The 107,135-nt window shown below is 38.0% G+C and overlaps 7 protein-coding genes and 1 pseudogene across 11 annotated transcripts; 2 read left to right on the top strand and 6 right to left on the bottom strand.

Moving 5' to 3' along the window:
* Positions 1–355: 355 nt before the first annotated feature.
* LOC116254783 (folylpolyglutamate synthase) lies at positions 356–16,691 on the bottom strand. 3 transcript variants are annotated; one of them, XM_031630376.2, is made up of 16 exons: positions 16,335–16,691; positions 15,112–15,339; positions 12,873–12,938; positions 11,292–11,401; positions 9,731–9,791; positions 8,838–8,921; positions 6,883–6,939; positions 6,623–6,683; positions 5,911–5,957; positions 5,733–5,810; positions 4,277–4,432; positions 2,883–3,173; positions 2,656–2,734; positions 2,246–2,398; positions 1,937–2,091; positions 356–807 (listed from the first exon to the last, which is right to left on the bottom strand). In XM_031630376.2, exons 2-16 carry the CDS (start codon positions 15,301–15,303, stop codon positions 748–750), a joined length of 1,650 nt encoding a protein of 549 aa, XP_031486236.1. In that variant the 5' UTR covers positions 15,304–15,339; positions 16,335–16,691; the 3' UTR covers positions 356–747. The 3 variants fall into 3 exon arrangements, with proteins under 3 accessions (XP_031486236.1, XP_031486220.1, XP_031486229.1); XM_031630360.2 differs by having other exon boundaries at positions 1,937–2,130; positions 16,335–16,689; XM_031630369.2 differs by lacking the exon at positions 16,335–16,691 and adding an exon at positions 16,167–16,290 and having other exon boundaries at positions 1,937–2,130.
* Positions 16,692–18,151: 1,460 nt separating this feature from the next.
* Positions 18,152–23,314, top strand: LOC116246841 (glucan endo-1,3-beta-glucosidase, basic vacuolar isoform-like; annotated as a pseudogene).
* A 7,750-nt stretch (positions 23,315–31,064) lies between these two features.
* Positions 31,065–32,671, bottom strand: LOC116246296 (uncharacterized). Its single transcript, XM_031618102.2, has 2 exons — positions 32,335–32,671; positions 31,065–31,402 (listed from the first exon to the last, which is right to left on the bottom strand). Exons 1-2 carry the CDS (start codon positions 32,660–32,662, stop codon positions 31,377–31,379), a joined length of 354 nt encoding a protein of 117 aa, XP_031473962.1. The 5' UTR covers positions 32,663–32,671; the 3' UTR covers positions 31,065–31,376.
* Positions 32,672–43,172: 10,501 nt separating this feature from the next.
* LOC116246217 (uncharacterized) lies at positions 43,173–44,272 on the bottom strand. Its single transcript, XM_031617972.1, has 2 exons — positions 43,929–44,272; positions 43,173–43,213 (listed from the first exon to the last, which is right to left on the bottom strand). Exons 1-2 carry the CDS (start codon positions 44,254–44,256, stop codon positions 43,188–43,190), a joined length of 354 nt encoding a protein of 117 aa, XP_031473832.1. The 5' UTR covers positions 44,257–44,272; the 3' UTR covers positions 43,173–43,187.
* A 13,953-nt stretch (positions 44,273–58,225) lies between these two features.
* LOC116245900 (uncharacterized) lies at positions 58,226–58,858 on the bottom strand. The gene is made up of 2 exons (XM_031617504.2): positions 58,491–58,858; positions 58,226–58,412 (listed from the first exon to the last, which is right to left on the bottom strand). The coding sequence occupies exons 1-2, from the start codon at positions 58,816–58,818 to the stop codon at positions 58,390–58,392; spliced, it is 351 nt and encodes a 116-aa protein (XP_031473364.1). The 5' UTR covers positions 58,819–58,858; the 3' UTR covers positions 58,226–58,389.
* A 5,435-nt stretch (positions 58,859–64,293) lies between these two features.
* On the bottom strand, positions 64,294–75,986 carry LOC116245654 (uncharacterized). 3 transcript variants are annotated; one of them, XM_050077438.1, is made up of 2 exons: positions 75,595–75,986; positions 64,294–64,478 (listed from the first exon to the last, which is right to left on the bottom strand). In XM_050077438.1, exons 1-2 carry the CDS (start codon positions 75,920–75,922, stop codon positions 64,456–64,458), a joined length of 351 nt encoding a protein of 116 aa, XP_049933395.1. In that variant the 5' UTR covers positions 75,923–75,986; the 3' UTR covers positions 64,294–64,455. The 3 variants fall into 3 exon arrangements, with proteins under 3 accessions (XP_049933395.1, XP_031505735.1, XP_031473005.1); XM_031649875.2 differs by lacking the exon at positions 75,595–75,986 and adding an exon at positions 64,557–64,946; XM_031617145.2 differs by lacking the exon at positions 64,294–64,478 and adding an exon at positions 75,332–75,516 and having other exon boundaries at positions 75,595–75,983.
* On the bottom strand, positions 69,449–70,168 carry LOC116245816 (uncharacterized). Its single transcript, XM_031617384.2, has 2 exons — positions 69,794–70,168; positions 69,449–69,658 (listed from the first exon to the last, which is right to left on the bottom strand). Exons 1-2 carry the CDS (start codon positions 70,119–70,121, stop codon positions 69,633–69,635), a joined length of 354 nt encoding a protein of 117 aa, XP_031473244.1. The 5' UTR covers positions 70,122–70,168; the 3' UTR covers positions 69,449–69,632.
* A 7,085-nt stretch (positions 75,987–83,071) lies between the features above and the next one.
* On the top strand, positions 83,072–85,991 carry LOC116250971 (glucan endo-1,3-beta-glucosidase-like). Its single transcript, XM_031624999.2, has 2 exons — positions 83,072–83,200; positions 84,695–85,991. Exons 1-2 carry the CDS (start codon positions 83,194–83,196, stop codon positions 85,651–85,653), a joined length of 966 nt encoding a protein of 321 aa, XP_031480859.1. The 5' UTR covers positions 83,072–83,193; the 3' UTR covers positions 85,654–85,991.
* Positions 85,992–107,135: the final 21,144 nt, after the last annotated feature.

Genomic DNA, 107,135 nt, shown 5'->3' with positions numbered 1-107,135 from the left:
CACATGGGTTGTTATATAAGCCAACATGCCTACGCTATCCGCCTGGACACTGAAGCAGATAATATGTAATCAGCGCTACTCGTAGATTTCAATGAAGCTTATCAGATTATAAAATTCGTGGATATATGCATATAGGCTTTCAAATAAGGTGCTAGATTAAAGGTTTACCGAAGCTTTTTCTGGAATTGCTGGTGATATAACCGTCATCCCTTTCCCTGGAGGAAGTAATCTTAGACATACATATACAGATGCATGCAGAACATGCAGAAAACAGGGAGAACTTTGGAAAATGTACCAAAACGAAAATGGACGTCCTTGAAGAAAAAATCAGGCGACTATAATGCCCACCCATACATTTGAAACAGAAGAATAAAGTTCCATTTCCCCATTAGATTTGTGTATACAACATTTTCATACCAACAAAAAAGTACACTTCCTTTAATGAGATGACAAAAATGTGATACATAAACAGGAGGCCTCAACTTTTCCTTGAGAGGGTTCCTTCTGGAACAGCAAGGATACACTGGATATTATTAATTCTGACTTAAATACCAATCATTCACCATAGTTGACCTTCCTATAAAATTACTGCTTTAGCCAAACATACATCTCAAAACGTAATTTGGGTCTTCAGGAAGATCAGGAATTTGACATTGCATGAAGTAACAAATTTGAATGAATATGAAACAAACTTTTGCATTACAGTTACAGGCAACATGCCAAAAACAAAAAAAGTTGAGCAGATTGTCACCTTCTAAGTAGCTTCAAAACATCCCCAACAAGATGCAGTGACCCTGTCACTAGAACCTGAGACCAAAAAAACGAAAATGAATTCCTCAACATCAAACTTGATACTAAAAGGTCATACTTTTTTATTTTGAGCTATTAAAAATATTAAGACTTTAAACTTTCACTTTTTGGGTTACTCCATCTCTCTAACAAGCATGAAAGCAAAAAGAATAACCGAGATTTTCTTACAGCTTTCAACTGCTATTAGATAGGAGCAAACCTAGCCTTAGTGGCAAAAAAAAAAATCCCTGCACGGATGCTGATGGCTCAGGATACACATGATTGCTTTTAGATAATTTTTATGGGCTTATTTTGTTAGGATTTTCCATCAATTCAGCAGTGACTTGAATCCACTAGAGTCCGCCCTGCTTAATTGTGATTGCCCCTAGACATTTGCACTCTTAACAAAAGTCCATCCTTAAGTTACTTGAATTTAACTCATATCTCATTCCATGTAGCTCTCACCACTCTCTTTTTCTGAGGTTTCTTATGTCATTTATTAATAGAAGTTTAACAAATGAACCTTAAGGACTGATTTGGAATAGTGAAGAAAAGGTAGAGTTGGATTTGTCAATGGCTACACAGTAGGAACAAAAATACCAATGGCCCAAAAGCTCCATATCATAGTAACTTATTCACGGCCTCAGAGGATGGGCGGTAAAAGTTTGACCGATGAAAGACCTATTCCTAATTTGACCTACTCAGAATTTCACCTTCATGACAAGCAGGATGAATTTTCTGCATAGAACTTTATGCAACAAAGGGCACACAAGAAAATTAAGCCCAAGGTACCCTAGAGTACCAGCTTGGACAAGAAAAACAAAATGCAGTAATTGTCCTTGATCAATTTTTTTGTTTAGAAAACTGGATAACTAAAAGAGGCCATCTCTTGTTCACACATGAACAGAAAATGGAAAAGGTGAGCCATGATGAATTTCCACATGCCACTGAATCCAATAAATGGTAATACTATGACTTGTCTGTCTAAAAATTATCTTGCTTGCATGTTACAGAAGTTTCAAAATGATCATCTTGCAATGGAATTCTTCGTGCTTGTGCAACGCATCAATTTTGCTAGGAAATTAGAATCAGAATACTACAAAACAATGGGGATAGCAGGGGATGTTTCTGCATTAAATGGTCAAACCTGAATTCTAAGGGATGGGTTTTGCTTGATGCATTCCCTCAGCCATCTAATTGTCAGTGGCAATGTGGGGATGACTGCTGAAGCAGTGGCTTTACTGTCTGAATCACACTTTTGAGGAGGATCACCAAAGAGAACGTCATAGGAAGGAGATCTTTCTGCATAATGCAAATATGAATTTTCTTCTACTTGGATATCTGTTTGGGCATAAAAAGAACATTACTAAAGAATAACTTAACTTCAAACAGCAGAGGCAACCATAACCAAGTAAAAAGGGGACTCATACTGTTAAAAACCAGAAGAAATTTTTACCTCTTCCATGAATAAGTTTCTCCCATATCCGCTGAAGATTGAATTGCCATGACAGGTCTGTAGGCATACTAGAAGATACTGGTGACATAGAAGACCCAACCTTGTTGTATAGAGACAAGCTTGGAACAAAAAATGCCTTGGAGAAATGAACTCCTACCCAGGAAAGTAATGAGAAGAAAAAGTAAATCCGTGGAACTCAACATTCAAGTGACCAGATTACCAATAGCAATGTTTCACACAGACATGTGTGTATGAGAGAGAGAGAGAGAGCAATGATTTTCACATTTAAGACATAATTTATTGAAGAATGAAAAAGTATCTGCTTCAACTTCAAGATAGCAGAAAACCAGTATACTTGTCTCCAGAAATCCACCATATGCAAAACAAAGAATGAAAAAATAAACACATACCATTGGAAGCACAAGTGTTGACAAGTCGTGGAAGGAGGACTTGAGGATCTCTGACTTCCATACAGTTAAACAAAAGAACCTACAATGACATTGTGGTGTGTTGTGTTAAGCGTTTGGACTATCTAGGAGATAGAAACATATAACACCATCAGTCAAGGAAATATGTCCAATAACACAAGAAAAGCTAACAAGTTATGTACGTTCCTCGGAGCAGGAAGGAAACTCACATTCTTTAAGTTTTTGTTAGGTCCATTTGACTTTCCAACTTGTTCCTTCATGCCATCTGCACCAAATTTTCTTTCATCTTTTGCAACGTGGGAAAACCATCTTGCACAGACTTCCATGCTCTCTGGGCTGTGTGCTCCATCCAGGAAAAAAATCAAATCACCAGAGTTTCTTTCTTTCCTTTCTGATGATTCATTTGCAGAAGTGTCATACACAATCTGAGCACGGCCATTAAGATTTGCAACTGAAAGGCCTTTAAAAAATTCAGTAGGCAGTTCTCCCTTTTGAATTGTCTGCCAGGGAAATCGTGTCAGTGAGACTCTTGTAATAAGAGCAAAAGCTAAGTTCCACAAATATGAGGCATCATTATATAAAAGTAAACTTAAGATGATTAATGCAGCTGACATGTCTTCTGGATGTACAACTAAGGATTACTGATCATTGTTCTTACATGCAAGAGTTGATTACAGTCCGAATTTCACATACAAGCTTTTAAGTTATGAATTTCCAGAATTGCGTGTCAACCCCACATTATAACATTTGGAAAATGCCTTACTGCTAAAAGCCTAACATCAGACTTGCATTGTATCAAGCATCTGCATCCACAAAAAATATGACACGTCACCAGGAAATTGCCTTATCTTACATATAATTATTTTACGTTTTTCATTTTTATTATTGACATGTTTAGAAAGTTCTAGTGAAAAAAATTCATAAATACTAGTGGGAGTAGCAGCAAAAGAACCATAAAGGTCCTCACTCACCCTAAGAGGCACAGCCAGAATTGATTTTTGATGTAAAAAACATGGTTTTATTGAAACTCAAGTTTTGGTAAGTGTAAACCACTATTTTTGAAACCCTTAGAATAATCCTGCTTATGTGCCAGAATGACATGATTCAAAAATGATTTACTACTAAAGAATCTGCTCAGATCATGTTTGTAGGTTTAATATGCAACAACAACATAATATAGGAGTAATGGTTTCAACCAACAACACCTTCATCTTATATAACAGATAAACACATGCATAAGTGTGAACACATGCAAAGACAGCTACACATACACATGCACACCATGCATCACCTCCCTTCAGGATGGCATATCAACTAGACCAAAACAACAATACCGAAAGAAATACAACTTTTCAAGGTCATTCTTCCATGAGCAACTGATAAACACACTTCCTAAAAACAGTGCGAGAAGATAATGTTTATTATGAAGTTAAGTTTAATCCATGTTCAAGGCCATTCTTGCAAAAGCAAATGATAAACATACTTACTCAGAACAACATAAGAAAATAATGTTAATGAAGAAGTAGGGTTTTCACGTTCAGCAGCCACATAATGAAATATAGTTACTGATGAGAAAAGATGTGAGCACTGAACGAACATTTACCAGATCAAGACCCTTGGAATGTCCTGTTCTCTGAATCCAACACTGGCACAATGAAATAGCAAGTCCTGCATTTGTGTACTGATGGTCCCCAGCCAATCCAAGCTTTAGATCAGCAAACCTATTTGGATCAAGAGGCATTGCAACTTGCAATGGAATCTGTGAGCAATAAAATATTTTCTTTGAAATACATTATTATTATGATTCAACAATTTAATTATGAGTGAAACATTTACTGAAGAAAAGAATACACTAAATGCCTTTTGACTAAGGAATAACCAAGAAGAGGAGTTAACTTGGATTCCATGAATAGGAATATTCTCCAGCAAGGAATCTCGAGAAAAAAGAATGGGAAGAAGCCACATGATAATGAGCTTCACATTGATGACTGATAAGTATTTCCTCGGACAAATTTATTCTTGTTCTTGTATTTGGGACTATTGCATTTCCTTTCCAACCTTGGCCAACAAGAGCACTTATGAGTTTCATGAGTATATTCAGCCAATAAGGACACTCAGTTATTATATCAAAAAAAAAAAAAAAAATCCAGTGCAAGAAATTTTTGGCAGCTCAATATGCACATACCCATCCTGGAAACAAATGTAAAGAGCGAAAGCATGCTTACAAGTTTCTGGAATTTTAGAAGGTAATGTCAAATAAAGTCACAAATTTTCTGAAATTTTGGAAGGTACTTAAATATGAAAAAAAAAAAAGTAACTGCCCTTCCTGTGAAGCACCTGAGTTTTTTCAAACCATACAAAGAAGTAAAATTTATTCTGCTAATTTCGTTCCATGGTTTTCCCTTTTGTGGAAGATACTATCAAGCTCATGTGATGAGGCAAGCATCCAGTCCTTAAACATTGTGTAGATAAATGAACAGAAAGGCTAAGATGACACATCAGTCAGGTGAGGCAAGGGAAGTGCGATATTGCAAAATAATTGATTTGCTTGGCACAAAAGCTGGAAGTCTTGGGAAGCTGCAATGCTTTGGTCATGTTATTTTGCCAGCTTTCTACAACTATAACTAAAATTTCCTTGTGAAATGCATGTGTCACCACTTTTCATGGATGGTTAGGACACATGATGAGCAGAAATGAGGACCATGTCATGTTATTTGCCAGCTTTCTTCAAATATAATTAAAATTTCCTTGGTGAAATGCATGTGTCACCACTTTTCATGGATGGTTAGGACTCGATGAGCAGAAATGAGGACCATGTCATGTTATTTGCCCGCTTTCTTCAAATATAATTAAAATTTCCTTGGTAAAGTCCATTTGTTACCACTTTTATCAATCCTTAGGCCACAATGAACTCAACCGAGGACTGTTACAATTAAGTAGATCAGGGGTCATCGTCAATATGAGAACGTGGCCTTATATACATATACTGCTTTTAGTTGAATGAGCCTTTGTTTTAATGAACATTTACCTACGAGCAGCAGAAGAAAAGAGAAATATACCATCAATTCAGAGGCTCTCCTTTGAAGAGCAACCATTGCATCAACAGGTTGAGGTGTTGTAAATGCAGGAACTCCTGCCTTTGTGATCAGAGAAGATATCAAGACCATTAAGAACAAGAAAACCAAGAAAAAAAGTCATAGCTTTCCTTATCAGCTCAGCTAGAAAGCAAATAAGTACCTTAAAGATTCCTGCCTTTTCTGATGCAATTTTTCCAAGGGTATCTCCTGTGGGAAAATTCCAAATGTCAACAATTTATCATTGAGAATCCTTCTCCTGTGGACTTGACCAAGCCCCTATTTCACAACTTTTGATCATTTAAAGGAGACTATGATATATTCATGATTAAAGGATGCAAAAAATTAGATACTCTGAGTGATTTTAAGTAAAATGAAAGTACCCAGGAAAGAATGTTAAAAAATGTGCATAAATTTTATATAATAAAGTTGAAGCCACATTGGTTTGTTGAAAAGTAGAACACAAAGTTGGTGGATAAAGGGAAGCACATACAAGGTTGGTGAGAAAGAAAGTGAAGGGAAATGCAAAGTTGGCAGCAAAATGATATCTCTATTTGTTGGATGATGCAACAAACAAGATTCAGCTTTGGCTTTTCTTTCCGATTTCATCCACCTCGCTTAGGTGGAGTTTCGAAGTTAAGAACTGCAAGCCAAAGCAGGACAAAGAGTTCAATACCCAGTATGCATCCCTTGGCATAATCTAGAAGGGCTTGCCTAAACCCAGCTTGTCATTTGTCAAAGAAAAATAAGGAAAACATTGGCCACTTTTGGCCGTGACAAAGATAAGAAAATGTTGGTCTATCTTGGTCTGTGACAAAGATATAGAAAACCAAAAGCCAAATGGACATACATATTATAGTGGAGAAAGGAAGTACCCAGAATTTCCATATGATCCATCCCAAGTGATGTAACGCCACAAACAATAGGCTTTTTAATCTGCAAAAGTTATCCATAAAATGTAGAGTAAATAGATTCTGTACAATTGATTCACAGAATAGACTTAATCATAGTAAGTTAAACATGAGAACTTTAGCATTTTCCTGAAAAAATACCCTAGAAGTTATTAAACATAAATTCATCATCATATACTCTTCATCATAATTTTCTTGCAGGTATCTGAAGAGAGCATAATTACCACGTTTGTTGAGTCCAAACGTCCTCCCAACCCAACTTCCACAATTGCCACATCAACCTATTCACCAGAGCTAATAGTTAGGATTCTCTGACACCAAGAAATTCAAACATGAAATGATAATACATATTAAACAATATAGTGGAGAAAAAAAAAACATTCGTCGACAGAAAATAAAGAGTGAAGAACTAAAACATGCAAGACATTCATTTACATGAACATTCTGAGCATGCACATGCATGTGTGTGCGTGTGTACATGCACATGTGTGTATGTGTGTGCGAGTGTGTGTGTGTGTGAGTGAGAGAGAGAGAGAGAGAGAGAGAGAGAGAGAGATGCTGAAGATGCTCAGATTTCACCTGGATTAGTTAAGACTTTGGTATCTATGGTGTTCAACCATGAACTGCACAAATTTCAAAGGCCTTCCCTGCCCTACACCAAACCCCTTACCGCTTCTGAGAAATCCCCATAAAACCAAACAATCTATTATCATGTCCATAACTGTAGCACTATCCTATGTTGATTCACGTGTGAAAGAAATTTTTTGTCAATATGCCCAGTTCTGCATATGTGCAACACGAATAATAAAAATAGCAATTAACAATTAACAGACTACAATTTATTAGGATTCAATGAATAAAGTGATTTTTTTCTTGCCACACCCTAAGCCTATGTCACATGGACTCTTTAAAAAGAGTGAAGCACCCGCAACGACGCGACACTGGTGCGGGTAAGGGTATGGCTCTGACTCGCACCCCAGCTGCACCGTATGTTATTCCCTTTAAAAAAAGTTTTCCTTCTCTCTCTCCCTCTCTTTCTTTATTTACAGTAATAAAAGTAAAAAAAAAAAGACAAATTAAGCTAAGAAACAACAATATAATTATATATATACAATGAATACATATATTATAATATATATATATATATATATATATATATATATATATATATATATATATATATATATATATATTCCGTCGCCAGACCCCTGCACCCAATTTTGTTGGGATGTGCCGCACCGGCACCGGCACCCTGCATCTGCATGACATGGTCCTCTAAGCTGCACCTGCACTAGAGCTGTGTCGACTTGGGTCATAAACCTAGGTCTCCTAGAACAGGAACAAAAAGCAGGAATGGATAGAGGAACCGAAAGTAGTAACAGGAATTCAAATATTTTCATTATGAATGAGAGGAGAAGTGACTGACAAGCAGCATAGGAATGTAAAGGAAGCAAACCTTTTCCTTAAACCTTGAAAATCTCAGGGTTCACATAAAGCTATACATAAATTAAACCCAATCGAATACTATCAACAGCACATATTGTGAGACACTACAGTGGCTCATTGTTGTCTTTCTGTCTTGATATATCACATGAAAACAAAATTGGTTTACCCTCCTTTCTTTTCATATCATTCATTACTTCTCAAAAAATAAGATCCCAAGTCTGTCAGTCAGATTGCATGGCTCTAGAAAGATAGCCATTACATGAGACCTACAGTTATAACTGGCTGCTCCTCATAGAAACTTCCAAAAGAAAAAAGCAGCCCCTATAAGTCATATCATGCAATTTCTATATACAAAATCTGAATCTAAAGCTCCAAAAATACTTTGTACAAATTCAATGTTCTTTTTTAACCTTAAAAGCCATGTTTAGTAGGGACATATTAACTTCAATAAAAAGTACAAACCAAACTGCAGTCAGTTAGTGCCATTTCTCATGTCAATAAATCATGAAAAGATAGAACTTTTTTCTTCCTTTTGTTTCCAGCTTATAGATGCTTAGGAGCCTACTGCAGTGGGAATTGAACTGAAATCTCAAATCTGCTCTTAGGTAGCATTTTTCAAGCAACTGAGCATCACATTGGAATCAGAACTGAGCCATCACATTGGAATCAGAGAAAATGTAGCAGTCTGGAAATTACTGAAAAAAATGTATAGAATAGAAATGCTTTGGCTTACCTTTTCAAATGTAAAGATCTGAAAAGCTAGCAATGTGAGAAACTGGAAAAGAGGGGGCATTGGAATATCATCAGTTAAATTTTCCTGAAAATTCAAAATCCAATCGTTCACATAAATAAGTTTCACATCTTTCCACTTGATTAAACACAAAAAGCAAACAACAACATACAGATAATCTCTTATTATGACGTGGTTAAACATCAAATAAATTCTTAGGGATATATTTAGTGGACTTCAATGGGACTCTACCTCATAGTTCTTGCAGTGTTCTAAAAATCAGTTCATGAATCGAATCAGCACAGTTGCCAGTTCGTGAAATGAATGCTTCAGTGATTTGGATGCATCAGCAAAATATTAAAAGATCATTTTTGAAAGAATAACGAATATATATTAATTATAAAATAAGAAAATCATTAAACATGTTTAAAAGTATTTTAAAAACGACACGTAGTGCTCTTGAATCAGTTTTGCCACCAGTTGGATTCAAATTGACTGATTCCAATCAAGTTGACTTCCTAACCAAATAACACGTTGCAATCCAAGTAAAATTTCATCAACTGATGCATTTACTAAAAAAGTGCTTGATTTAATAATGTTGCAGAAAATGACTCAAGAAAAAACAATATTTATATGGTGATTCATTACTCCCTCTCTCTCTCCCATTTTTATATTCAACAGAAGCTTAATGGAAACAGATTCATAGGCAGCATGTGTTTTAAGGCCTTCCATGACTGGTTAGGTTCTTGTCCCCTAAAATTGAATGCATCCAGATCAAAAGATTTATTTTCTCTGTTTTCTGCTGCAGAATCATATGCTCATTGCTCTCTCTATTGTTTAAGGGCTTGATATGGGAAACCTAATAAATGCAGTCAGCAAAAGCATAAAGTGTGTACCTTCAGCTTATTCCAACAATCCCAAAAGTACTGCAGAAACTTGTCTTCAGAAATATCCAACCTTCAATGCACAGACAAAAGTTACAAGCTAAGCAAGGTCTTTATGGAAAATGTCACTGACATTATTAGATGAGGTTGATGTAAAAAGAGAACATAACAAATTTAGCAAATAATTTCTCCCACATACAAATTCTCAGAGGATGAATTCTGTGTTGACAATATGACAGAACAAATATTTTCCATTTAAAGCTACACTAATCACCCAAGATTCCATGAAACTAGAAAGCAAAGGCTTTAAAACCTGCAGTGTCATTTAGTCTAGTGTTGAACTACAACATGAAGAACAAAAGCAACAAAGATTTCAAATGCGATTTTTCAGACAATATAATCAACAAGCCTAACCATTTGAATTAAATGAAAATCATTATCTTTCTTGGGGTTACCAGCTCACCATACAAGTAGCTATATCCATTAGTGAAACGTTTGAAACCAAGTTGTAACCAAACAATGAAATCCAAAGCAACCCTATATAAAACGCATTAAGCAAACAGCTTTTGTATCAATATGGGTACTAGATTTATGACACCAATACACATACATGTGTAGGCAGTGACCTTTTTTCTTATTACATTCTCAACAAGTTTATTTTTGTATCTTTCTTCTTTAGAGAGACTTGTAGTTAAAAAAAAAAAAAGTTCATGTATTGAGACCCGTGCCTAGAGGCAATGAGTAATATCAAATTCTAAAATCCCTCCATGCACACACACACACACACACACACACACAAAACATGAATTTGAAGATTAAGTTTTGAGTAAGATAAAAATAAAACACTCGAGGGCACAAAAAAATGGTCCTACAGTGGCTGCTCCAGGAGAGCACCAGCTTCAGGAGTGATATAGTAGAAACTAAAAAGGGACTTTCTCTCAATTGTAGCTTCAGAAACGTTAAAGCACTTTAGACCAGTTTTAAAAGAGATGCCTTTTCTATGTGCAAGAGAATAGAGGTGGTTTTGTTTTGTTGCTTCTTGCTAGATCTTCTTTCTGTTCCTTTCATGCTGGGTATGAAGAAATCTAGTATGTTTTGATCCGATAACTTCAACTTCTATACTCCACAACTTGCACTGCTCCACTGAGATGACAGAAAAAACTAAGTTGCAGGCGTAGATTCTGAGAAGCCAATATCCACTTTTCTACTCCCATTGGCAAATCTTTTTTGGCACTTTATTTGTTAAATTCTTTTGGTTATTATATGTTTTGTACACCAAAATGGCTCAGAACAAAATATTCTAATATATTAGTCAGCTAATAGTTCAACTTCAAGCTCAGCTCAAGAGTTTGCAAATGAATAAGGTCACAAATCAACCATAACAACATCATGGTTGACTGCAGCGACCTACTCATAAACCATAACAAATGTCATGGCAGTCATGCACATTGTTGACCATTAGCCAAAGACGAAGCTAAATTGCATGAACATGATTAACTTTCAGGACATGCAAATTTTGGCTATAACAAAAACCAAGAATAGCAAGTAACCGAGTATGACTTAGAGCACCAACCCATTAATGCGATATCGTTCTCTCACATCAATCAAGTGGGGCGACGTAAAAAGTCCCGTGCGAAGGCCACATGCACGTAAGATTGCTTCAGAAAAAGTACATGTTGAACCCTGTGATTAAAATTGTGACAACAATGGACCACTGAATGTGTCAAGTTATGCATGTGAATTCTCCAACAACAAATACTCGTATTTGATGTATTTTACCAACTAATGCTCACACATACATGTGCATACATACACATGCGCACACGCACACACACTCTTCAATTACCACATTCCTTAGTAGCAAACTCATTGACACAAAAAGCGAGTCACTGTTGCACAACATGGAGTACGAAAAGGTAGCTGAGATGGAACAATACAGGAGGAGAGGCCACATCAATAGAAGAAAACACTTCTTAACGCAGGCACTTCTTGCACAACGGAGCATGTTAGGATTGTTCCACATCTGCCCCTCCTTCACATATCAGCATAGAAGATTAAATAAGATGTGCTAACTGCAACCCTTTCATCAAGCATTTCAGCATGAGAAATTTCTGAATGAACACGTAACATCGGCAGTGGTGCTTTCTTGCTGTTTGACTTGTCCCTCATAATTTTTTAGTTAAAAATGCTGTTTCCAAGGATTTTTCATAGAAAAAAGGAATCAACTGAAAATCACTTGGCTATAAATCAAACAAGATAGACTGACACAAACGATTTGGATTATGCCCCCGTACTCTCACACAAACATAACAAACAACGGGAATTTGCTCCTGCAGCTCATGACATACAAAGTCCACCAGAAAGATATACCAAATTAATCTTTTCTATTAGAGTTCACTAAAGCCAAAAGCATAAGGCAATCATGTATTTCTGATCACACAAGTGATGCAGGATATAACAAAGTCGCCACCACAACATGCTAGATGCTCACAATTGATTTCGAATGTATGGGAAGTGATGAGTTGTTATTCATTTCTTTCCACCAGATAATTCAGTTCAATTCATTTTGATTCCAGAGCCATAAGAAAGATTAAGCATCTTCATGCAGAGTAGATGACATCAAGTAACGCTTGCAATTGAATTTTGAGAGAGCCAATTACTGTAATATATAATATTAGATTGTGTTATGTTATATAATGTTATATTATAAGATAGTTTTACTTATATTCAGGGGCGAAGCCAAGGTGGGCTGGCAGGGCCATCTTCCCCCCACCCTGAATTTTTCAAATAACATTTTACTATTTAACATTTTCAAAAATTTTAGTCTGGCCCCATAAACATCTAAAAATTTTATAGTGGACCCTGCAGAAAAAAAAATCCTGGCTCTCAAATAACCGATGCTCTCAAATAACAGAACGAACATGTCAGAAACTTCAAATATTGACTTCTCTCATTTTAACAGGCATAAGAAAGATCACATTTACACCCAAAAATCAGCTACACAATCTATTTCTGTGGACTTCGCCAGTATATTAGCTAAATCCCATTGAAAAGTGAACAGCAAGAGCAGAGGAACAACACAAATTCAGATAATTTAGAAAATCATCTATACTTTAATGATTTAATCAGTCTTCCCTTAGTATGGAAAATTTACCTTCCCTTTAGTTCCAGCAACATGAATAATGTTAAGCCCATCAATGGAGTCTTCTAGCTCCAATATCTACAACAGAAGTTTTAGTCTGAAATATGCAGTCGAGAGCTGTATTTTCTTAACAAATGTTGACACAGAAAAAATCCAAATGAACTCTTTGATGGCATCAACAAACTTGTGTTAGCATTAGCCATTATGAAAGCAAACAAAAGTACAGAAGAATCAGTTATGCACACACTACTACTGTAAACCCTGTATAAAAGACTTTGTATTGCCCATTACAGAAACCTTTGATGTCATCAACAAGCTTGTATACAGTTAGGAAAACACACAAATGTGCAGAAGCACCACCCATGCAGACACTACAATTGTAGACGCTCTAGAAAAACGCTTATAAAAGACTTTTCATGCCCATTACAGAAACCTTTGATGGCATCAATAACCTTGTATACAGTTAGGAAAACACACAAAAGTACAGAAGCTCCACCCGTGCAGACACTACAATGGTAGACTCTGTAGAAAAGGCTTTTCATCCGGTCCATACCAAGAACTACTTTCCTATAGATAAAAAGTAAATGGAAATAAATTTATTCATGTGTACAAAGGCTATCTGCAATTTCGAAATCACTTGAAAACCATGGGTTCAAACAGATCAAAGGTCTGCAAATGGTTCAGGTTGGCTAATCCACTATAAATGGAGAAGTATCACACCATCATATGACAAGTACATGCTACATGGAAATACTTGTTAAGGTAATTTCATAAGTGCATCATAACTTTTTCTCTCATTACATGCACAAGGCTTTTTAATGCTTATGACATTGATCTTATGTATTATTGATGAGGGTCATTGACGTAGCCTTCACACAGTCTATTAACCAGTGGTGCTGTTGTAACTATATGTTATAAGATATAGAAACAGGTGCATATGGCTACATTTATGTAACGCAATTAGTTGCCTGACTTCTAATGACTTCCTTTTCTTAATCAAACATTTTTTATGGAAAGAAACATAGGAGTGTGTCTGAATATGAAGCACATTTCTTTAGTCAATAGACCAGAAAGTTTCCTTCCCATTTGTCATATAAGCAAACGACACATGATCAACCTTGACAGGTCCACCGGAACAAACGCAGAAGGCAACCCAAATGGTGGCCCTCTAAATCAAAACGAGGTGACTGAATCAAACTCAATTGAGTTTGATGAAACTTCCTTTCTTGAGATTCTTAGGTGAGATATCCTTAGACATATCAAGACCCACAATGAGGCTAAGAACACTCTTCTGCAAGGTGATCCAACAAGTGAGAAGACAATCCGACTTCCACCAGAAAATATATGTCAGATTTGCCTCTTCCTTCAACAATCCTGTTCAATAATGGCTTTTGGTGAAGGCAAGGTGTCACGAGTGATGAAACCTTCAAGAGCGAATTAAGTCTTCCACAACAGATCTCACTCAATTTAATTTCAAACAGATTATTTTAGAAATGTTTACAATATGGAAATCACTCGATTTAATTTCAAACAGATTATTTTAGAAATGTTTACAATATGGAAACAAGTTAGCAGCAACTGTCGACATAATGAAGCCAAATGAACACCTGGGAAGGAGATAAGAAAAGTGAGAAACCAAAAATGCAGATTGCATGCTTAAATACCGTAAACAAAAGGAAAGGAATAAGAGAATGATGTACGTAGTTCGGTTCATGAAAACCTACAACCACAAGAAAGCCATTTCAGCAATGTTTTATTAATTCAATAACTGCCATAAATAGGCATCCAAAGATGTTTATAAAGGCAAGTATGAATGGGAAGGCAGGTTATTTCTACAATTTTAAGGTTATTTGCTGCTTTGGTATTTTCAAAGCAGTTACTGTTCCTCATCAACAATCTCATCTTCTTATTCATATCGATATGCTTCTAAATGCTTGCTTTACCAAATAATCTGATTTCTTTCTTGCCTCTATCAGTGAGATTGAGCCTTATCTTCAGGAAGTTGTCCTTCCATTGTGTGACTGATCATCTATGATCTATCACCACAGATTCTTTGACATCTCCCACATAAATTAGGTTAAAAAAACATATTATTGACAATCTTTTACACTATAAGAAGTTAGTCTGTGATTCTGATGCTTCCATTAAAATGTACAACTTGCATACATATTTTTCCAAGCACTTACAAGAATAAATTGTTATTGTTGACGCAGGACACAGCCAAATCATGAAGTGATAGTGCCACACCTACCTTCAGATACTTCTCCATTAACTGTAATTTGCTATTTACAGGGCCTGCTTGAGGACTTCCATTCCCCAGCTTACTTCCACTTCCCCGCCTACGGCGGGAAATAAGAGAAGACAATGCTTCCATTGCCGTTTCATATGATGGCAAAGGAGGTGAATCACAAACTTCAGCTTGCTCAACTCTATTGCTTCCCATTTTTTTTTTTCTTGAATCCAACTAACTCAAAAGATCCTGCAGATAGAAATAGAAATATGCCCATTATTGCTTCACAAGCACAATCTCAGAAACGGATAAACAGTAGCTACAACTATCCCTACTCCAGAATATGACACTTAACTCTGAGAAACATGTGAGGTTCAAAACCTAACTAACATAAAAAAATATCCCGTCCTAGCAAATGGCCTTCCGATGACAGCGTGTTGAAACAGAACCAACCGGACGAATTTACACTCATTTAAAAAAGGATGGTGAAACCACAGTCCACCTGATGAATATTCTCCCAAAAGAGTACGGAAACGATAAAAAGAAAAACTCACCACGGATACGATTCATTTTCATACCTAAAGTAGTTTAGATGAAAGCCAGAGTAGTTCGGATGAAACTCAATCTGCCCTCTGAGTATGCTCCCGAAGGACTAAAAACTACTAAAAGGAAAACTCGCCAAGAACATGAATCATTTTCAAAGCTAAAGTAGCTAGACGGAAACCAGAGTAGCCAGATGAAACTAAATCTACGTAAAAAGACTAAAAACTACTAGAAGAGCAACTAGCAGGACCCAATTTCATTAAAGAAAACCTGAACAACGAAAAATCATGAAAACCAACAAAAAAAAAATGCCGACGGACTCCTTTGACACACGGTTATAGCACTCCAGGCCTCGAGCCATTGGGAATTACCCAATCATGAACGCCCAAACAGCTAGTGAATTTCCTCGAAGAGAAACGGGAATCGGGCAAACGAACTGAAGCACGGAAAGCGCGTCGTAATTTCCGTGCAGAGTAACCGAGAGAGTCATCACTACTACTAACAGAGAAAACGAATAAAGATCGAAGGATTGCGTTGATACAAACAAATGGGTGCTTCTTCAGTTAAGGCCTTAAATCGACGAAGGCCTCATAGCGAAACCAATAGCTCATTGCGGACACTACTTATTCCTTCATTGACGACTCGCAACCTAAGAAAGAAGGCGATAAACGAAAAAAGGGGAGACAAAGAGATGTGGGTACCGGGAGATCTAGAGAAACTCGCGCGAGTGAAGCGAGGAGTCTGCCATGCTCCGCGACCAGCTCTCTCCTTTCGTCCTCGCCCACGCTCTCCTCATCCTATTCACTTTGGCGCGTAGTCGCGGAGGGAGTCCGCTTTCCCGCAATCGCAAGGTGGACACATCCAAATCGCTTGATTCTAAAGCGTCGGCCCACTTCAATTGCGCCTCTACCTGGGAAATTGTGCCCACAGACGAGGGCCCGTGGATTAGGTCGAAGGAATCTTCGAATCGGGGAGGTGAAGAGAGTGGGATGCGCTTCATCGACTGAGATGGACGTCGTTTCGAGCTCCGCTTCACCGGGTTGTCCTCTCCCTCCTCCGACACGCCCGCCGACGACAAATGGAAGCGAGGGTCCATCGGATGGCCATCAACGGCTATAAAACGGACGGTCATGGTTCACCGCCGCAGCGTGAACCAAGCTTAGGTGGGTTAAGGTCTTGGTACGGTGAAGAGTCGGTCCTCGGCCCTACCCACTTGGTCGTCGTACCGGTGGCTTTGTTTTCGTATTCCAGGCATGTTCATGTTTAAAACAAATTTAATCCGGCCAAATTAGCATTAGAGAAAATATGTTAAAACCGCATCATTCGGACTCTTCAAAAGTGTGCCTTCATTAACCAAAAAAAGGAAACTAGCTTGTATAAAAGTAATAACTTGAAGGTAAAAAATCAGCATGTTCGTAAAAATTTAAATTTTATTCAATGGAAAACATACTAGGTGATTTTGAAGTGTTCATTGTTTTTTTTTCTTGTTTTGTTTGCTAGTTTATGCACCAACTTTCTTGTGTTGCCTTTGTTTTTTGGGCCCGTTTGATAGCCGATGTAAAATGAAAGGAGAGGGTGAAATTTGTACAGGCAGATAAAATTTCACTCACTCGACTAAAAACGCAACAAACGGGATGGAATTTCACTCGATCTTGTTTATGAATACCATTTTGTTGGTGCTCTCTCTCTCTTCTTGCTTTTGAAGTGTTCATTTCCTCCCTGTCGAATCACCTAAATGATAAATAGTTAAAAAAAAACAAAGAGAAAAAATTGATGGGTATGTTTATATATATTTTATTTTTCTCTCAACCATTTATTTGTTTAGATAAACGGCCTTACTTAGATAGTTAAGTAACTTTATATAGCTAAAGTTATCGTTCAATCACAACCTTCATATACCAAGTTGTGATGGAAATGATCTAGAACATTGATTCCAAAGAAATCTAGAAATTTCTAGTAAGATGCAATCATATGTAAATCTAGAGAAACATCATTCATAAACGTTGCACCTTCATCATCTTTAAGCTTCGGGATGGATGTAACCTGAACCCAACAACGTAACAAACATTGGACACATGTAGTTAGTTATCTAAGACGGGTGAACTTAATTTTGAACTTGACTATAATTGCGCCATGTATTTTTTGGATTTAAATTTAATTTAGTCTTACCCAAATCCAGAAGTTGGACTGTCGGCCCTTAAAAGAAAATCTTGTTTCCGCTCTCAGGCAGATAATGGAATTTCTTCTTCTTCAACAAAAAATGAAAGGTAAATTAAGGAATTAATTAATCTACTTGCAGGTATTGCCTAGATTGACAAGTGTTCGAAATTCTTGAGTGTTAAATGACCAAAATACCCTGAAAGTGATGCGAGTCTCCACCGAAGGGAGACCTGAATAGGTTGGTCACCGGACGGACCCATGTACATGTACAAGAGACCAAGTCAGACCTCTTGCATACTAACTACTAACCAGTAACCAGGTGAGTGGGAAGTTTAGGAGTTGAGCCGCCGCGGAGGGGATGGCCACACTTGCGGACAACGTTGAGAGCCAATTTCATACTGAAGATCTCCTCGTCCGCAGGAGTGAGAGTTCGACTGGCACAAGCAAAGTGGCCTTGATCTTGCTGCAGCACCTTGCGACGGCGGCCCCGGAAGTGGGTTGCATTTCAGGAAGTACTTGCCGCAAGCAGCTATCACCTTTTATTTCTGCTCCCGGCAGTCCTCTGCCTTCACCTGGCCGGAGTTCAGCACGTCCGGTTGGATGCTCGGTACTTTGACAAAAGCCACTGCCATCTCTCTCTCTTGCTCTCCCTCTCTCTTTCTCTCTATAGTAGAGCTGTTCTGCTCCATAGATCCAATGCATGCTTATGGTTTATATAGACAGAGGCCCTCTCAGTTTTATCCACGGTGGACATGTGATGATACTCATTTTTCTCTAAAGATAACATGCAAGTGTAGGTATAGCTGACTTTGTGAACATATTTAACTTTCTTTGCAACATAATTTTCTGGAATTAACTGAAAAATTGTAACCTAGTTGCTTTTGATGTCAATAAAAAAAAATTAATTTAAATGTAGCTAAACTTGATCAATGAATAGAATTGTTGGTGATTCAAAGAAGCTAATATAAATAATTAATATAAAACGTCGTTTGTGTGTGTTAAAGGTGTTTTTGTCATTTTATCTCAAGAAAGGCTTGGAGGTTTAATATACAAAATGGTCGTCTTTTTATAAACGGTGAAAATTTTTTATGAGTACAACCAGTTTTTTTTTTTTTTTTTTACTGTGGCCAAATTTTCAGGCATATTTCTTTTTAAAATCCCATGAAAGAAAAGGAAAACGTTCAAATTACAGGCGATTTTTAACTTGATTTTAAATGTCACAGCTTTCTTCAGTTTTCTTATAGTTATAGGGTCAGACTTCAGCTAATAACTATAAAGTTAAGTGCATGGGCTAAGGTACGTCCTTCGTAGTTTTGGAAAAGCCCATATTATTCATTTTTAAATTTTTGAAAAGGGACCCGTTAGCGCGGCAATGCGGTCCACTTCAAAGAGGTCCAAAGTTCAAAGTCTGTAGTTCAGTGCGCTCATCCTTTAGACCATAAATTAAATTGTCTGCACCCTAAAAAAAAAAAGAAACCCATATTTGTCATTGGCCATATTGATCTTCTTAATTTTTAACTCAAGTTCTACTTCTACATTCAGTAAATAATTAAATTACATTAGTACCTTTCTTTCTCCCAGAGGAAGGAAGCAACATGGAAAAAGAGAAGAAGGTATTCACCAATCCACACTTCAAAAAGTATTGAGAATTTTAAATCCATGGGTATTATTCTCATAAAAAAGAAAGGCCCCTAATATGAGAGTGTGTATTAAGAGCTTAAAATGACTAAACTACTCTTGAAGTTGGGAAAAAAAAAAAGTTCAAAAGACAAAAATGAAACTGAAACTTGTTTCAGAAAATTCAAAATACTTTTATTTTAATATAGCCGAACACCGGAGCGTGTGTTAGGGACCAAGCACGTTAGGTTAGGGCTCAAAATAATGAAATAAAACTTTTAAGTTTGGAAAGGAGACCCATCTGGGTAGAACTTGCCCATTGTTTTCCAAAAATATAAAAAATGCATCCACAACCCTCTAAATAAATAAGGCTTACGCCGAACCAAGTTATACGAAACAAGAGGTCTCATGTTATGGATTACAAATGACCAAAATGTTTTTATTAGTTAAATAGAAGACCCACCATCTATAAAGGCTAAAATGGAATTTAAAAGATTTTCTTCTTTTAAATGATGAAAATACTCCCCTGATAAGGCGTAGGAGCATGTTTTCTTCCCATGTTAAAGGAAAGCACGCCTTAAGCTCACACAAACAAGGTCCTGTTTCTGAAATTCTCCAAAGTTGTGGCCTTAAATGAAAATGTGACACTATCATTTACAACCGTGCCATCGTATACAAATGAAGCCGTTTCCTTGTGCTTTCACAACCAGATGCCATTGCACTCTTCCATTAGAGAGTTGGACGTGGCGTGCAACGAGCAGTGTTTATCATGATCGAAGGCCGAATGGTGCAAATAAAATCTGTTTTACTCTTAGACTTAAGACCAAATAGATAAAAGAGAAATAAAGAAATTAATAAAACCAAAATGCCTCGTTCATTTCGATCTCATTTTTGTGTGAGGGACATACTGATTCAATCGTTCATGTGTTTTTAGATTTCTTTTGTATTTCATTCAGCCATTCATATAAAAGTTTTCTATGCACAAATGGTGTTCAAGCTTTAGAACCACCCAGTTAGCGCTCCCTCTTATTTTTCACTACTTTTTTGAATTGAGTCTAGTTATACATGTCTCTTGGCTAAAACCTCGTCGCAACTAAACTGAACATACATTTGTCAACATCACAAAAAAATGCCAAGGGTCTGTGAAACTGCTGAAATTGTTTACTCTCTCTCTCTGCTACTATCTCAAACAAACGCAGATAAACCAGTGGCATAGCCACATGTGGGCCGGAGTAGGCAGTTCCCTGCACGAACTCTTTAAAATTCGTTTAGTTTTATATTAAGAAATTTGATATTTATTTTAATATATAGAAGTATCCCCCCAGATATAAATGTTTTTAAACATAAGCTCTCTCCAACAAATTTTTTTTTTGACTCAAACTTTAGCTCTTTGCCGCACTCACCCAAAACTCTAAACTAAAAAAAAAAAAAAACTATTTTTGAAGCAACGAGCACATAATCGTTGGCTTCATCCAAGTTGATTTTGGAAGATAGACTTAAAAGATGCCATACGAAGGTACGTAGGTGGTGCCAATTATGCATACGTATAAGCAATTAGCAACTTAATTAGTGTTTCAAAATGATGCACTTGCATGGGTTTGGCAGATCTAAATGTGCCTGATTAGCCTAATTTGGAAGTCATAGACCACGACACAAAAATATGATTGGGCTGATCAATCCTACATGGGCAGACAACGCCAAGTCGTCTATGACAATATGTTAAAATTTTACCTACTCACAGAATTGAATATATTTGTGGATTTGGTCTTCCAGGAAATTTAACGTGGCCACAACCTACTTAAGGCTCTTTGGGTGAGCAAGAGGATTAATCAATTTTCCAAGCGAAAGCTGAAGTCCCCTTCCAATCCCTCACTCCTAGGGTCCAGAGCTGCAATGGTATTAGGTGGTGAACCTAAGTCATGCATATCTTCTCGATATACATGATATGGCTTGTTTCCTTGGGGGGATCTAGAATTACAAAGATAGCTGGTACAAGTGGAAATGATCTCTTTCTCTCTCTAGTTCATGGGTGTTTTTTTTCTCTATTCCATTTGAACGAACTCCTTAATTTGGGCTGTTTCTCTGTTGGGTTTTCACATTTAGAAATTAGGATATTTTGCTTCACTTGTTCTTATCACTTAGTTTGGAAATTGGTGCCCAGATTGATGGGAGGATTTTATGTTTTCTTCACACAGCCATACTAGGACCGTCTAAGTAAGCAAATAGATAGATGGTGTGTCACACACACATATATATATATATATTATGGTTAGATTTATATCTTAATTAGTAGAACCACTTCACAAACATTATATAACATTTCTTCCAATTATTTCCTTGCCTTAAGAAATGAGTTTCATTGCCGTTTCATGACAACATTTAAGCAACCTGTCAGACCAAGAAAGTGCGTATATATGGTGATAATCTCTTAGATTGAGTTGTGTGCATCATTGTGGGCACGCAACCTACATACCAGGTAAGAGTAGGGGAACATTTTTATATTTTTTTAAAAAGGTATGTCTTATAATTTTTTGCCTTTTGCGATTTTCTTTTTTATCTTCTAAAAAACTTTTTTTTTTTCTGTATGAATGGGGGTATTTGTCATAACCATACTGGCACACTAAAGTTCAGTGCACCGGTAACTTGTTCTCACCACCTTTTCTGCAATGAGGATGTTAAACAAGATAGAAAAAGGGAGGGGATTATTTATAAAGATATAAACATCATGTAGATTGATCATTAGCTTTTCGACTAAAACAACTAAGTTTCATGTTCTTTTTAGAACTTATAATATAAACATTTTTGCATTTCTTTAAATCTGAGCTAGAACGCGGGAGGACTCTCTTATCTCACCAAATGATGTGTAGAACAACTCTCAATAGCACTATCCTGACGGAATTGAAGGATGTTGATTTGGCACCGACTGATCTGCTTGTCTGCATATAAAATTGCAGGAAACGAGGATGTTGGAGTTTGCTACGGGTTGCTCGGCAACGACCTGCCATCCCCACAAGACGCAATCAGACTGATCCAGTCCCCGGGCATTAGAAAGGTGAGGCTGTATGATCCGGACGCCCGCGTCCTCAATGTGCTGAGGAATACAGGCATCCAAGTCAACGTGGGCGTGAATAACGGCGACCTGAAAAGGCTCGCCGAGGATCTCGGCTTCGCCTACGGATGGGTCGGGCCTACGGATGGGTCGGGCAGGATATCAAGGCTTACCTGCCGGAGGTTGACTTCCGGTATATCACCGTCGGTAACGAAGTCTTCGGCAGCGCTGCTGAAGCGGATGCCCAAATGCAATATCTTTGATGCAATATCTTTGACGGGTTTGCAAGGCAAGATCATGGTGACCACGTCTCAAGGGACATAGCGTAGCTGGATGAGTTAAGGGCCTGTACTAAAGCAGGTCTCTAATTCGATTCCCGTAAGCGTTATGTTGACCTAACCTCCCGGCCGGTCAATTCATGCGTCCCGTGGTCAAGTTCATCGTCGACACCGGGGCGCCTCTCATGCTGAACGTCTATCCCTACTTCGCCTAGGACATGCGGCAGAACCTTCCCTACCCGCCAACTCTGACGTGGAAACAGAGGTACAGGAACCTGTTCGACGCCATGATTGACTCCGTCTACTTCGCCTTGGAAAGGTATGGGGCCGGTCATGTCCGCATCGTGGTTTCAGAAAGCGGCTGGCCGTCCGGTGGGGAGAACGATGGCTCGTACCTATAACCAGAACCTCGTGAGGCATGTGGCACAAGGGACGCCCAAGAGGTCAGGGACGTCCATCGAGACGTACATCTTTGCCCTGTTCAATGAGAAACCAGAAGACTCCACAGGGCACTGAGAATCACTTTGGCCTATTCTATCCCAACATGGCTCCTGTCTACCCCATCGACTTCTCTTAGGCCCTACCTACCTTCTCCAACAGCATTTCATCGAATAAGGAACATGTTTTGCCATATATGTAATAACAGTAGGCAAGTGAGTGTATGTCTCCTTGTCCTCCCCCATTACCCTGTTGATGAGGTGCATGGTTCTGTAAAATAAGCCAGTCGTTAGTTACTTGTTTTTGTAGGACTGGCAACTAGGTTGGTGTTTGCTCTTTCAGTCTCAATGTTGTTAAGCTTTTTCACCCTTGGATGTGTCATGTGAAATGCAACTTTATAAGGGCGTTTGATAAGATGAATATTGTTATTTTAGAACACACATTGTTAAATCATCGTTTGGACAAAAAATACAGGGTTCTTGTTCTAAGAACTATCATATTATCATATTCAGCATTATTATTCGATTTAAAACTACATTTGCTTCCATGTCTCTTGAGATACTTATTGTAAGAGAACATGTTCTCCAAAACCACAATATTAGTGTTGTAAGCTTTTTCCCTCTTGGCATGTCCTTCTCATTTTGTTCTCTTGCTTTACCCTATTAACTGTTGATATCATCCTCGTCTCATGTGCTTATTAACATGTACGTGAATCTTCGAAGAGGACTTCACCTCAAAACTCTTGCCGCGGTCAAGAGGAGACTACAAGTACACCACAACGAAGTCTCGACCCGTGTGGAACTGAAGTTGTTCATGGTTATTGGAAAAGAAAATAGGTTTCACAAACTGCATTAGGTAATATGAACTGTTCCTTTCTAGGTACTGCAGACATGCATTCATAGTAAGAAGCTGTCACCGAGGAAGACTTCAAGAATTAAGTTTTAAACTGTGATTTCCTTTTAATTTAACTGAAAAATGGGCAATTTAAATGAAAATACAATACAAATCATATCAATGTACAATTTAAAATGAAAATTACAAGAAAATTCAACCTTCCACATTAGGAGCAATATACCCAATCCATTAGTAGTATTAAAGTAAAGGAACAGTGGGTGGTAGGCAACCGGCCATTGGTTCAAGTGGTATAGGTACTCACATCACTTAAATGTCATTAAACTTGATCCATTAGAATTATTGGTAGTTCAAAGAAGCTAATGTAAATAATTAATATAAAAGGTCGTTTATGTGTGTCAAAGGTGTTTTTGTCTTTTTATCTCAAGAAAACTTGGAGGTTTAATTACCGCATAAAAGGCCGTCTTTTATAAACGGTGCAAAATCTATTTGTATCTTTTGCAACAATACAAGGTCAGGTATGTTTTTTTATTATCGCCGAACTTTTAGCATAATTTTTTCACAAAATCCCTTGAAAGAAAAGGAAAATTTTCCAATCACAGGCGATTTTTAACATGATTTTAAATGACTCAGCTGGATTTTGTCGCTTTTACAAAGCATTGTCGATGGAGAAAATAAGTGGGCTAAGATAGACATGATAGAAATACCACTAAAATTCAATGCTTCATCGTGTCATCTAATTTTTTTTTATAGATAGTTGAAGAAAAAATATATCCAAGATTTGGAATTCCCGGGGATCAAAAACTGAAGATCTTTTAGAATGGAAAGATATATTCTAAGGGCATGACCCAAATTTTATTAAGAACTACGTACAACCAAAAACCTATGTACAAGAACAATGATCAGTACCAAACAAGTAGGTAGTCCTGGCCAGTTGCAAAAAAATTGAGTGAGTTTTGTTTTGTGGGTTCGACCCGTTGCAAGCCACTACATTACGTCTCAAAAAAGGTCATTTTTTAAAGCATTTCATTGTGTCTTAATATAAGGAACCGAAGGGAAGTTCCCGGCCATGCAATTCGACCACTGCCACTACTGAAAAAGGCCAACTAATATCGACTGCCATTAGAGATCATTTCAGCCTCAACTACTTATCTTCCCGTCCTAAACAATCGCTTAGAGAACATTTTACGCGTCTAGCACTTGATTTCGGGTGATTCTTCCACAAGGCGATCTGATCTCGCTTATTCCTTTCATTGCTGTTGTGTAAAAACTCTTACGAAAGCTTCGAAACTTGGAAGAGGCGGGCCATCCCCAAAATTGAGGGCCAAGATGTTCTTTCCTTTGCCGTTTGCTGTGCTGATGGTATACTTGTTTCCTGCAGGGACGATGGGAAAGTGAAAGATTACAACTGCTTATGAGTAATCTGTGCAATGGCCTTTTTGAAAACTTGGCTATATTAAATTAATGTAGTTCCTGTGCTTTGTGACGATCAAGTTGTTATGTACATCGTCGTCAATGTTTCACGAGGAATGGACGTTGAGACCAAATATGATTATACAAAGGAGAAGATTCGAAGAAAAAAAAAATGCACTCCATACAGCAGAAGTTTAGATAGTTAGCAGATGCCTTATCCAAGAGTTTGTCTTAAAGCTAATTTAATGAAGTATCTTCAATTGGGTATGCCTGTTTTTTTCCTTTGAAGAGGCCCTGCCTCAATTGGGTATCTCGCAATCCTTACCTCCCACTTGAGAGGTGTGGTGACAATAAGTGTTGTTCAAAAGTCATTAACCAACTATTGTTCAAAAGTCATTAATTTGCACTAACCTTCATATTTTATGAAAGTTCAGGACAAAAAGAATGGGTCCACATAGAAAAAACATGCATATTGAGAAACTAGCAAATCTACTTTAAGGAGAAAAGAGTAATGAGTGCGAGTGTCCAAAGGAAAAAATATTAGCTTCACGGGAGTATCAATTATGTGTGCTCAAGAATCATGATTTTCAGGAAACCCATTACATGCTTTTTAACAGAGATGGTGATGCGTATCAGAATTGGTTGTGGCCTTTTAACAGATTCTTTTGTAAAGGGTATAAATAAGCCTTCTTCAGAGTAATGAAATTGATTAAGCGTTTTTTGCTCTCCATGCTCTCTGTCTCTTCCCTGTTTGTCTTTCTGTCCCGTCTCTTTGCGTTTCTTTGGGTGAAATCCTATTGCAATGCTTTGGGCTTTACACGGTATCAGAGTCACTTCAATAGCTGCATCAAGCTCAGCTTTTAGTTCCAATTGTTCAAACACAGTTGCTGGATCGAATACTTGATCTGATGAATACAGCGCAACAAATTCCTCAAAAACCCAATTCTTCCTTTCATCCTTTTGACAACCAGGTATGATGCTAGTATCCCAACACTTAACAGGGGGGAAAATTATGCTACACGGAGTCTTGTCACGTTTGTGGCATTATCAGACAAAAATAAGGTCTCTTTCATTGATGGTGCTTGAAACAACCTGATATAACATAACGTCTTCATAATTTGCATAATAGAGAACGCCACGTGTTCTCTCTAGTATGCAAATTATTGATGTTATCTACTATTGTTGCACGTTCTCCTGTATGCAAATTATGAAGACTTTACATCAAGTTTGTTTCGAGACACCATGAAAGGAACTTTGTTTTTTTCTGATAATACCATGAGCATGAAATGACCACATGGTTGCACCTCTTTTAGTATGCAAATTGTGAATATGTTACATTAGGTTGTTTCAAGCCACCATCAATGAAAGCAATCTTGTTTTTGGCTGATAATGCTATAAGCATGACATGTTGCATAGTATATTCTTGTTAAGACATTGAATGCCTTTTTGTTCACTAGGAACCTAGTTATATTCAAAGGTCTGTGTACTTTTGCATCCCCCAAGTCTCTCTGCATGACACTTACCCTTAGAAGTGGGTTAGAGTCTCAATGAAAGTGGTCTATGGAGGCAGATGTCATAACCTAAAGTTTGTGCACTGTGTACAGCGGTGCATGTAACTATGTGTAGAAAGAGAGGGTATCTAAGCCTCTAAGGGCGGGAACTCCTCCAATCGGCCTCCATCCAGTATGTCTGACTCTCTCTCTCTCTCTCTCTCCCTCTCTCTCCCCCCTTTTGCATGTTTTCTCGTAAACGAATATTGTTTTAAGACGGAGATCATTTCAGAACCAATACCTGTGAATTTGTGGCAGTCGAACTACGACAAGCATAATTGAATGGTTTAGTACTTACTGACAGCACCCTATCTTTCGTTCTCTTATTGGGAGCTAAGCCCTTTTGTTCATCTTTTCTCTTCTACGATTATCACAAACATGATTAGGTTATATGGCAATATGAGCAGGTTTCTGACGGTGTTCGTCACAAACCATGGTAAATACATCTAGACAGCATATATGCAATTCATAAACACTATAATTGATAATTTCTTTTTTTTCCAAAAATAAAATTTTGCCCCAACGGACGTGTATATATGCATACAACTGGGTCTAAATAAATAAAGTCACAGCACACCGACACTAAACAAGAACATAGATTTACCTATAAGTGGAAAAATAGACATCGATGAAGGTCAATTTTTACCAACGTTTAAAAGGTTATGTCGGTAAATGTGCAAGTGTTTCCCGACAACACATTACCGATATCCATTTTTGCATCAATGTAAGTTCTCATTTCATTGACGTATTATTCTTGAACGTCAGTAACAATCGTTTTACCGATGTCTTCCATGCATTGATAAATGTTTTCGCAATAACCTTACCGATATTTTTAAGTAACAATTTTACTGACGTTTCGTCTCCGTCGATGAAGGCTTCCCTGATTTTTTATGTCCACCAGAACCCTTCTTCCCCTTTCTTCTTCTTCCCTCTTTTCATTTCTCCTACCTCTTTCCACCAGCAGATGCCGCACATTACTAGTGATTCCAACACTTTTTCATCGATTTTTTTTGCATCTAAACAACAAAAAGTATGTCCTTCCATCTTTATGTTAAGGGTTTTTTTTTTTTTTCTCTATTTATGAATGATTTTCCGCTGCAAACCAGCTGGGGTAGACCCCAATATATTGAATCAAGAAGAATGGTTATTATACAATGTGCAAAACAAAGTGGTAACCTCTAATTAGTTAGAGTGACCCATTTCAACACTGTACCTGGTTGACAGGGTTTTAACAAAAGCAAGATGATCTCTAAAGCAGGGTTTGAGTTTGATAGGAAAAATTGATTCCTACAGCAGAACACAATGGCGGAAGTGTGAGTGAGACTGCTTGGCTGATTCATGCTCCTCTTCACATGTAATCCCCACTCTCTCGGCCCAATGAAGAGGCCTATTTTCATCGATTTATCAGCCACGCTGGAGATAGCGGTGTCGATGATCTGCCAAATGTTCTCATATATCGGGCGAGGCTGGCACTCTACCCCCCCCATTATGTGATAGTACCATCGCTGTGGTAGATGCCAAAGGCCACATTCTCCTCTTGTGGACCGCCAAGTGGATCTTGGTATGGCTAATTCGAACATCTCTAATGGGGCCAAGAGTAACATTGATAGAAAACCAAGCAAATAGCATGATGATTGAAGCTGGATTCTTTCCAGATGGATTCCACTAGCCCTTGCGTGGTGGACATAGATTCGTTTCTGTTTTTCCAGATGACACCATTGACCATTGAGAGAAGTGACTTTCAAACTGCCCCTAGCTATCCACGTTTGAAGCTGAGTGAATGGAGCCCCAATTGATCCAAATAATATCTATTTTAGTCTTCTGCCTTGAAGAACAAATAGACAAAGAGAAACAAAGAAAATAATAAAACCAAAATTAATGTCGAAACACAATTATATTTGCAAGCTGCCTCTTTAATTTCGACAACATTTTTTGCGTGAGTGCACACTGATTTCATGGTACTATTCACTGAATAAGCATGAATGCATTTGATTAGATGAAAGCCAAAGTCTCCATCCGTCTTCCTCCTTTTGCCTTGCGAAAGATTAAAAAAGATAGTGTAGGCAGTGGGGGAGCCAGAACCTTTTTTTTTTTTTTTTGGTTGAGGTTACTTTGCACTAATTCTCATTCCTTAAGGGGCATTGGTATATATAAAAAAAAAATATCTGAAAGCACTTATATGCAAACAAGAAAAAAGTTGAGGGCTAGTGTGGGCAACAGCCCATTTCAGCCAATACGAGACTGCACTACTGAGTGTCGGCACTTGATGAATTGATGATGATGTTCCTCAAATCAATGAACTGACCACTTACTAGCCACGGCCCAGAGCAAGTGCACCAAACCCATTCAGGACAATTCCCTAGTGTTGTTTAGGAAGCGTTTGTTTAGTGGGGACAACACCATAGGGCGCGGATATATATCCTCGCCGTGCAGTAGTCGTTCGCTCAACTTGATGCATGGATGGATTATCCGCACTCTCGGTTGCAGTTTTCAAATAGGTTCGACAGATTTCAAATAGGTCCCACAAATAACCACGGACAAAATTTTTGGCCGTTGTACCACTTAAAGTCTATGCTTCATCATATCATCTCATTGAAGAACTAATTAAGTTCTTTTAGAATATAAAGTTATATTCTGTGGGCAGGCCCCAAAGTTTATTAATTCTGTTCATTGTTGTTGTGGCAAAACTCTCACGAAAGCTTCAAACGTAAGAAGAATCTGGCCAGATGACACTATCAGCTAGTCTTGAGAAAGATAATTTATGATCCAAAAAAGGACCATATGGTTGCGCCTTCTCGAATATGCAAATTCTTACATCAGGTTCTTTCAAGCTACCATCAATGAAAACAACCTTATTTTTGCTGATAATGGCATAAGCATGACACAATTCCATTGTGCATAGTTTCCTGCTGTTAAGTATTGAGATACTATCGTTGAGGTCTCTTAGTTCTTGCTTGCTTCTAGTCTTTACAAATAGAATTTATGATCCGCAAAAGGAGCATATGGTTGCACATTCTCCAGTATGTTTTTGGCTGATAATGCCATAAGCATGGCACGACTCATGTTGCATAATTTTTCCATGCTAAGTATTGAGATACTACCATTGAGGTCTCTTCATTCTTGCTTGATTCTAGCCTCTACAATTAGAATTTATGTAGCAGACCACTTCACACCTGGCTGAGGCCCTTGGTTCAACAAATCTCATCCTGTTCCTTAGCAGTTTTTGTTTTAGCTTGAAAAATGGCAGGAATAAGAACAACCAACTACTTTAACAATCTCATTTATAAATACTTGAACACCTCCCTCATAATCTTCAATATATATGGGACTAAATTTTTGGAGTGTTATAATTCACTCCCCTTAAGGCACACGCATCCGAATATGAAATGTTATAAGAAGGAAATTGAATCTTATGCTAATGCCAATCGACCTCATCATCCTTGTTGTTATGCATCGATCAAAGGATTGCAACATATTTGATCCTTTAATTTTGTTTTCCATTAAGCAAAAAGATTATTAAATGATTGGTCACATCTATAATAAATTAAAATGAAGGCGCCTCATCATGTTTGTGACGATTTGGTTAATTAGCTTTTTACCTAGCAACTATGGCAACAAGGCAATTCCCAATCCATCATACAAATAAGTACCTGGAAAATTAACTTTGTTCCTTACGGGGGGATGTCTTAGGTATGCTCATGCCGAGAAGAGTGTTGCAAATTAAAATCGATTCAGCCGAATCGGTTTGTGACCCATCAATTGCAGTCCACTTAGGAGTGTCTCTGTTCAAATAATAGAAATTCGACATATATGTAGGTTTTCTCTCGCAAATGTGAAAAACATGTAATTAGACATTAATTTTCCCATATAAGAAAAAGTAACCTTCAGTTTGTTGGAATTCGGCATTACGGCCGATCGCTTTACTCCGTGGTTTCATTCTCGTTAGTGTCAACTCCCTTTGCAGTATACAGTCAGAAATGAGTTGCGGGTATAACCAGGTCTTAATAGGATCCTTGTCCAAAACCATTAATTAGTACCCATCATGCACACAAACAGCTATGCTCATTGCTTTATTCATTAGATAATAGATAGAAGTACAACATCTGATAGATCATGGAACAAAAGGCACACCTGTGCATGCAGTATGTGGCAGGAAGTGCCTGACATAACCATAGATCTTAACCGACTCTTGCCCTAATTCGAACACCAAAAGCATTAGACCCATCATGCATACAAACAGCCATGCTCATTGCTTTATTCATTAGATAATAGACAGACGTACAACATCTGATAGATCACGGAACCAAGGGCACACGATTACTACTTATGCTTCATTCAACGCAAGAGCAGGCACCCACATCATTCATAAACGAAGCTCCTTCGCCTTCAACAAACTTCGGGCAGCATGTAACCTGAATCCACAACGTAAGAAAAAATGAACACTTGTCGTTAGTCATGAAACACTGCCGGACTTAATTTTGAACTTGGTAAGACACATGAGAATTCTCGAAGTTCCGCGTAGGTTTCTCAATTTTAGATAACCTGATTTGATCAGGAGGCAGGCCAAGCAGCTTGCACGTGGTGTATATAATTTTTATGTATAATTAAAACATAACCTGCTTGTTAACATTTTCTTTTAATATACCTCTCAATATTTAAAAAAAAATGCTTTTACAAATATTTACAAGAGTTGACATGTTCATAAATAACTAGTTATGAATCTTATGACTAATCAAAGGGGAACCCTTAGGCAACCGGACTCCGGTTCAAGTGATATAAGTGCTCACACCCCTTGTGCTGAGGCAAGGGATGAGCCATGCACTCAAGAAGGATAAGTTCCAACTCAAGCATGGATACAGTCTTAAGGCCCCCAAGGTTCAAGGTAAAGAGGAGGGCTTTGACTCTCACTAGTCGGACGGCGAGATTTCTTCATCTTCACCTGACAATGAAAAGTGAACTAGGAAATTAATTAACCTACTGGTCAGGATAAAGTCAGAATCGTTTTTCCATAAGACACTAACTATATAGTTAACAAATTTTCAAGGACAGTTGCGCTTAATCTTACGCTTAATCTCATGGGTCTACTCTATGTAACTGGACCTAAGTTTACCTACGTTTTAATACTAAACTAATTTTTCAAAGAGTGGAATTCATGAAGCATAAGCTTCGCCGAAACTCCACCTCCCTCCAACCCTGCTACTGGCCCGTATTGGCTAAATTGAGAAAGAGATCGAATGCTTGGCCTCTTAGCATTGACGTCGATCCTGGGGTATCAAATCACCAGAGCACCATGAGCGTTGAAGTAATGCGAATATAAACGTAAAGCATAGGAGTTGAGAATTACCAGCGCATTTGAAGCCGGGGGGAAGGGGATAACCACACTTGTGGACGTTGCAGAGACCCAATGTTATATTGTATATCTTCACGTCCGTAGGAGTGAGTGCTCGGCAGGCACAAGCAATATCTGAAGCCATGATCTTGTTGCAGCAACTTGGACATGGCGGCCCAGGAACTGGGTTGCATTTCAGGGCGTACTTGCCGCAGACAGCTATCAACTCATCTTTCTCCTTTGGGCAGTCACATGCCATAACCTGGCCGGAGTTCAGGCCGCTTGGTACCGCCAACAAGGCAACCACAAGGATGCTCAGTACTTTGACAAAAGCCACTGCCATCTCTCTCTCTCTCTTTCTATATAGCAAAGCTGTTCTGCTCTACCCAATGCATGGGTATGGTCTATATATACTCATCTGGACATGTGATGATGCTTATTTAGTCATTTTGTCGAGCACCCAAGGATGTGCTCACCTAGATTTTCTCTCCTTTAATATATCTGTTTTTAATTTTTAAATCTTGACATCGACGCTTTCTTGGTTAGTTAAAAATATCCTCACGTTTATTTTTGTCGAATTAACTATTAAGCTGCTAAAATTGTTATCTTCCCTCTAAATGACAACATGCAAGTATATATAGCTAACTTAATGGACATATTTAATTTTCCTGCACTATAATTTTCTGGAATTAAGTAAAAAATCGTAACCTAATTACTTTTGATATCAACAAACATAATTAATTTTAAATTTTACTAAACTTGATCAATGAATATGACTGTTGGTACTTAAAAGTCTGAAATGTAAATGATTACTATGAAACATTTGTTTGTGTTTAAGGTGTTTTTGTCATTTTATCTCGAGAAGACCATGGAAAGTCAAATATGTTTTTTATTATTGCAAAATTTTTAGGTTTTTTTTTTCAAAAAAAAAAAATCACTTGAAAGAAAAGGAAAATTTTGCATTTGCAGGCCATTTTTTTTACATGATTTTAAATGTCTCAAACTTATTAAATTTTCTTATGGGGTCCTGACTTCAGCTAACAACCATATTAGGTATGTCCTTTGTTTATGAGAGCAAAAGTTGAACACGAAAATTTGTATACTTTAAAAATACCAAAATACTCCTCTGGTAAAACATGAAAACATGCCTTCCCAAGGAAGGAGCATAATATGAAAAGTCCTTTAAGCTCACACAAACAAGTTCACAAACATGGATCTTTTATCATTTGTAAGCGTGCAATCATATACCAATAAAGCTATTTGCTTGTGCTTTCACAGCCAGATGTCGTTTACTTGCACTCTATTTTGTCGTGCCGTGCAACGAGCAATGTTTATCATGATTAAGAGGCCGAATTGATTCACATAATGTCTATTTTAGTTTTCTGACTTAAAGAACAGATAGATGTAGAGAAACAAAAGAAATTAATAAAACCAAAATTAATCTCTTTAATTTTCCCCTCATTTTCCTGTGAGTGCATAGTGATTTTATGGTGTTGTTCTTTGGGTGAGCAACAACAGAATATTTCATTCTATAGAGTATTTCATTCTATCTCGTTCATATAAGAGCCAAAGTCCTTACCCCCTTTCTCTCTTGTGTTTTTTCTAGCTTGCTCAATAGTCAAAGATAGTGTCGGTGAATCAAGGACGGTGTCGGTGCTTAGGTTGATGCCTGCATAACACATTAGCTAATGCATCACGCTTTAGCCCAAGGCTGGTGCTTGGTGAATTGATGGACACTCATGTTTCTCAAACTAGTGGCTGATTGCCTACTAGCTAGGTGCGGAACCAAGCCTATTCAGGACAGTTCCCTAGCGTTGTATGGTTCCCTAGTGAAAACAAACCCAAACCTTTGTTTTACAAACAATGTTTTGAAGGCATTCTCAATGAAGAAAACAAGCGGGCTAAGATAGATATGATGAAAATACCAGTCGAACCCATTGCAAAACCAGAACCAGATTGAGTTGCGTGCACTCAACAAATATGCACCAATGGAAGTAGTGAAGGTAGACAGTTTAGACATTTTTCTGTTTTTAAATCATGTTTACCTTTTAAAAAAGTTCTTGTATTTTGCTCATTTCCACTCGTGTGCACCAAATTCTCATGCACACCCCAACCAGCTTCGTTGCAAAACGCTGGGTTACCTCTCAAAAAAGGTGATTTTTTAAAGCATTTCATTGAGTCATTATAGAGGAAATGACTCTGCAACTGCCACTACTGAGAAATGCCAGCTGCCGACGGCCATTGGAGATCATTTCAGTCTCATCTTCCTAGTTATGGGTGAAGCCATCGATTGCGGGTAATTCTTGGTCATGTCCATCTGATCTCGCCTAGTCTGCTCATTATTGCCGTGGAAAAACGCTCACGAAAGCTTTCAATATAGGAAAAATCTGGCCAGATGGCACCATCAGCTAGGTCTTTAGAAATAGAATCTATCATCTACGAAATGACCATACGGTTCTTTCACGCTACCATCAATGATTGATGGGTGTCTCGAGGTTACATACACATAATATATATGTCACATAATCCTTCCCTTGTATACAGTGTAGGCTGCTAACTCTAAACATCAAAACTCTTTTCTCATCGGATCCGGTAAAGGACAGGAAATGGCTTCAAATGTCCTGATTGGACTAGAATAAGGTCCGATAACCAAATCCCAATGATTTGAATTGAAAATACATGAATAGAGATCGGATTTGATCAAAAATTGGTATCTTACTCGTCCAAAACTTAATTTGGCTTCAGAAATTCAAATCCATATGCAACTCTGTATCCAGTTAAGAGAGATCACGCCTATACTAAGGCGCCTGATCACGTTGGTGACTGTCTGGTGAATAAGTATATGTCCGTTAATCAACTCTTAGCTAGCAACTATCGCAACATGCCAATTCCCAATTCATCATACTAATAAATATTTTAACTTGCTTTCTTAGGGAAGGGGGGTGGACGTTCATCTCGAGAAGAGTGTTGTAAATAGAAAATCAAATTGATTAATGAAATCGAATCAGCCGAATCGATTTGTGACTCATGAATTGCAGTCCATTTAGGAGCGTCTCAGTTCAAGTAACAGAAATTTGACCATTATGAAGATCTTTTTCTCGCAAATGTGAAAAGCAATCAACTAGAAAATAATTTTTCAATATTAGAAAAAAAGCAACCTTTAATGCATTTGGTAAAACAAAAAAATAAAATTTGAAGGTGGATTCCGAGAAAGCAGCCGTAGAGTTTGGCATTATGGCCGATCGCTTCATTTTATTTATTGGTTCTACTTTTATTCTCGTCGACTCCCTGTGCTTGCAGTATATGGCAACAAGTGGCAGACATGACCATAGATCTTAACTGGCTCTTGTCCTAAACCGAACCAAAAGCATTAGAGCCATCATGGATACAAACAGACGTGCTCATTGCTTTCTTCATTAGATAATAGATAGAAGCACAACATCTGATAGATAACGGGACAAAAGGCACACAAGTTCTACACATGCATGCTTCATTCAACACAAGGGCTGGCGTCCACACCATTCATAAACATATCTCCTTCGCCATCTTGAAGCTTCGGGCAGGATCTAACCTGAATCCACAACGCAAGAAAAAAATGAACACTTTCAGCTAGTCATCAAACGCGTGTGAACCTAATTTTGAACTTGGTAAGGCAAGAGAATTCTGATCTGCATTCAAAATTTTGGATAATTCTATTTGATAAGGAGGCAGACCAAACAGCTTATGCGTTTCGCGGTACCGAATACGGTGTATATACATTTTCTCTACAATTAAAACATAACTTACTTCTTAACTTTTTCTTGTAATATACTTTCAATCTAAAAAAAAAGAAAAAATCTTTTTACAAATATTTTCAAGAGTGACTTGTTCATAATGAACTAGTCATGAACCTTGAGACTACTCAAAAGGGGAATATGCACGTCTTCATGTTGTATAGTATATTCTTGTAAAGATATTGAATGCCTTTTTGTTCCCTGGGAAGCTAGTTATATTCACAGACCGTCTGTGTACTTTTGCATTGAGCAAGTCCATTAGAATTGGGTTAGGGTCTCAATGAAAGTGGATCCTGTCTACCCCATCTACTCCTCCAAAAGCAGTTCATCGAATAAGGAACATGTGAAGCAGGTGTCTCTTCTTAATGAGTTTGAATAAGTGGGCCAGTTTTGCCATATATGTAATAACGGTAGGCAAGTGAGTGTACGCCTCTTCGTCCTCCCCTCTTACCCAGTTGATGAGGTGCATGGTTCTTACACAATAAACCAGTCGTTAGTTACTTGTGTTTGTAGGCATTGGCAATGTTGGTGTTTGCTTTTTCAGTCTCAATGTTGCATGTTAAGCATTATTATTTGATTTAAAACTACGCTTACAATTATATATATGACGCTTCCATGTTCTTGAGATATCTGCTATATAAGAACATGTTCTCTAAAGCCACGGCGTTAGTGTCGTAAGCTTTTTCCCTCTTGGCATGTCTTCTCATTTTGTTCTCCTGCTTTACCCTATTGACTGTTGATATCATCCTCGTCTTATGTGCTTATTAACCAGTATTTCAACCCCATCTTTCAAATGGTACGTGAATCTTTGAAGAGGCCTTCACCTCAAAACTCTTGGCGTGTTCAAGAGGAGACTACAAGTACGCCACAACGAAGTCTCGACCCGTCTGAAACTGAAGTTGTTCATGGTTATTGGAAAAGAAATAGGTTGCACAAACTGCATTTAGGTAATATGAACTGTTCCTTTCTAGGTACTGCAGACGTGCATTCATAGTAAGAAGCTGTCACCGGGGAAGACTTCAAGAATTAATGTTTAAACTGTAATTTCCACTTAATTTAGAGACAAACTGAAAGATGTGCAATTAAATGAAACTACAATACAAATCACATCAATGTACAATTTAAAATGAAAATTCAACCTTCCGCATCAGGAGCAATATACCCAATCCATTACCAGTATTAAAGTAAAGGAACAGTGGGTGGTAGGCAACCGGCCATTGGTTCAAGTGGTATAGGTACTCACATCACTCAAATGTAGCTAAAATTGATCCATTAGAATTATTGGTAGTTCAAAGAAGCTAATGTAAATAATTAATACAAAAGGTCGTTTATGTGTGTTAAAGGTGTTTTTGTCTTTTTATCTCAAGAAAGCTTGGAGGTTTAATTAATACATAAAAGGCCGTCTTTCATAAACGGTGCAAAATCTATTTGTATCTTTTGCAACAATACAAGGTCAAGTATGTTTTTTTATTATCGCCGAAACTTTTAGTATACTTTTTTCAAAAAACCCCCTCAAAGAAAAGGAAAATTTTCCAATCACAGGCGATTTTTAACATGATTTTAAATGACTCATTTAGCTTTTGTTGCTTTTACATAGCATTGTCGATGGAGAAAATAAGTGGGCTAAGATAGACATGATAGAAATACCACTAAAATTCAATACTTCATCGTATCATCTCATTTTTTTATAGATAGTTGAAGAAAAAATATATACAAGATTTGGGATTCCCGGGGATTAAAAACTGAAGATCTTTTAGAATGGAAAGATATATTCTAAGGGCATGACCCAAAATTTATTAAGAACTACGTACAACCAAAAACCTTTGTACAAGAACAATGATCAGTACCAAACAACTAGGTAGTCCCGCCCAGTTACAAAAAATTTGAGTGAGTTTTGTGCGTTCGACCCGTTGCAAGCCACTACATTTCCTCTCAAAAAAGGTGATTTCTTAAAGCATTTCATTGTGTCTTTAATAGGGAACCGAAGGGAAGTTCTCGACCATGCAATTCGACCACTTCCACTACTGAAAAAAGCCAACTAATATAGACTGCCATTAGAGATCATTTCAGCGTCAACTTCTTACCGTCGCGCCCTATAGAGAACATTTTATGAGTCTAGCCCTTGATTTCGGGTAATTCTTCCACAAGGCGATCTGATCTCGCTTATTCCTTTCATTGATGTTGTGTAAAAACTCTTACTAAAGCTTCGAAACTTGGAAGAGGCGGGCCATCCCCTAAATTGAGGACCAAGATGTTCATTCCTTTGCCGTTTGCTGTGCTGATGGGATACTTGTTTTCTGCAGGGCCGATGGGAAAGTGAAAGATTACAACTGCTTATGAGTAATCTGTGCAATGGCCTTTGTGAAGACTTGGCTATATTAAATTAATGTAGTTCCTGTGCTTTGTGACGATCAAGTTGCATCGTTGTCAATATTTCACAAGGAATGGACGTTGAGACCAAATATGATTATACAAGGGAGAAGAGTCGAAGAAAAGAAAAAGCACTCCTTACACCAGAAGTTTAGATACTTAGCAGATGTCTTATCCAAGAGTTTGTCTCAAAACTAATTTAATGAAGTATCTTCAATTGGATATGTCTGTTTTTTTCCTTTGAAGAGGCCCTGCCTCAGTTGGGTATCTCACAATCCTTACCTCCCACTTGAGAGGTGTGGTGAAAATAAGTGTTGTTCTTTTGGCAAATTTAGTTTTTTGTGTAGATTCGAAAATCTATGTCAGCTACACTTGGGGAAAAAACTTCCTCTTTCATATGGCAGATGCACGTTCAAGTAGCGAGCAGTACGCGTTCAGATTGAGATATCTTAGATCTATTAATAGATAAATTAGATAACAGATCCATATATTTACATTATCAAATATCGAAATTTGGTACAGAAGATATAATATTATAAGAAACATGAATTGATTGAAAAAATGGTTCTTTTTATAAGAACATAATTTGGATATTTTCTTAATGGCCATTATGGATTACTTTGACTTTGATAATCGAATATTTTTTTTTATCATAAACCAACTATTGTTCAAAAGTCATTAATTTGCACGAACCTTCATATTTTATGAAAGTTCAGGACAAAAAGGAATGGGTCCACATAGAAAAATCATGCATATTGAGAACTAGCCAATCTACCTTAAGCCTTAAGGAGAAAAGAGTAATGAGTGCGAGTGTCCAAAGGAAAAAAATAATAGGTTCACGGGAGTATCAAATCATGTGTGCTTAAGAATCATGATTTTCATGAAACCCATTACATGGAAGCCGCCATGAGACTACTGTCTTAAAAATCCTATTTGTATGTTCAAGAACTTTAAATTTTTAGTGTGAGAAACGTGTTTGCCTGAGACACCAGGCACACCGGAAAATGTTAAGGCAAGCAGACCAAAAGAAAACCCTCCAAAAAGAATTCCAGAAACATGATTTCACGGCATTCTCTTTCATAAGTGCTCTAGGATTTGACCCTTCTTTATATCCTCGATGCTGGTGGTTGTATATTGTTTTTTGAGTGTTGTGTTGACATATGTATTCAGTTTGGCTCAGACTCGTCTTGCAGAATCCGTTAATTTGCAGCTTCAGATTAACGTCAAACTGTATAGCAGATATTTTTGCAAAAGTTATTTATGTCAAGTTAACTTGAAACTGCAGATATTTCCTGCACATGCATAGAGAACTCTAGAATATTCAAGAGATCAGAGTTGGTGATGCGTATCGGAACTGGTTACCGCTTTTTAACTGATCCTTTTGTAAAGGAGTATAAATAAGCCTTCTTCAGAGTAATGAAAATTGATTAAGCGTTTTTTGCACTCCACGCTCTCTGTCTCTTCCCTGTTTGTCTTTCTGTCCCGTCTCTTTGCATTTCTTTGGGTGAAATCCTATTGCAATGCTTTGGGCTTTACGTGGTATCAGAGTCACTTCAATAGCTCCATCAAACTCAGCTTTTAGTTCCAATTGTTCAAACACAGTTGCTGGATCGAATACTTGATCTGATGAATACAGCGCAACAAATTCCTCAAAAACCCAATTCTTCCTTTCATCCTTTTGACAACCAGGTAAGATGCTCGTATCCCAACATTTAACAGGGGGGGAAATTATGCAACACGGAGTCATGTCATGTTTATGGCATTATCAGCAAAAAATAAGGCCTCTTTCATTGATGGTGTTTGAAACAACCTGATAAAACGTCTTCATAATTTGCATGCTAGAGAACGCCACGTATTCTCTAGTATGCAAATTATTGATGTTATCTACTGTGGTTGCACGTTCTCCAGCATGCAAATTATGAAGACTTTACATCAAGTGGATGTCGGTAAGAATTATATTTTCACCGACAAGTAGTACACCTCGCATTGCTGTAAGTGCTTCCCGACGACACATTATCGACGTCCGTTTTTGCATCAGTATAAGTTCTCATTTCATTGACGTATTATTCTTGAACGTCAGTAATAATCATTTTACCAAGATTTTCTCCATGCGTCGGTAAAAGTTTTCGCAATACCTTTACCGATATTTTTAAGTAACAATTTTAACGACGTTTCGTCTCCATCGGCAAAGGCTTCCCTGATTTTTTATGTCCACCCGAACACTTCTTCCCCTTTCTTCTTCTTCCATCTTCATTTCTCCTACCTCTTTCCACCGGCAGATGCCGCACATTAAGTGATTGCAAAAATTTTTCATCGATTTTTTGCATCTAAACAACAAAAAGTAGGTCCTTCCATCTTTGTGTTAAGGTTTTTTTCTATTTGTGAATGATTTTCCGCTGCAAACCTGTCGGGGTAGACTCCAATATACTGAATCAAGAGGAATGGTTATATACAACGTACAAAACAAAGGGGTAAGCTCTAATTAGCTAGAGTGACACATTTCAACCTTGTACCTGGTTGACAGGTTTAAACAAGAGCAAGATGATCTCTAAAACAGGGTTTGAGTTTGACAGGAAAAATTGATTCCTACAATGGAACAATATGGAGGAAGTGTGAGTGAGACTGGTTGGCTGATTCCAGTTCCTCTTCGCATGTAAGCTCCACTCTCTCGGCCCAATGAAGGGGCCTATTTTCATCAATCTGTCAGCCACGATCGAGATAGCGGTGTCGATGATGCGCCAAATGTTCTCATACATCGGGTGAGGGTGGCACTCTACCCCCACCCCCACCACCCCCCCCACCCCCCCCATTACATGATAGTACCCATCGCTATGGTAGATGGCAAAGGCCACTTTAAAGTAGTTTCTCCTCTTGTGGACCACCAAGTGGATCTTGGTTTGGCTGATGGGGCTGAGAGTAATATTGGTAGAAGACCAAGCAACTACTTCTTGATAGCACGATGAGTGAACCTGGATTCTTTCCCATAGACTTCTGAGGTCTTTCCAGATGGATTCCACTAGCCCTTGCGCGGTGGGCATGGATTCGTCATGCGTGATTCTATTTCTGAGGCCCCAAAATTTGTTAATTCTGTTCGTTGTTGTTGTGGAAAAACTCTCTCAAAAGCTTCAAATGTAAGAAGAATCTAGCCAGATGACACTATCAACTAGTCTTGAGAAGGAGAATTTATGATCCACGAAAGGACCATATGGTTGCACGTTCTCGAGTATGCAAATTCTTACATCAGGTTCTTTCAAGCTATCATCAATGAAGCAACCTTGTTTTTTTGCTGATAATGGCATAAGCATGACACAACTCCATTTTGCATAGTTTCTTGCTGTCAAATATTGAGATACTATCATTGAGGTCTGTTAGTTCCTTCTTGCTTCTAGACTTTACAAATAGAATTTATGATCCACAAAAGGACCATATGGTTGCAGATTCTGCAGTACGTTTTTGGCTGATAATGCCATAAGCATGCCACCACTCATGTTGCCTAGTATTCCCATGTTAAGTATTGAGATACTATCATTGTGATCTCTTCGTTCTTGCTTGATTCTAGTCTCTACAAATAGAATTTATGTAACAGCCCACTCCACACCTGACTTAGGCCCTTGTTCGACAAATCCCATCCTGTTCCTTTGTAGTTTCTGTTCTAGCCTGAAAAGTGGGAGGAATAAGGACAGCCGACTATGTTAACAACCTTCTTTATAGGTCCTTGAAGACGTCCCTCATGCATAATCTTTAAGACATTAAACTTTTGGAGTGTTATCATTCACTCCTCTTAAAGCACACACATCCGAATATTAAATGTTATAAGAAGGAAATTGAATCTTACGCTAAAGCCTATCGACCTCATCATCCTTGTTATGTGTCGATCAAAGGATCCCAACATATTTGATCATATGAAACTTAACCAAATAACGCCTTTCAATTTTGTTTTCATTTAAGCAAAAAGATTATTAAACGATAGGTTACGTCTATAATAAATTAAAATTAAGGCGCCTGATCTTGTTGGTGACAAATTGGTTAATCAGCTCTTTACCTAGCAACTACGGCAACAAGCCAATTCCCAATCCATCAAACAAATAAATTCCTGGCAAATTAACTTTGTTCCTTATGGGGGGGTGGTGGTGTCGTAGGTATGATCATGTCGGGAAGAGTGTTGCAAATTAAAACCAAAATTGAATAAAATCGATTCAGCCGAATCAGTTTGTGACCCATCAAATGCAGTCCATTTTAGGAGCGTCGCTATTCAAATAATAATTCAAATAATAGAAATTCGACATATATGTAGGCTTTTTCTCGCAAATGTGAAAAAAAGGCAATTAGAAATTAATTTTCCCTTATTAGAAAAAGTAACCTTTAGTTTGTTGGAAAAAAAGTAAAAAATTTCAAGTTTGATTTCAAAAAATCTGTCATGGAATTTGGCATTACGGCCTATTGCTTTACTCAATGGTTCGATTCTCATTAGTGCCAACTCCCTGTGCAGTATATAGTCAGCAATGAGTTGCGGGCATAACCATAGATCGTAATAGGATCCTTGTCCAAAACCAATAGCATCCATTATGCACACAAACAGCCATGCTCATTGCCTTATTCATAAGATAATAGACAGAAGTAGAACAATTGATAGATCACGGAACAAAAGGCACACGAGTACTGCACATGCTTCATTCAACGCAAGAGCAGGCACCCACATCATTCATAAACGAAGCTCCTTCGCCATCAACAAATTTCGGGCAGGGTGTAACCTGAATCCACAACGTAAGAAAAATGAACACTTGTAATTAGTCATGAAATATACCTCTCAAAATAAAAAATAAAATAATGCTGGTACAAATATTTAGAAGAGTTGACATGTTCATAAATAACTAGTTATGAATCTTATGACTAATCAAAGGGGAACCTTAGGCAACCGGTTTTTGGTTCAAGTGATATAAGTGCTCACACCCCTTGTGCTGAGGCAAGGGATGAGCCATGCACTGATTGACATTCAGGATAAGTTCCAACTCAAACATGGATACAGTCCTAAGGCCCCCAGGGTTCAAGGTAAAGAGGAGGGCTTTGACTCTCAGTCGGACAGTGAGATTTCTTCATAAAAATGAAAGGCGAACTAGGGAATTAATTAACTTATTGATCAGAGATGGAGTGAAAAATGTTTTTTCATGAAGCACTAAATATATAGTTAACACATTTTCAATTAACCATAGGCCAGTTGCCCTTAATTTCATGGGGCTACTTCAGGACCTAAATTCACATAAGTTTCAATACTAAACTAAATGAAGCATATGCTCCACGTAAACTCCACCTCCCTCCATCCCTGCTACCGGCCCGTATTGGCAAAATTGAGAAGTGATCGAATGGTCGGGCACTTAGCATTGAAGTTGACCCTGGGGTATCAAATGACCAGAGCACCCTGAGCATTGAGGTAATGCGAGTATAAACGTAAAGCCTAGGAGTAATTACCAGCGCATTTGAAGCCGGCGGGAAGGGGATAGCCACACTTGCGGTCGACGCATAGAGCCAATGTTATATTGTATATCTTCAAGTCCGCAGCAGTGAGAGCTCGGCAGACACAAGGAATATCAGAAGCCATGACCTTGTTGCAGCAACTTGGACACGGCGGCCCAGGAAGTGGGTTGTGATTCAGGACGTACTTGCCGCAGACGGCTTTCAACTCATCTTTCTCCTTTTCGCAGTCCCATGCCATCACCTGGCCGGAGTTCAGCCCGCCTGGTACCGCCAACAAGGCAACCACAAAGATGCTCAGTACTGTGACAAAAGTCACTGCCATATCTCTCTCTCTTTCTATATAGCAAAGCTGTTCTGCTCTACCCAATGCATGGGTATGGTCTATATATACTCATCTGGACATGTGATGATGCTCATTTAGTCATTTTGTCGAGCACCCAAGGATGTGCTTACCTAGATTTTCTCTCATTTAATATATCTGTTTTTAATTTATAAATCTTGACATCGACGCTTTCTTGGTTAGTTCAAAATATCCTCACGTTTATTTTTGTGGAATTAACTATTAAGCTGTTAAAATTGTCATTTTCCCTCTAAACGACAACATGCAAGTATGTATAGCTAACTTCATGGACATATTTAATTTTCTTGCACTATAATTTTCTGGAATTAACTGAAAAATCGTAACCTAATTACTTTTGATATCAACAAAAATAATTAATTTGAAATTTTACTAAACTTGATCAATGAATAGGATTGTTGGTAGTTAAAAGAACTAAATGTAAATTATTACTATAAAACATTTATTTGTGTTTAAGGTGTTTCTGTCATTTTATCTCGAGAAGACTTGGAGGTTTAGTATACAAAAGGTCGTTTTTCATAAACAGTGCAAAATTTATGTGTATTTTTAACAACCATGGAAAGTCAAGAATGTTTTTTATTATTGCAAAATTTTTAGGCATTTTTTTTAAATCACTTGAATGAAAAGTAAAGTTTTCGGTTTGCAGGCGATTTTTAACAAGATTTTAAATGTCTCATACTTATTTAAGTTTTCTTATGGAGTCCTGACTTCAGCTAACAACCATATTAGGTACGTCCTTTGTCTATGAGACCAAAAGTGGATCTTGAAAATTTGTATACTTTAAAAATACTAAAATGCTCCTCTGGTAAAACATGAAAACATGGCTTCCAAAGGAAGGAGGATAATATGAAAAGTCCTTTAAGCTCACACAAACAAGTTCACAAACATGGATCTTTTATCATTTGTAAGCGTGCAATCACATACAACGTTTACTTGCACTCTATTTTCTCGTGCCGTGCAACGAGCATTGTTTAACGTGATGAAGAGGCCGGATTGATTCACATAACGTCTATTTTAGTTTTCTGACTTAAAAACAGATAGATGCAGAGGAACAAAGAAACTAATAAAACCAAAATTAGTGTCTTGCCATCATTTTCGTGTGAGTGCACACTGGTTTTATGGTGCTGTTCTTTGGGTGAGCAACAAAGTATTTCATTCTATCATTCAGATAAGAGCCGAAGTCCTCATCCCCACTTCCCTCTTGTTTTTAACTTGCTCGAAAGTCAAAGATAGTCTCCATGAATCAACCAAGGACGATGTCGGTGGTGCACAGGTTGGAGCTTGCATAGCACATTAGCTAATGCATCACTATCTTTGACATTAGCCCAAGGCTGGTGCTTGGTGAATTGATCCACACTCATGTTTCACTGTTGAAGAATCCAATTTACTTTATTGTTGCCACCCGTTGGGCATATTGCCGTTCACTCCTTGAAGAATCCAATTTACTTTATTGTTGCCACCCGTTGGGCATATTGCCGTTCTCTCCTTGTGCATGTTTTAGAAACTATCATAGTTTCTTTTATTGTATTGCCTTGTGAGAAAGCCTTCCACATTCGTTAGGCATTTTGGTGGAAGCTCTTATATATCACGTGTATTGCCTTGGGCCCAAAAATAATGAAAAATACAAAGCGAACTGTGGAGCCTTTGTCGTGGATGTAGGTCTGAGCAGACCGAACCACGTTAAATCTTGCTTGTTTCTTGCTCCTCTTTCTTTCTACATGGTATCAGAGCAGGTGTACCTCTAAATTCTGAAACTGCGCCAGATTCCGACGATCGGCACTGTCAACTCCGGTCGCGGTTTTGGTCAAGCATAGACTCATTGGAATCGTCTGCATATGAGGATTCTTCCTGCAAAATTTCAGTTTTTTTCATTTTACAGTACCTGTGAAATCTGAAACTGCACCAGATTCCGGTGACCCGCGCTGCCTGCTCCGGCGGCGGTTTGGGTCGAGCATAGGCTCGTGGGAAGCGCCTGTATCTGAGGAATCTCCACACAAAATTTCAGATTTTTTGGAGCAGCGGTGAAGGAGGTATGAATTTTTGATTGACCGCCTGTCACTGGAGTGCTTCCTGCAACTTCAGGTCCAGGCGTGACTTTCTCTGGGGCGCGTTTTTTATTGGAGTCGAATAAGAAGCTGTGCCTAGTGGCATTGGATTTCGGCACATGTCTAGTATTTTTGATATAAATTTCAGAATTTTTGGATAACTCTATAAGCAGCTGCTGAATTTACAAGTGCCGAGGGTTTGACTGCAAATTCTTGCTAGAGAGAACCTCAACTGCGTGATTCTCTATTCTTCATTTGCGGCCTCCTGTTTCACAGCAGATTCATGGCAGGAAATAGCTTGTCTACACCAAACCAGTGGTCAGACTCTACAATGGAGAGAATAGTTGTTCAAGATCAGGTACCAAATACCAAAATCACTTCTACTCTACTAGATGGAAGAAATTATTTATCGTGGTCTAGATCTGTTACATTATATATGAGTGGTAGATCAAAGTTGGGTTATATTGATGGAGAAATTATTCAACCACATGAAACTGATGCACGTTTTAAGGTATGAAAATCCATCAATGACACGGTTATGTCATGGCTTCTCAATTCCATGGAGCCAAAAATTGCTTGAAACTTTATGTTTCTGACTAGTGCTCATGATGTATGGATTAATGCAAAGGAAATGCATAGTGAGCAAAACAATGTCGCCCGCATGTATCAGCTATCATATCAAATTCATAGTTTAAGAAAGTGGAATATGTGTATTGCTGATTAGGCAAAATGAAGTGTTTATGGGATGAATATGACATATACACTGCATCATATAGTGATAATGCTCCATCGAAAAAACTCAGGCAACACTAAAAGACTTTTCAATTCCTAGCAGGTCTTGGAAATGATTTTGAACATATTCGAAGTCAAATTTTGCTCTCAGCCCAATTACCTTCTGTCAATAATATTCTGTCCACCCTTATGAGAGAAGAAACACGTCGTCAAGTTATGAACCCAGATACTCAACCAGAAAATTCAGCAAGTGAGGGTTCTGACAAAGTAGCGTTTCATGCCAATACTACTGCGTATGCTGCTACAATGAACAAAAGGGATAGTCAAGGGTCTTATGGCTATAAATCGAGAAATCAAAACAGCAAGTTTACTTGCACTTATTGTAAGAAGAATGGGCACACTCGTGATAGGTGTTGGACACTGCATGGGAAACTAGGAGCATCTCAGGGTCGGCGTCCAAATGACCTAACTGCTTCTGCTCAAGTTGCTGCCACAGAAACCATTGATGTAGCTGCTCAATTGAAGACTATCACCGAGCTTCTTCAGAATGTATGCAAACAAAAGGAGAAGATTGCCATAGTCGCCTCGACATCTAGTCAAGATCTTTCAGGTACTCTCTCTACTTACTGATGTAGCTGCCACAGAAACCACTGATGTAGCTGCTCAATTGAAGACTATCACCGAGCTTCTTCAGAATGTATGCAAACAAAAGGAGAAGATTGCCATAGTCGCCTCGACATCTAGTCAAGATCTTCCAGGTACTCTCTCTACTTACTCTGACTGGATTATATATTCTGGAGCAAGCGAGCTTATGTGTTCATCTACTGTAAATCACTCTAATATTAAGGATGTACATGAGAATAATTTTGTTGTTATTGTAGATGGATCCAAGGTGAGAGTTGAAGGTATTAGTAGTGTCAATCTCTTTGATAGTGACAAAAAAATTAATACCTTAATTGTTCCTAAGCTGTCTACAAATTTATTGTCTATTTCTAAACTCACCAAGGATTTGAACTGTGATATTATATTCTCACCGTATGATGTGATCTTTCAGGACAGGTTGACGAAGAAGATGATTGGAGGGAAAAATTACCAATGGACTATATGTGTTGGAACATGAAAATAAAGCTTTGATTGCTAAATTTGATAGTTTTTTGTGGCATAAAAGACTTGGCCATCCTTCCAATTACAAGTTGAAAGTTTTATTTCCTACATGTTATTATGATTTTCATTCGTGTGATGTGTGTCGTTATGCTAAGATGAGTAGGCCTCCTTTTCCTGAGTCTAATAGTGTTGCTGAACATCCATTTGATTTGGTATATTCCGATGTGTGGGGACCAGCCCCTGTGAGTTCTTATTCTGGCTTTAGATATTATGTTACCTTTATTGATGATTTTTCAAAAATCACCTGCTTAAAAATAAAAGTGAAGTTTTTGACAAATTTCAAATCTTTTTTAATATGATTAAAAATCAATACGGAGTGCAAATTAAAACTCTAAGAACTGATAACGGCACTGAGTTTAAAAATTCCATGTTCCAAAGTTTTGAAAAACAACATGGTATTGATCATCAGTTTACCTGTGTAGGGACTCCTCAACAAAACGGAGTAGCCGAAAGAAAAAATCGACATCTCCTAGAAGTCATGCGAGCGTTGTTATTCCAAATGAATGTTCCTCGAATTTATTGGAGTGATGCTCTTTTGAATGCATGTTATATTATTTATCGTCTTCCTAGCAAGCAACTTCAGGATCGTGCTCCTCTTGAAATCCTAAAGGGACGAAAACTCAATTTAAACCACATGCGAACCTTTGGATGTGTTGTTTTTGTTGCTACCCAAAATCAAAATTTAGACAAACTTAGTAGTCGAGTTCTTAAATGCATGTTCTTAGGGTATTCCATCTCGCAAAAGGGGTACAAATGCTATAGTGTAGAAGAAAAACATCTTCTAATACCTAGGGATGTGGTATTTAATGAAAATACAGCCTATTTTCCTCAGCCAGTGCAGGAGAAACATATTCAGGGGAAGAATTTATTATCTAATTCTAACATGTTTAACAATAATGGTTTTCATGGGGAGATTGTATTACCAACCACTAATACAGATGATGTGTTTACAATCATGAGAAGAAATTCAGACCCACTAGAAACTTTTCAAGAGACCAACACAGAAAATGCTACATCACAGAACCAGATTGATAGTCAAACTATAGATGATCAAAATGACATTCAATTCCCTTTGAGAAGATCAAAACGTCAAACCAGACCTCCTACTCATTTATCTGTCATGCTCACTTCCACCGACTATCCGATTGAGCATTATGTTGGGTATGAGAGAATTAACAGCACATATAAAGCTTATTTGTATCTACATATGAAGAAGCAAAAAATGACTTGTTATGGGTAAAGGCCATGAATGAAGAGCTTGATGCATTATACAAAAATAAGACATGGGATATTGTCACCTTACCACCTGAAAAAATGGTTGTGGGATGTCGATGGGTGTTCAAGATAAAACACAAAAGTGATGGAAGTGTTGAAAGATACAAAGCTAGACTGGTAGCAAAAGGATACACACAAACACAAGGCCTAAATTATGAGGAAACATTTGCTCCAGTAGCAAAAATGAATACTGTCTGAGTAATTCTTTCTATTGCTTGCAATTACAATTGGCCTTTATACCAATTAGATGTTAAAAATGCATTCCTGCAATGAGAGTTGAATGAAGAAGTGTATATGAAACTTCCTCCTGAACATCCAAAAGAGGCAAATGGTAAGCTTGTGTGTAGGTTGCGTAAAGCTATCTATGGTATGAAACAATCTCCAAGAGCATGGCACTATCATCTGAGCCACTTCCTAGAACAATACAATTTTGCTAGAAGCAATGCTGACAATTCTTTGTTTATCAAAAGAAAGGATGATCATCTTATTATTATTTTGGTCTATGTTGATGACATAATTCTTACAGGAACAAATGATCAAGGAATTTTGCAGACTAAAGAGCTTCTCCATGATGCTTTTGACATAAAAGATTTGGGAATGCTTCGCTATGTTTTAGGAATTGAGATAGCTCACTCGCACAAAGGTCTTTTTCTATCTCAACGGAAATACACGATGGATTTGCTCAAAACAGCAGGAAAGATTGGGTGCAAGCCGATAGAGACACCTATTGAAGTCGGTCAAAAGATTGAAATTACTCCTGATGAACCTGTCATTAACAAAGAAGGCTACCAACGCCTTGTAGGGAAGCTTATTTATTTAACTATTACAAGGCCTGATATAACATATGCAGTCAGTATTGCTAGTCAGTGCATGCATGATCCTACTGAACATCATTGAAAAATCGTCAATCGTATATTGCAGTATTTAAAGAAGGCTCCAGGACAAGGTATATGGTACAAAAGGAATGGTCATCATCCAGTGTGTGGTTATACTGATGCCGATTGGGCTGGTATTTCAAACAGAAAATCTACCACCGGTTATTGTATGTTTGTTGGAGGAAACATTGTATCTTGGAAAAGTAAAAAACAGAGTGTAGTGTCCAGATCCAGTGCTGAAGCAAAATATCGGGCTATGGCTACAGCAGCAAGTGAACTTACATGGATTAAAACTCTTGTGTCAGAAATTGGATTACAAGTTGATATTCTTATTCCCTTGTATTGTGACAATCAAGCTTTCTATTGCAACAAATCCTGTTTTTCATGAAAGGATCAAACACATTGAAATTGATTGTTATTATATTCGTGAAAAAGTGCAGAAAGGAGAACTGTTCACACCATATACAAAAAGCTCGGATCAACTGGCAGATGATCTTACTAAAGGTTTAAATCGAGATCAACATTACAAGAATCTCATCAAGTGGGGATGTACAAATATTTACAGCCCACTTGAGAGGGAGTGTTGAAGAATCCAATTTCCTTTATTGTTCCCACCCGTTGGTCATATTGCCGTTCTCTCCTTGTGCATGTTTTAGAAACTATCATAGTTTCTTTTATTGTATTGCCTTGTGAGAGAGCCTTCCACATTCGTTAGGCATTTTGGTGGAAGCTCTCATATATCACGTGTATTGCCTTTGGCCCAAAAATAATGAAAAATACAAAACGAAGTGTGGAGCCTTTGTCGTGGATGTAGGTCTGAGCAGACCGAACCACGTTAAATCTTGCTTGTTTCTTGCTCCTCTTTCTTTCTACATTCACAAACTAGTGACTGATTGCCTACTAGCTAGGTGCGGAAACAAGCTTATTCAGGACAGTTCCCTAGCATTGTATAGTTATAGTGAATTATTAGATGAATTGAGGTTGAGATGGTGAAAACAAACCCAAACTTTCGTTTTACAAAAAATGTTTTGAAGGCATTCTAATTGAAGAAAATAAGTGGGCTAGGATATATATGCTGCATCGTCTCATCTTATTATTTGTCAATAGTTGAAGAAAAAATACATCCAAGATCTGGTATTACCAAGGATTTAAAAAAACTAAGATATTCTTTTAGAATAGAACAATGCACTATAACAAAGACTATTCACAAGAAGAACCATGATCAATACCAAACAAGTAGGTAGACCCGTCCACTTGAAAAAAGCCTGTTAAAAGAGCTTTGTGAGTTGGACCCATTGCAAAACCAGATTGAGTTGAGTGCACTCAACAGATATGCACCAATGGGGATGGGGACATTTTTAATTTTTTTTTAAAATAATAGACATTTTAAACTTTTCTCAGTTTTTAAATCATTTTTACCTTTTTAAAAAGTTTTTTTTGTTATTTGGTAGGAGTATTTTGATCATTTCCACTCTTGTGCACCAAATTTTCATGCACACCCCAACCAGCTTCATTGCAAAACGCTATGTCACCTCTGAAAAAAGGTGTTTTTTTAAAGCATTTCATTGAGTAGGAAACTGAGGGAAGTTGTCGACTTTGCAACTGCCACTACTGAAAAAGGCTAGCTGTCGACGGCCATTGGAGATCATTTCAGTCTCATCTTCTTAGTTATGACTGTAGCCGTCGATTTCGGGTAATTCTTCGTCATGCCCCACTGATTTCACCTATTCTGCTCATTATTGACGTGGAAAGACTACCACGAAAGCTTCCAATATAGGAAGAATCTGGCCAGATGACACTATCAGCTAGGCCTTTAGACATAGAATATATGATCTACTAAATGACTCTATGGTTGCTCCTTCTCCAGCATGAAGATTCTAAAGAGGTTACGTCAGGTTCTTTCAAGCTACCATCAATGAAAGCAACCATGATTTTGACGAATTTCTTGGGAGCTGAGAATGGCGCTTAAACAAGCTATCAACGAAGTGCAATTAAAGTTTATGCAAGGTTGACAATGATGGGTGTCTATGTTTTTCGCGGGATACTGGACGATAAAAAAAATTAAAGTCCATTAATGAAAGCATTATAAGCGATTGTTAAAAACATCTCCAACTGTAGCTATGTCATACACTGTCGCTTATTGTCCAGTTACAGCTTTTTTTAGTAACACATATTTAATTTTTACACATCCAGCAATATCACCCGGCAGATTTTCACTCCCATATATATATATATATATATATATATATATATATATATATATATATATATATATATATATATATATATATATATATATATATATATATATATGTGTGTGTGTGTGTGTGTGTGTGTGTGTGTGTGTGTGTGGGGGGGGGGGGGGTACACATACACACGCTTGCCAATTTACATACACATAATACATGTCACATAATGTTTACCTGGCTGCTAACACGAAGCATCGAAATTTTTTTCTCATCCGATCCGATAAAGGACAGGAAATGGCTTCAAATGTCCTAATTGGACTCAGAATAAGGTCCGATAACCAAATCCCAATGATTTAAATGGAATATACATGAATAGAGATCGGATTTGATCATAAATTGGGATCTTACTCGTCGAAAACTTAATTGGGCATCAGAAATTCAAATCCAAATGCAACTCTGTATCCAGTTAAGAAAGATCTGGCGAGGACAACAACAGTATAGCTAGCAGTGGAAGAGACCGTAAATAGAATTTGGAGAGACAATCGATTCCAATATATTTGATCATATGTTCAAGCTCAAACAAATAACGCCTTTAATTTAGTTTTCCATCAAGCTAAAAGAATATTGAATGACAGGTGACGTCTGTAATAAATTGAAATTAAGGCGCCTGACCATGTTGGTGACGGTCTGGTGAACAAGTCTATATCCGTTAATTACCTCTTAGCTAGGAACTATGGCAACAAGCCAATTCCCAAGATTAATGAAATCGAATCGGTTTGTGACTCATGAATTGCAGTTCATTTAGGAGCGTCACAGTTCGAGTAACAGAAATTTGACCATTATGAAGATTTTTTTGTCGCAAATGTGAAAAGCAATCAACTAGAATTTAATCCAATATTAGAAAAAAAATAATTTTTAATGCTTTTGGTAAAAAAGTATAAAATTTCAAGGTTGATTCCGAGAAAGCAGCCGTAGAGTTTGGCATTACGGCCGATCGCTTCATTTTATTTACTGGTTCTACTTTTATTCTCGTCAACTTCCTGTGCATGCAGTGTATGGCAATAAGTGGCTGACATGACCATAGATCTCAACTGGCTCTTGTCCTAAACCGAACCAAAAGCGTTAGACCCATCATGGATACAAGCAGCCATGCTCATTCCTTTATTCATTAGCTAATGGATAGAAGCACATTTGGTAGATCACAGAACAAAGGGCACACAAGTTCTACACATGCATACTTCATTCAACACAAGAGCTGGCACGCTCACCATTCATAAACATATATCCTTCGCCATCTTCAAGCTTCAGGAAGGATCTAACCTGAATCCACAACACAAGAAAACTACGGACACTTGCAGTTAGTCATCAAACACGTGAACCTATCAATTTGAACTTGGTACGACAAGAGAATTCTGATCTGCTTTCAAAATTTTAGATAACCCGATTTGATTAGGAGGCAGGCCAAACAGCTTGTGCGTTTTGCCATACTGAATACGTGGTGTATTTACTTTTTCTCTACAATTAAAACATAACCTACTTGTTAACTTTTTCTTGTAATATACTTTTAATATTAAGAAAAACAAATTCTTTTACGAATATTTTCAAGAGTGACTTGTTCATAATGAACTAGTTATAAATCTTAAGATTACTCAAAGGGGAACCCTTAGGCAACCGGTCATTGGTTCAAGACTTCAAGTGGTAGAAGTGTTCACACCCCTTGTGCAGGGGACAAGAGAGGAGCGATGCAGTACTGGTTGACATGCAGGATAAGTTCCAACCCAAGCACGGATACAATGCTAAGGACCCCTAGGGTTCAGGGTGAAGAGGAGGACCAGAATACCCTGAGGGTCGAAGTAATGCGAGTGTAAACATAAAGTATAGGAGTTGAGAAGTAGTGCCGCATTTGAAGCCGGCGGGGAGGGGAAGGCCACACTGGTGGAAAAGGGTAGCAGCCAATTTCGTATTGAAAATCTTCTTGTCCACAGGAGTGACAGTTCGGCGGACACAAGCAATGTCAGAAGCCTTGGTCTTGCTGCAGCAACTTGCAGACGGCGGCCCTGGAACTGGGTTGCGTTTCAGGGCAACTCTTTTTTCTCCTTGAGGCAGGCCTCTGCTTTCACCTGGCCGGAGTTCAGCCCCCCAGGTACCACCAACAAGGCAACCACCAGCATGCTCGGTACTTTGATAATAGCCACTGCCATCTCTCTCTCTCTCCCTCTCTCTCTTTCTCTCCGCAGTAGAGCTGTGCTGCTCTACCCAATGCACGGGTTTGTATATGTAGACAGAGGTCTCCTGCCTCCAAACTGAGTTTTACCCATTGTGAACATGTGATGATACCCATTTTGCCGAGCACCCAAGAAAGTGCCTATCTAGACTTTCTCTCTTTTAATATATCTATTTTTAGTTTTTAAATCTTGACATCGACGCTTTCTTGGTTAGTTCAAAATATCCTCACGTTTATTTTTGACAATTGAAATTGTTATTTTTTCCTCCAAAAGCTAACATGCAAGTATAGCTAACTATGTGAACATATTTAGTTTTCTTGCACTATAATTTTCTGGGATTAATTGAAAAATCGTGAGCCAATTACTTTTGATATGAATAAAAATAATTAATTTTAAATTTTACTAAACTTGATCAATGAATACAATAGTTGGAAATTTAAAGAACTATATTTAAATTATTAATATAAAAGACTTATTTGTGTTAAAGGTGTTTTTGTCATTTTATCTCTAGAAGAAGACGAAGTTTAAATATACAAAAGGTGGTTTTTGATAAAATTTATGTGTATTTTTAACAACAATAGAAAGTAGGGGTGGGCATCGGGCCGGGCTGAGCCGACGGACCCAGCTCCTACCCTCCTTGCCCCTTTCCCCCCACCCTCTTGATTCTCCCGACCCCCTTTCCTCAGCCTTCCCGTCACCTTCCGATTGCAGCAACGGTGACAATGAGGGAGGAGGAGGGGGAGGGAGACGGGAAAGGAGAGAGAGAGGGGGAACAGAGAGGGAGAGGGGAGCTGAGAGGGAGAGTGGGACCAAAGGAGGGAGAGGGAGAGGGGGAGTAGGAGTCGGGCCGGGCCGCCGTCGGGCCAGCCTATCGGGCTCGGGTCAGGTTTTTCTCGGTCCAAACCCGGGTCCGATCGGGCCGGGATTGGAAAGTCAAGAATGTTTTTTATTATTGCAAAATTTTTAGGCATTTAAAAAAGATCACTTGAGAGAAAAGGAAAATTTACCATTTGCAGGCAATTTTTAACCAGATTTAAAAGGTCTCAAACTTATTAAGGTTTTTTTTATGGGTCCTGACTTAACCATATAACGTAAGTCCTTTGTGTATGAGAGCAAAACTGCGACTTGAAAATTTTTATACTTTAAACTACCAAAATACTACTATGGTAAAACATGAAAAAGTCCATTAAGCTCACACAAACATGGATCCTGTTTCTGAAATTTTTCCAAAGTTGTGGCCTCAAATGAAAATGTGACTTTGTCATCTCTATCCGTGCAGCCATACACGCATAAAGCTGTTTGCTTGTGCTTTCACATCCAGATGTCGTTACTTGCACTTTATTCTCCCGTGCCGTGCAACGAGCAATGTTCATCGTGATAAGATGCCGAATTGATATCACGGCTGTTTTAGTTTTCATAGTGGCAGAGAAACAAAGAAATTAATAAAACCAAAATTAATGTCCAAACACTCCCAAAGTAGGTAGACCCGTCCACTTGAAAAGGACAAGTTAAAAAAAAAAAAAAAAGTGAGTGAGCTTTGTGGGTTCGACCCATTGCAAAACCAGATTGCGTTGCGTGCACAAACGCAACAAATATGCACCAATGGAGGTAGGGGCGTTTTTTTATTTTTTAGTAGACATTTTACACTTTTTTTTTGTTTTTAAATCGTTTTTACTTTTTTTAAAAAAGTTTATATTATTTTAATAAGAGCATTTTGGTCATTTTCGCTCTTGTGCACCGAATTTTCATGCACACCCCCAACCTGCTTCGTTGCAAAACGCTACGTTACCTCTCAAAAAGGTGATGTTTTAAAGGATTTCATTGAGTCACTATAGAAGAAACAGAGGGAAGTTGTCGGCTTTGCGACTCCCACTACTGAGAAAAGCCAGCTGTCGACGGCCATTGGAGATCGTTTCGGGTGATTCTTCGTCATGCCCATCTGAAATCGCCTATTCTGCTCATTATTGCCGTGGTAAAACTCTCACGAAAGCTTCCAATATAGGTAGAATCTGGCTAGGTGACACCACCAGCTAGGTCTTTACTACGAAATGACTATATGGTTGCTCCTTCTCCAGCATGCAAATTCTAAAGAGGTTACATCAGGTTCTTTCAAGCTACCATCAATGAAAGCAACCACGCTTTTGACGAATTTGTTAGGGGCTGAGAATGGCTCTTAAACAAGCTATCAACGAAGAGCAAATAAAGTTTATGCAAAGTTGACAATGATGGGTGTCTATGTTTTTCGCGCGATACTGGATGATAAAAAATTAAAAATCCATAAATGAAAGCACTATAAGCCATTGTTAAAAACATGATGATACAACTTTTTTTAATAACAGATATTTAATTTTTACACATCCAGCAATGTCATCCGGCAGATGCCAATTTACATACACATAATACATGTCACATAATGCTTCCCTTATATACATTGAAGGCTGCTAACTCTAGGCATCAAAATTCTTTTCTCGTCCGATCCGCTTAAGGACAGGAAATGGCTTCAAATGTCCCAATCGGACTTAGAATAAGATCCGACAACCAAATCCCAATGATTTGAATTGAAAATACATGAAAAGAGATCGGATTTCATCATAAATTGGGGTCTTACTCGTCGAAAACTTAATTTGGCTTCAGAAATGCAAATCCAAATGCAACTCTGTATCTAATTAAGAAAGATCTGGCAAGGACTGGACAACAACAGTATAGCTAGCAGTAGAAGAGACAGTAAATGGAATTTGGAGGGACAATGGATCCCAACATATTTGATCATGTGATCAAGCTCAAACAAATAACGCCTTTAATTTAGTTTTCCATCCAGCCAAAATAATATTAACTGACAGGTGACGTCTATAATAAATTGAAATTAAGGCGCCTGACCATGTTGGTGACGGTCTGGTGAGTAAGTATATATCCGTTAATTAACTCTTAGCTAGCAACTATCGCAACAAGCCAATTCCTCGTTCATCCTACTAATAAATATTTTAACTTGCTTTCTTAAAGAAGGGGGTGTACGTTCATGTCGAGAGGAGTGTTGTGGATTTAAAATCAAATTGATTAATGAAATCGAATCAACCGAATCGGTTTGTGAATCATGAATTGCAGTCAATTTAGGAGCATTTCAGTTCGAAAAACAGAAATTTGACCATTATGTAGTATTTTTTTCTCGCAAATGTGAAAAGCAACCAGAATTTAAGTTCCCAATGTTAGAAAAAAAAAAGTAACTTTTAAAAAGTATGAAATTTCAAGGTTGATTCCGAGAAAGCAGCCGTAGAGTTTGGCGTTACGGCCGATCGCTTTTTTATTTACTGGTTCTAGTTTTATCGTCGTCAACTCCCTCTGCATGCAGCATATGACAATAAATGGCTGACATGACCATAGATCTTAACTGCTTCTTGTCCCAAACCGAACCAAAAGCATTAGACCCATCATGGATAAAAACAGCCATGCTCATTGCTTTATTCATTAGATAGTAGATAGAAGTACAACATCTGATAGATCACGGAACAAAAGGCACACAAGTTCCACAGATGCATGATTCATTCAACACGAGCTGGCAGCCACATCATTCATAAACGCAGCTCCTTTGCCATCTTCAAGCTTCAGGCACGATGTAACCTGAATCCAGAAAGAATGAATACCCTGACGGTTGAAGTAATGCGAGTGTAAATATAAAGGATAGGAGTCGAGAATTACCGCCGCATTTGAAGCCGGCGTGAACGGCATAGCCACACTCCCGGAGAATTCTGCCACCCAATGTCATATTGAACTTCTTCACCTCCGCAGGTGTGAGAGATCGGCAGACACAAGCAATGTCAGAAGCCTTGATCTTGCTGCAGCAAGTTGCAGACGGCGGCCCTGGAAGTGGGTTGCGCTTCAGGCAGTACTTGCCGCAGAGAGATATCAACTCTTCTTTCTCCTTACGGCAGGACTCTGCCTTCACCTGGCCGGAGTTCAGCCCGCCAGGTACCACCAACAAGGCAACCACCAGGATGCTCAGTACTTTGACAAAAGCCACTGCCATCTCTCTCTCCCTCTCTCTTTCTCTCTGGAGTAGATCTGTGCTGCTCTACCCAATGCATGGGTGTGGTTTATATAGACAGAGTCCCCTGCATCCAAACTGAGTTTTATCCACCATGGACATGTGATGATGCTCATTTTGTCGGGCACCCATGGAAGTGCCTATCCACATTTTCTCTGTTTTAATGTTTGTGTTTTAAATTTTTTAAATCTTGGCATCGACTTATATCTAATTTTTCTTGGTTAGTTCCAAACATCCTCATGTTATTTTCGTCAAATTAACGTTAATCTGATAAAAATTGTTATTTTTCCTTCTAAAAGATAACATGCAAGTATAGCTGCCTTTGTGAACATATTTAATTTCGTTGCAATGTACTTTTCTGGAATTAACTGAAAAATCAGAACCTAATTATTTTTGGTATCAAAAATATAATCAAGTTAAGTAACTAAACTTGTACAATGAATAGAATTGTTGGTAGTTCAAAGAACCTAATGTAAATAACTACTGTAAAACATTTATTTGTGTTAAAAGGCCTTCTTGTCATTTTACACTTTAAAATTACCAAATTACTCCTCTGGTAAAACATGAAAAGGCAACAGCATAATATGAAAAATGCTCTAAGCTCACATAAACGTGGATCCTGTTTCCGAAATTATTCTAAATTTATGGTCTTCAATGAAAATATGACTTCATAATTTGTGTCCGTACAATTATGTCTATTTTGTCGTGCCGTGGAACGTCTATTTTAGTCTTGGGACTTGAAAGAATAAATGAGCAAAGCAAATAATGAAACCAACAATAATGCCGAAACAAAATTATGCTTGCAAGCTGCACTTTAGTTTTGGTAAGTGGTGTTCTTTTAGGTGAGCAAGAGAGTATTTCATTGTTCAAATTTCATAAAAGAATCAGAGCCTTCAACCTTGCTTTTTTTTTTTATTATTCTTCATCATGGCGATCTAATGACGCCGATTCTGTTGCTTGCTGTTGTGGAAAAACTCTCCCAAAGCTTCAAATATAAGAAGAATGTTCTGGCCAGGTGACACTGTCAGGTAAGTCTTAAGAAATAGAATTTATGATCTACGAAACGACCATATGCTTCTCCAGTGTGCAAGTTCTAAAGAGGTTACATCAGGTTCTTTCAAGCTATCATCAATGAAAGCAGTATGCAACTGTCACTACTGAAAAGCGCCAGCTGTATCGACCGCCATTGGAGATCATTTCAGTCTCATCTTCTTAGTAATGACTCGAGCCATCGATTTCGGGTAATTCTTCGTCATGGCGATCCAATCAAGCCTATTCTGTTGCTTGTTGTTGCAGAAAAACTCTGCCGAAAGCTTCAAATATTAGAAGAATATTCTGGCCAGATGACACTGTCAGCTAGTTCTTAAGAAACATAATTTATGATCTAAGGAATGATCATATGATTGCACCTTCTCCAGTGTGCAAGTTCTAAGGAGGTTACATCAGGATCTGTCAAGCTGTCATCAATGAAAGCAACCGGTTGATGTTTTTGGCTGACAATGCCACAAGCATGACTTCATCTTGCATAGTTTTCCCCTGTTAAGTGTTGAGATACTGTCATTGATATTGCCATAAGCATCGCAGGTCTTCACGTTGCATGGCTTTTCCCTGTTAAGTGTTGAGATACTAACATTATATGTCATATAATGCTTTCCTTATACGCAATGAAGCTGCTGACTCTAAACATTAGCAATTTTCTCTTATCCGATCCGGTAAAGAAAAGGAAATGGCTTCAAATGTCCTAATTGGACTCAGAAACAGAATCCAGGTCCGATAAATAATTTGAATTTGAAAATACAATAAAGATTGGATATGAGTATGTGTCGTAAATTGGGATCGTACTCGTCGAAATCTTATCTTTCTCTCTACAGTAGAGCTGTTCTGCTATTGATACTCATTTTGTCGAGCAACCAAGCAAGTGCCTATTTACATTTTCTCCCTTTTACTGTGTCATGTTTTAATTTTAAAATCCTGACATTGACACGTGCCCAATTTCTCTTGGTTAGTTCAAAATGTCCATATGTTCATTTTTTTTTCAAAATAGCTATTAAGCTAATAATAATTTTTATTTTTTCCTCTAGAAGATAACATGCAAGTATGGCTTACTTTGTGAACATGTTAACTCAATTTTCTTGCAATATATTTTTCTGGAAATTAACTAAAAACTTGTAGCCTAACTGCCTTTGATATCAATAAAAATAATTAATTTAAATGTAACCAAACTTGATTAATGAATATAATTGTTGGTAGCTCAAAAAAGCTAATGTAAATAATTAATGTAAAGCATTTATTTGTGCTAAATGTAACTAAACCGCGTTGTGAAACAACTACTGTTTATCGTGATTGCTGGCCGAATTGAATGAAATAATGTTTAATTTGGCCTTCAAACTTAAAGAACAGAGAGATAAAAGAGAAACAAAGAAATTAATAAAACCAAAATTAATGTCGAACTCGAAACACAATTGTAAATGCAAGCTGCCTCTTTAATTTCGACATCATTTTTGTTAGAGTGCATACTGACAAGGCGATCCGATCTAGCCCATTCTCCTCATTGTTGTTGTGTAAAACTTCTCACGGAAGCTTCGAATATAGGAAGAAGCTGGCCATCCCCAAAACTGAGGGCCAAGATGTTCTTTCCTTTGCTGTTTTCTTACTGATGCTATACTTAAAGCTAACATGCAAGTATAGCTAAGTATGTGAACATATTTAATTTTCTTGCAGTATAATTTTCCGGGATTAACTGAAAAATCGTGAGCTAATTACTTTTGATATGAATAAAAATAGTTAATTTTAAATTTTACAAAACTTGATCAATGAATACAATCGTTGGAAATTTAAAGAACTATATTTAAATGTTTAATATAAAACACTTAGTTGTGTTAAAGGTGTTATTGTCATTTTATCTTTAGAGGAAGACTTGGAGGTTGAAATATACCGAAGGTCGTTTTTCATAAACGGTGCAAAATTTAGTGTATTTTAAACAACAATGGAAATTCAAGAATGTTTTTTATTATTGCAAAATTTTTAGGCATTTTTTTAAAAAAAAAACACTTGAAATGAAGGGAAAATTTGCCATTTGGAGGCGATTTTTAACAAGACTTAAAATTTCTCAAACTTATTAATTTTTTTTATTAACTTTTTTTATGGGGTCAGGTACTTCCTTTGTCTATGAGAGCAAAAGTGCTACTTGAAAAAATTTATACTTTAAAATACCAAAATACTACTATGGTAAACCATGAAAAAGTCCATTAAGCTATGTCACGCCTCGGCAGCCCACGTACCAGTACTGGTAAGCCCGTACAACAGTACTAGTACCGGTACCGGGGGTACCTGGTGGTACATTTGGATATGGTTTTGGGTCGAAACCAGATCCAAACCATATTTTAATCTGGAAAAACAAAAACCTAACGCATTTTGCATGACGCTCGTCTTATTCTCCAGTTCTCCTCCTTCTCTGCCTTTGTTTCTTTTCAAAAAGCTAAAGCTTCGAACCTATGTCACAATGGTACGCCCAATTGGTGGCGTACCACCTGGTATGGCGGTACTGGTACAGCGGTATGGCCCGGTACATTTGGATTTGGATTCGAGTTGGAACCAGATCCAAACTACATTATAACTAAAAAAAAGACTTATCCTTTACTTTTTTTTTTTTTTACTTTAACATAAGAAGTCTCGTTAACAAGATGAAACATTGATAACTTATTCCTTAGGAGCTTCTTTTTGTTCGCTTTTTTGTTACAACTTGTGGTTTAATTATATATAATAATTATTTTTTTGAATATAATAGTCGTCGTACCCGCACCAAGACTTTAAAAAATGCCGTACCCATACCCTCGTATCCGAACCCGTACCCGTACCATTGTGACATAGCTTCGAACAGAAGAAAACCTAACGTGGCGGTGGACGGCGACAGACGGTGAGTAGGCCGCCTTGGGTTTACTGGTCTTTTCGGCAACGTCGGTGGATGACAACTAGCAATGGAGCGGCGGTGGACGGCGAGGGCTCCGGAGGTGATGGACGGTGAGTGGGCCAGCCTCTGTTTCTTTCTCTTGATTACGAAAGAGTAGAAACCTATCCGTGACCCGTCCCTTTGATTTTTTTTTTTTTTGTTTCACACGAATCGTCGAATTCCTATTTCATTAAGCATGATATGAAGGTTCGTATATTGGGAATATGTGACTCTTTGCTTTCCCTTGTTTGCATAAGTGGTTCGTTACGTTCTTTGTTAGTTTTCCCAAATTGGCATGGCGATGAAACTGGACAATGCTCTTGTAATCTTCACGTTCCACTTATTTGATTGAAGAACATGAATATGGAATGCAGTCAGTCGCACTTATTTGTGCTCAATCAACAACACAAATTTGCTTTCCCTTGTTTGATTGAACTAATAAACTCTGAGTGAAATTTTCCTGTCGCACTACTTACCCTTATTAGCCAACTGAGGGCATCCCCTTCATCTTAGATTCAATCATTTGAACACAGAATGCAGTCTTATCATAATCTTCCAAAACTTATGCTTCAAGTTAGTTGCCTCTTATCTGTTGATCCATTACTCAACATTTAATTTAGGGACAGATGCTGTCGCTCCATAACTAACAAAAATTGACTTGATTTAGGTTATATGCTCATTTATTTTTATCGAGTATATTTATGTTACTTGCTTGTTTGATTATCTTTTTTATAGACTTATAGTATGTTTACTTCAAGTAAAGTAAGGGAACTGTTTCTACACCTACAAGTTCAAGTTGTGCCAGTTACAAGAGGACCAATCATTATGGGGTTATGTGGAAAAGAAAGGAAAAGCTCTTCCAGGTGGTGGGGATGTAATGTTTGAATGCTCTTTTTGTAGGAAGGAGTTCAGTAAAACATATACAAGAGTTAAAGCACATTTACTTCACATGAAAGGAGTTAGAGCATCTATTAACATATTCACAACATTAAGAGAAACAAACTTACAAGCAAGCGTGTGGAAGATTTAGTCTATGTGCATTTTAACCTTCGGTTACTTTCACAAAACAGTAATGAATACAAGTAAATCAACAGTTATTGTATTGTAATTTTTTTGTATATATTTGTTGATTACAGCATAATTATATTCTTAATTCTTATCTTTTTATAGAAAAGGAAGCAGTAAAAATTGAAATGTAAATGGTAAGGAATTTAACTTTGAAGGAGATGAAGATCTAAACCATCTTAATTCGAAGTTAAATGAACCATTGCACTACAAAAGGTAGATGTGGATAATGAGGACTTTGTACAGGTGAAAGAAGAACAAAATTTACAACTAAATGTATTAATTAGATATTCAATTTTTTTTAACGCTTTTGGTAAAAAAGTATAAAATTTCAAGGTTCTTTCCGACAAAGCAGCCGTAGAGTTTGGCATTACGGCCGATCGCTTCATTTTATTTGCTGGCTCTTGTCCATAAACCAAATCAAAAGCATTAGACCCATCATGGATACAAACAGCCATGCTCATTGCTTTATTTATTAGATAATAAATAGAAGCACAACATCTGATAGATCACGGAACAAAAGGCACACAAGTTCTATAGATGCATGATTCATTCAACACGAGCTGGCACCCACATCATTCACAAACGCTGCTCCTTTGCCATCTTCAAGCTTCAGGCACGATGTCACCTGAATCCAGAAAAAATGAATACACTCAGGGTTGAAGTAAGGCGAGTGTAAACATAAAGTATAGGGGTTGAGAATTACCGCCGCATTTGAAGCCGGCGTGAACGGCATAGCCACACTCCCGGAGAACTCTGCCAGTCAAGGTCATATTGTAATTTTTCGCCTCCGCAGGAGTGAGAGCTCGGCAGACACAAGCAATGTCAGAAGCCTTGATCTTGCTGCAGCAAGCTGCAGGCGGCGGCCCTGGAAGTTGGTTGCGTTTCAGGGCGTACTTGCCGCAGAGAGATATCACCTCTTCTTTCTCCTTCCGGCAGTCCTCCGCCTTCACCTGGCCGGAGTTCAGCCCGCCAGGTACCACCAACAAGGCAACCACCAGGATGCTCAGTACTTTGACAAAAGCCACTGCCATCTCTCTCTATCTCTCTCTTTCTCTCTGTGGTAGATCTGTGCTGCTCTACCAAATGCATGGGTATGGTTTATATAGACAAAGTCCCCCTGCATCCAAACTGCGTTTTACCTTGATCCACCATGGACATGTGATGATGCTCATTTTGTCGGGCACCCAAGGAAGTGCCTACCTACATTTTCTCTTTTTTAATGTGCGTGTTCTAAATTTTTAAACCTTGACATCGACTTATATCTAATTTCTCTTGGTTTGTTCAAAATATCCTCATGTTTATTTTTGTCAAATTAACTATAAGCGGTTAAAAATTGTTACTTTTCCTTCTAAAAGATAACATGCAAGTATGGCTGCCCTTGTGAACACATTTAATTTTGTTGCAATATAATTTTCTGGAATTAGCTGATAAATCATAACCTATTACTTTTGGTACCAAAAATATAATTAAGTAAAGTAACTAAACTTGTAGAATGAATAGAATTGTTGGTTGGTAGCTCAAAGAACCTAATCTAAATAATTAGTGCAAAACAATTATTTGTGTTAAAAAGGTGCTTTTGTCATTTTAAACTTTAAAATTACCAAATTAATCCTCTGGTAAAACATGAAAATGCAACGGCATACTATGAAATGTAATCCTCACACGAACATGGATCCTGTTTCTGAAATTATCCCAAACTTGTGCTCTTCAACGAAAAAGTGACTTCATCATTTGTGTCGGTACAATCATGTCTATTTTGTCGTGCCGTGCAACGAGCAATGTTCAGCATGATCGGAGGGCGGCCCAACTGATCCAAATAATGTCTGCTTTAGTCTTGGGACTTTGAAGAACAAATAGATGCAGAGGAACAAAGAAAATAATGAAAATGTAGAAACAAAATCATGCTTGCAAGCTGCCTCTTTAATTCGGCCTTCATTTGTTGTGTGGGTGCTGATATTTTGGTGAGCAAGAGAGTGTTTCGCTCTTCATCTTTCAAAAATTATGCTTGCGAGCTGCCTCTTTAATTCGGCCTTCATTTTTTGTGTGGGTGCTGATATTTAGGTGAGCAAGAGAGTGTTTCACTCTTACCATTCAAATAAGAGCTACCAGAGTCTTCAACCTTGTGTTGTTTGCTTGCTCGAGAGTCGAAGGCAGTGTCAGCGAATCAAAGACGGTGTCGGTGCTTAAGTTGGAGCTTGCACAGCATCTTAGCTAATGCATTACTATCTTTGAGATGAGCATAAGGCTGGTGCTTGGTGAATCGATCGACACTCTGTGTTTCTGCATTACTATCTTTGACATGATGAGCACAAGGCAGGTGCTTGGTGAATCGATCGACACTCGTGTTTCTGCAAAGCACCAGTTAGAAAAGAGTGAGTAGTAGACCCGTCCATTTAAAAAGCACAGGTGGGTGAACTTTGTGAGTGCCACCCATTAGAGGCGTGCACACAACAACAAATATGCACCACTTTTGAACTTTTTTTTTTTTTATAGAAGAAGAAATGTTATACACTTTCATTTTTTTTGCAATCCTTTTTTTACCCTTTTAAAAGGTTTATTTGTTATTTCAATAAAAATATTTTGGTCATTCCTACCCATTTACGCACGAACAAAACGCACATTATTTGAAAGGTGAATTTTTAAAGCATTTGATTGTCTTTATAGAGGAAACAAAGGGAAGTTGTTGAGTTTGCAACTGCCACTACTGAAAAAAGCCAGCTGTGTCGACTGCCATTGGAGATCATTCCAGTCTCATCTTCTTAGTAATGACTCCAGCAATCGATTTCGGGTAATTCTTCGTCATGGCGATCTAATTCTGTTGCTTGTTGCTTGTTGTTTGTGGAAAGACTCTCCCAAAGCTTCAAATATAAGAAGAATATTCTGGCCAGATGACACTGTCAAATAGGTCTTAAGAAACAGAATTTATGACCATATAATTGCACCTTCCCCAGTGTGCAAGTTCTTAAAGAGGTTACATCAGGTTCTGTCAAGCTGTCGTCAATGAAAGCAACCGGTTGATGTTTTTGGCTGACAATGCCAAAAGCATGACTTCATCTTGCATAGTTTTCCGTTGGTAAGTGTTGAGACACTGTCATTGATATTGCCATAAGCATCATAGGTGTCCATGTTGCATGAATATTCCCTGTTAAGTATTGGGATACTAACGTTATATGTCACATATAATGTTTTCCTTACACGCAATGAAGGCTGCTAACTCTAAACATTAAAAATTTTCTCTTGTCCGATCCCGTAAAGAAAAGGAAATGGCTTCAAATATCCTAATTGGACTCAGAAATAGAATACAGGTCCGATAACCAAATCCCAGTAATTTGAATTTGAAAATACAATAAAGATTGGATTTGACTATGTGTCATAAATTGGGATCTTACTCGTCGAAATCTTATCTCTCTCTCTACAGTAGAGCTGTTCTGCTATTGATACTCATTTTGTCGAGCAACCAAGCAAGTGCCTATTTACATTTTCTCCCTGTTAATGTGTCATGTTTTAATTTTTAAATCCTGACATTGACACGTTCCCAATTTCCCTTGGTTAGTTCAAAATGTCCCCAAGTTTCTTCTTGTCAAATTAACTATTAAGCCAATAATAATTGTCATTTTTCCCTCTAGAAGATAACATGCAAGTATGGCTAACTTTGTGGACATGTTAATTCAATTTTCTTGCAATATAATTTTTTTGGAAACTAAATAAAAAATTGTAACCTAATTGCCTTTCATATCAATAAAAATAATTAACTTAAAGGCAAGTAAACTTGAACAATGAATAGAATTGTTGGTAGTTCAAAAAAGCTCATGGAAATAATTAATGTAAAACATTTATTTGTACTAAATGTAACTAAACCGCGGCGTGCGACGACCACTGTTTATCATGATTGCTGGCCGAATTGATTCACATAATGTGTAATTTGGCCTTCAAACTTAAACAACAGAGAGACAAAGAAATTAATAAAACCAAAGTCAGCTTCTGGTTCCAATTGCTCAAACTCAGTTGCTGCAACAGCGTAGTGTTGTTTTAGGAAGCGTTTGTTTAGCGGGGACAACACTATAGAGCGCGGATATATATATATCTACTCCGTGCGGCAGTCGTCCACGCAACTTCATGCATGGATGGATTATCCGCGCTCTCTGTTTTGATAGCAGATTATTCTGAGATCAGGCCCCAAAATTTATTAATTCTGTTCATTGTTGTTGTGGAAAAACACTCACGAAAGCTTCAAATGTAAGAAGAATCTGGCCAGATGGCACTATCAACTAGTCTTGAGAAAGAAAATTTATGACAAAAAGAGGACCATATGGTTGCACCTTCTCGAGTATGCAAATTCTTACATCAGGTTCTTTCAAGCTACCATCAATGAAAGCAACCTCGTTTTTTTTTTTTTGCTGATAATGGCATAAGCATGACACAACTCTATTTTGCATAGTTCCTTGTTGTTAAATATTGAGATACTATCATTGAAGTCTCTTAGTTCTTGCTTGCTTTAAGATTTTACAAATAGAATTTATGATCCACAAAAGGACCTATGGTTGCACATTCTCCAGTATGTTTCTGGCTGATAATGCCGTAGGCGTGCCACCACCCATGTTGAGTAGTTTTGCCATGTTAAGTATTGAGACACTATCATTCAGGTCTCTTCGTTCTCGCTTGATTCTAGTATCTACAAATAGAATTTATGTAACAGCCCACTCCACACCTTGCTTAGTCCCTTGATTCGATAAATCCCATCATGTTCCTTAACAGTTTCTGTTCTAGCCTAAACAATGTTTGGAATAAGGACAACCAACTATTTTAACAACCTCCTTCATAAGTCCTTGAAGCCATCTCTCATAATCTTCAATATATACGAGATTAAACTTTTGGAGTGTTATCATTCACTCTTCTTAAGGCACATGGGTTTGAATATTAGATGTTATAAGAAGGAAATTGAATCTTATGCTCAAGCCAATCGACCTAATCATCCTTGTTGTTATGCGTCGATCAAAGTATCCCAACATATTTGATCCTATGAAACTTCAGCAAATAACGCCTTTAGTTTTGTTTTCCTTTAATAAAAAAGATAATTAAATGATAGGTCACGTCTATAATAAATTAAAATTAGAGCACCTGATCATGTTGGTGACGATTTGGTTAATTAGCTATTTATCTGGCAACTATGGTGACAAGTAAATTCATAGCTGGGAAATTAACTTTGTTCCTCACAAGGGGGGGTGGGGATGTTGTAGGTATGATCATGTCGAGAAGAGTATTGCAAATTAAAATCAAAATTGGATAAAATGGATTCAGCCGAACCGGTTTGTGACCCATCAATTGGGGGTCCATTTAGGAGCGTCTCTGTAACTCTGTTCAAGTAATAGAAATTTGACATATATGCAGGCTTTTTCTCGCAAATTAGAAATTAATTTTCCCTTATTAGAAAAAGTAACCTTCAGTTTGTCGAAAAAAAAAAAATCAAGGTTGATTCCATGGTTTGATTCTTGTTAGTGCCAACTCCCTGTGCAGTATATAGTCAGCAATGAGTTGCCGGCATAACCATGGACCGAAATAGGATCCTTGTCCAAAACCATTAATTACCACCCATCATGCACACAAACAGCCATGCTCATTGCTTTATTCATTAGATAATAGACAGTACAATATCATTAGATAATAGACAGAAGTAGAATATCTGATAGATCACGGAACAAAAGGAACACGACTACTACACATGCTTCATTCGACACAAGAGCAGGCACCCACGTCATTCATAAACGAAGCTCCTTCGCCATCAACAAGTTTCGGGCAGGATGTATCCTGAATCCACAACGTAAGAAAAATAAACACTTGTAATTAGTCACGAAACACTGGTGGATTTGATTTTGAACTTGGTAAGACACATGAGTTGAAGTAATGCGAGTATAAACGTAAAGCATAGGAGTTGAGAATTACCAGCGCACTTGAAGCCGGCGGGAAAGGGATAGCCACACTTGCGGTCGACGCAGAGAGCCAATGTTATATTGTATATCTTCAAGTCCGCAGGAGTGAGAGCTCGGCAGGCACAAGCAATATCAGAAGCCATAACTTTGTTGCAGCAACTTGGACACGGCGGCCCAGGAAGTGGGTTGTGATTCAGGACGTACTTGCCGCAGACAGCTTTCAACTCATCTTTCTCCTTTTCGCAGTCCCACGCCATCACCTGGCCGGAGTTCAGCCGGCCTGGTACCGCCAACAAGGCAACCACCAGGATGCTCAGTACTGTGACAAAAGCCACTGCCATCTCTCTTTCTCTCTGTAGTAGATCTGTGCTGCTCTACCCAATGCATGGGTGTGGCTTATATAGACAGAGGTGCCCTGCATCCAAACTGAGTTTCATCCACCGTGAACGTCTGATGATACTCATTTGTCGAGCACCCAAGGAAGTGCCTATCTACATTTTCTTTCCTTTAATACGTATGTTTTGAACTTTTAAATCTTGACATCGACTTATATCTAATTTCTCTTGCTTAGTTCCAAATGTCCTCATGTTTATTTTTGTCAAGATAAAATGCAAGTATAGCAGCCTTTGCGAACATATTTAATTCATTTGCAATATAATTTTCTGGAATCAACTGAAAAATCATAACCTAATTACTTTTGGTATCAATAAATATAATTAAGTAACTAAACTTGTACAATGAATAGAAATGTTGATTGTACAAAGAACCTAGTGTAAATAAGTACTGTAAAACATTTATTTGTGTTAAAAGGCGTTTTTGTCATTTTATACTTTAAAATTACCAAATTACCCCTGTGGTAAAAACAGGAAAACGCAACAGCATAATGTGAAAAGTGCTTCTTCAAGCTCACAGAACATGGATCCTGTTTCTGAAATTATCCCAAAGTTGTGGACTTCAATGAAAATGTGACTTCATCATTTGTGTCCATAGAATCACGTCTATTTTGTGATGCCGTGCAACGAGCTATGTTTAGCAGGTAGAACAAATAGATCCAGAGGAACAAACAAAATAATGAAACCGTCACACAATTGTGCTTGCAAGCTGCCTAGTGCTATAAGCAGGAGAGTATTTCATTTTACCTTTCAAATAAGAGTCAGAGTCTTCAACTTTACTTTTTTTTGCTTGCTTGAGAGTCGAAAACAGTGTTGGTGGTGAGTCAAAGACGGTGTAAGTGCTTAACTTGGAGCTTGCATAGCACAAGAGCCCAAGGCTGATTGGTGAACTTTGTGAGTTCAACCTTTTAGAGGTCTGCATACAATAAATATGCACGAAAAATATTTTTTTAATATTTTTAAAGTCTTTTAAAGTCTTTCATTCTAATATTCTTTTATCATTTTAAAACGTTTTTTTATTATTTTACTAAAAATATTTTGGTCTTTCTTACCCATACACGCACGAAAAATTAACCAACATCGTTCCAAAACGCCACATTACCTTTCAAAAGATGTGATTTTTTAAAGCATTCGGTTGCCTTTATAGAGGAAACAGTATGCAACTGCCACTACTGAAAAAAAGCCAACTGTATCGACTGCCATTGGAGATCATTTCAGTCTCATCTTCTTAGTAATGACTCGAGCCATCGATTTCGGGTAATTCTTCGTCATGGCGATCCAATCAAGCCTATTCTGTTGCTTGTTGTTGCAGAAAAACTCTGCCGAAAGCTTCAAATATTAGAAGAATATTCTGGCCAGATGACACTGTCAGCTAGTTCTTAAGAAACAGAATTTATGATCTAAGGAATGATCATATGATTGCACCTTCTCCAGTGTGCAAGTTCTAAGGAGGTTACATCAGGATCTGTCAAGCTGTCATCAATGAAAGCAACCGGTTGATGTTTTTGGCTGACAATGCCAAAAGCATGGCTCGACTTCATCTTGCATAGTTTTCCCTTGTTAAGTGTTGAGATACTGTCATTGATATTGCCATAAGCATCGCCAGGTCTCCATGTTGAATGAATATTCCCTGTTAAGTGTTGGGATACTAACGTTATATGTCACATATAATGTTTTCATTATACACAATGAAGGCTGCTAACTCTAAACATTAAAAATTTTCTCTTGTTAAATGAAAAGGAAATGGCTTCAAATGTCCTAATTGGACTCAGAAATAAAATACAGGTCCGATAACCAAATCCCAATAATTTGAATTTGAAAATACAATAAAGATTGGATTTGAGTATGTGTCGTAAATTGGGATCGTACTCGCCGAAATCTTATCTTTCTCTCTACAGTAGAGCTGTTCTGCTTTTGATACTCATTTTGTCGAGCACCCAAGGAAGTGCCTATTTACATTTTCTCCCTTTTAATGTGTCATGTTTTAATTTTTAAATCCTGACATTGACACATGCCCAATTTCTCTTGGTTAGTTCAAAATATCCATATGTTTTTTTTTTCAAAATAGCTATTAAGCTAATAATAATTGTTATTTTTTTCTTTAGAAGATAACATGCAAGTATGGCTTACTTTGTGAACATGCTAACTCAATTTTCTTGCAATATAATTTTCCGGAAATTAACTAAAAAATTGTAGCCTAATTGCCTTTGGTATCAATAAAAATAATTAATTTAAATGTAACCAAACTTGATTAATGAATATAGTTGTTGGTAGCTCAAAAAAGCTAATGTAAATAATTAATGTAAAACATTTATTTGTGCTAAATGTAACTAAACCGTGGCGTGAAACAACTACTGCTTATCGTGATTGCTGGCCGAATTGAATGAAATAATGTTTAATTTGGCCTTCAAACTTAAAGAACAGAGAGATAAAAGAGAAACAAATAAATTAATAAAACCAAAATTAATGTCGAACTCGAAACACAATTGTAAATGCAAGCTGCCTCTTTAATTTCGACATCATTTTTGTTAGAGTGCATACTGACAAGGCGATCCGATCTAGCCCCATTCTCTTCGTTGTTGTTGTGTAAAACTTCTCACGGAAGCTTCGAATATAGGAAGAAGCTGGCCATCCCCAAAATTGAGGGCCAAGATGTTCTTTCTTTCCTTTGCTGTTTGCTTACTGATGGTATCTTGTATTGTGCAATGGCCTTTCAGAAAACTCGGCTATATTAAACTAATGTTGTTCCTGTGCTTGTGACGATCAAGTTGTTATGTACGTTGTTCTCAATGTTTCATGAGGAATGTATGCAGAGACCAAATATGATAATACAAGGAAGAAGATTCGAAGAGAAAAAATGCACTCCTTACACCAAAAGTTTAGATAGTTTGCAGATGCCTTATCCCAGCGATCGTCTAAACACTGATTTAATGAAGTTATCTTCAATTGGGTATGTCACAATCCTTACCTCCCACTTGAGAGGTATGGCGAAAGTATGTGTTGTTCTTTTGGGATTTTTACCTTGCCAAATTTTGTTTTTTTTTTTGTTTTTTTTCTTTTGTAGATTCGAAAATTCCTTTCACAGCTACACTTGGGAGAAAATTTTCCTCTTCCACATGTGTATGTATTCAGTTCGGCTTCGACTCATCTTGCAGAATCCGTTAAATTGCAGCTTCAAATTAACGTCAAACTGTATACCAGATATTTTTACAAAAGTTATTTATCTCAAGTTAACTTGAAGCTGAAGATATTTTCAGAATTTGTTACCGCTTTTGAACAGATTCTTTTGTATAGAGCATGAATAAGCATTTTCAGAGAAATGAAATCGATTGAGCGTTTTTCACTCTCCACGCTCTCCGTCTCTCCCCTGCTTTTCTTTCTGTCCTGTCTCTCTGTATTTCTTTGGCTCAAATTCTACTGCAAGGCATTAGGGCTTGCATGGTATCAGAGCCAGTTCCACGGCTGCATCAAACTCAGCTTCTGGTTCCAATGGCTCAAACTCAGTTGCTGGATCGAATACCTCGTCTGGTGATTTCAGCGCAACAAATTCTTCAAAAACCCATACTTCCTTTCATCATTTTGGCAACCAGGTATGATGTTAGTATCTCAACACTTAACAGGGCGAAAATTATACAATGGAGTCATGGGATATTTATGGCACAATCTGCCAAAAATAAGGTCACTTTCATTTGATGGTCTCTGAAACAACCTGATGTAACGTCTTCATAATTTGCATACTGGAGAACGTGCAACCACAGTAGAGAACATCGATAATTTGCATATTGGAGAACACATGACGTTAGTACGCAAATTATGAAGACGTTACATCAGGTTATTTCAAGCCACCATGAAAGGAACCTTGTTTTTGGCTGATCATGCCACAAGCATGACACCACTCCATATTGCATATTCTCCAGTACGCAAATTCAGAAAATATTACATCAGGTTGTTTCATGAAAGCAACCTTGTTTTTTGCTGATTATGCTATGAGCATCTCACATCTCCTTGTTGCGCAGTTTTCCCATGTTAAGTGTTGAGAAACTAACACTTCAGTGTATCTCAAGGGTTTGTGACACCGCTGAAGTTGATTTCAGAAATTACACTTGCTTTGAGGATTTGAGAAATTGTAGAAATTGTTTGCACTAGGTGATATGATATCAAGCAAATGCAGCTGAACATATTAGTGTCACTTACTATGCTTTATCTTTCTAAATCTGATGTCATTAGACAGAGAAGGTCTTTTAATATGGTTGGAAAGTTTTTCCTCTGGACTTTCTCAAAGCAGATTTTGACAGCAAACTTTGAAGTTCAAAAGTTTGATTAAAAAAATAAAGAAAAATAAGACATAAGAGATTGAACTAAAATGTCTCTTTAGTACTCCATCTGCAAAGTATTAAAAAAAAAGTCTTTTTTGGCCCGAAAAGAAACCAGGATAATCAAAATGCTTTACATAATATAAAAATTAATTCAGTTGTTTGACATATCAAGGGTAACATTAACGTGATATTGAATTTTTTGACGATGTTGTTAGGGGTTGAGAATGGCTCTTCAACAGGCTATAAATGAACTAGAATTTAAAGTTTTATGCAAAGTTAACAATGATATGTGTCTGTTTTATTGCTGGATACTGGATGCCTAAAAATTTAACATCCATTAATGAAATCGCTATAAACCATTATTAAAAACATCATGAACTGTTGCTAAATCATAATCTCGTGGCAATTTGGTGGACACACATCCGTTAATTATCTCTTTGCTAGCTTGCAACTATGGCAAGAAGCCAATTCCCAGTTCATCATACAAATGAATATCTGGTAAATTCACTTGTTTGCTTTATGGGTGGGGGGAGGGGGAGGTACCTTCATGTCAACATGTATGTAGCAGTTTTGTTTTTGAAAATGCTGAAAACAGGCAATTAGAAGTTAATTTTCCAAGATTAGAAAAAAGTAACCTTTATTTTGTTGGAAAAAAGGAAGTTAAAATTTTCAAGGTTGATTCCGAGAAAGCAGTAATGGTTGATCGCTTCACTTATTGGTCTGATTCTCGCTCGCAAAAAATAAACTCCCTGTGCAGTATATAGCAATAAGTCGATGACATAACCATAGATCTTAATTGGCTCCTTGTGCGAGACCAAACCAAAACCGTGATCACCCATCATGGACACAAACAGCCATGCTCATTGCTTTATTCATTAGACAATAGATAGAAGTACAACATCTGATAGATCATGGAACAGAAGGCACACAAGTTCTACAGATGCACGATTCATTCAACAGGAGCTGGCACCCACATCATTCACAAACGCAGCTCCTTTGCCATCTTCAAGCTTCAGGCACGATGTCACCTGAATCCAGAAAAAATGAATACACTGAGGGTTGAAGTAATGCGAGTGTGAACATAAAGTATAGGAGTTGAGAATTACCGCCGCATTTGAAGCCGGCGTGAACGGCATAGCCACACTCGCGGAGAACTCTGCCACTCAAGGTCATATTGTAATTTTTCGCCTCCGCAGGAGTGAGAGCTCGGCAGACACAAGCAATGTCAGAAGCCTTGATCTTGTTGCAACAACTCGCAGACGGCGGCCCTGGAACTGGGTTGCGTTTCAGGGAGTACTTGCCGCAGAGAGCTATCACCTCTTCTTTCTCCTTCCGGCAGTCCTCCGCCTTCACCTGGCCGGAGTTCAGCCCGCCAGGTACCACCAACAAGGCAACCACCAGGATGCTCAGTACTTTGACAAAAGCCACTGCCATCTCTCTCTATCTCTCTCTTTCTCTCTGTGGTAGATCTGTGCTGCTCTACCAAATGCATGGGTATGGTTTATATAGACAAACGCCCCCTGCATCCAAACTGAGTTTTACCTTTATCCACCTTGGACATGTGATGATGCTCATTTTGTCGTGCACCCAAGGAAGTGCCTATCCACATTTTCTCTGTTTTAATGTGTGTGTTTAAATTCTTAAATCTCGACATCGATGCTCTCTTATTTAGTTCAAAACATCCTCATGTTTGTTTTTGTCAAAATAACTATTAAGCCGATGAAAATTGTTATTTACTCTCTAAAACATAACATGCAAGTATAGCTAACTTCATGAACAAATTTTGTTGCAATATAATTTTCTGGAATTAATTGAAAAATCTTAACCTAATTACTTTTGATATCAATACAATAATTAATTTAAATGTAACTAAACTTGTCAATCAATAGAATTGTTGGTAGTTCAAAAAACCAAGTGCCAATAATTAATATAAAACATTTATTTGTGTTAAAGGTGTTTTTGTCGTTTTATCTCCAGAAGATCACTTGAAGGTTTAATATACAAAATGTCGTTTTTCAAAAACGATGCAAAAGTTATTTGTATTTTTTACAACAATGGAAAGTCAAGTATGTGTCGATTATTGCTAAACTTTTAGGCATATTTGAAAAAAAAAAAACACATTAAAGAAAAAGAAAATTTTTCCAATTACAGGTGATTTTAAACATGGTTTTAAATGTCTCAGCCTTTTTATGTTATGTTTTCCTATAGGGTTCCAATTATCTGAATTGGAAATACAATATATGTCACAAATTGGGAACTTACTCGTCTAAATCTGGCAAAGAAAAACAGCACAGCTAACAGTGGCAGAGACCGTTAATAATAAATAAATAAATATATATATATATATATATATATATATATATATATATTAAGTCGATTGAACCCGACACACAGGAGAACTCGACAGGTTTATTCGATCATGGCCGTCCGATGGCGCAATATCGGACGGCCAAGATTATGCGTGGCTGAAAAACCCTAGCCCTTTTCCTCAATTCACTTTCTCTGCCTCTCTCGAACTCTGTCCGCTCCTCCTCCCTCCGCCTGCCCGGCGTTTCCCCTTTTTTCTGGTCCTTCCTCGCCTCTGGAGGTCAGGTCCGTGCACTGTCCACCAGTTGGTTTCCGGTCCTGCAGCAAACGTCTACAAGGTTCTTCATATTCCGAACGATGAATCCAGGGTGACTTGCAGCCAGATTTTCACTTTGGCGTCGACAGGAAATGGAGGAAATTGAATGGTAGTCGCTCCGATTTTGGTGCTACCAGTTACTCAAAGGCATTGGAATGCCCCACTGGTTTAATGGCGCCATTCGCTGGACGTGGGATTACAGTTGGGGTGGGTGCCTTTATGCTGGTTACGCAATTACTCGAAGAACTAAATCTCCTTTAAGGTGGGTAGCGAGGAATTCCAGATATTCTCACACCTTAATTGCTGCCGAGCAGTTCATCCTACGACTTATCGCCACATTGGTGAAATATCATTGAGAGTATTCTCCCTTGGTTGAAATCAATAGATTTATGCATCTGATTATGTGTTTATTTTTGCCAAATTAACTGCTACGCCAATAAAAATTGTTATTTTTTCTTCTACAAGATAACATGCAAGAATCGCTAATTAACTTTGTGTACATATTAATTTAATTTTCTTGCAATTTAATTTTCTGGAATTCACTCAAAAATTGTAACCGGATTGCTTTTGATATGAATGAAAACAATTAATTTAAATGTAACTAAACATCATCAATGAATAGAATTGTTGGTAGTTCAAAGAAGCTAATATAAATAATGAATATAAAACATTTCTTTGTACTAAACCAATAAATATACACAGATATGATGAACAGTTGAATAATAAATATACACACACAAGCTTTGGAATTCCTAAGGATTAAAAAAAAAACTAGGAATTTTTAGAATAAAGGCAGGCCCCAATTATTATTAAGAACCATGCACAATCCAAGAACTATCCACAGGAAGATCGATGAACAGTACCAAACAACTAGGTAGACTCGTCCAGTTTGAGCTTTATGATCCACGAAAGACCACACGGTAGCACCTTCTCCAGTAAGCAAATTTTGAAGACGTTACATCAGGCTCTTTAAAGCTACCATTAATGAAACAAGCCTTGTTTTTTGCTCATAAGCATGCATGGCACGTCTCCATGTTGCATAGTTTTCCCCTGTTATGTTAAGTGTTGAGATGCTAACATTGAGGTCTCTTATTTCCTGCTTAGATCTGTTTGACAAATGTTGTTGATGCCAGAGATTACAGTTGTCCCACCATGCTGTGTACTCTTGCATTAATCCATATTTGTCATGGGCCTTCTTTAACTCAGGTTCTACACTCAATAAAGTTGAATAAAATTTATATTGGTACCTTTCTTTCTCCCAAAGTGGACAACATGGAAAAAGAGCACAAAATTACATGTAGATTATATGTTATGGACGAAAAATGACCAAAATGTCTCGACACCACCTACTATGGATGTAAAAGTAGAACTTGAAAAATTTTACCATTTTTATTAATAAAACAAAAATTAACCTTGAAACAAAATTACACATGCATGCTGCCTTGTTAATCCTGATCTCAGTTTTGTGTGGTGTATATACTGATTCCTTTGTGTTGTTCTTACCGCTTCAATAAGAGCCAAAGTTTCCCTCCAGCCCTTTGTCTTGCCTCCAAGGTCTACTCTTTGCTTCCTTTTCATTAACGAAAGGGTGGAGGTATTTGATGTTCACGTTTCTCAAACTCTGGTGACCAAAGGTCCTTGATGCTCATGCTTATCGAATTAGTAACCAGCTGCTTACTAGCTATGAGCCTGTGCCAGTGTTCCAAAACAAAAAAAGGGAAACAGATGAACTGCAGGTGGGGTAATTTAAATAAATCCAAACTTTGTAAAATGTTTGAAAAAGTTTATAAAAAAACTGTCAATGAAAAAATAAGAGGGTTAACATTGATATGAATATGAAAACACGACTAGAATCAATGTGTCATTGGACCATTTCATTTTGAATCTTCAAAAGGCGACTTTTCATTTCCTCCTAACAGAGGATCCGAAAGGAAGTTGGCCACAATGTCCACTACTGGAAAAGAGGGAACCATCGATTGCCACTGCCTCAGTTGTCTCATATATCAAGCCTGACGTCAATATCATACTTTCGGTCTTGAAATTGCTTTTGAAATTTTTGACCCATTTGTTACTTGTTAGGGCCTTAGGGGTTGAGAATGCACTACAAAGAACTCGACCGTTTACTGGCAGTTAAAACGTACAGCGTCAGTAAAAGTATGATTGTATTGACGTGAGTGACAACATGTTGATAATACATTAGGAAACGTGGATGATGTACTGCAGAAAAGTAAAGCGTCAATATTAATTTAATTATCATTGACGAATCTCCGGAACCGTCGTTGTTTCTCAATTTTACTATTTTTAACATTTCCTCCCAAGCCCGCCATTCTTTGTCCAAATATTATGGACCTTCTTCTGACTCGCCTGTTTGTTTTGTTATTACTGATGTTCTTCCGGTGCCGTCAGTGTTAGTTTGTCATTTTTTATGTCCTCCTCACGCGTTAGAATTGATCTGCGTCACAAGCGCAAGCTTCGACAAATGTGTACCCCAGCAATCCTTAGCCGTCAGTATATATCTAATTACTACTTAACCACCACCGTTGGCTTCATTCTTCTCTACAGTATGTCAGCGCCGTTGGTACATATCACTTGCATCTAACCATCACTTGTGCATTGATCGAGGCAATGCGCAATGTGGCGGTGTGATGCATAGCCATCAACTCAAAATTTTTGAAATATATATTATATTTAAAAAATATGAAAAATAAAAACTTAAAAGGTAAAAATGATTTTGTAAACTAAATTATATAAAAAAATATTAAATTATGTATATTTTTTGTATAAATTGAAACTAAATATAAAAATATAGTCTCAAACTTAAAAAAAAACCTAAAAATAAAAATAAAAATATGTTTCTGTTCTGCCTTCGCCGCTGGTTGAAATAATTGATGGATGAAATTAACATGCTGGTGGGGTTGCCAATATATAGCGACCTTGAGGACTTTTGGAAGGAGAGACAAATTGGTCTTTCTCTTCTTAATTGTTTTTTATAAATTAATAAAAAGGTGTAAATGAAAAAAAAAAATCAAACAGTGCTTATACAAACAGATCCTATTATTCAAATTTCAGCCAAATCGGACAGGACATTGTGTTATGGATTGGGATCTTACTCCTCCGTCTCTGAATTCAGTTTGAGAAATTCAAGTACCAATACAACTCAGAATGACCTGGCAATGACAACAACACTACAGCTTGCAGTAGCGGAGACCGTAAATGCAGTTGAGAGAGGCAAAATAGCAAGTCAGACACGCTAAATGAAGTTTGGTCGAAAAAAATTGAAATTAAATAGGATACCATGTTCATCCTTCTACGCAAAATTAAATAACGTCATCCTACAGCCCAACCGTAGCTACCCACCGGAGAATATATATATATATATATATGGAGAGAGAGAGAGTGAGTGAGAGAGAGAGAGATCATGCACCAAAAATGACTACGTGGGGAGTCGTTTCTGATGGCTTACAGACGTAGAACGGGGTTTATATTACCATATATATATATATAATGGATCCATTCGGTCTCCAGAAATGACTTAATAGAGAAGAGAAGCAGTTTGTGATAAATTATTTGGTATTGAAGAAGCTGTGGGGTCAAACACCCCCTATATAAAGCCATCACAAACTGCTTATCTTCTCCATTAAGTCATTTTTGGTGAGCGAATGGATCCATCTTTCATATACATCGTAACATAAACGCCATTTGAGATCTGAAAGCCATCAGAAACGACTCCCCATCTAGTGATTTTTGGCGTATGACAGAAGAATGTGATTAAAGAAGGAAATCACATCTCATACTGAAGCCGATCGACCTCGTCGACCAGAGGATCCAAATATATTTGATCGTATGAAGTTTTACCAAACAGCGCCTTTAATTTAGTTTTCCATTAAGCCAAAGCATATTAAATGACAGGTCGTCGTCTATAGTAAATTAAAATTAGCTCCTAGCTTCAATTCTCATCGTATATGTATGTCAAGTCAAATCTGAAATAATTAAATCTGACAAAAAAGTAAAATAAAATCGAATCGAATCGATTTGCCATTGATCCGACTCTCCACAATGTGATTTGCACAGAGTTGCATCAACAGCAAATACTGATCTTCCAGGAAAATGTGGCTTCGTTACATTTGTCAATTTTGTTTAGAAAAAAAAAGTCATATGGTACAACTGTGTTTCTTGTCTCCTCTGTATAATGACTAATTAATGGACGGCTTTACTTAGAAAAGTCAGCAGCAACTCCTCCCGTTATTGGATGGTTGAAAGTCAAGGCCACATGGTCATGTTCATAAAGGTCTGGAAATCGAGTGGCAAATATTATTTGAGATCAAAATCAAGATTTCATTTTTTGGTGGATTAATAGCCAAAGATAAGGCATGAGACTGGAAGTCCGATCATCATATCTGAAAAAAGTCACTTTCTGAAAAACTGTTACCTGAACTGTGCATTATTCACGTCATCGAGGAGGCATATAATAGTAGAGACTATGTTAAGGGTTCCTTTGACAAAAGGAACAATAAAACATCAACCCAAAATTTAATTGCATTCAGAAAGTAAGATTTGTATTGCAGGGGTGAAGCCATATCCCGCACAATATATATATATATATATATATATATATATTTTGGAAAAACACTTTTCATTTAGGTTGTGTTTGATTACCGCGATCTGAGACCTGCAAAGATTCGTGATTTTCTGGAGCTGACCCTTGATTATAGGGGTGCTTGATGAGGCAGGAACTGTGAAATTTTAGATGTAAAATTCTCAATTTTTATGAAGTGGAAATTATGTTATCACAATTTTGATTCCGGAATTATATGCTCCTTGTCGAATCAAAATTTCAAAATTGTGATTCTACCCTATGATTCCAAAATTTTGTAAATTTTTCATCTCTCTTTATGACACATGTCATGATAGTTTTCATTCATCAATTCTATGACTGTAATTCTTGTTTTATCAAACACATCATTTTCAATGTTGGAATCAAAATTTTGGACCATCAAACACAAAGAGAAACTGGAACTCAAATTTTCACTGCAACTCCAGTTTGAAGTGGCATTTGTTTCTAGAATTTTAATTTTAGGATCAAAACTCAAGGTCATCAAACATCTTCTAAATGAATAGATAAACCAAAAAACAAGTCCGCTCTCTTGTTCAGACCGAGTGTACTTGCACACCAAACTTGAATATGATCAGGAAGTGGTTCTTGTTTTCTCTACCAAACTCGTCTAATTTGGCCGGAGGTTAATGGTGATCCATCCGCATCCCTAATATAGGAGTATCCCTAAAGTATATGGTAAACATATATAATTTCTTGGGGTCCTTGAATCAGTCTTGGGCGGGGGTACTACTTATTTTTTATGACCAAATTAACAAATATTCAGTTCTTCAACTTGCGGATCCAAATGCAATACGACTCCTTTACTTGCCTCTCTATCAATCCAACTGCATAAATAAAATTAAACACAATGAATACCACCCACCAAACTGTATCTTTCCCATCATCCACATTCAACATATGAATTAGGCAAGTGGAGCCAATATTATATATATATATATATATATATATATATATATATATATATATATATATATATATATATATATATATATATATATATATATATATATGTGTGTGTGTGTGTGTGTGTGTGTGTGTGAATTAGGCAAGTGGAGCCAATATCTTATATATATATATATATATATATATATATATATATATATATATATATATATATATATATATATATATATATATATAAAAGCAGAGAAAATGACCAACATGTATGGGTTTGGCGGATCCAAAAGGCGCTTAGCCTAATTAGAAAGAGTGATAGACCATGACATGGAAATATGATTGGGCAGAGCAAGCATATATGGGGGGCGGCTATGGCCGCGTCCATGGCATTTTAAAACTCGACCTTCTCAAAGAATTGAATATAATATGTACGAGTTTGGTCATCCAGGAAATTAAATGATGCCGCAGCCTCAGTATGACTACTTCAAACACTCGACCGGTCATTCATACGATCTCTATATAAGCAAGCATCCCTCGTTTGCTTGAGGGTATGTAAGAACAGCAGCAACGATGGCTGGTACCAACGCTTCTCTCTCTCTCTCTCTCTCTCTCTCTCTCTCTCTCTCTCTCTGCTTCATGGGTTCGATATCGAAGAAATTCCTTGTTTTTCTTGTATTCTTTAGTCGAAATATCACATTTAGAAATGAAAATCTCTTCTTCTGCTTTTTCTTATTCTTATCGATCGTTTAATTTCAAATTGCATGGGTTTTGGATTAATATAGGATGTTCTTTGCTTAGATGCTTTCTTCTCCTAAAAGACTTTTTTCCAATTTCGTGATATTTTTATCAGCATATATGCAGTTTGATTTATATGTTAGTAAAGCCGTTAATTTCCTTCAGAAACATTACATTATAACTGCTATGGTACCAGTTATTGCTTTCTTTTCTTGGATCTTCTATCAATCTATCTTTAACAGCTTTATCCTTTTCTGCGGTGAATACTAAGTATAGAGTATTATATTTATTTGGTAAATGCCATTATTGGTGTGTGTATGTATATGCCATTCTCCGATTATGCCTCCACAGATATAGTTCATATACTTGTTTGTCAATCTTTTATGTCATTTTTCTGGAATATAATTATATAGATGGATATAAAATCATCTGTGTTAAAATATATGAGTCCAAAATTAAATCATGAAATTTTCTCGTGTTACTTGAATTTTATAACTTATAATGTCAATTTTTGAAAACCTTATAAGATCTACTATATTTATACATCTAATTTTCAAGCTATTTTATAATCACATAAATATCAAAATTTTGCATTTATCTATATGGCTAAATTGTGAAGAAGGTAGAAACAGCTGTTGAGAGCCAAAAAGACAAGAAAAAATAGTGGAGGGCGCTCTCTCTCTCTCTCTCTCTCTCTCAGAAGATGGGCACGCATTACAATTCGACGTTTTACAAGTCCAACCATTGACAAACATTTATAATTTTATAGACTTTTAAGTAAACCGAATATACTGTATGGATGTAACCCACCTGGTATGAAAAGCATTACAAGTCCGTTCATGGTTTTTTCGTAATGTGTGCATAAAATTTTTTAAAAGTTCATGAATTAATGGTCTGGGGTGTTTGAACTTTTGAAACTCATTTTATATAGAACTTTTAATTGTTCTTCAATATTTTTGCGATGTAAAGATCACATCTGTATGATTAGTTTTATTAGAAACAAAAAGTCCAACTAATGGGGTCCTACACACATTTATGTCATATTGACTCTTGAAAAAGTCTAATCAATCTATATAAATATATAGATTGACTAGTTTTGTTGAGGAGTCAATATGACATAAGTGTTTAATCGTATTCGTCCGACGCAATGTATCAACGGGGAGCTCAAGAGGGCTGAAGGATTTCAAGCCCCTCTATGCATATTATGAATTATTTTTATATCTTCTGCTATGAAGTTTACAATATCCTTGCATTTAATTTGACAAGAAAGACACTGTGTAATATGCAATCGATCAGACTTGTAGAACAATCTAATGGTCTGTCTATGAAATTGCAGGAAACGAGCATGTTGGAGTTTGCTACGGGTTGGTGGGCAACGATCTGCCATCCCCACAAGACGCAATCAGACTGATCCAGTCCCGGGGCATTAGAAAGGTGAGGCTGTATGATCCGGACGCCGGCGTCCTCAATGCTCTGAGGAATACAGGCATCCAAGTCAACGTGGGCGTGAATAACGGCGACCTGAAAAGGCTCGCCGAGGATCTCGGCTTCGCCTACGGATGGGTCGGGCAGCACATCCAGGCCTACCTCCCGGAGGTTGACTTCCGGTACATCACCGTCGGCAACGAAGTCTTCGGCACCGCTGCTGAAGTGCATGCCCAATACGTCGGTCCGGCCATGGGGCACGTGTACGACGTGATATGCTCGGTGGGTTTGCAGGGCAAGATCATGGTGACCACCGCCGTCCACATGGCGGTGATGGGCACATCCTACCCTCCCTCAGCCGGTTCCTTTTCCGACAGAGCCGGTCCCTTCATGCGTCCCGTCGTCAAGTTCATCGTCGACACCGGCGCGCCTCTCATGCTGAACGTCTATCCCTACTTCGCCTACAAGGACATGCGACAGAACCTTCCCTACGCCCTCTTCACCGCCAACTCTGACGTGGTGTACGACGGGCAACTGAGGTACAGGAACCTGTTCGACGCCATGGTCGACTCCGTCTACTCCGCCTTGGAAAGGTATGGTGCCGGCCAAGTCCGCATCGTGGTTTCGGAAAGCGGCTGGCCGTCCGGTGGGGAGAACGATGGCTTCTCGACCATCGAGAACGCCCGTACCTACAACCAGAACCTGGTGAGGCATGTGGCACAAGGGACGCCCAAGAGGTCAGGGACGCCCATCGAGACGTACATTTTTGCCCTGTTCAATGAGAACCAGAAGACTCCACAGGGCACTGAGAATCACTTTGGCCTCTTCTATCCCAACATGGCTCCTGTCTACCCCATCGACTTCTCTTAGGCCCTACCTACCTCCTCCAACAGCATTTCATCGAATAAGGAACATGTTTTGCCATATATGTAATAATATAGGCAAGTGAGTGTTTGTCTCCTTGTCCTCCCCTATTTACTTGTTGATAAGGTGCATGGTTCTGTACAATAAGCCAGTCGTTAGTTACTTGTGTTTGTAGGACTGGCAACTGGGTTGGTGTTTGATTTTTCAGTCTCAATGTTGTCAATCTTTTTTCTCCCTTTCAGTGAATGGCCTGTGAAGTGCAACTTCAAGAGGGCGTTTGATAAGATGAATATTGTGGTTTTGGAACACTTATTCTTAAATCATCCTGTGGACTGAAAATACAGGGTTCTTGTTCTAAGAACCATGATATAAGAACCATCATATTCAGCATTATTAATTGGTTTAAAACTACATTGAAAATTATACATATTATGCTTCCAGGTTCTTGGCATGTTGTGTTGGTGTTATAAGCTTTTTCCCTCTTGGCATGTTATCTTATTTTGTTGGCCTACTTTGCCCTATTAGCTATTGATACAATGATATCATCCTCGTCCTGTGTGCTTAATTAATAACAAGTACTTCTTCCCCATCTTTCAAATGGTACGTGACTCTTTGAAAAGGCCTTCACCTCCAAGCTCTCACCTTGTTTAAGAAGAGAGCGGCTACAAGCACGACAACGACGTCTCCCATCTCACCTAGTGCAGGTTATTGGACACAACCTACACTAGGTATATGAACTGTTACTTCAGGTACTACATGTGTGCGATTTAAATAAAAATAATATACAAATTCTATCAATGCGCAATTGAAAATGAAAATTGCAAGAAAATTCTACTTTCCATATTATATAGGAGCAATATGGGTACCCGTTCCATGGAAGTATCATCCTACCACGTACCCTGTTGATCAAGCTCCGGGCATCTAGCTGTCAGATTTGAGAGGTAATTGGTTGCAAATATACGTAACGATTGATAGCAGCCATTAAAAATAAAAACCAGCACGGTGGAAACAAGCGACAGTGTGTTCGAGAAGAAGGAAAAACCTAGGGATGTCAATAGTTCTGTTGTAATCTAATATTTTATCCACAACCCAAATCTGAATATGTAGTTGGATTCCTTAAAAGTTTAAATCCGCCTAGTGATCGAAAGCCAAGTCAGTATAAGACTTCTTACCAAATAAATTCTTGAATATCAGTTCTTTTACGGACATTTTACTTGGATTACATCTAAGGATTAATAAATTGCAGTGGGTGTTTTATTTTATGTATGATCTGAATAGAAATCTAACTCAAGACCGATTAAGCAATATCCACTTGCCAGTTAGGTAAAATCAATCACATCTATAATCAAGAACCCCTCTCCAAAGAAATGGTTAAAGGAAACTCCAAAACGGAAATCATTCACCGTATTGGTTTGGTTTTTGAAAGAACAAAAAAATCTAAAATCAGATCAGAAATATTGTTTTTTCTATTAGCAATTCCTTTTTTTAGTATTCAGTGCGGAAGGAAGAAGATCGCCTTAGTCATGTGAGAAAGAGAGATCCTGACCTGTAGAACAGCAACTACTTTCTGTTGTTTCCAACAACTTGTCTTTATTGAAACATTCAATGCAGAATAAGCTGTTCGATATGCCCATCCTTCTGATCACCCAACGAAATTAAGATCATGCCAATGCTCAGAAGTCCGCCTTTTACTCCCAAAAAGGGTCGAAGACCAGCCGAAAGCATCTGCGATAGCGAAATCTCCCCCTTAAGCTGTCATACCTAGATTTGTTATATATTTTATGGATGAGCAGATCATTGTAAAATTTTGCTGACGGCAACCCACAAATTCATTACGGCAGACTCCTAAACCTGAATGCTTTCGTGGATTTCCTTTCTTGTATGCGTCCACCCTTTTAGAGAAAGTATATATACTCAAATCTTCGGTGATATAACAACAATATCTTTAAGTTAGTTTCAATTCATTGAAATTTAGGGTATATATAAAAAAAAAGAAATTAATTATGTTTTTATTGTTCCATCAAAACTTGTGTTTGTTTTTCTGTATTTTTTTTCTTTCTTAAGGATCATTTTTTTGAATTTCTTTGTCACAAGTATCGAGCATGAGACCCTTGGTATTCTTATTAATTATCGCAATCACATTGCTATTTTCTTTATCTCTCTTTGTTTAGCATGTAGTACTCGAAGATTCTCTGCATTCGTTGGAAACGTAAAAGCTATGGACGGGTTAGTAACGGTGGTCTTTCAATTCAAGCTTTGGGAAATGAGCGCAGCAATTGCGTAGCCTTAGTTGACACTCTATGCTTTTCCATATCCTATATTTTGAAATGTAGAAAATATCCCTCTTCCTCTAATCACTCGTGCATGAATCCAAACCCAATTCATTGCAAATAATCAATAATCGATCATCAAACTATTCATGCAAAACCTACACATTGCAATCTCCATATTTATTATTTTATCATCTTTATGCAATTCATGTGCATGTATTATGTCTACATTTCGTCTGCATTAACTCCTGAACACTTTCGATTAAGTTCTGGTTTTGATTTTGTGAAAGAGAGAGAGAGAGAGAGAGAGAGAAAAAAAAGAAGAAGATTGTAGTTCTGGTTTTGATTTTGAAAGAGAGAGAGAGAGAGAGAGAAAAAAAAGAAGAAGATTGTAGCCTATAATAGGAGAAGCTCAATAAATAGGACATCATAATCCGATTGTGGGACAAATTATGTTCAACCATAATATGTCCTGAAACCAGGGAAGTAAATGGGTCTGTTGATCCGATTGTCGAGCACAAACTGGAACCATTTAGTTGGACCCGGTAACTGCAAAAGGATTTGGACCTGAATCCAAATCCAAAATTCATTCATCGTATGTAAAAATTTATTAAAAAATATTTTTTAATATAAAAAAAATTAAATAAAAAGATTCTTGACTCCACCCCCTCATCCTAACAGCCACCAACGAGGCATCGATTGACAAGGAGATTGTCTTCATGGTGAGTGTCTTTTAAAACAATTTTCATACTTTTTGAATTTACATGTATCATGTTTTGGGTGGGTAAATTTGCAAATGACTGCGAATTCTTGTTTTAAATATACAAATACTGATTCAAGAATTACAGCCAAGGCTTAAGAACAACCTACTTTAAAAGGGAGGCGCCGTTTTGTAGTTTTTCCTTGAGTTTATTCACTTGCATCCTCACATTTTCTTTTTTCATTTTCTTTTTTTTTATTATTTCTTTTTCTGTTTTTCATTTGAAAGTGGTGGGTTTTGCTTTTGAATAAAGGATGGGAGCCAACTCCCGGCAGGTTTGCATCGCAACTGGATATGTAGGGATTCGAAAATTGCGGTCACCAAATGGCGGAGATTCTGTTGTCCAAACCAACCATGAAAATTTTCACTAGAAGCAGTGAAATCATCACCCACAAATTAGGTATAGTGTCTACGAATGTTGTTAAATGTGTGTATGGTGCGCATCACAACGCATCAATTAAAAAAACCAACGCCTCAAAAAGTAATGGTGAAGCACAGTCGACCTGATCCGCATGCATCCAGATGATGTGTTCTGGACAATGGGTAGTACTTTTATATATATATATATATATATATATATTCTGGTTATTAACGGATTAACATGTGTATTGTCTTATGGTGAAAGAAGAATTTGTGTTGTACATTTTGTTTCTGCTCGGATGATCTATTGTCTATTCTGTCTAAGTCATAATATCTGCAAGTTCAAAAGGAGGCAGGTTTGAAGGATGTCAAAAAACCTGCCTGTTTTTTGTTATAATCTGGTAGGTTTTTCCTGACCTCAACAGCAGCATTTTCTAGTCGCATGCAGTTGGTTTCAACTTGATTGTTAGAGCATCGATGAGGGGCTTTATCCATTTTCCTCTTGTGCCACTGGTTTAAATTTGTGTTTCTCCATATTAATTTTTTGTAGTGATTATTCTAATGCTGGTGCCATCGATTTGTGTCTCCTCTGACAGGTCACTCGGTTGTTTCTTTTCTCTTCAATCGTTGAACAAATTCCTTTCCAGTTTTGGTTGTCTTTGAGATGAGATATGGCGTTCAGGATGTCTATGCTTACTAGTGTTGTTCATTTAGTGTTTCAAATTTGATTTCTGGATTGATTCGGTTATTGGGTTTGACAGTTTTTCTTATCCGAAGTTGTTTCCCAAATTGGGGATTTTTGGTCTGGGAATTTATTGGATACAGTTCTGTTTTTTCGCGAGGAAAGCGATAAATGTGGGTAAGTGGTTCAAAAAGCATCAAGTGAAGCTCGAGCGTAGTATCAGAATGAATGCTAAGAAGTGAACCACCATCGTGGCTTTGCAGTTCGTAGTCGTGAATACAGAATTAGGAGCGAACGGGAAATGAAAATTCTTTCCTTAGGGCGTTGCACCATTGACGGGAAAATGTGCTTCATCTAGGAGCAAAGTTGTTATTTATGTGGATGGAACTGTAACTGCTTCCTAGTTCCCTTTGATAGTTAAGATGGATGGTACCTTGACAACAGAAACAATCCTCCTGCAATCAACGTTGGCCTGATTGAGGGTGAGGCTTGCGGTCTGTGGTTTTTGGTTGCTTTATTTTTTGCTCTTCTTGGTTGTCTCCATAGACTTTTTAGGACCTTTGAATACATAACATACCCAATCTTGAAAACTTGTAAAAGCTTTCATGTGACAAGATTAATATAATTGTGAATCATAAAACGCAAATCATGAAAATTGCAGATACCTTTTGTGCATTACTTGGAATTCATTCTTTTTCTGACTAATAAATTAATAATTTTGACATAATAAAGTTGAACATACTTTCTAAGCTTATCTCTTGAGAAGAGATTAAATTTAATGTTTTGTCTTTGACTGTGACATATTATGCTTTTTCCGTCCCTCACTTTTTTGTAGGTTTAGGACCAAGAACAGGAGGAGCGGTCTAACAGATCATGACAAATGACACCTCTACCATTTTCTCTTTTGACATGACATTTATGTTTTCAGAATAATGTTTTGAAAGAGATTTGTCCAAATTTATGGTCAGATCAGGAATATGATACAGTGACTCACATTCTGTTTCTGTTGTTGAGAGGATGAGGATTTTTCTTATTGTATTGAAACTTTATAAAATCTGAGTTTCAGTAGAATGGGGATCTTAGTATTGTGATTAAAAGTCTTGCTGCCTTGCAGGTCTAATAGGATCAGCAAATTCTTTTCAGTCTTCTTTGTGGGCCTTAAAACATTTGGTTATGCGTCCTTTAATTTACAGCCGGTTCTTTGTGGGCCTTAGAATGGGGATCTGTTCTTACTGACATTTTACTCGGATTACATCCAAGGATTATTAATTTACAGCCGGTATTTTATTTGTTATATGATCTGAATAGAAATCTTATTCAAGACCGATTAACCAATATCCACTTGTCCGTTACATAAAATCAATGAAGACTATAAGCAAGAACCGCGCTCCAAAGAAATGGTTAAAGGAAACTCCAAAACAGATAATCATTCTTCATATTGGTTTGGTTTTTGGAAGATCCAGTACATCACTGCAGGTAATGAAATTTTTATGAGTGAAGAACATTGCTCTCGGCCATGCAAAACGTGCATAACGCACTGCACTTTCTGAATAAAGGGGGTTTATCTATACATGTATCTACATCAGTTGGCATGCATGCCCTTGGCAAATGGACGAAGCCCATCGATGCTAGCTTCCTGAATAATTGGACTCCATTTATATGCCCTATTGTTGCTTTTCTCGCTGAGAATAAGTCACCGCTCATAGTCAACGTCTTCCCTTATAATATGAACGAGAAAAGTAACGGTACTGCCGCTTCTAGTTCTTGCCACTAGATCAACTCATTCTGAACGGCGGTTGATTCGTTCTCCTGGGCAATGGAAAAAATCGGCTATCCTAAGGTCTTCGTTGTCGTTTCATCCACTGGTGGCCCTCCGCTGGTGGTGAGCCCGACGTCGCCACAACTGCCAACACTTTGTCGTTTCATCCACCGGTTGGCCCTCCGCTGGTGGTGAGCCGGACGATGCCACAACTACCAACGCGCTGGCCTACAACCAGTGCTTGGTGAGACATCTGAGATTTGGTACAAACAAGAAACAAAATTTGCCTATCGTCGCTTACTTGTTTACTCTGTTCAATTCCAAGAGGGATCAGGGGGATAAGCTGGAGTGGGGCCTCTTTGATTTCAACATGCGCCTTGTCTACCGTCAAGGCTTCTTCTTGATCGAGTCACTATTATGTTATTTCTTTAGTTATCTTCTTGTTTTCTGCAAGTTGTGAACCTTTTTAAACTTGGCTTAGTACATGGCCCTTTTTATTTTGTAGCTCAAATGGGGCCTCAACCGTCAGGTACGGACGTCTGTTTTTGTGTTAATTTTTTAGTTTCTTTCTTTGCATCATTTCCCTCTGTTAACTGTAGATTCTGTTTCTCTCCCGACTGATTGCCGTTCATGTTCAACTTGTGTGATTATATATACATATATATAAAGAGAGAGAAAGAGAGAGAGGTCTCCTCAAAAGGAATCTCTTAATTAATTCTTCATTTAGAGTATATGTTGGATATTTCATATTTGGTACACATTACTACTAAATTTTAGAGAATTTTATCAAAAGTTGCTCATTTTGATGTTTACATGTAAAGCTGGGCATCGGGCCGGGCCGGGCCGGCCCGGCTCAATAAAATTATAAAAATCGAAGCCTGGTATTAGAAACTGGCCAGCCCGAGGCCCGGCCCTTTTAGAAACGGGCCGGGCCGGGCCCATGCAATATCGGGCCTCGGGCTTTGATTTATGCCCGAGGCCCGTCCGGGCCCGATTATTAATGGGCCGGGCGGGCTGGATTGGGCTTTTGGGTGGGTCGGGCCCGGGCCCGAGTCGGGCCGGGCTTTTCTTTTCTTCATTTTTCCCCCTTCTCAAGTTTCTCAAAACCCTAACCCTTCCCAACCCTAACCCCAATATCGAAAAGAGTTAATATGAAACTGGGCAATGGAAGCCAGCCGCCGCCATCCACTTCCCACCACCAACCTCTACCGGCTACAGCAGACTCCCCATGGCCTTCTTTCTATGTCGCCTTCGCCCAACACCTCCTCTTCTGATAAGCCCAATGCCTCCTCCTTCGCCTTCTTCCAACGCCTCCTCTTCCGGTGAGCCCAACGCCTCCTCCTCCGCATTCGCCCAATGCCTCCTCCTCCTCCGCCTTTGCCTAATGCCTCCTCCTCCGACGAGCCCCTTCCTCGCCGGCGCTGCCGCTCTTCGCCCGCCCTCCCTGAGTCCCTGCAAGTTTGTAACCTCAAACACCTACTTCGGTCTTCCGCATAACAGCGAAAAGAAGAGGAAGAAAACCCTAACTCCCTAACTCTATTTATTTTTGAAAAAAAAAAATAAATTTGTTGTTGAGCTTTTCGGGCCCCTGATAATCACAGTTGGAGGCCCGGCCCATTAATTACCAGGCCGGGTTGAGCCCGAAAAAAAAAGCCCGAAACTCAAAATTTCAAGGCCCGGCCCGGGCCCGAGTTGAGCCGGGTACCGAGTACCCGGCGGTGGCTCGGCCCGTTGCCCAGGCTTATTTACATGTATATTATCAACTTAAGATTTGGAAAGAGACAAATAATGAGAAAAGTATAAAATAATTAGGATATTCACAGAATTTTTGGAATATTTAAAAATCATTTTACTACCAATAGGGGAATTTCTGATGGGATGGAAAATTGTAGAGAAAAGTGACTTAAAAAACATAATGTATGATTGTCAAAAAATATTTTCGAATAAAAATACTTTTCCAAATCTTGCCATTATTTGTATTTTCCGACATTTATGATGACGCCACAAGCGGAAGCATTTTTTGTAAATTTCTACAATGCTATTCATTTGCCAACCGAAGTGGTACATTTACGTTTGCATGCCACATGTTTTAAGAAGACAAGACTATACGTAAAAAAAAAAATCTTTTGGCATAATCCTAAAAGCAAGATGACCATAAAACATGTGATATTGGAGAACTAGTAAGAATGGCTGTCGGTCAATTTGCTATTAGTGTCAATAGACATCAACCATTTAATAGAAAGAGAGAAGAAGACGAGAGATTGAACATTCATAAAAGCTCACGTTAACACTGTTGTTAGACCACGTTAGAACGAAAAACCTCTTTTGAAAGTTGTCTTTTATATACGATGGATAGTATTTGGGAAGAGGTTGCTCAGTTATTATTACCGTTGTTGTTAAGCTTTGTCTGTAATTATTGAATCAGTATTTGTGTATCTAAAGCAAGAATTCGCAGTCACTTGCAAATTTACCCTCCCAAAACAGGATATTTGTAAATTCAATAAGTAAGAAAAATTGTTTTAAAAGACCCTCACCACGACGACAATCTCCCTGTCCTATGAGGGTAGACAATGGGTGCTTCGCTGGCTGTTAGGGCCAGGGTAGAATCAATAATTTTTTTTATTTTAAAATTTTTATAAAAGTTAAAATTTTTTTTTTGAAATTTTTACATACCATAAATGAAATCTTTTAACGTTTTTTTTTTTCTTTTGGTTGAGGAGGATATATGAACACCCTTGCTCTAATTTTTTTCTTAAAAAAGCACAGGTTTCCGAACACTACTCTTTGGGTTTCTTGTTCGTAATAGTAAAAGGGAAGATGCTTTCAAGCCCTTCTATTTCAAGTCATACCACCTGTTCGCATTCCTACTTGAAATTTTGAAATCAAATCTGCATCAAACACAAGCAAGATTCAACTTCTAACCATAGTTGGTCCTAAGCCATTTACTGCATTTTGGATTAGGATTCAGCTTCATTTCCTTTTGCAGTTACCGGGTCTAACTAGATGGGTCCAGTTTGAGCTCGACAATCGGATCAATAGACCCATTTGCATCCCTGGTTTGAGGACATATTATGGTTCAACATAATTTGCCCCACAATCGAATTATGATGTGCTATTTATTGAGCATCTCCTATTATAGGCCACAATCTTCTTTTTTTCTCTCTCTCTTTCAAAATCAAAACCAGAACTTAAACGAAAATATTAATGTTCAGGAGTTAATGCGGACGAAACGAACAGTTAAGATAAAGATAATACATGAATTGCATAAAGATGATAAAATAATAAATACGGAGATTGCAATGTGTAGGTTTTGCATGAATAGTTTGATGATTGATTATCGGTTATTTGCCAAGAATTGGGTTTGGATTGATTATCGATTAGTTGCAATGTGTAAGTTTTGCAAGATTAATGACGAATGCATTGTGAAATGATTGTGAGACATATCTGTGGGACTTTATGCTGTAACTTGGTCTGTAGAACATTGGTATGTCTATATAATGCAGCATTTAAGAATGGAAAGATGGACAAAGAAAAATATAAAGAACGTTTTATCTTAAAAATCTGACTCAGCTCTCATTGAGAAAAATATAGGACATAGAGTGTCGACTAAACTAGACCTACAAAAAGACAACGATTTATGTGATAAAGCTGAACTTGAACAAGAAAACAGAAGGAATGCATCTGACCAACGGACAACCATTTCCTCCACTAGCTTTGTGCGTACAACCATTTCCTCCACTCATGCTGAAAATCAATAAGTTTTGAATCATGAATTATTTTTTCTAGGATTAATGGTACATATATATATGTATATCATTTCTCAGGTTTAACTGTGAGAATTTTATGGGTTTTTAGCGGCAAAGTTGATTTTTTGGGAAAATCTTGGGAAAAACTCACAAAATTTTAAAAAATAAAAAATAGGTATAAATGAAATAAAGGAGAAACTAATTGGAAAACGTGAAAAAAAAATATACAACAGTGATAAAAGGAAAATTTTAATGATAATAAACGTGATGAAAATAATTTAGTTTATATGACAATGTGCTCGGGATGAAGGAAAAAGGTAGGTATGTCAATAGCTCGCTTGTAATCTAATATTTGATTCACAACCCAAATCTGAATATGTACTTGGATTCATTAAAAATTTAAATCCGCCTAGTGATCGAAAGCCAATTCAGTATAAGACTTCTCACCAAATAAATTCTTGAATATCTGTTCTTTTACGGACATTTTATTCGGATTACATCTAAGCATTAATAATTTGCAGCGGGTATTTTATTTTATATATGATCTGAATAGAAATCTTATTTAAGACCGATTAAGCAACATCCACTTGTGTGTTACATAAAATGAATCACATCTATAATCAAGAACCCCTCTCGAAGAAATGTTTTAAAGAAACTCCAAAACAGAGAATCATTCACCATAATGGTTTGGCTTTGGAAGAACGATGAAAGGGGAATCAATTGAAGTAAAAGAGGTGACAAGAGGCTTCGCAAGAAACTGGTGTAGCATTGTGTATATGTGAGAGCAGAAGTCCACGGATCGACTGAAGAGGATGGAGCCGTAAACCATCAAGCTTCTGTTAGCCTGCATCCAGCCGGGGAGTCACGGGGGGTAATCTCTCTTTCTCCCTCTTATTTCTTGTTAATTTCTCAGTTCATCTATAGACAAGTAGCCACCAAGAACTCCTCTTTTGGTGGGTTTCTGATCTCCAATCCAAGTGATCTTCACCACCAGAACCTTCCTGTGACCTTTTTCAGATTTTAACTATAATTTCTTTGGGATCTAACCCCTACCATATGTTGTTACTGGGCCCTACAGAAAATCCAACAACACTTAATGATTCCAGGAGTACTGAACACCCCCCTCTCAACGAAGCGATGGCGCTCATCCGTTCTCTTGCGATCAAGAAACTCAGGGTACTCTAACCAAACCACAACTTGCTGAAAGCATTGGCAAACACCAACGTAGAAGTCAATTTAGGAATCCCCAATTAAGATCTCCGTGATTTAGCACTTTCTTTTCACCATGTCTGCCGGTAGGTCTCCGATAACATCAAGTCGTACTCGTCGTCCCTCAAGATCTGCTACATCACTGTAGGAAATGTAGGTATTATGGGTGAAGAACGTCGCTGCCTTCTTCTACTCCCAGCCATGTCGAACGTCCATAACGCGCTCTACTCTCTCGATATGGGCAGTTTATCTATAAATGTTTCTACATCAGTTGGCATGAATGTCCTTGCCAAATGGACAATGCCCTCGGATGCCCGCGGTAGGACTCCATTTATACACCATATTGTTGCTTTTCTATATGAGAATGAGTCAATGTTCATGTTCAACGTCACTCGTGTACCTCGTTCTCTCCTCTTGACCAACTCGTTCGACGTAGCGGTTGTCGCATTCTACTTGGCAACGGAAAAGATCGGCTATCCCAACGTCCCCTTTCTTGTTTTATCTACCGCTTGGTCCTCCGCTGATGGTGAGCATGTCGTCACCATGAGTACCGACGCATTGGCCTACAATCAGAGCTTGGTAACACATCTGGCTCAAAGAAAGGGTATACCAACGAATCCAAAAAAGTCATGCAAAATGTCCATAACACGTTGCACTCTTTGGATAAGGGAGGCTTATTTATGCACGTAGGACTCCATTTATATACCCTATTATTGTTCTTCTCGTAGAAAATCAGTCACAACGTCTTCCCTTTGGATTTACTGGTGACCTACAGAAAATCCAACGACACTTAATGATTTCAGGGATACTGAACACCCCCCTCTCAACGAAGCGATGGCGCCCATCCGTTCTCTTGGGATCAAGAAACTCAGGGAACTTCATCCTGACCACAACTTGCTGAATGCATTGGCAAACACAACGTGGAGGTCAATTTAGGAATCCCCAATAAAAATCTTCGTGATTTAGCACTTTCTTTTAATCATGTCTGCCAGTAGGACTTCAATAACATCAAGGCATACTCGTCGTCCCTCAAGATCTGTACATCACTATAGCAAATGTAGGTATTATGCATGAAGAACGTCGCCGCCTTCTTGTGCTCCCAGTCATGCTGAATGTCTATAACGCGCTGTACTCTCTCGATATGGGCAGTTTATCTATACATGTTTCCACATCAGTTGGCATGAATGTGTTTGGCAAATGGACGACGCCCTCGAATGTCTACGGTAGGTCTCTCTATTTATACTCCCTATTGTTGTTTTTCTCACTGAGAATGAGTCAATGCTCATGCTCAACGTCTTCCCTTATAATAGGTACGAGAAAAGTGACGTCACCCATGTACCTCGTTCTCTCCTCCGGACCAACTCATTCGATGCGGCGGTTGTCGTATTCTACTTGACAATGGAAAAGATCGGCTATCACAACGTCTCATTTCTTGTTTTGTCCACCGTTTGGCCTTTTGCTGATTGTATCCCAACGTTCCAACTCTTGTTTTATCCACTGCTTGGCCCTCCACTAATGGTTAGTCTATCGTTACAACGAGTACCGATGCACTGACCTACAACCAGAGCTTGGTACACCAACAAATCCAAAAAAGTCATGCAAAACGTCCATAACACGTCGCACTCTTTGTTTAAGAGATACTTATTTATATACGTAGGACTTCATTTATACACCATATTGTTGTTTTTCTCGCAAAAAATCAGTCACAACGTCTTCCCTTACAATCAGTACAAGAAAAGTAACGTCATTCGCATACCTCGTTCTCTTTTTGGATTTACTGGTGCCCTACGTAAAATCCAACAACACTTAATGATTCCAGGAGTACTGAACACCCTCTCTCAAAGAAGCGATGGCGCTCATCCGTTCTCTTGGGATCAAGAAACTCAGGGTACTCCATCCATACCACAACTTGCTGAAAGCATTGGCAAACACTAACGTGGAGGTCAATTTAGGAATCCCCAATTAAGATCTCTATGATTTAGCATATTCTTTTGACCATGCCTGCCGGTAGGTCTCCGATAACATCAAGCCGTACTCGTCGTCCCTCAAGATCTACTACATCACTGTAGGAAATGTAGGTATTATGGGTGAAGAATGTCGCCGCCTTCTTGTGCTCCCAGCCATGTCGAACGTCCATCACGCGCCGTACTCTCTCGATATGGGCAGTTTACCTATACATGTTTCCACATCATATGGCAAGAATGTCCTTGGCAAATGGACGACGCCCTCGGATGCCCACGGTAGGACTCCAGTTATACACCCTATTGTTACTTTTCTCGCTGAAAATGAGTCAATGCTCATGCTCAACGTCTTCCCTTATAATTGGTACGAGAAAAGTGACATCACTCGTGTACCTCTCCTCTGGACCAACTCATTCGATGCGGCGGTTGTCACATTCTACTCGGCAATGAAAAATGATCAGTTATCCCAGCGTCCTCATTCTTATTTTGTCCACTACATGGCCCTTCGCTAATGGTAAGTCTGTCGTTACCACGAGTACCGACGCACTGGCCTACAACCAGAGCTTGGTGACACATCTGACTCAAAGAAATGGTACACCAAGGAATCCAAGAAAGTTATGCAAAACGTCCATAACACATTGCACTCTTTGGATAATGAAGCCTTATTTATGCACATAGGACTCTATTTATATACCCTATTGTTATTTTTCTCACAGAAAATCAGTAACAACGTCTTCCCTTACAATAATTACGAGAAAAGTAACGTCATTTGCATACCTCGTTCTCTCTTTGGATTTACTGGTGCCTTGCAGAAAATCTAACAACACTTAATGGTTCCACGAGTACTGAACACCCGCGATGGTGTTCATCCGTTCTCTTGGGATCAAGAAACTCAGGGTACTCCATCGTGATCACAACTTGCTGAAAGCGTTGGTAAACACCAAGAGGTCAATTTAGGAATCCCCAATGAAGATCTCCGTGATTTAGCACTTTCTTTTGACCATGCCTTTCGGTAGGTCTCTGATAACATCATGTCATACTCATCGTCCTTCAAGATCTGGTACATAACTGTAGGAAATGTAGGCATTATGGGTTAAGAAAGTCGCCGCCTTCTTTTAATCTCAGCCATGCCGAACGTCCATAACGCGTTGTACTCTCCCGATATGGGCAGTTTATCTATATACTTTCCACATCAGTTGACATGAATGACCTTGGCAAATGGACGACGCCCTCGAATGCCCGCGGTATAACTCCATTTATAGACCCTATTGTTGCTTTTCTCGCCGAGAATGAGTCAATGCTCATGCTCAACGTCGTCTCTTATAATAGGTACGAGAAAAGTAACGTCACTCGTGTACCTCATTTTTTCCTCTGAACCAACTCATTCGATGCGGCGGTTGTCGCATTCTACTCGGCAATGAAAAAGATCGGCTATCCCAACATCCCCTTTTTTGTTTTGTCCACTGCTTCGCCCTCCACTGGTGGTGAGCCTATTGCCACCACGAGTACCGACGCACAGGCCTACAACCAGAGCTTGGTGACACATCTGGCTTAAAGAAAGGGTACACCAACGAATCCAAAAAGTTATGTAAAACGTCCATAACACGCTGCACCCTATTGTTGCTTTTCTCGCTAAGAATGAGTCAATGTTCATGATCAACGTCTTCCCTTACAATAGGTACGAGAAAAGTAACGTCATTCGCGTACCTCGTTCTTTTCTCTGGACCAATTCATTCAACGTGGCGGTTGTTGCAATCTACTCGGCAATGGCAAAAATCGGCTATGCCAACATCCTCGTTGTTGATTCGTCCATAGGTTGGCCCTCCCCTGGTAGTGAGCCTGTTGTCACCACGAGTGCCGACGCACTGGCCTACAACCAGAGCGTGGTGATACATCTGCCTCAGACAAAGGGTACACCAATGAATTCAAAAAGGTCATGCAAAACAGTCTGTAACGCACTGCACTCTCTGGATAAGGGTGGTTTATCTATACAGGTACCTACATCAGTTGGCATGGATATCCTTGCTAAATGGATGAATCCCTTCGATGCAGCTTTATGGACAATTGAACTTTATTTATACACCTTATTGTTGTTTTTCTCGCTGATAATAAGTCACTACTCAATGTCAACGTCTTCCCTTACAATAGGTACAGGAAATGTGACGTCACTCACTTACCTTGTTCTCTCCTTTGGACCAACTCATTTGGCGGGGCGGTTGTCACATTCTACTCGGCAATGAAAAATCAGTTATCCCAGCATCCTCGTTGTTGTTTCGTCCACTGTTGACCCTCTGTTGGTGGTGAGCTTGTCGTCACCACGAGTGCGGACGCACTGGCTTACAACCAGAGCTTGATGACTTCTTTGGCTCAGAGAAAGGGTACACCAATGAATCCAAAAAAGCCATGCAAAATGTTCATAATGTGTTGCACTCTTTGGATAATGGTGGTCTATCTATATAGGTATCAACGTCAGTTGGCATGAATGTCCTTGCCAAATGGATGAATCCTTTCGATGCATGGACTCCATTTATGCACACTATTGTAGCTTTTCTCGATGAGAATGAGTCACCGTTCATGGTCAACATCTTCCCCTACCATAGGTACGAGAAAAGTGACGTCATTCACGTACCTCGTTCTCTCATTTAGACCAACTCATTCGACAAGACAGTCGTCGCATTCTACTCGTCAATGGAAAAGATCGACTATCCCAGCGTTTCGGTTGTTGTTTCGTCCACTGGTTGGCCATCCGCTGGTGGTGAGCTTGTCGTCACCACGAGTGCCGATGCACTGGCCTACAACCAGAGCTTGGTGACACATTTGGCTCAGAGAATGGTACACCAATGAATTCAAAAAAACACATGTAAAACGTTTATAACGCACTACACTCTCTGGATAATGGCGGTCTATCTATACAAGTATCCACGTCAGTTGGCATGAATGTCCTTGCCAAATGGATGATTCCCTTCGATGTTTGGACTCCATTTGTACACTCTATTGTAGTTTTTCTCGCTGATAATGAGTCACCATTCATGGTTAACATCTTCCCTTACAATAGGTACGAAAAAAGTAACGTCACTCACATACCTTGTTCTCTCCTTTAGACCAACTCATTCGACGCGTCAGTTGTCGCATTCTACTCGGCAATGGAAAATATCAGATATCCCAACATCCTTGTTGTTGTTTCATCCACCGGTTGACCCTCCACTGGTGGTGAGACTGTTGTCACCACGAGTGTCGACGCACTGCCCTACAACCACAGCTTGATGACACATCTGGTTTAGAGAAAGGGTACACCAATGAATACTAAAAGGCCATGCAAAACGTTTATAACGCGCTGCACTCTCTAGATAAGGGTGGTTTATCTATACAAGTATCCACATCAGTTGGCATGGATGTCCTTGCCAAATGGATAAATCCCTTCAATGCTTGGACTCTATTTATACATCCTATTGTTGCTTTTCTCGCTGAGAATGAGTCACTGCTCATGGTCAACGTCTTTCCTTACAATAGGTACGAGAAAAGTGACGTCACTTGCCTCTCCTCTAGACCAATTCATTTGACGTGGCGATTGTCATATTCTACTCGGCAATGAAAAAGATCGGCTATCCCAACGTCCCCATTGTGGCTTCATCCACCGTTTTGCCCTCCGCTAGTGGTCAACCCATCGTCTCCATGAGTGCCGACGGACTGGCCTACAACGAGAGCTTGGTGACACATATGGCTCAGGAATATGATACACCAACGAATCGAAAAAAGTCATGCAAAACGTATATAATGCGCTGCACTTTCTGGATAAAGGTGGTTTATAAACACAAGTATCTACATCAGTTGGCATGGATGTCATTGCCAAATGAACGAATCCCTTTGATGCCAACATGATTGGACTCCATTTATATACCCTATTGTTTCTCGCTAAGAATGAGTCACCGATGAGTCACCGCTCATGGTCAATGCCTTTCGCTACAATAGGTAAGAGAAAAGTGACGTCACTCGCGTACCTTGTTCTTTCCTCTGGACCAACTCATTCAACGCGACGGTTGTTGCATTCTACTTGGCAATTGAAAAGATCGGCTATCCCAACGTCCCCATTGTTGTTTCGTCCAGTGATTGGCCCTCCGCTGGTGGTGGGTCCATCGTCACTACGAGTGTCGACGCACTGGCTTACAACCAGTGCTTGGTGACAAATCTGGCTCGGAGAAAGGTACACCAAGGAATCCAAAAAGGCTATGCAAAACGTTCATAACGCGCTGCACTCTTTGGATAAGAGCAGTTAAATCGATATAGGTATTCACATCAGTTGGCATGGATGTCCTTATGAAATGGACGAATCCCTTCAATTGCAGCTTCCTGAACAATTTTACTCCATTTATACACCTTATTGTTGTTTTTCTCGTTGAGAATGAGTCGTTGCTCATGGTCAACATCTTCCCTTACAATATGTACGAGAAAAGTGACGTCACTCGCGTTCTTCGTTCTCTCCTTTGTATCAACTCATTCGACGCGACGGTTGTCGCATTTTACTCGGCAATGAAAAAGATCGGTTATCCCAGCGTCCTCTTTGTTGTTTCGTCCACCGGTTGGTCCTTTGCTGGTGGTGAGCCCGTCGTCACCACAAGTGTCTTTGCTCTCTGGATAAGGGTGGTTTATCTATACAGGTATTCACATCAGTTGCCATGGATGTCCTTGCCAAATGGACGAATACCTCGTATGCTAGCTTCTTGGATGATTGTATTCCATTTATGCACCCTACTGTTGAATTTCTTGCTGAGAATAAGTTACCGCTCATGGTCAACGTCTTTCCTTACATTGTGAGCGAGAAAAGTGACGATATTGCTGCTTCTAGTTCTTACCATGCGACCAATTCATTTTGCACGGCGGTTGACGCATTCTACTGGGCAATGAAAAAGATCTGCTATCCTGATGTCCCTGTTGTCGTTTCGTCCAACGATTGGCCCTCCGCTGGTGGTGAGCCCGACGTCGCCACGACTGGCAACGCATTGTAGTGCTTGGTGAGACATCTGGGATTTGGGACAGACGAGAAACCAAATTTGTCTATCGACCCTTACTTGTTTATTTGTCTATCGACCCTTACTTGTTTACTCTGTTCATGTCCAAGAGGTATCCGTGGGATAAGCTGGAGTGGAGCATCTTTGATTTCAACATGTGCCTTGTCTACCGTCAACGCTTCTTTCTCTTGATCGAGTCAGTGTGATGTCCTTTCCTCTAATTATCTTCTTGTTGTGAACGTTTTTTTGGTCTTCCCTTGGTACATGGCCTTTTTTTTTTTTTTCCTAAGGTTATTTAGTAGCCCAAATGAGGCGTCAGCCGTCAAGTACGGATGTTTGACTTTTCTTAATTTCTTGGTTTCTTTCTTTGCATTATTTCTCTCTATTGTTTCCCTCCAGACTGATTGTCGTTCTTGTTAAACTATTAAGAGGAATCCATTCGCTTTCTTCATTTAGAGCTATATGTTGGATATTTGGTACACATTACTACTAAATTTTGGGGAATTTAATCACAAGTTGCTCAATTTTGATGTTTACATACATAATATCAACTTAAGATTTGCAAAGATACGTGAAATTCACAGAATTTGGAAATATTAAAAGCTTTAAAAATCATTTCACATACAATAAATGAAAAATTTTAAAGTTTTTTTTTGGCTTGAGGATATCATGTGCCGACGCCCTGTCCTTCTGGCTCCGCCGCTGTCGAGGGCTGGGCAGCAACAACTTGGAATTTTTTCTTCTAAAAAATACTGGTTTCCGACGAAAATTAAAGTTCTCAATTCGATTCGCATAATCACTTAATGATGAGTCACGGATCAATGATCCGATGGTTCCCCAACGAGGACAATTTCATTCTTTCCTCTAATCTTTGGGTTTCTTGTTCTAAATAGTAAAGGGGAAGATCCTTTCAAGTCCTTCTATTTCAAGTCATACCGCCTGTTCGCATTCATACTTGAAATTTTGAAATCAAATCTGCATCTAACAGAAGATTCAACTTTTATCTATAGTTGATCGTAAGCCATTTACTGCACTTTGGATCCGGATTCAGGTTCAAATCCTTTTGCAGTTACAGGGTCCAACTAAATGTGTCCAGTTTGAGCTCGACAATCGGATCAATAGACCCATTTACATCCCTGATTTCAGGACATATTATGGTTGAACATAATTTGTCCCACAATCGGATTATGACGGCCTATTTATTGTGCATCTCCTATTATAGGCTACAACGTTCTTTTTTTCTCTTTCAAAATCAAAACCAGAACTTAATCGAAAATAATAGTGTTCAGGAGTTCATGCAAACGAAATGAACAGTTAAGATAAAGATAATACATGAATTGCATAAAGATGATAAAATAATAAATATGGAGATTGAAATGTGTAGGTTTTGCATGAATAGTTTGATGATTGATTATCGATTATTTGCAATGAATTGGGTTTGGATTCATGCATGAGTGATTAGAGGAAGGGGGTTATTTTCTACATCTCAAATATAGGATATGGAAGAGCATAGAATGTCAACTAAACTAGACCTACAAAAAGACAATAATTTATGTGGATTAGGAAAAACAATGGTTGAACTAGAAAGAAAACAGAAGAAATGCATCTGACCAACAGACAACCATTTCCTCCAGAAGCCTTGTGCATACAACCATTAACTCCATAAGCTTTGTGCATACAACCATTTCCTCATTCATGCCGAAAATGTGATCATCCCATGCTTCTCTGGCCAAATCAAACTGCCTGAACTTTCAAAGGCAATCAACAAGGCCCAAAAATTTGCTTGCAGTAACTAAAATCTTCTCTAACATTGTCACAAATCTGGAGCTAGCCTATAGTTGGGTAGTACCAACAGGATTGCTAGTAAATGATGTCAGAAAAATATTATAACCAGACGACATGAAAAGAACATAGAAGAGTGCATGCGCTTCAAAATTTACTACAAGCTATTGAAAATAGCAAGTGAAAGCATGTGCAGTGCAATAAAACATAAGTTGAAATAAAACAACGAAGAGCTAGCAACTCATTTCAAGATAAAGTTCAAGTTGAAAGAAGCAACAAGGAACTAGCAATTCATTTAAGTATGTGTCGGGTATGAGACGTCTTTACCCAAAAGAAGATGATCAGTAGGGTACTTTGGGAAAGAATCTCATGAGTTCAATGTTCATCAAGCTTTAATTAGAGGACAGCGTTAGTAACAACCAATGAAAACCATCTGTCAGTACACATGCAAAAGGAAGAACTAACAAAATGGACAAGCAATCCTTTTAAGAGGCATTGTGTTCTTATCCAGAGGGAGATGCTCATCTGCATACATACTACTAGAAGGAATCCCACGAGTTCATTGTCCTTCATGTTTTACTTATGGAGACCAATATTAGCAGAAACCAACAAAAGATTTTGAACATAGCTTAACTCCCAAGATAATACATATTCTGGCACAAACATTAATCGGAACTCATTCATCAAAAAAATGGGATTGACATCACTTCAATTATTCAGCATAATAAATATACTAAAGTTATAAATTGCATCTTTAACCTCCATTCTCATGGACACATATAGCATAACACACAATTGCATTAAAGACTGAAAGGCTACCAGAAATGGTTACGGAAATATAACAACAATTGCAAGGGAAAACTTCGTTAAGTGTACACGCAAAATTTTGAAAAGAGATTATTAAGTATGATTCATGTTTATAACCGCCCTGACACAGGGAATTAATAAAATATTGGCAGACTATGTTTCAAATAAAAGAGAAAAAAACTTCCAGGACAGCTCACAAGTGAAACTGATGCATGCAAAAAGGCCATTGTCACGTAGATATTGCTGTAAAGGCAGCGTACACATACTGGTTAGGTAAGACACCCGTACTCGTATTTTCTATGCAACCTGATTGCAGGGTGCAGGTGTAGATTAGGGTGCAGATGTTGTAACTTTTCAAAAAAATTTAAGTGTAGGTGCGACGAGTATGTATATGTATGTATATAAGTCATTTTTTACATAGTCATTTAGGTATTTAGTAGCCTTATTTATTTATATTTATATATATAATTTTTGTATTATAGATAATTTAGTTTATGTGAATTTTTGTATTATAGATAATTTAGTTTATGTGCATATTTAAAATCGTCAGCTTTGACTTGGTTCAGCAAATGTGTTGTGTCAGAGAAACACCAGCACTAGCATCAACATGAGTCTGAATAGGTGTGCGTCTGCCATTTAGAAGCACCCATGTGACATAGGGTACTAGTATCGTTCTGGGTATTTCTTGGTACCCGTCAAACAGTACCGGAGACAATCAACATACTCAAGACAGTATTCATCTGATTTAGTGCTTTCCTGTCCAAAATTTAGGGTTTTGGATTTTTTTTTTTTTTTTACATAATCTATACTCATGAGTAAACACATACCGAACTGTGTTTTCATTTTTGTTCAATAGTATCTTCTTTAGAATCTATAAGTTTTGAATCTTGAATGTGTTATTTGTTTGATTAAGTGGGCTGAAATCTTTTTCTTAGGATCATATATATACATATATATCATTCTCAGGTTAACTGTGAGACTTTTTTCGGGTTTTTAATGACAAAGTTGTTTTTTTGTGAAAATCTTGGGGAAAACTCAGAAAATTTTAAAAAATTAAAAAATAGGTATAAATGAAATAAAGGAGAAACTTATAGGAAAACATAAATATATATATATATATAACAGTGATAAAAGGAATGTTTTAAT

The sequence above is a fragment of the Nymphaea colorata genome, chromosome 1 (genome assembly GCF_008831285.2).
Source record: "Nymphaea colorata isolate Beijing-Zhang1983 chromosome 1, ASM883128v2, whole genome shotgun sequence".
Lineage (NCBI taxonomy): Eukaryota > Viridiplantae > Streptophyta > Magnoliopsida > Nymphaeales > Nymphaeaceae > Nymphaea > Nymphaea colorata.
Note: the sequence above shows the minus strand (reverse complement) of the source record. Positions and strands in the feature narration are given on the sequence as shown.

Bases quoted from the DNA above. Each gene is read 5' to 3' on its own strand.
- LOC116254783 (XM_031630360.2), bottom strand. From the start codon at position 15,303: ATGGGAAGCAATAGAGTTGAGCAAGCTGAAGTTTGTGATTCACCTCCT. The intron at 5,811-5,910 runs GTACTTATTTGC...CTGATCACAAAG, and splicing joins AAAAGGCAGGAATCTTTAAG to GCAGGAGTTCCTGCATTTAC. The intron at 808-1,936 runs GTTTGACCATTT...TTTTGGTCTCAG, and splicing joins ACCCATCCCTTAGAATTCAG to GTTCTAGTGACAGGGTCACT.
- LOC116246296 (XM_031618102.2), bottom strand. From the start codon at position 32,662: ATGGCAGTGGCTTTTGTCAAAGTACTGAGCATCCTTGTGGTTGCCTTG. The intron at 31,403-32,334 runs GTAATTCTCAAC...TTGTGGATTCAG, and splicing joins CCCCGGCTTCAAATGCGCTG to GTTACATGCTGCCCGAAGTT.
- LOC116246217 (XM_031617972.1), bottom strand. From the start codon at position 44,256: ATGGCAGTGACTTTTGTCACAGTACTGAGCATCTTTGTGGTTGCCTTG. The intron at 43,214-43,928 runs GTAATTACTCCT...TTGTGGATTCAG, and splicing joins CGCCGGCTTCAAATGCGCTG to GTTACACCCTGCCCGAAATT.
- LOC116245900 (XM_031617504.2), bottom strand. From the start codon at position 58,818: ATGGCAGTGGCTTTTGTCAAAGTACTGAGCATCCTGGTGGTTGCCTTG. The intron at 58,413-58,490 runs GTAATTCTCGAC...TTCTGGATTCAG, and splicing joins CGCCGGCTTCAAATGCGGCG to GTTACATCGTGCCTGAAGCT.
- LOC116245816 (XM_031617384.2), bottom strand. From the start codon at position 70,121: ATGGCAGTGGCTTTTGTCACAGTACTGAGCATCCTGGTGGTTGCCTTG. The intron at 69,659-69,793 runs GTAATTCTCAAC...TTGTGGATTCAG, and splicing joins CGCCGGCTTCAAGTGCGCTG to GATACATCCTGCCCGAAACT.
- LOC116245654 (XM_050077438.1), bottom strand. From the start codon at position 75,922: ATGGCAGTGGCTTTTGTCAAAGTACTGAGCATCCTGGTGGTTGCCTTG. The intron at 64,479-75,594 runs GTAATTCTCAAC...TTCTGGATTCAG, and splicing joins CGCCGGCTTCAAATGCGGCG to GTGACATCGTGCCTGAAGCT.